This window comes from Podarcis tiliguerta (genome assembly GCF_965153285.1).
Source record: "Podarcis tiliguerta genome assembly, chromosome: Z".
Lineage (NCBI taxonomy): Eukaryota > Metazoa > Chordata > Lepidosauria > Squamata > Lacertidae > Podarcis > Podarcis tiliguerta.
The window spans coordinates 18,718,972-18,834,135 of NC_139553.1; the positions used below are offsets into that span (position 1 = coordinate 18,718,972).

Genomic DNA, 115,164 nt, shown 5'->3' on the forward strand with positions numbered 1-115,164 from the left:
GAGGGTGTGGGGCTTGTCAATAAACTCATAAGGACCCACAGCCCCATAATGGCCGTTCAGAAGGGAAAGGCCATCTAGGAAGCAAACAATTGTGACCCTTATTGATAATTGCATTGGCTCCCAAAGCTATTGGCACCTCAAATCAGCTGGGCAAGGCAGGGCCCGCTGGGAGCAATGACTGAAGGAGCCAGCAGGATCCTTCCAGAGGGGAGGATGGAAGCTTGCCCGCTCCTCACACAGGGCCATTTTGCCAAATGAAAATTGACATTTTGGACTGAACTTTGTGACCTCCCATCATTACGCTAATGGCCTCCTCTGAAGCAGAATCTCTGAGGTTGGGCTTGGGAGTCTATATGGATTCCTTGGGTGGGGAAACAGGCAGCAGCGGGCAACAGAGGCTGTCTACACACACAGCTTAATCCAGGCAGGAGGAGGTTAGAGAGAAAGGTGCTTCCTCTCATTCTCACATAGGGGGGCCATTGTTGAAAAATAAGGGGCAGAGATCTGCATAAAATCTGTACGGATGCAAAACACCACCACCACTACTGACCTGTGTTTTGGGGTGGATGAATGAGGGGACTCAAACATCCTCTTGTTTTTAAAAAAATCACCTTGTGCAAATATCACTACACACACACACACACATATTGAGATGCATATAGCTAAATGCACCCCTGCATATACATCGCACACAAAACCTATCACCACCTTGCATTGCAACCACACTGTTACACATTGTGACACAGTGTTTCGGCTGCAATGTGTAGGTGTGTTGCGCGAGCACTCCCCACGTTCCTCCCAGGGCTGGAAAGAGGCTAGTTTAACTTCCAGTTTGCTAGTAAAACTGAATTGCTGTGTTGCAAAATGATGCATGTCTAAAAAGTGTGTCACCAACATGGAAAGTTTGGAAATCTCTAGTCTATACTATAGACCATTGGTTCCCAATAAGGGGCCCGGGGACCCCTGGGGGTCCACAGAACACACCCAGGGGGTTCATGACCCCTTTCCTCACATCCCCCCAACTAATTTTTTGTCATTTTTGCATGGTAATATCACAGATTTTATTGTCTGATTTAGTGCTGTGTGATTTTTCAATATATTTTGCCAAAATCCGTTTTGAAATCACACTGAGCTGATGATTTTGACCTGGCAATATGCAGCAATACATGGCTCCTGACGCAAAGGATAGCAGGGCAGCCAATTTCAAGGCACCATATCTCACGATGATCTCAGCCAGTAACGACTACGCTGATCTACCTTCCCCTCATATTGAGGGGAAACAGGGCAGCTGATTGCTCTCACTGCAAGGCACCATGGCACTACCTTCCCCTGGCACTGAGACAGAGCATCTTTTCTCAGTCAGCAGGAAAGCAACAGCAGGCACAGTGGACGTGCATCTTTGCTGGCTGCCACCACAGATAGCGGGCTGATGCACCCAACTCCCACTTCCATTATATTTGCCTGATGTTCTATGATTTGGGTGGTAACTCTGCCAGGAGGCCCTCACAAAAGCAAAAGTATAAAATGTCAAACACGCTTTTGTTCAGCTTTCTCTGCTGATTATTCTATAAGGACCAAGTTACAAATGTAATAAATGGATCAAAGTCTACTGGCTGCTATTGCTTTGGTATTCTTGGTTGCATTGCCTCCGTCTTTTCTCTGACCATCTAGCAATCCCTTTAACAGGCTCCTGCATCTTCTGTAGTGTGTGGGGATCCCTCAAAGCTCCCCGCCTCATATTCCCCCCCCCCCCGAAAAAAAATCTGGCAACCATGAAGGTGCAACAGCTTTCCCGTTTTGCCAAGTCCACTGGAGTCTGACAATTTAACTGGCACCAGGCCAATTTGCCGAATGATTATATTCATTGCAATTCTATGACCCTATGACTCTATTACTTTATGATCTCACCTTTTTCTCTGAGAAGCACAAGGTGGCATACATGGTTCTATCTCTCTCCTATGACAACCCTGTGAAGTAGGTTAGGCTGAGAGGCAGTGAGCTTCGTGGCTGAGTGTGTGTGTGGGGATTTGAACCTTGGTTTCTTCTAGGTCTTAGTCCAATGCTCTAACCATTACTAGCTACATCCCAAAAATACATTTGAATCTTCTAGGTTGCATGTTGTTGTTGTTGTTGTTTTTAAATGTCTCACTTAGAAGGTTAATATTTGCCATTCTTTCCTGCCATTCTCTGGACATATATGTGGTCCCCAAGCCCACACAGATGTTTCTGAAGCCTGTAATCCTGACAAAGGACTTAACTTAGTGTTAAGGAAAAATGGGTTACATAAAGACGCCTGATCTTCTTAAGAAAGCGAGGGTGGCCCCCCCACCCTGCCCTGCGGGCATATTGTATGCCAAACAAGACTAAAAGAGGGGCACGGAGGCACCAAGGCCACTTGGCAGATGTCTCTCCTTGGAAATCCAGTTTTATTTTTTCTGATTTCTTAACGTCTGGTGGAGAAACACCTGCAATATGGACAGGGACTGATTCTCAGAATCACAGCCTTCCTTTTATTTGGAGAGGTCCTTTCCCTTTAAAATGGGAGCCCACTGAGCTCAGATATGTGCCTCTGTCTGTAAAGCCTGAAAAACACACTTCTTGGAGGCTTCCTGTACTAGTGCAGAAAAGGACCCTTCAAGCGCCTGGCAAAACCCCTTTCCTTCTCCCATCGTTTAGTGTAGCTGCACATACACTTTGGAACCCCCTGCCAAAGCAGTTGCCTTTGCTGCACTCTTTTTGTCATCTGCTAAAAACATTCCTGTTTAGATAAGCCTGTCCAGATACTTGGAAAGCTGATGCGAGTTTTAACCTGTTTTCTAGTATTATAACTCCTTTAACTGAGCTGGCCTGTGTAAATTACCCCAAAGAGTCCCACAGTCCCCTGGGGAAGGTGAGGGGTTTGGTTGCTGTAGCAGTCACTCTTGTAGTTTTAACGAAAAGCTTTGATTAAAAACATTGGGAGCATTATTATAGCTGGTAATTGGTCTTACTTTCTGAAGAAATTATATTAAAATATAATTATTATTTCTCATTTTGAGCTGGGCAACTGCTGGGGTAAGGGTGTGTGTGTATTATGGCACTGGTGCCTCCCTTGCCTTATCGTGGCATCTTCACAGTCCTTAGTGCTCTCAGGAGCAAAGCAGAAAGCACAAGAATAGTTGTGCAAAGACTACAAAAGTGTCTCACAAATCAATCACCGTGTCTGAAGCTTTTGTGGACTCCATCTCATCAGGCAAATGTGGAAAGAGAGGGGAATAAACAATAGCAATTTCCTCAGGATCCCTGGCCACACCGGTGCCACCTAACAGAGAGGAAGGACACTGTGTGCCAACAAGGCCACACAGGGAAGGCTCCAATCACCACATGGCACAATCACCAGGAAGAAGTCTTCTGCCAACCAAGTCACACATAAGAACATAATAAGAGCCCCGCAGGATCAGACAAATAGCTCATTTAGCTGAATATCCACTTCTCACAGTGGCTACTCATATGCCCTCAGCTGGAAACCCACCAGCAGAACCTGAACACAAGTGCACCCCTCAATGGCTTCCAGCAACTGATATTCAGAAACAATACAGAATCCAACTGCAGAGGCAGATCATAGCCATGGTCATTGGTAGCCATTGCCAGCTCTTTTTCCTCCGTGAATTTGTCTATTCCTCTTTTAAAGCCATCCAGGTTCATGGTCATCACTGCCTCCGGTGGGAGCGAGTTCCACAGTTTAACTATGTGCTGCATGAATGACTTCGCCCCCTCTGTCCTAAATTTTCCAACATTAAGCTTCATTGGATGTCCACAGATTTTCAGGGTTATGAGAGGAGAAAAACTTCTCTGTCCTTATCATTCATACACTTTTATCTTGTCCCCCTTAAGCATATTTTTTTCTAAATTAAAAAGACCCATTAGGGTATTGCTCCCTAGCTTCTTGATCATCTTTGTTTCCTCTTTCTCTGCACTTTGAGGTGTTCATCGCTTGAGTAATTACAAGTTGGTAAGAATGACCTCACACCATTTAAAAACAATGCGAGGGTAGATCTCCACCTTTTAGAAGCAAATTTAATTCTTTTCCTTTTAGCAACCCTATTGGAAGAGCTATCTTCTTGCTAAGGGCTCCTCCTAATGGCCAAACATCAGAAGCACGCCCAACAAAGAATTCCTCCGAAAGAGCTCCAGGGAAGGTTTTAAGGGGTTGGCACAATGAATGGACCTTACTGTAAACAGGGGAAGATATACTACGAAACTAATGAAGCTCAAGCTTCTGGGCCCCTAATCCCGGAAGGGCCCCAGAAGTGACCTTAGTCCACATTGCTTAAAAAAATTAAGTCTAGTAGACCCAATTTGAGTCACATGCCTAAAAAACAGTAAGACATAAGAATTTTTTATTTACATCGGTGACTTTGACATGTGACATAATCCAGTAAATTACAGCAAATTTTTTTAATGGACATATAGTACTTTTTTTTTTAAGTGATCTGTTGTGGAACAACCCCACTGAAGAAGATAACAGTGGTTACCCAGATCTTGTTACTGGTTGCAAAGGGCCCCTCTCATAACAGTTCAAGCTTCAAGATCCCAAAAATGTAGGTCTGCCACTAACTTTAAAAGCTGTTTTGAAAATAGTTCTGCTTTGTTCCATAAGGGAGCATAGGCAAATAAAACCCGAGGCCCCAAGTCATATGCTACTCAGAAATAAAGGGCTCCTCAACAGTAAGGGCTCTCAGAATACCAGCAGCTGTGAGCAGGTGTGGGTGTGGAAGGTTATATTAGTCATGATTTTGAGCAGGTGTGGGTGTGGAAGGTTATATTAGTCCTTATTTTGAGCACCCCAGTTGCTAGAACACCATTAGTTTCTAGCTCCCTGTAGGTGGAAGAGGGCCTTTTGTTAGACCTTGCTCAGAATAGATCCTCTCTGTGTCTGGACTGCTGTCTTCTGCTGCTGCTCCAGGATCATATTTCGGACTGAGATTGCTTGTGCCTGATTCTGTTTTGCCTCTGACTTTACAGGTTAGACAGTTGTTTTGTAATTTGGTTTGGTGCCTCCCCACACATTGTACCAACTGGAGTAGGACTGACCGTCTCCTGGCCTAACCTACTTCACAGGGCTGTTGTGAGAATAAAGGGAGTGGGAAACCACATAAACATCATTGAGACTGATGGTTGTCCCTGGGGATTCTTCCTCTCTAACCTCCCCCTCCCCACACATCCAAGTGGCAAATAGGTGTGCATGAGATGTTTGCCTTTTCCTAAGGCCCATGGCAGTGAGGGAAGGGTTAAATGCTCCCTTCTCAAGTATTACTCTCCCAATTAAATTTAGAGTTCCTGTTTTGAAGATGTAGAGTTGGCATAACTGGTGACAGAATCCTGAGTTATCGGAGGTTCACTCTCGCCTCTCCCACCTCACCCTAGCTTGGGCTCAGGTGTCCAGAAGCCCCTTTCCTGCTATTCTGTGGTTGCTTTGCTAAGCAATGCTGTTCTTATGAATATTCCAGCTGGGTGGATTTTGTTGCTGCTAAGCTGCCAGCTTTTGGAAAGGTTTGCACATTATGCTGTCCAGTATTTCTCACTGCAAGTTGTTCCCACCTGCTTTTTCCTTTCTGCCTCTTAGTGTTGAACCCTCTTGTAATTCATCACTCCTGGTGATCCAGTTTATTCTTACTGTTGATTAAATTAGTAAATGCAATCACAATCTGAAGTGATTTAATTGAGAGGATTTATTTGAACATGACAGTTTAATGCATGTTTGATAAACTATTATAAGGTTTAATTTTGATTTTGCATAATTTAACTTTTAAATCTGCACAGGAGGGTCCCCCATCAACTATTAATGACCAAAATAAACTCTTTTAAGATGCATACATTTATAATTTATTTTGAAGACCAGGTTTTTGCCTCCTCAGTGTTGTTCTAGTGACAAAGTGACAAATATATTGAAAATAATATTTGGAGCTCTTCAGCGGTGCTATAAATCTTTAGGAATGCATACAATTTATTAAAAGTTTGGAAAAGAAGTACAAGTTAGCATTTATATGGCAACAAGTGACAAACAAATGTGTGTGTTTGTCTTCCCAGGTGACCATCAAACACCCTGTCCCTTGCCAGCGACCCCTGGGGGCACGGTAGCTCCCTTGTCATAGGTAGCAAAAAGCACAACACTTCTGCTTATATAAATTCAGCATTAACTTCAGTAAAGGTAATTCCATATATAATCCACAATTATTATTTTTTGCAGTGTGGTGGATACTGCTTGAAGAGGTTCCTTGAACATACGAAAGCAATTTCAGGTAACTATTTGGGCTAATTACAGCCTTCATTTCATTTTTTACACACATGAATGCAGGCCAAAACCTCCCTGGTGATGACTTCATGCCACGAGAATGCAGCAGTTGGTGTGTGTGTGTGTTATCCATTCATGGCAGGGAAAGAAAATTTCATTGATACAGATGATTGGCTCCAGAAGTGAGTGTTCGCCCACCATGACAATTTATTACTAGATGGCCATGGGCCAGCCCTGGTCTCAATTATTTCATTATGTACATATGTACGGCTACATATTAATACATATGTATTAACTAACTTCTCTGGCAGGGGTGGGGAATATCAGGCCTGGGGCCAAACAATCTAACCCTTGGCACGCTTGCCAGGACACACATGCCTATGCCAGAGCACCCCCTATCTCCTGAGTGCCCTGCTCTGCACCTTCCTCAAGTGCTTTTGCCAGGCTTAGGGTGGTTCCCAGGAAATTTGCAGGACAAGCAAAATATCCCGGGCAGTGTGGGAAGCCACATATTACCAGTAACTGAATTTATGTGGTTACAGGTAGGTAGCCATGTTGGTCTGCCGTAGTCGAAACAAAATTTAAAAATTCCTTCCAGTAGCACCTTAGAGACCAACTAAGTTTATTATTGGTATGAGCTTTCGTGTGCATACCAATAACAAACTTTGTGTTCGAAGAAGTGTGCATGCACACGGAAACTCATACCAATAACAAACTTAAAGGTAAGGGTAAAGGGACCCCTGACCATTAGGTCCAGTCGTGGCCGACTCTGGGGCTGCAGCGCTCATCTCGCTTTATTGGCCGAGGGAGCCGGCGTACAGCTTCCGGGTCATGTGGCCAGCATGACTAAGCCGCTTCTGGCAAATCAGAGCAGCGCACGGAAACGCCGTTTACCTTCCCGCCAGAGCGGTACCTATTTATCTACTTGCACTTTGACGTGCTTTTGAACTGCTAGGTTGGCAGGAAATAAATAACTTAGTTGGTCTCTAATGTGCTACTGGAAGGATTTTTTTTATTTTGAATTTATGTGGGAGATTGAAATAAAAATCCAGTGCCACAGATAACAGCATAACAAAATAATGGTTGATTTCCCAATCCTATAGAAAAGGGCTTCTTTTACTACAGTTAAACAATAGACAGGGCAGTGAATTTCCCCAATGTGGGAGTTGTTATCGATGGGATTAGTTGCAAAAACCGAGAAAAAAGTGAAAAAAGGAGAGCTTACAAGCGTGTGGAGCATCTGTGCCACTCCAGATGTTGTTTACCCCAGTGGCTCCCATCAGCATAACGGCTGGAAGGCTGGAGACCCCATCCTGCCTTTCATTTTTTCAATTTTTCCTTTCCAGGCAGGAGAAAGTAAATCAATTGTATGTTCACACTATGCACCGAAAGCGCTGAGAGACCACTTTAAAGAGCCCTGGCTCCCCCCTCCTCGCCCCCGCTCCATGAATCCTGGGATCTATGAGCGGCAGGTTGCAGAGTGGTTTGGCAATCAATCCCTTTTCGCAAGGAGCTCCGGGAATCGTAACTGTAGAGCCTCGTACCCATCTCCAGTACCTTACACAAACTACATTTCCCAGTATTCTTTTCTTATGGGGGCGCGGAGGTGCAGAGCCACGACTGGCTTAAAGCAATATGAAGCCACTTTAATGCATGTCATTGAATGTAGCCCAAGGCCGCAGCAAGGCTTTGGACTTTCCTCTCCGTTGCTAGGTAACCGCTTCCCGGTTCGCACTTCCGCCTTGGAGGCCGCGGCGGATTGGCGCCCTGCGATGATGCAATCGGCCCGCGCGGCTCTTTCCTCGCCGCTGCCCCAAAGGAAGGAAGGCAGAAAAGCTGAGGGGACGAGAGAGACAGATCAGTCGTGGTGCTGCCGCCGTCCGTCCGTCCCTTCCTCCCGTCCCTCCCTAGCCATGAATAGTCTCCGCCGCCTCCGCTGGTCCCCGGTGAGTCCACAGAATGCCCCGTGGGTGGGTGTGAGGCGGGAGAGCCCCGATAATGCCTGGAAGGGTTGGGAGTGGCAAAGGACTTCTGGAAGTCCCGACGGCGATGGTGTTTCAGCCCCTTGAGGGAGTTCAGGGCGCTGCATGTGGACCCGCTGCCCTCCTCCCCGTAGTTATAATCCCCACAACAGCCCTGCGGAGTAGGCTGGGCGGATTCATTGGGGTTTGCCCGGCTTCTGCCTGCCGCGCCCCATTCCCCCCCCCCCCCACGCAGCCAAACAAACGGGTGAATGTATGACCGGCCCTTTGGGCAGCCTGGAAGAATTGAGGCCGCCTGCCTTTTGCACGGCAAAAAATGCCCCTGCCTGGCGACTGCTGATGACTGAGCTGCTCTGTGGGTCAGCTTCCCAGCGCACCGTCCATGGGGTCACCAGAGCACCAGCCATGCTCCTGCTGTTGCTGAGTTTCCCTCCTTTGCCTTGTTCGCCCGTGTGAATGTCGGACTTAAGGAAGGCCCTGCAGAGGGTGGCAGGAAGCATCTCTGGTATGGTTAGTGGTAGAGCGTGGTCTGCAGGTAGCATCTCCTCCAGGTAGGGCTGGAATCTTGCCTGAAGCCCTGGAGAACTGCTGCCAGTCCATGCGGGTGGGCAAGACAGGTCAATGGTCTGACCCTGACCTTCCTAGGTGTGATAGTTGACAGGGAAGCAAGAGACATCTTTTATGTTATACTGTACCGGTAAATTCAGATGGAAGACCTTTGTAGAAATTTGTTGTTGTTTAGTCGTTTAGTCGTGTCCAACTCTTCGTGACCCCATGGACCAGAGCACGCCAGGCACTCCTGTCTTCCACTGCCTCCCGCTATTTGGTCAAATATGTAGAAATAGATGGTGCTTTTTCCCCCTGAGGATACGCAAAGGTATGCAGTACCAGCACCTTTTTTCCTAGAAGAAAAGCATTGGTTAAAAGTGTGGCATTTACTGTAAAAACTTCATGGTGAGTACCAGCACTTTTTTTCTCTAGGTGAAAAGTGCTGCTTATCAATAAACCCACATCTGAGTGAAAGAAATTTCTACATCATAGCAGAAAAGTTGCCTAGTGAGAAATAAGATGCAGACAAGATTCACTCATTTGTGCATTAATTGTTTATATTCAGACATGCCACTTGAGTAGAGGTCATATTTGCTTCCTGGGATTTACTTGTGCGGAATAAATCACAGCTTGCATGAGTGGGAAATCTGAGCTGGATTCTTGATCTGAAGCTGTAGTGCGCAAGTGGCAAAAGAGGGTTAGTGACTTTCATGAGAGGTCATCGAGCATGATGATAATAAGCTCCCCAAATCCACACCTTGTTCATCTCCACATATAAGGTATAAGCAGAGATTTTAAATTTATGACTGTGTTCCATATTGTAAGTGGCAGGTAGGGGCTATGCTGTGGAGGCAAAGTAGTTTAAGAAATTGTTGTGCTCAGCTGTGGTATCTGGAAGACAGGATGCCCTATGCTTTAAGAACAAAGATGCTATTTCAGTGATTTTTAATAAACTAAGAAGGTTCCCCTGGCTCAGCAGAGGAATAATTCCTTTTCCCTTTCTTGGGTCAAGAGTCAAATGCAGATACTTTACAGTGTCCTTGGAGGCAAGGATACTTTTGTGGGAGAGAAGTGCAGTCAGAATCTACCACTGACTGGGCTCTTATCTTGTATTTGTATTTGTTGCGTCAGAGTGTTTAGGAACATTGTGTGTTTGTCTCAGCAAATCTGTCTCATAGTTAACGTTTTTCAGTTACTTTCCTTTCACTGTTGTCAGATTGGAGCTGTGCATGGCAAGTAGGCAGTGGTCTGGACTCATTGCTGCAGTGTGGATAGTGAGTATTAAACGTGTCTTTTGTGATGAATCCTCTGTGCTCTAATCAGCTATCTGGAGATCTAGTGGGTGGGATTCGTTGCAGGGGTGTTAGGCAGGATTGATTGATCACAAAATCAAGCCCTCAAACATCCCCTGGTGTAGCAGTGAAGCCATGGGCTTAAAAAACCCCTCTCATAAAAAGCCTCATAGCTTGAAGTACTACTGTGTGTTTAAAACATGACAGATGCAGGGGAAATGTTACAGGTAGCCTCTCTGAAAGGGTCCTTCCAGATGCAAATGAATCTACATTTTACATACGTGATGGTGTATTGTATGTGGGCTTTTCCCTGTGCCTGTGACAACATGTTATATGTAAAATGGCCTTTTAGAATTCTCTTATTACAGAAGAAACCATCTGGGTTCTTGACCAGCCTGTCTGTCCACCTTCCCTTTTTTTATCACCTGGATAGAACTCTTTCTGGTCATACACTCCCTGGCTTTCCATCATCCAAACCAACCTACTTCCTTACCAAAGCTAAACTGTTTTTTGGCATTTTATTGATGACATTCTAGTCTAGTTGCTGAATTTTTTTTTGACTTTGCAGCAACTCAGCCAATGGTTTGGGATTCACCATCCACCAGTTTTTAACCTACTTATATGGTGTGAGAATTTTGCGTAAGCTGTTCATCTGCGATTCTCTTCCTAATGTATTAAGATCTCCATAGACTTCCCATCAATAGTTCTCTTACACTTGTTCCATTAGTAATTTTCCAGGCTTGGCGATTGGCTAGGAAAATCTTAGAGTGAGTTGATCAGTTAAAAACTGGAAATGTTTTGGAGCATTCATGCGCCAGGCCAGGTTGACTTTACATATAAGAGCGGCCTGCACAATCAGACCAAAGGTGGTCCATCTAATCCAGCGTCATACTCTCACAGTGGCCAGCCAGATGCCCCAAAGAGAAACCTGCGAGCAGAACTTGAGTGCAACAGCGCTCTCTCCACTTGCAATTCCTAGCAACTGGTACTCAGAGGCATACTGCCTCTGACAGCAGAGGGAGAACATTGCCATTGTGACCAGTAGCCATTGATAGCCTTGTCCTCCTTCATGACTTTGTCTTGTCTTTATAATTCATCCAGGTTGGCCTCCTGTGGGAGCAAGCTATAGTTTGCACTGTGTGACAGGTGACTCTGGGTGACTCTGCTTTTGGCTGCTTTCTGGGAAGCAACCTTTTGGCCAGCATGGGTGCAGATGGGCCCTGGTTTGGAGCCAGTCTTCCAGCCCTCCCCATGGTCCTCCTTGCCCTCTCAGGTTTTTTCTCAACCTGACTCTCCTTCTGTTCCTTCCTGCAGGCAGCCTCCATCCCGGCAAGTGCTTGTGCTCCTGGGTCGCCGGTCTTCCCCTCCATCTCCACCTTCACCTTCATGGATGCTGCCTGGGTCCTCCCAAGCAATCCCTGCTCTCTGGCTCTGTAGAAGGTGGGGTGGTGCCTGATGCCTGTCATCCCCATCCCGCGGCGGGTCCGCTCTTTCCATGGCCCCCACACAACATGCCTGCACTCTGCATGTGGGCCGGTCAGGACCACCCACTTGGTGCGCACCAAGTACAACAACTTTGACATCTACCTGAAGTCCCGGTGGATGTATGGCTTCATCCGTTTCTTGCTGTACTTCAGCTGCAGCCTGTTTACCTCCATCCTGTGGGTGGTGCTGTCAGTCTTGTTTTGCCTCCAGTACCTCAGCATCCGGGTCTTTCTCCGTTTCCAGTACAAACTCACCATCTTCCTGCTGTTGCTGGGAAGGAGGCGTGTGGACTTTAGCCTCTTCAACGAACTGCTCATCTATGGCATCCATGTCACCATGCTGCTGGTGGGGGGGCTGGGCTGGTGCTTCATGGTCTTTGTGGATATGTGAATAAATAAAAAACCAGTGCATGTCGGTCAAGGAGGCATGTTGGACTCTAACTTGGGTTAGGTCTTGTATGTGTGAATGTGTCCTCTTCTCCCTCACTTTGTCCTACTGCTGAGGTTTATAAATTAATGGGTACTCGCTTAGAAGTAAGGATTGGAAGTTGACTTGGAAATTCATTTCTAATTCTTCATTGCCCTTGGTTGGTAATATGTGGAAAACAAATCGTATTTTTATCTGCTTCATTTTTTGCCATAAGCACCTGCCATATGTGGCCAATGGCCCATCTAGTCCAGTGTCCTGTTCTCACAGTGACCAGCCAGATGCCTCATTGGGAAGCTCACAAGCATTCAAGCACAAGAGCCCTCTCCCCTCCTGTGGTTTCCAGAAAATGGTATTTGGAAGCGTTGCTGCCCCCAACTGTGGAGGCAGAGTATAGCCATCATGGTTAGTAGCCTTGTCCTTCATGAATTTGTCTAATCTCTTTTAGATCCATCCAAAATCCATCTCTTTTGGAATCTAATGGTATTTAAGTGGGCCCTGCAACAAATTGTTGCAGTCCATTCCTGCCTCTTAACAGGGACCAGCCAAGATAACCTCCAGGGTACTCCGTTCCATCCTCCCCTTGTTTTCTTTTCCAACTAGCACTAAAAATTAGGTGGCCACTAAGCATGCTGAATCCTCATTCTTTCTTAAAAAGTATTTGATGTACTTCTGCGAACTTTCGGGGGCTCTTTCCTCCTGTTGCTCAGTGGCTGTTCTTCAGTCTTTCCTGAGTTTGCTCTTGGAGGCAGGGATGTGTTGTGTGCTTGCTGCCCCCAATGCCATTCTCAGGGCAGCCCCTCAGGATCTCAACGGGCTGTTGCCATTCCACTGCAGAGTTCTTTTGCTCAGACTATTGAAAAAACATATCTTGTATACGGACAGTTGTGCACTTCCATCCCTGTATCTTGGCTGAGGGATGTAAAATACAGAACTCTGAGGAACTGTTTGTTTCAGCACTATCATTTATCTATTTTATTCCGGAATTTATAAACTCCACTGGTGTACAAAAAATAAATATAAAACATAATACAAATCTCAAAACAATGAAAAATGTGAAGCCAACAAGAATTAAAAGGCACAAAAATATAAGTGACCAATTTGGGAAAGCTTGGTGGGAAAAACATTTTTTACAAACATTGGAAACTGAAAGGTGTTGGGTCCTGCTTCCCTTCCAGAGGAAGAGAATTCCACAAAGCTAAGAGCATGTGGATTGATGCATTCTTGCCCCTCGTTCTGAGATTTCCTCTCACATTAGCCACCCCCAGTTCCTTTCAGGGTTACAATGGTTTCCAGATTAAAGCTGAAGATGGACAGGGCTAGTGTAGCCAAGGTAGGCGAATAGTGGAGATACCAACAAGGGTCTCCCAGGTTCAGCTCTTGTCTTCCATGGGTTGCCAAGCAGCCTTAGGCTAGCCTTGGCGCCCTACCACACTGGTGTAGTACTTGCCTACCTCACAGGGTTCTTGGTATAAAGGATGGGAAGCACTCTGAAGTGTGTGTTTTTCCAGTGTTGGGCTGTGTGTGCCTCCATTCTGCAGCAGGAACCAGTTTTGCATTTGCAGAGTGATCCACTGACTCAGAGTCCTGGAGAAGACTAGAAGAAACTTCTGCAACTCGGGAGAGGGAGGAGGAAGAGAGAGCTTTTCCTTGGTATTCCATTTAAGCAGCAAAAAGGTGGAGGAAAGGTGGTGGAAGAGCCTCTGGGAACATGGACTTCTCTTGGAGGAGAGAGTTGTGGAAGGAATCTCTGCCTTGTGAGGTTTTTTTGTGGGGGGTGAGGGGCTTCATCTCCTGCTCAGCTTCCTCCTGCCCATGCATTGGACTTTGGTCATATTTTGGGCTTCCAGTCATAGTATCAAATGGACAGGCTTTCCCCAGTGGTGGGTCTGCCAGTGTTGCTGTCTGAAAGTCATTTATGTGCAGCAGGATGCCAGGCAGGGATGGCAGATTCCAAATGCTGGTTTGCCAGCTCCCTGGGGCATCTGGGTGGGCCAAGAACATGGAGCCCATTTTATTTTGGAAAGGGAAAGTGAGAGAGACATGTTCCACCTCCTGGGATGTGATTTGTCACTGGGTTTCAGTTCAGGAATCCTGGGCTTTTGCCAGCTCTTTCAGCATCTGCCCTTGGTGGCTGTCACTGCCTCTTGTGGGAGCGAGTTCCAGAGTTTAAATATGTGCCATGTGAAGAAGTCCTTCCTTTTGTCTGTTCTGAAGTGTTTTGCTTCTGTCTTTTGCTTGGTCAAAGAGTTTCTGTAGTTCTTGGACAAGGGTGTGAGTGGGAAGGAGAATAAAGATCTCCTTTCATTTCTTCGTGTGCCAACCCTGTGACTTTGCTTTCTCTCTCTCTTTCTCTCGCACCAAAGCAAAAGATTCTGCACAGAAAACGACCTACGGACAAAATTATTGCCACAAATCGTATTGCTTTGAATTAATTTCTCTTTGTTTTCTTCCGTGTCTGGGGTCTACCTTGATATATAGTTACATGGCAGTTTTAATCCAGGCTACAAATAAGGATTATTATTATTTTTTAGAAGGAGGAGGGTGTTGTTTGTATCGGTAGATCTTGCAGGCCCAGGACCATTGTAACCAAGGAGAGGAAGCTTTTTTGTGGTGTGGGATGCCTGATATAGGGAATATAGCTGCTGGGGGTCTTGAGGTCATGGTTGAGTGGCCAAGAGGAGTGAAGAGTAAACTTTTGCACTTTGGTTGCTGGTTTCCCTCCAGCTCAGTTTTCTGGAATCCCTTTTATTAAGAGGTTATTTCTGTTGTGAATCAGAACACATTGTTATAAGGAGCGGCTCATTAAAGTGTCCAACACAGAGACTGGACTCCAGCCATCTCCTGAGGCCTTTCCTTGGACCCAGTCCCTGTCCTGTGACACATCCATGCCCTTCACCCCCACCCTGCTGCTTTGCCCTTTCTATGCTGTAGCTGCAGCACCATAATTCAAGTTATGCAAATGCCATACTGTGCTGCGACGTTCAAAAAGAAACAAATTAAGGCCAGGTGGGGTCAGAAAGAAACTGAGCACTGATTTTCTGTTCCTAGAAATGTGTTCCCTGAAATCTTGAGAGAGGCCAGATAAAAGGGGCCACATGGATGAGTGTTTGGTTTTGGGTTTTTGTGTGTCCGCACAAATTCCTAACCAGTTGGTATACTTTAAAGAAGAAAGACCCTGTTAATAGCTGGGAGGGCAATCTGGATTACGCTCTAGGAGACATTATCCTACCCTTCTCCCTGCCTGTTTCCTGCTGAGCTGGAGAATGGGGCAGGACTCTCAAATCCCCTGGATTCCAACTCCCATCCTCATCATCTCTGACCATTGGCCGCCCAGCAGACTCCTGGGAGTTGGAGACCAGCAACACCTGCAGGGTTACAGATGCTCCCCAGCTCTCCCGTACCCCTACTTTCTCTCCCTTGTTCAACTTAGGCCTCCTCCTCAAGAATTTGCCTTATTAATGGATTAGCCATATTCTTTCCAACCTGTGATTAGTTCTCCCTCAACTTCTGCAGTAGCCAGATTAGCTACACAGATGCAAAGGCTCTGTGTGTGCGTATGCGTGGCTTGCCATCCCAAATGTCTCAGCTGATATACATATATATACTTAGAGTATATTTTTAGGCTACCCAACCCCAAAACATTCTCTGGGCAGCTGGCAGTAAATATTAAACACATCAAATATACAAAATGAGTCTTGAAGCATTAAGAATAAACTCAGCGCTAGAGAGCAAAATCTGTGCTATAAACTCATCCTTCTTAGAAGGGTGTGGCCAGAGGATCCCCACATTGTTATAGGCAAAGGAAAATGCCAGTGGGGGTCTCTGGGGACCCTTTGGGGTAGGTTCTTCTTACAGCATTGGTTGGCTGCTGAACTTGGATCTGAGAAGGAGGTATTCTCCCCCCTCCCCCCATGCCAAGCAGGAGTTGCCCAAAGGAGGCATACAAGGCACCATCCAGCCACCTTAGGGACTCCACTTTAGATTTGTGTAGGGTTTACTCCATCCTGGCTAATAAAAGCAAGCCGGGAAGGGCTGGGCAATGAGCTCTGGGGGGCAGTGAATGCTTCCCTCTGTGAGGGAGCCTTCCCAGACCTGCTGAAAGAGGTGGTCATTAAACTGCTTCTTAAAAAAACATCTTTAGACCTGGCCAATATGGCCAACCATCGCCCAGTCTCAAATCTTCCATTCTTGGGCAAGGTGATTGAGCGGATGGTTGCTGAACAACTCCAAGCATGCCTGGAGGATGCGGACCATTTGGATCCTTCCAGTCAGGATTCAGGCCTCATCGTGGGACTGAAACTGCCTTGGTTACACTGGCCGATGATCTCCAGCGGGCTAGGGACAAAGGTGAAAGTTGTTTCCTAGTTGTGCTGGATCTGTCAGCGGCCTTTGATACCATTGACCATAACATCTAGGGGAGCTGGGGGCACTGTTATACAGTGGTTCCACTTCTTCCTCCTGGACCATGTCCAGAAAGTGGTGGTGGAGGATGAATGTTCAGGCCCCTGGGGTCTCACTTGTGGGGTGCCTCAGGGTTCCGTCCTTTCCCCCATGCTTTTCAACATCTATATGAAGCCGCTGGGGAGATCATTGGGGTTTGGGCTGGGGGTTAATCAGTATGCGGATGATACCCAGCTCTACATCTCTTTCAAATCAGAACTAGTGAAGGTCCTGTTTGAGTGACTGGAGGTGGTTGGAGGATGGATGGCGGCTAACAGATTGAGGTTGAATCCTGACAAGACAGAAGGACTGCTTTGGGGGACAGGAGGTGGGCAGGTGTGGAGGACTCCCTGGTCCTGAATGGGGCAACTGTGACCCTGAAGGAGCAGATGCGCAGCCTGGGAGTCATTTTGGACTCACAGCTGTCTATGGAGGCGCAGGTCAATTCTGTGTCCAGGGCAGCTGTCTACCAGCTCCATCTGGTACGCAGGCTGAGACCCTACCTGCTCAGACTGTCTCACCAGAGTGGTGCATGCTCTAGTTATCTCCTGCTTGGACTACTGCAATGTGCTCTATGTGGGGCTACCCTTGAAGGTGACTCGGAAACTGCAATTAATCCAGAAAGCAGCAGCTAGACTGGTGACTTGGAGTGGCAGCCGAGACCATATAACACCGGTCCTGAGAGATCTGCATTGGCTCTCAGTACGTTTCCGAGCACAATTCAAAGTGTTGGTGCTGACCTTTAAAGCCCTAAACAGCCTTGGTCCTGTATACCTGAAGGAGCATCTCCACCCCCATCGTCTAAGCAGACACTGAGGTCCAGCGCCAAGGGCCTTCTGATGGTTCCCTCACTGCAAGAAGTGAAGTTACAGGGAACCAGGCGGAGGGCCTTCTTGGTAGTGGTGCCCGCCCTGTGGAATGCCGTCCCATCAGATGTCAAAGAGATAAACAACTAGTATATGACATTTAGAAGACATGTGAAGGCAGCCCTGTTTAGGGAAGTTTTTAACGACTGATGTTTTAATGTATTTTTAACCTTCTGTTGGAAGCTGCCTAGAGCTGCGGGGGAAGAAATAAATAAATTATTATTATTATTATTATTATTATTAACCTTTTCCCAAAGATATTCCACAATGCAGCGCGTATAGGGTGGCATATAAATAATAAATTATGATAATTTTTCATTGCACAGAATGGATAGATCTGTGGGAGGAGACTCTTCTGGGCTTTGTCCCAGAGGCCAGCAGGCAAAAAGATGCTTTGCCTTATTCATTGCATCTATTTATATCCTGCCTTCCAAGGCGGCTTCTAAGTTTCCTGGTGCTGCATTTTGGGCCCTTTTCCAGTTTGGGTTGATGTTTTGATGACCTTGAGGCTCTCCTGTTCTGCTGGCAGCACATGATCTGTGGGGGCAAGGAGGGGGCTGGCACCAGCTCAGAATGTTTGTACAGCATTTGCTGCAGTGAGGCTGGAGATGCAGCAGTAGGAGCAGACTCTGTTGGCGGTGGAGGCGGCTGTTGTTCAGCTCTCCTGGAGCAGCGCCAGGCTCTGTGCTGGGTGGCTGGGGCTGCTCTTTGCCCAGTTTAGAGTGCCTCTTTGTTCCTGGCTCCCTTATTGCTGTTGTTTGGCCTCAGGACCTGTGGGTCGTGCCCAGCCAAACATTTTGCCTACCCTCTCCTGGGCATTGGGGCCCTCCCTCTCCCTCTACCCAGGAAGAGAATGGCTTTAAGCAGCTGGGTGGGGTTAGGTGGTATGCTTACTAGGGAAGACTGATAAGCCCTGACAGTAAAAGTCCAGGCTGAGAGACTGTACTCCCTTCACTCTGACTGTATTGGCTTAATCCACAACCCAGTGTCCTCTGATAATTTTAGACTACAACTCCCATCAGCCCTAACCCACCTCAAAGTAGACCTATCGTACATGGATCTTGCCATTAGTTGTAGTTTTGGGTTTGGGGTCGGGAATCTCCATGTTGTGGCATAGTCTACCTTTGAGTACCATACCTTTGATGAAGGCGACACCGGAAGGACCACTGCTGCTTTTGCTCCAAGGCCAGATAATAGACAGACAGCATCAATTATTTGAAAGATTTTGAGATGTTCTTTTCTAATGGCAGGAGCTGTTTGATAGTGAAAAAAGTGACATTGGAAGGTGGTGGACTGTTCTTAGTCGAAAGTTTCTTTAGCAGAGGTTACATGGCCACCCATCAGGGATGCCAAGGGGGTGGACGGGGTGGACTAGATTTGCTTGGGGGGGGGCATTCCAACATCATCCTCGGAAACACACTTCTTTCAGCAGGATGAAAGACTATTATCAAACTTTGGGGCAAGAGCTGGAAAACCCAGATACTTAAAATGGCTTGTTGGAGTTGGGCATCATACTTTGGGTGCAAGTTAATGAGGTGGGGGGAGGGGAAGGAATTGCTCATTCAGTATTAGTACCAATATCTATACCTGAGCCAATAAGGAATGCAAAAGCTTTGGCTCCCCCCGCCCAAAAATTAGATTTCCGCCTTTTCCTTTTCTTTCTTCCTTAATTTTGTTTGTTCTTTTTGTGACATAGACTACCTGCCTACCTCTGCTTCCCCCCTTTTGTTTGTAATAATAGCATCAGACTTGAAATATGGATGCCTTCTGAAATATTTCCTGTCATGCCATCAATCAGATATATATTTACAGTCATTCATTAAACTAGAGTGTACATTTCATCCCTTCCTCCTTGGAATATTAATGTTGCTTCTGGCTGAAATGCTGTGTGAATATTCAGGTGGGGTTGAGGAATCAATCCCTGCACCAGCAATGATGTCACTCTGAGCTACAATCAAGCATTCTGTTAAAAAAACCAAAACCCAATTGGCATTGCAAATTCCAATGTATATTGATTGCTATAGGGGAAATCTACAAGGAAGAGGAGAGAGAGAGAGAGAGAGAGATTTTGGCTTCACTGTTTGTAGTTGAGGGCTGATGCTCTGGTTAACATTCTGGTGTTATAAAGTAATATGATAACCTTGTAATAAGGCCATATGCTGTGTGTGTGTAGATGGTCTGTGAGTCTATCTTCCTGCGACCATGCAGAGCTGAGAGCTGTCTTCAGAGGACTGTCTTTCTACTGAGGAGAGAGCATAGCACAGCAGTCTTTGGCTGCAGTTGGCTTCAATGGCCAAGGCCTACTTCTTAATTGTCTACTTTGCCCCTCCCCACCCAGTAATGGGGCCTCCTCTTCTTCCCCATTTTTTGAATGCTATACAGTGGTACCTCGGGTTACATACGGTTCAGGTTACAGACTCCGCTAACCCAGAAATAGTACCTTGGGTTAAGAACTTTGCTTCAGGATGAGAACAGAAATCGCACGGCGGCAGCACGGCAGCAGCGGGAGGCCCCATTAGCTTAAGTGGTGCTTCAGGTTAAGAACAATTTCAGGTTAAGAACAGACCTCCAGAATGAATTAACCAGAGGTACCACTGTATTTGCACTCCATGTATGACTCCTGCTGTTGATTGGGAGCCCACCTCAAGTGTTGTTTTCTTCATTTTTTGGCACCCATTGCATCAAATGTTTTGGGATGTGTCAGGGTGCTTAATTACAGATTGGAGGCTTGTTAAGTATAAAGAAATTGAGAGTCTGAAGAAGCTCCAGGTCAAGGCAGCAGACAATCTTATCATTGGAGGACCAAATAGTAATCCAAATGCATCTGGAGATCTGCCCTTGATCCACCAGGACCCAAACGTTGCTGTGTTTATAATTAAAATGCCCCCTTCCCGTGTAAAGTACATTTAGGTACCTTGTCAATGTGAATCTAGGGCATGCTCTCTCTACACGTAAATACAAAATCTTTTAAAAATATAATTTTACAGTATATTATTGTGACTCCACACTGTTTCTCTAAATGCTGGGTGTTAATGAAATTCCTCATCCTTTAGCAGTTTTTGAAGCATCACATTATTATTTTTTAAAAATCCTCTAGCATGGCAAGTAGCTTGAAATGCAGAAATGCCTACACTGTGGAAATTGAGGGAAGAGGCACTTGGAGGCATCCTCTCCTGAGGAAGACCTTTCAGAGGGGCTGGTCTGTACAATTCTTGAAGCAAAACCAGCACTAGATCCATGCCCCACATTTCATTGTCATTAGAACTGAAGCTGCTTTTCCAGAGTTAGCAGCACCAGGCTGAGCTAGTGGGCCACACAGTTCATTGTCTTTCTATTTACATTCCAGTCATTTTTATTCTTCATCTTCTATTTGATTTAATTAATAAAATAAACCAAAGATAAGGAGCATAAATTAATCCTGTAATGGAAGGCTAAAAGCAGCATAAGTTGTACATGATGCTTGAACTTACTGTTCTAAAACATTACAAAAAATGCCCCCATGAACCTGTTAGGCTGGTTTGCATGTATCCTTTTTTTTTTTATAAGTTAGCTTAGTCATATGAACCAGGTTTTCTCAGTCCATTCAGACGTAGTAGGAGATAAGTGTGACCCTCCCCATTTTTAGCTATTATGTTCTTAGCAGTAGTTAAAAGGTTAAACACTATTTATTCATCACTTTCTGAAATAACATATTTTAGATAACTAATCAGAAATATTTTAGGTTCTAAGGGTTTATGATATCCTAATATATCACATATATTATTAGCCTGATCAGATTTCTAGAGTATTCCTATTTGAGAATAATTCCAAAAATGTGTATATTGTCCACTTTATTTAATCCACATCACCAACATTTATCTGATCGTAACGTAATTATTTCTGAATTAAATATATATATCAAGCCATGAATTATTTCTGAATTATAAATATATATCAAGCCATGTACCATATTTTTCCGTGTATAAGACGCCCATTTTTGGGGACTCCAAATTAAGAAAACACCTTTCAGCACTACCTGTGTATAAAACGAGCCCCAATTTTAAACCTTTTTTTGGTAAAAAAAACCTTAGTCTTATACAGTGGTACCTCTGGTTATGAACTTAATTCGTTCCGGAGGTCCGTTCTTAACCTGAAACCATTCTTAACCTGAGGTACCATTTTAGCTAATGGGGGCTCCTGCTGCCGCCGCGCGATTTCTGTTCTCATCCTGGGGCAAAATTCTTGACCCGAGGTACTACTTCCAAGTTAGCGGAGTCTGTAACCTGAAGTGTTTCTAACTTGAGGTGTTTGTAACCCAAGATACCACTGTACACAGAAAAATACAGTAAATTACCATGTGCATGTCTACTTTTCTCCTTTCTGGCCCTATGCCCAAGTGACCATGCCTGGAGGCTGCTTGGATGGGGCAGGGGGCTACCCAGAGGCAGGGCAAAACACTTTGGGGGGGGGGCTTACAATTGCTGCCTCTTCCTCCTTTCATTTGGAAGCAAAAGATGGGTGATGGTTGTCATAGGATCCACCCCCCTCCGCAAGGCCTTCCTGGTGCAAATCTTTCTATCTTTTTGATGCCAAGTAAGCACTTTCCTTTGACGGAGTGGTGATGGTAGTTATTTATTTATTGCTTTTCTGTCCCACCTTCTTTTCTCCAAGGAAATTCTTCTGCTTTATTATTATTTTTACTCTAATGTATGGTTTTATATCGTTGTAAATCCATATATTTCCATGACACATCAGTATATAAATATTTTAGTTAATAAATAAAGGTGCTCAAGGGTGCCTATACGCTTCCCCCCAATCCTCCATTTTATCCTCACAACAACCCTGTGAGGTAAGTTAGGCAGTGAGAGTGGATTAAATAACTCACCTTATTAATTTCTAGAGGGTCATAAGGTTTTAAGATGATGGAGATAAAGCAACTGTTAAGTTTGGTTTTAAAAGTTGTACCCTGCATGGAAATGTGGCTCTTAATTAATCTGGGATCTGGCTCTACTCTGAGTAGTACTAGCAATGGGTGCATATTCTTCTTCTTATTAGGTTGGTAACTCCTTGAGGTCTTTCTAGCTAGGATATCCCCCTCACCCCTCTATGTTCAGGCAGTTTTAAAACCCCTTTCGCTTCTATGGCCGGGGCGGGGAGCCCCCCCTCCCCCAGTAACTACTCCCCCAGTAACTAACACTGGGTGTGTGCCGCCTCCCACCCGCCCCCGTCAGTGTTGTGGGGCTGAGCGGGTAGAGGGCTGGGCGCCCCCCCGCCGCGCCTGCCTTTCCTCCCCCCTCCTCCTCCACGATCACTTCCTGCCTCCAGCCGGGAGAAGCTGCCGCCGGGGAAGAAGGAAGGAAAGGAGGAGGAGGGGGAGGAGGGCCCCGCCGCTGGCCCCACAGGTAAGCCGTCCGCCTCCAGTCTTACCTTTCCCCGGGGGGGGGAGGGGGTCTCTCCCCCCCCCCGCTTCAACCCCGCTTGCTCTCGCGCACCGAGTGGGGAGAGGGCGTCAGCTGCCAACCTCCCCGGCACTGCCCTGCGCCTCCTCCTATGTCACCCGAGTCTTCCCCACGCCCTAGAAGAGGACAGGACAGGATAGTAGAGATTCCCCAGCGACACAGCTGATTTCCTCTTCGCATTCCCCCATATGAAGGGAAATCTGCAAGGGGGGGACCCAAACTCGAGCACGGCTTGTCCTTTTCCCAAAGTGGTCCAGGACGACTGTGTCTGCTGGGAGCCAGGCTGCTGCTCGCGTGGGGGACTCTGGAGGTTGGGGGCTTTCGTGCCCCTTTACGGAGAGGGCGTAGCCTGGGGTGCGGGGTGGGGACACCTGAGTGCTGGTTGTCCAGGTGCTGCTTCTCCCGCCCTCTCCCCTGGTCGCGGGGGCTGCTGGGAGTTGGAGCGCAGCAGCACCTGCTTCCCCACCTCCCCGACAGTCGCCTTCTATCTCGCCCCTGCATTTGCGCCCCTCCACACCTGCTCTTTGAAGAGAGGCACCGCAAATTCCCTTCTCTTTTTGTAGGGGGATGGGGGGCAATTTAGGTCTCCTTTCCCTGACACCTTCACCTGCCTGCTCTGCCAGCTGAGCACCTCCTTGCCAGTTCAGTGTCAAAGTCTGGGAAGGGAGAGCAGCACCCCCTGTCTCAGGACCCCTGAAAGGACAAGCGGCCCCAGACAGCCCACAACTGGTAAGTGTTCCTCTTGGAGACCATTCCTCAATCCTTTTCTTTGCTGGAAGAAGGGGGATGCAGGCAGAAGGAGCAGCCCTCCATACCTGTTGCATCCCTTTCTGGGGTGAGGGAAGTGGTCCTCATTGGTTCAGGAGTTCTGTTCTGCTTCTCTTCACCTGTGCATGCCCCCATGCCCCCTGTAAGAATTCTTTGGAGGGTTATGTCTGGTAGATTCTTCTTTGAATACAATTAGCTCAGTGTGTTAATCAAATTAACAGAGCAGCTGGATAATGGGTGCAAGAGATGGTCAGCAAGCAAAAAATGGCTTATTGGCTGTCACTTTGCAGGGCAGGATGGTGTAAGTTTCCAAAGGTTAGAAAGAGCCAGAGGGCTAGTGTATTACACACACACACACACACACACACACACACACACACACTTCCTCCTCCTTCACTGAGGTGAGCTGCTTGGATATTTCTTACCTCAGCATTTTGATGGACCTTGCACTTTAAATGCTTTTAGAGAAGGAGGAGGATTTTGGCAGGTGTTGCCAGGACACACCTGGCAAATGCACCCTCAAGGGCAAGACATTTGAGGACTTTGCAGAGGGGTCTGTGCATGTTCTTAGTTTCAAAGATGTACAGATAGAAACATTCTCAGTGTAAGGAACTGGTGTGTTGTTGGAGGTGGACTAGAGAGGGGATGGGGCAACTGGTAGACAGACACTGGTGTTTTTCAAGAAAAGTAACCTTGGTGTTCTGGAAGAATTTGCCTATGTTGCACAGTTTTAAAAGATTGGTTTCTTTATTGGAAATAATTCAACAATTGGAGTAGAAATATGTTGTTTTTTTCATTTCTTAGTCTTTCTCTCCAAATCTCTTTACACCCTTGGATGGAAGTGGCTTCCTCAAAATTTGTCAATGGGCGGCCTGACTGACCAGCAGGTGTGATTTTGCTCCCCTATGGTCAATGTAGATGCCTCATGGGAAAAGGACTTCTCAGAATCTCTTAAGGCTATTTTGTTTTAATGAATACCTGATTTTAGTTTAGGAGCAGTGGTGCACCATCTGAGAAGATGGTGTGGCACATGTGGAAGTTTTTTAGGAAGGGCAGGAGGAGAGCTATTAGAATTTGGAGTGTTGTGTATTGTCCCAGTTCATCAAGAATACACTTCCTGACCTCAGCAGACGATTGTGTGTTTGTGTGTTTTCTTGGATTCCAAGCCAGATAAGTGCCTTTCCCAGTGCTGGTGTGTTCCTGAACATGCTGTGGTTAAAAATGCATTTGGTGCCCCAGGACTCCTCCAAATGGTTCAGCTTCTGTGAAGAGGAGGAGGGGGGCACTGTACTCCAGTACGTGAGTCTCTGTGCTGCGGCAGCAAAGTACAGAAGCACTTAAAAATGACGTGGATCCATTACATGCTGCTCCGTTAATTGGGAGACTGACTTGTGTGTTTCCTCCTCTTTGGGAGGCATTTTGCAGGGCTGTGCGGATTGATGCCCTGGCTGCATGCCCAGGGTTGGTCTTGTGACATGAGGAATTGATGAGCTGGTACACGCTCTTACCTTTTGCTAACTGAAATATTAAAGAGCAGTTGAAGTTGAATTTGGTAAACAGAGTGGAATTTATGGCTGTTCTCTTCCTGTCAAAGCTGCTCCTATGAATTAGTATTCTGCTGCCTGAGCGAAATATTTTCCTGTCATGCAGTTTCTGGGCCTGACTCTTGTGATTTTCACACATTCACAGTTTGTGTTTATAGGAGGATTTTACCAATTTCCCAAAGTCCTTAACAAACATACCTGGCCTCAATCTGTACAGAGGACACACTCCTGAGCCCTGAATTGTTGGTTTCAGGAACAATGTGGAGTTTTCTGGCACAGGTTTATAGCTTTTATGGACTTACGGTAGGTCTCCATTAGGGTCATGAAGTGTTATGCAAAGCTTCAAATAAAGGTAGACTTCAAATTTCACTTTGTTGTTGTTTAGTCGTTTAGTTGCGTCCGACTCTTCGTGACCCCATGGACCAGAGCACGCCAGGCACTTCTGTCTTCCACTGCCTCCCGCAGTTTGGTCAGACTCATGTTTGTAGCTTCGAGAACACTGTCCAACCATCTCGTCCTCTGTCGTCCCCTTCTCCTTGTGCCCTCCATCTTTCCCAACATCAGGGTCTTTTCCAGGGAGTCTTCTCTTCTCATGAGGTGGCCAAAGTATTGGAGCCTCAGCTTCACGATCTGTCCTTCCAGGGAGCGCTCAGGGCTGATTTCCTTCAGGATAGGTTTGTTCTTCTTGCAGTCCATGGTACTCTCAAGAGTCTCCTCCAGCACCATAATTCAAAAGCATCAATTCTTCGGCGATCAGCCTCCTTTATGGTCCAGCTCTCACTTCCATACATCACTACTGGGAAAACCATAGCTTTTACTATACGGACCTTTGTTGGCAAGGTGATGTCTCTACTTTTTAAGATGCTGTCTAGGTTGGTCATTGCTTTCCTCCCAAGAAGCAGGCGTCTCTTAATTTCATGGCTGCTGTCACCATCTGCAGTGATCATGGATCCCAAGAAAGTAAAATCTCTCACTGCCTCCATTTCTTCTCCTTCTATTTGCCAGGAGGTGATGGGACCAGTGGCCATGATCTTGGTTTTTTTGATTTTGAGCTTCAGACCATATTTTGCGCTCTCCTCTTTCACCCTCAATAAAAGTTTCTTTAATTCCTCCTCACTTTCTGCCATCAAGGTTGTGTCATCTGCATAAATTTCACTTTCAAGGCTTTTAAAGCAGAAATTGTGCCAAATTGTAGTAATGTTTGTAAAGTGTAGAGTGAGGAGAGTTTTCCCAAGCATGACAACTCTCACTTTTATTACTTTCAACATAGTCATATAGAAATATTTGCTCCTAGTTCTGAAGGAAAGAGAGGGTAGTGATTCCTTCACTGGGGGCTGTTTGGATGTGATGTTTTCCTGGGCTTTTGGCTTTAGATTTGTGTCCAAGCTTGCCATCCAAATATGTTTCTTCATTCTGTGGTTTTTGCTTCTAAATGTTTAGGCTCCAGCTGATGTGTGGTCTCTGGGGGAAATGAAGTTGTACTGCTGGATAAGCATTTAATGGTTATTGCATTTGTATTTGTTTAGAAACCAATAAAATTGTTTTTTCCAGAAATAAAAAGTTGGAGGGGTAGCTTTGGGGTATTGCTCGCAGTTTCAGATGTGAGGAAAATGATACCTGTGCAACAGGGCGAGGGTGGTGCTGGTGGTACTACTGGAAGAGATCCCACTCTGGTGCATTTGTTCACTCCTTTGTTCCCTAACCCAGAGTCATCTGAAGCCAGATGAAGTTAAAGAGCAAAGACCTGCACCATTTTTTGCAGGTGCTCAGCCTTCACAATGGATGGGTGTAGCTTCAGAACCCCTGCTGTGTGCCCTGACTCTCCTATCATAACCTTAAATAGCAGTCCTCTCCAGGTGGATCTTGGAGGCCTTAACGGGGCCCAGTGGCAGACGTGATCCTATGAAGTATGCTTGGCCCCACTTATCTAGTGGTAGAAATGTGGAGGTGCTAGAAGGAGCATCATTTATGTTCTGGTGCTCCACCCAGTCAAGAGCTAGTGGCTCAGGTCTGCTCCAGTTGTGACTTTGGGGCAGTCATCAAGGGCAGCTTTAAGCAGCACTTGGTGCTGACAGACACCACCAAATATGGGGAATAGAAGGAGGCAGCGATGGGAGGCAGTGAAGGAAATGAAGGGCTGTGCTCTTCCCTTCAACCAGTGACTCGTACCTCTTGTTATTACTTCTTCCCTTGCCTTGTTTAAGTTCTATGCAACAGCAGATGGCTGCAGAGAGAATTGTACATTTTTGCTAATTCCTCTCTTAAACTCTGCTGGTGCCTCTGAGGCCAGCTGAGAGCATCTTGTGCAAATTGCTGGCTTAACATTTTCCTTGTTGTGAGTTGACTCTTCTTTCTGTGGGGCTCGATCTTGACAGCCCAGTTTATCTCCTTTTTTAGGGGGGCTTGGCTAACAAGACTTGAATGAAGCGATTTCAAATATGAAAATTAAAACATGATTAGTAACCGAGAGAGTGATTGTTCAGCCAGCTAACAAGAGAGCACAAACCTCCCAGGGTCCTTTCCTTCCCCATCTGACCTGCCATTACATCCTAGTGACAAGTCTTTTGATAATCTCTGTGCCAATTTTTTTGTAGCAAATCCAAGGCCAGCCCAGGTTTTTCTTTCCAATGAGATCATTTGCAAAATATGTTTCTGCCTTGCTGCAGGCATATTTCACTGTGTCACTTGCCAGTGCTCATTTGCTGGGAACTGTGATTCATTAGCCAAGGCTGTCTTCTTCTTCATCATCATCTTCATCTTCATTTTGTTTAATTTTTCAAAGGGAAGTCACAAAAATATATACCTTGGGAAGATTCTTCATAGTGATTACCGTATTTATGTGAATCTAATGCACAATGCACCTCCATTTTCAGAACCTTGAAACCAAAAAAGTATTTGTGGTGAATGTAAATGTGCCATCAAACCTAATGTGCACCCTAATTTTCAAGACTTAGTTTGGCCAAAAAAAGGTGTGCATTACATTTGAGTAAATACGGTAAATCATGTGTAATGTTTTGTTCCATAACCTGGCTTGCTTGTCAGAGGGAAAACTGCCTCCACTCTTGTAACTGTTGTTCCCTGATGTTTGTTGGGACCTGTGATTTGGGCCAAAGTTGGGGCCAGGCCTTCCTAGGCAAGACCACAAACAAGTGACCTTTCACCTCTTGAGCACATGGCTCACTGCCTGCAAAGCAGGATGGAAGTAAGAGCTGCCCATATAAAACATGATCCTGAGGCTTAGTACAGCTGTGATCCAGGTTGCTGCAGGGCTAGGAGCAGCTGCCTTTGGCATTCAGGGGGAGCCTGAAAGCTCCATCTCCAAACAGTGAAGCAATTACTCTTGTGTTTCTTATCTCCCTGGTCTCAAAACCCATAAGTCCTGGAAGCTCACAGATCCTTATCAAGTCCCCCCCACCACCCCTTTTTCAATGCACACATTTACTTCAGCCATTTAAGTTTGCCATGGAAGAGAAATTTCTGAAGGAGGGAGAAATCTGAGCAGTGCCTTTTCTAGGTCAGCCTGCCTTTTATTTATTCATGCATATTTTCTGCTTCATCCAAAGGGTTTGAAGCTTTTCAATAAAGTGCATAAATAATACTCCTCCAGTATTATTAGTCTTGCTTTTATTTATTTATTTATTATTATTATTATTAATTTGCTTTTGGGTCACAGAATGAAATCTTTTAAAAATTTCATCCTGTCCCACCTGTCAAGAGCCCCATGAATTGAGAGGAGAGGCAGGCTCCTCCTCCTCTTCATCTTCCTCCTCCTTCTCTGCCTCATGAAGAGAGTCATCGAGGAGGGCAGAGAAGTGTTCAAAATTCACCAGGTTCCAGGTGACCAAGTGAAGATGCCCAGGCGCCAGGATGGCTTACATCTCCACCATCTGGAGGTGCATGCCTGGGGATCCTTCGATCTTGCCTGTTTTCACACATTAACAACTAATCCTGTAGAATGCTATCAGTGATATTTTATCTGCACAATCAGAATGAATTTCAGGAACAAAAAGCCGTATTGAAAAATAGAAGTTTCAAGCCGTCTGGCCCCAACATGGCAACTAGACATTCTGTTTTGTTGTCTATAACCCTGGTTTAAGGAGTTGTTTGGCGCCTAGTTTATATATCTGAGTTTCTAACACTGCTGCAGAGGCCAGATCTCCAGGGATTTCAGGGACAGTTTGCTCCAGTGAATGTCTAAATGGACTTTTTCAGGGTAAGGGATTGGAGCTACAACCTGCAGAATGGTAGCTTTGCAGTGGCTGTGTTTAGCACTCTGCATGTACTCACAGGCATAGTCTACTTGCTCTGGGCACAGAGAGGGGGTCCCCTCTTTATGCTTTCTTAAGAAAAAAGCTGGATTACTTCTTGCTTGGTGCCCGTGAAAAGGACTGAAAAAGAACACACAAACCCTTTTGTGTTGGCGGGGATAGGAGAGAGTGGTGTGGTTTATGGGACTCACAGTAGCCAGTGAAATCACACAAGGCTCTTTGGGCCTGGTTTTGTGCTCTCAAAACCTGATCCACCAAAATAACACGAAACTCTTCCAGGGATCATAGCGGGGAATCTGCTTTGTGAGCTTTGCAAAGATTCAGCCACTGTTTTGCTTCATGGTCTGCCTGGTTGCCACCCAGGTTCATGACATGCTTTAACTGTAGCCCTGCACCTGGTTACGAGAGAAAAAAAGAAAAAAGCAAGGGGGGGGGGAAGCTGGGGATTGGAAGATATTTCAGCCCCTCTCCTAAATCTTGCACCTTGTTGTAGAATTAGCATGTGGGACAAATGGAGCATTTCTTTCCTTTTGGGTGTGTAAATTGCTCTTTTGCTGAATATAAGTACATGGCATACAGCTTAGTGTCTGAAGTAATAATAAAGCAAAGGAGCCTCTTTGCAGAGCAGCAATGCCCTTGCTTGCTTTTGCATTTTTTATCCTCCTGCCCACCTGTTCACCAGCAGTGCCCCCAATATGATGCCTTCCCAAATATCCCTAGGCGGACAGAGGAGTCTTCTGCCTGGCAGCTGCTTCTACCCCTTGTTATCAGTGAATTCCTCTGCCTACCTGCCATGTTTGCATGTCTACAAGGGGTGCAGCGTTTCTCCCCGTATTTTCCTTCCCAGCAAGCTTGTGGGGTAGGCCAGCCTGAGAGGCAATGACTGGCCTTGCCTTGAGCTCCATAGTTGAATGGGATCCTACCCCACCCCCACTTGGCCATAGTCCTCCACTTACAGCATACTTGATCTTCTGAAGCGTTGCCTTTTCCAGAATCTTCATATCTGGAAGCACTTTGATGCCCAGTTTTAATGCATCTCTGCAAGAGAGCAGAGTTAAGGTTGCAACCCTAAATTTGAATTTCCTGATGCTTGCAGAAACGTTTTCTGTTTTTAATGCACCATAGATTACTAGGCTTGTTTCAGTTCTCATTATGGACTTAAATTCTGTTAATCGTTGGAGGGGTTCTTTTGTTCTCAGCAGTTTTCCTCTTGTTGTTTTTTTGAAGACTGTAAAATCATTAGTGTGAAGGAAGATTAAAAAGATGCATAACAATTAAAATGTTAATGCTGCCTGCATTTCTGACTTCTGAAGCTGCTCAAGCATCTTGGACCATCTTCTCTTCCTCCCCTTCTCATCTTAACTGCACAATTTTTATTCTGCACTGACCCCCTGCTAAGCCAGTTATCCTGAAATGGGAACACAGACACACACATTTGGGGAGTGGGGGACTGCCAGGCAACAAGCCTTGGGTCCTGTTGGTCCTCAAGGGACACCTGCCTACCACCTCCCACTCAGTCCTGCTCTTACAGGTGGCAGTATTGGCTCTCAGGACGCATTGGTGGTGCCACAGGCTGGCTGCCCACCAGCTGTGGCAGGGCCTGCTCCCTTCCTCTCTGCCTTACACTTTGTCCCAATCTCATTAGCAGCTCTCCCTTCTGCAGGGCCAGTAGGAAGGCACACCAAGTGCCTCTGTCTAAGCACTCAGGTCCAACAACTCCCAGAGTTAGCAATTGGGATCTGCAAGGGGGAGGTGTAAGCTGCCAGCAGGGAAGGAGATTCCCCCCTCCCTCCAATGCTGGTTTGTCTTTGGAAGTTGCATTTTTGCCTGAAATGTACGGTCTTCCAGATCTGATTGACATCTTGGACTCTTGGGATTGTCTTTGAATAACTTGCTTGGATGTTTGTGTTCCTTTATTTTTATTTTTATGTACAGTATTTAAATTGTTATCCCACTTAACCCCAAAATTGTGTCTCCAGCTGCCAGCCACGTGCAGGGAGACGTTCCCAAAACTGTTTTATGGATGTAGAATGACAACATCTGAAACAGCAATCCAAGAATGCCAGTGAATTTGGCCGCAGCCTTTGCTGCTCCTGATTTTATAAATTCCCTCTTTCTCAAATAGTGAAGGAAACAAACTGATCCATCTGTTCTTTGCATTGGTGAAGATCTCATGACAACTGTGCAGCCATTTAGTGGTTATTGCTCAAACCTCTCTTGAAGCAGATATTACAGTCATACCTTGGGTTGAAGTAGCTTCGGGTTAAGCATTTTCGGGTTGTGCTCCACAGCAACCTGGAAGTAATGGAGCACGTTACTTCCAGGTTTCGCTTCTCACGCATGCGCAGGCACTCAAAATGACGTCACACGCATGTGCAGAAGCGGCAAATCACGACACGCGCAGATGCGGGTTGCGTTCACTTCAGGATGCGAACAGGGCTCCGGAACAGATCCCGTTCACATCCAGAGGTACCACTGTAAAAGGTAAAGGGACCCCTGACCATTAGGTCCAGGCGCTCATCTCGCTTTATTGGCCGAGGGAGCCCACTGTACTATCTCACAAAGTCCCATACATAATTTGGGGAAGGGGCCACCAGACACAGGGGGCTCAAAAATCTCTGATGGAATCAGCCAGCCTCTTTTGTCCGAGATGCCAGCAGATCTCACATCATAAGAAACTGGTGGTCCTTATGATGCGACAAGACTTTTTGCTGTTTTCTGCAACAGAATGGCACAATGACCCTTCAGGAAATTGTCTTTTCTGAGTTTGGCATTCCATGTGAGCTGGAATAATGTTTTAATGAAACATTAAAAATATACAACAAAAATGGAACAATTTTCATATAAATCATAAGATGTATAACAAGGATACAAAAAACCCAACAGCAGCACACACACCCTGCAACAAACTCCCCGAAAACAACACCACAGCCTCAGCTTTAGCAGCTGGAGTTAGTTGGGACCCCACCCTCCCAGGCCAGGTGGAAAAGCATTCTGAAGAGATGTGCAGGATAGCAAAAGCTTTTAGGAAACAGTTGAAAAGTTGCATATATAAAAACAGTCTAAACTTTTGTTGCTTGTGTGTGTATATACATATATATGCCCTCAGTTTAAAACAGTGGCACATGCATCCAGTCAGCATAACAGCTTCCCCAGTGCAGGAGGCCCAAGGCCGAAGCTGACGCTTCTTTTGCTTCAAGCTTTGTTTTCCCAGAAATGCCAAGGCTGGCTGAGGGCCATTTCAGACAAAACAGGGGCAGTGGAGTATGTGTGTCAGAGGTAGGGGGCTCAAGGGGCCTCCTAGGAGTGGTGTCCAAAATAGGACTCTGTTTTGTGAGAGATGGAAAACTGTCATAAATGGCAGATTTGTCTCCCCATGACTTCCCCTGATATTTCTGAGCTTGAATGAAAGCCTGGGCTATCACCAACACCTTCTTCCTCCCACAATACTTGTTTTTATTAATGCATTAATTAGTGCTCCCCCTTCTCCCTCCCCCCCCCCCCGTGCCCATAGAATGGAATCTGCTAAACAAATGGCTCTGAAGATATCCTCTTCCTTATAAGATGTTTGTGTGGCATCATGAATTAGAGGAGCAAGAGGTTTTAATTCAAACACAGTCGCAAGAAGGGATATTTTTCTCCGCTCAGTTTTCTCCTTACATAAATGTTTTCTTTTATAGTGCAAATTACTATGGAGAATGTTTTGACTAAACTTTCCAGGCTTTTCCTGGCACTCTGGAGAAATGACAACTGATTGTTCAGGCTTTGTCAGGGTTCTTGACAAGCCTTTTGCTTCTCCCTCCTGCTCCCAGGGCTCTGACCCCCCTGCCCTGCTCCCTCCAGGTATAATTCTCTACTTGGGGTGTGGGGCTTCCTGAAGGGGCTGCAATCTGCCTCCCCCTCAGTGGCCCAATTCATTCTTGCCCCTTTCCAGATACCTCGCATTGCAAGGGGTTGAAATAGATGGCCTTTCTGATCCCTTCCAACTCTCGGTCTGTGACTCCATGGGGGAGGCAGCTCTGCAGAATTGGCAGAGTTAGTTTACTGCCCTTGCAATAAATGCATCTTTGATCCCCAAACTAGGGAAGAGTTAATCCTTTTCACATCTACAGTGATACAATTTAAATATTTTTTTCTTCCTCTCTCAGCATGAGAGTAACAGCCAAGAATCTCAATTGGTTATGTAAATTCAAAGCAGAGGCATGATTATTCCAACTTAGTTTAATTTGTGAGTGAATATAATAAAAGGTGTTCTGAAAATGAATTATAATGACGCTTGGTTCAGGCTATTCTTGCATAAAATAAGTGTCCGACTTCTGCCTAGCTGCAGGATGGATGTGTGGGCTACCCCCCCCCCATTTGCTCTGCTGTCTCCCCTTCAAAATAAATAAATCAAATTGTGAATTTAATAAATCAAATTGTGAATTGGCATGCAAAAGTCCTAGGTTCAACTCCCAATATCTCTAGGTGGGAATGTTCTCTGCTTGAAAACCTGGAAAGTTGTTCCTGCCAGTCAGTGTTGACAGTACTGAGCTAGATGGACCAATAAATCTGACTTGGAAGAAGGCAACTTTCAGTGCTCCTAAATGAAGAAGAGCCTTGCAGCTGGACCAAACCAAAGACCATCTAGCCCAATGTCTGACATCTTGCTGTGGAACAGATTGTTCTAAAGGGCATGAGGCTCTGGGTCCTGCCACTGCTGGTGCTAAGTACCAGGGTCCTCCCTTTACCTCCTCCTCCTCATCTTCATCTTGGTGCTTTGGTCACAGTTTCCACCTCTGTTTGCTTTGGGGTCAGGGGGTTCCACTGGGATGGATGCTGCAGAGAGTCACCTCAGCTTGTAGTGTGGACATGCCACCTGAAGATGGGGGCAGGCTGTTGCTACTCCCCCCCCCCGCTGCACCCGTTATTCTTTGGAGCAAATAAATCTACACAAATCCTAATTGCTATTAAAAAAAACCCCAGTTGTACCCCAGGCTATTCAATATATAGCAGAGCTTAAAAGCACTTACTGCCTTTCCTCTTCTTGCCGGAAAAAGATGAAACAAACCCATTTGTAGAAAAGCCTCAAATGCAGAAACCAACTATTCTAATTTCCAGCCCATTCCCTTTATTCTTCCCCCTTTCTAAAATGTAAAAGCAGGGGGGCACAATGCACAGAAGAAATGATTTCCATAAGCAGACCATTTCGGCAGCTAATTTTACCACCACTTACATCTGACTTTATGACTAAGATCTCATGCTAACTATATTAATCCTATCAGGTTTTTGGAGCAAGAAAAAATGAGACTGTATATTTTATGGATGCAGTAACTTCTGAGCCATTAGACATCTATGCTGACATGAAAGTAATCAGATATTACAGGCCACCAGTTTCCCCCATGAAAACCCTGGGTGTTTGAATGTAGGTGGGGGATGTGCAGGTGCAGGTGGGGGATGTGCAGATGACCCCTTGAATATTACTGGTTATAGGTGAGCAGTCTTTCATTTTTCCTTAGTTGTGAAAGAGGCAGGTATGTCCCACCTTAGTTGCATGATAGCAGAGGCCCTTGGGTCCATTGTAGTGGGAGGGGTGGATTGGTGCTGCTTAGTTTTAATTTAATATTATCTTGTTTTTTGGTGTAGCAGCCATTTATGTAATGCAGCTGATAGCAAAATGTTTTGTTAAGGGTTTTTCAGTTATGTCTGATTCTGGAGAGAATATAATGGTTCTCAGAAACCCAATTAAGAAGCTAGAACATTAATGGGGGCCATAAATCATCAAGTTAGAGGCTTGGGAGGAGCCAGCAAGAGTGGTTCAACTTGCCCTTTTGGCCAGTTTGCTGTTCTGTTGTTCAGTCATTATGAGGGACATGCAGGGAGGTTTGGGGATGCATAGGGGCAGGGAACGCAACTGCTGCCCAAGGATGCCGCTTGGTGCAAGGGACTCTGGTTCTTAGGCATCTCCTGGCCCTCTTTGGATGGTGTTCTCTGTGGGGAATCACCCATGCCAAGAGGGGCACGATGCTGAGCAATGCCATTCTTGCTATTTAACTAATGTGGCGAGTGAGCTTGAAAGCTGTTTCAACAACTGTTTGTTTCTTAAGAAGAACTTTGTGGTTAAAAATAAAATAAAAAGAGGAGGAGGAGGAGAAAACAGCAAGGGAGAGCACAGTCTTATTTGAGCTTGACTGCAAAATTTCCTGTATTTCCCAATTTTGAAGGTTGTAACTTCAGCGGTGCAGAACGTGCATTTTTCAGAGCTCTCTCACTGAAGAGACCTGGCTGAAATTCTCTCTTGCTGTGATTCTCATTCTTTCAGCTGGGAAGGGCTCTGTGGGGTCAGTGCATTTACTCCATTGCTGCAACCCTGGATCTGTGTAAAGCATTGTTTTGCTACTTTCCCTAATGACCTAGATGCCTCCTCCCCATTGCCCAGCAATCCATCCTAACCTGGTAGCTGCAAATGGAAAGGCAGGACCTGAGCTCTACAGTAGCGACTCTCCATACTTGCAATTTCCAGCAACTGGACCATCATGGCAGGATGCCTCTGAATACCAGTTGCTGGGGGCAGGGTAGTGGTTACTGGTATACTGATCCTCAGGCATGTCCAAAGTCCGTTTAGGGGGCCTAATCCGGCCTGCCGGTTGGTTTAATCTGGCCCCTGTGGCAGTTTATTTCCTGGGGTAAAATCCTAAAAAAAAACCTTAACAACCTCAATCCTAAAAACAAAGCTCAACAACTTCAGTCCTAAGAAATGTCAACAACTTTGGTCAGCCCCCACAGCCCTTCACTTCATCAAATCTGGCTCTCTTTGAAAAAACTTTGGACACCACTGCTCCAAGAGCTTGCCTAATCCTCTTTGTCCAGGAAACTGAGCTAAAGAAGGGGATGTTTGCTGATGAATGTCCCTGGGTCCTTTTGCCCTTGCTTTGACACTTGCGCAAGTGGGGAGCGTTTTACTTGTTCCTGGAGTGCTGCAAAGGACTAATGGGCCCACTCAGTTTTGTTCTGCCCTCTTCTCTGGGTCTTCATCCCCAGCTGCTCCACACAAAGGAGTCCCCCCCCCCCCATAGACGCTGGTGGGGGGCAGTGGTTGAGTAAGGGGAGAATGGCTGGGAAACCTCCCTGTCCCTCAGCAGATGGACAAAACAGCAGCAGAATCATTCCCTGAGTCAGTCACTTTCCAGGTTCAGGTCACCTGGTAGTTTATGCAGCCCCTCCTCTTCTGCCTCAGAAGGAAGGCAAAGTATAGGAAAAGGACTTGGCTTCATAGGCTGAGCATTTGAATATTTTCACAGGCAAGCAGAGAAAAGCATATTGATCCAGGGAAGCTTCCCAAAATTCTGGGCTTATTTGCAAACCTTGGAAGCGCTTCCAGCTTCTGCATAATTATTTTCTTTCTTTCTTTTTAAAAAAAGAAGCATACATGAAATACAGTATAACGTCAGGACGATAGTTGATCGTAAGTCGTAGTTGGAGGTTTGCTGCAAAATGAATGAGTGCCCAGATCCAAGGATGGTGGTATTTTGCACCAGGGAGGCCAGGAAAATATCTGCACTGTAGACACCTTTGTGTGTAACAAGCTTTTAGAAGGTTTTTGCCCAATGTCTGCTTGTGGACCTGGAGTGAAGCCACAAGTTAGTTTGCTTGCTGGGCTGCAGCTCCATTGCTTTGCTTACAGTTTACAGAAGAGCCAAGGCTGCCTCAGTTTCCTCTCCATTCTTCCAGTCCACCTATGGGACCTCCTATAAGGCAAGGTGGGCAGGGTCACACAGAGGGCTGCTCCCCAAGGCTGCTTGTTCAGGAAAACCTCTGAATTTGTTGACATACTTGAGGAGTGAATCAGCTCCTAATGAGTGCTTTGTGTGGGGTGATCATCTAATGGGGGGGAGTGGGGTCTTGCACTTCCTCCTCCAGCAAGATTTCAAAGGATTCAGGAAGGCAGCGTGGATGTGGAATCCTTGGGCTGTGTGGACACAAGAAGATTGTCAGTTGAGGTGTCTGGTGTGCAGCAGGAGCAGCAACACCTCATGGTTGTGGGAAGAGCTTCCCCTACTTTTTAGAAAGGCCTTTCGGTGTCTGGGTTGATAACTGCCAATCAAGCTTCCATAGTTATGGAAGGTATACCCCTAACCACCCGCTTCTGGGGAAGGGCAGCAGGTACAGTCCTCGGTGCCATAGCCCCAGGTCTTGAGTTTGGGCTGTCCCTTTCCCACCTTGCCTTGTCCAAACCTCCTCTAGAACTCCCTCATTGGGGAACTTCAGGTTTTGCTCTGATATGATGTTGGATGGCCACCTGTCAGGGATGCTTACGTTATGATGCTTTCGCTGCTGGGGGTTGAACCAGGTGAGCCTTGGGGGCTCTTCCAGCTCTATGATTCTATGAAGAAATGTGGCACTGGGGTGGAGGTGCAAGGGTGGAAGCAGCTTAAGGTGTAAAGCACTCTGTGTTCTGCACACGCAAGGCTGGGGACTTGCCCTTGTCTGTATGCCATGGTGTGGGGCAGAGTTGGCCCTCACCAGCTGTGAGTTCTGAGTGCCCCTTCCATTGGAAAGAAAATGGAACATGGGCATCACAGCTTCTTCTGTGGGTGGTGGAGGGTGGTCCAGTATTTGTGTGTTGCCCCCCTCCTTCTCTCTCCCCATCCCCTGCTGCATTCTCTTGCTTTCTTCCACCTGCTTTCTTCCCTGGTTCAGCCTCTTCCTAGTTGCTCCTTCCAGCCTTTGGCTTAGAGGCTCTCCCAGCCTGGGTGGCTGCTGCCTTGTCTCGCCTGCCGTCCTTCCTTGTAATTCTGTCATGAATCAGAGCAACTTTTAACAAAACAAGATCCTCTCACTGTTGCAAAAGAGCTTTGGGGAAATCTGGCTTTTGTGGTTCAGGGTCTTACTCCGATGCACCAGGAAGGCAGGCAACGTTTAGCTTTTATTTGGCCCAGAGGATTCTTACAACATTATCCACATTTCCTTTAATTTGTGGGATTTCTAGTAAATGGGTTTAAAATTAGGTCCGGGCACAAAGCCAAAGAACATCTGAATGGTGCAAAACTGCAAGGCAACAAATGGCGAATTCTGAACAGTTTGCTTTCATTTCTCTCTGGGTGCTGGCAGGATTAACGGAAGAAAGTGTGTAGGGGTGGGGGGTTATATTTTTCTCTAAGCCAGCTGGGGAGAGGCATTGCCCAGTCATCCTACCCCACCTGTACCTTCTTTGGATGTATGAATGGGCTTAATTAATGCACATCAGTTAAAGGAGCACATTAAAAGGCATTAATCAGGACTGGTCCCCTACACCTCTGCCTGGCCACTGGGCTCCTTAGGTTGTGGCCCTGCTGAGGGTGCCACGCCTGAGGAGTATGTTTAGTTTGCACTGGAAACTGGGCTTTTAGTGCTGTCTCCAGCCTTCTGGAATTAAACAAGTGCCTTGATATTTAGTCACTTTTCTTAAGGAAGCATTCCTTGAAATGGGACCCAGTCATTTGATGGAATAGTAATGGTATAATTGTGTAAGTCAATCTATTGCCTTTATTTTGCTGAGTTTGTCATCTTCACACATCTTCATTAACATTTTTGTTGTGAAGATGTTTATGAATCTGCAATCACTCGATTCCCCCAAGGGAAATAAGAGGGAAAAGAGGAAGATGGAGTTCACTTGCTGGGGGTGGTTGTTGTTGTTTAGTCATTTAGTCGTGTCCAACTCTTCGTGACCCCATGGACCAGAGCACGCTAGGCACTCCTGTCTTCCACTGCCTCCCGCAGTTTGGTCAGACTCATGTTTGTAGCTTCCAGAACACTGTCTAACCATCTCATCCTCTGTTGTCCCCTTCTTCTTGTGCCCTCAGTCTTTCCCAACATCCGGGTCTTTTCCAGGGAGTCTTTTCTTCTTCTGAGGTGGCCAAAGTATTGGAGTCTCAGCTTCAGGATCTGTCCTTCCAGTGAGCACTCAGGGCTGATTTCCTTAAGAATGGATAGGTTTGATCTTCTTGCAGTCCATGGGACTCTCAAGAGTCTCCTCCAGCACCATAATTCAAAAGCATCAATTCTTCGGCGATCAGCCTTCTTTATGGTCCAGCCCTCACTTCCATACATCACTACTGGGAAAACCATGGCTTTTACTATACGGACCTTTGTTGGCAAGGTGATGTCTCTGCTTTTTAAGATGTTGTCTAGGTTTGCCATCACCTTTCTCCCAAGGAGCAGGCTTCCACTGCTGGGGATGGTAGATGCCCTAAAGAAGAAGTGGCTGCCATGTGGGGGCCGGTGATGGACAGAGGTGGTGGTCTCCTGCAAAATGTCCTCCTTTTCAAACCAGAACTCTGTGAGCAGGCGAAAATGTGAGCAGCTGCTGTTCCACGCTCCACTGGGAGGTCTCCTCCAGCCAGCCCCACAATACTTAACCATCCTTATATGTGAAAGGGAACTAATTACTCCCAGGGAGAGTCTTAACCAGCTTAACCAGAAGGCTAATGATTTTGGGGGCAGGGGGATAGATATTGCAATGAGCGTCCAGGTCTTAAGGAGATTTCTGAAAGAGGTTGCAGGAGGAGGAGGTGGCTGAGTCAGGCCTTTGGTCACTCCCATCAGGCCTGGTTGGCATGGCCAGAGGCTAAGGGTAATGGTGAGAGTTGGGAGTTCCCATGCTGTAGTGGCAGCTCTCTAAGACTTGAGGTAGAAAAAAGGACCTTCCCCAGCCCCACCTGGAGGTGGTGTTTGGGGCTGAACCTGGGAACTTCTGCCCCCTCCCTTCTCTCATCCAGCCTGCTGAGTCCTTCTTAACCATCAGCTGCGTCTTCCTTTGCCTCCCCAGGGGTGGCTGTCATCTGTGACTTGTTCTCTCCCTTGGCCTTTAGCAAAGAGTGGGGAAGTAGCAGCAATGCTTAGAACCCCCTGGAAAAAAAACACAGGCAGAGAGAAAGTCAAACTATCTCAATTTTAAAAGTAAAATAACAAATGGGAAGGCCAGGGGAGGTGGGTGGGTGCTGTGGGGCTGCCCACAGGTACCACATTGAGTGTGTGGGTGGGGACCCAGCTTTAAATAACACACATTTGGTTTTCCTGCTGCCTTCTGTGTAGTTTATTATTTTAATGTGATTTTATCTGAAATGTTGTGCTTGCTATCTGCCTTCTGGACCCAAATTGCACAGGGAGGTGGGATCCCAAGGACAGCATAGAATTGTAGGGTTGGAAAGGACCCAAAGGGTCATCTACTCCAACTCATCTAGTCCAACCCATAGAACAGAGCAACCTCTGGGGAGAGGCCCTTCTCCCTTCCTGCCACCTGTCCTGAACCTCAGTTCCTCTCCTGGGTGTAGGGTGGGTTCCAACCTTATTGTTGTTTCCCAGACAGTTTTTGCAATACCAGACCTGAATGGCAATACAGCAACTGTAAATCTCTAAGAGAGAAAAGATTACATCTGATTTTAAGCACAATTAGAAATGCAAGTGGAACACTTTGTATTTCACCTCATCGTCTACTATTTATGGCACGATATGCAAATAAACCAAGCTATGAATATTAAACTTGTAAACTCTTTCTCTGCCTCTTTGAAGGGTGCAGCTGGGAGGGGGGCCCTTAACCACTGCCTCTGATGGCTCAAGGGGCCCCTGTCCACCCCAGAGCTTCCCTTGTGGCAAGAGGAAGGGAGGGCTGGAAACTACCTAGATGAAATGGGTTCAATCCTTGGGAGATCACAGAATAACAGGATTGTAGGACTGGAAGGGACTCAAGGGTCATCTAGTCCAACCCCTTGCAATGCAGGAATCTCAGCTAAAACATCCCTGACAGATAGCCATTATGAGTCAGTTGATGAATCAGAGGCAAGAGTAAAGGTAATGGACCCCTGGACAGTTAAGTCCAGTCAAAGGCGACTATGGGGTTGCGGTGTTCATATGCTTTCAGGCTGAGGGAGCCGGCGTTTGTCCACAGCCAGCTTTCTGGGTCATGTGGCCAGCATGACTAAACTGCTTCTGATGCAACGGAACACCGGGACGTAAACCAGAGCACATGGAAATGTCGTTTACCTTCCCACCGTAGCAGTACCTATTTATCTACTTGCACTGGTGTGCTTTTGAACTGCTAGGTTGGCAGGAGCTGGCACAGAGCAACGAGAGCTCACCCCGTTGCGGGGATTCAAACTGCCAACCTTCTGATCGGCAAGCCCAAGAGGCTCAGTGGTTTAGACCACAGCGCCACCCGCGCTGCCCTTCCAGGAGGCTTTGTAGGACTGGAGATGGTGGAGAACCCTTTGAATAGGGGCTGGACTATATTTTTTGGGGGGGAGAAATGAACGAATTCCTATGCCCCACAAATAAAAAGTCACATTCTTCTCATGTAGAAACATGCTGATTCCCGGACCATCTGTGGGTCGGATTTAGAAGGCAATTGGGCTGGATCCAGTCCCCGGGCCTTAGTTTACCTACCCATGCGCTAGAGACCCCCACCCTGCCCTACTGTGTAGGAGGGAGTATAGAGAAATCTGTCATCCAACCTCCTCTTCCCAGGACAAGCTCCTGTGTGGAGGCTCTTGCTCCAGCTCCCTCTGATAGAGAGAGGGATTCATGGGAAGGGAGGCAGCCTTGTGGGCACATGGCTGCTCTTCCCCAGATTTGTGCTGAGATTTGTGCTTTCTGTTGGTGCAAGTGAAATGCCCATAGTAGCACCCCTGTTTTGTACCTTCCCATCAGCATGCAGAATAGTGGCCCCCAGTGAGACCCAAGGCAGCGAGACCCACTGCTTGCCTTGGAGGCAGTGAGACCTACACTGCTCTTTGACTATGTTGCTCCAGGGCACCACCTCCAGATCCTGCTCTTTGAAGTCTAGTCTCTCCTTTGCCTGTTTCTGTTTGATTCTCCAATGTGCTTATGTCAGCCCCTCATCCAAGGCTGGTTATTCTTTGGGGCTACTATGTCAAGGTGGCAAATGGCTAATTGTTACATTTTCCCCATTTTGGGGGTGCCGTTTCATGCTTTGTTTTGTGGTCCAGGGCCTCAAGCTGGCTTGGGCCATCTCTGTGCAGCTTTTGTTGCACCGTCTTCCTGAGTAGGGCCCTCCTCCCTCTGCTGATATCTGTCCTGCAGGTGGCATTGTGAAAGGAAATCCCAGATTCTTCCCGGTGGAGCAGCAGCACACATGTGCCCCCTGCCCCCAGAAGGCAGGGCTTGTTCCTGGGTAGAGTCTGGCCTTGCTGGTCACAGAAGCAGGCAGAGTACTTCGATGGCTGCGGGCGTGATGTGTGTGTGTGTGTGTGTCAGTGTCACAGTCTCCGTGAAGAACAGACATGGCTCATGAATGCAAATGGAAAATATGCCAATCTCAGCATCGTAGTTGCATGTGATAAATACTATTTGCATATCATTTTCCTGACTTTGATGAGCATCTGAATACAGTTTCGCTTATTCTTCAGCTTCATAGCTAGCAGATTGGGAAGGTATGAATGGGGAATGTGTTTCAGCTCTTACAGCAACATACAGGCCCGAGTCTTTTTTCATGCTGATGTGAAGTTTCAGAACCAAACAAAGAAGGGAGTCATCAGGCTGCCTCCACCTCCAAGCACCTGAAGGACCACTGATTTATTTATTTTTGGCGGGGTGTGTGTGAGCTTATTGTTGGCATCCATCTGTCTCCAGAGACAGTAGAGTGCTCCTTCAGGGGTGAAGTTAAACCATTGCATTAGCAGCACCGAAGTGATTTCTCTGGGGAGTAACCAGTGTATATGGAGGTCCAGGCTGTCCATATGGCAAGACCCCCCTCTCATCCTTGCTAATGTGGTTCAAAGAAAAGCAGAACAATATGTTTGGCATCAGCTTGGCTGCAGGAGTTGTCAGAAGACACTCAAGGCATCTTCCAAGCATCTTAGGGACTCCACTCTAGATTTGTGTAGGGTTTACTCCTTAGCCTTTTCTTCTCCCAAAGAAGGCAGCAGAGGTTTAGGATGTGAGTTTTCCATCTCCTAGTTGAGCTTCCTTCACAGGTTGATGAGCTCCATCTGCCCCTCACTTCCCTCTACAGCATATGCAGAAATCGCCTTCTTGACCATTGGACCCACTATTAGACTCTCTTCTCAGTCTGCTGGAGCCTGTCTTCATATGCAGGTGACGTCCTTAACTCACTTAGGTTTTAAGAACCATCGGCTACTCTCACCTGGTTTAGCTAGCCAGTTGAAGCTGTTTCCTGGGGTGTGGCTGCTGTTGCATGTTGACAGCTTCTAGGAGCCACAGGTGAGAGCTGAATGCAGGGTGGGGACCCTAAGGTGGACAGACTACCCCAAAAGGAGCATGATGTGTCCCCAACCAGAGGTATTACTCCTCCCCTAACACCCCATACACTCTGGGTAATGAGAAGCCCACAGTCATTCATCTTTTTGCATATTTCAATAGGGACTAGCAATGTCTTGTTGCAAAAACCTAGACTCACAGAAACCCAGCCTAGGAAAAGAGTTTCAAGGTTGAGGTCATGGGCAGCAAACTGAGAGCAGCAGCTGCAGTAGGACCAAAGAGCAACCAAGGATACAGGAACACACCAGGGTGGGCTGAGGAAGACCTTGTGGCTCAAGCAAGGTCCAGCTGAAACAGCAGCCTTTTCAACCCCTTCCTGCCCATGAAGGTCCAGTGGCCAGATTGGGTGGGGGGCAGAGTGTGTGACTTGTTGCAGTTCTGTGGCTTACTGCTTGGGGCAGCTGCATTCAGGCCCAGCAGTTGCTGAGGGAGTCCAGAGGCTGGGGGAGGGCATCCAGTTATCCCCCCTCCCTGAATTTTGAAGGGGGTGGTGCTGCGAAGGTCAGGAGGGGGAGACTGGGGGGAATCCTACCTGAATCTGGCCTAAGGCTGCCTTGTAGCCTTTGGCTGATATCTAGATGGGGGACACTATGCTCAGGTTCCTGTCCAGTGTCATGGGAGGGAAGGAGAGAGAAGCGCCTCTGCAGACCCTGCAAAAGTGAGTCCCCCAGCTACTTGCCTGCCTGCCAGCCAGCCAGCCAGATGGAGGAGTGAGCTGCCTTCTTCCTTTTCCCTTTCCCCTGCCTTAAAAAAAGGGGGGGACCCACCCGTCCCCATTGCATCAGAACTAGGCAGCATTCCTGGTGCTCTCATGTCTGTTTCTGCTGACTCACAGAGTAACTTGCTGAAGGGAGAGAAAAAAGCAACCACGCAAAGTTCAGGGCTGGCCATCCCATCCCACCATACTAGGCAATGAGCTGAAGCAAGAAACCGCCTGCTAGAGGAGAGAGAGGGTGTGAATGCAAAGAGGTATATTCCTCTTCTGCTTTGCTGTCCTGGTGCATTGGGGAGGAGGTTTGAGGCCAGCCGGCTAGCCTAGGGGCTTCTCAGCAAATGCTGCCTCGGTGGTTCTGCTCCACATCTGCTGCTCTTGTCCTTGTGGTGGTTGCCTGTAGACTTTGGGCATCCAGCCTCCTCTTCCTTCTTCGGGGTTCCTCTTTTTGAATTGGGACCCTTCGGTACGGCATGCCTCTTCCCATTCTTTTCATCTTCACCTGAAATCTTGAAATGCCAAGGCTTCCCCAGGCACTATCAGCACTGTGAACCACCCCCATCCCTTCTTCTGAATGCTTCTGTACTATGAAGGTGGGGGGAACCCCACCCCACCCCAACTACAGCTCCCCTCCTTGGCCTCAGTATCTTGGTCAGCATTCTCTGTAAAGGTAACATTGCTTTGGGGTTGTTTTTGACACCCTCCAGAAAATGGCTGTGGTTTGGGAGGCATATTAGTTTGGAAAGGTGGTTAGAAGGCAACACTGTCTTTGGTTGCTTTCCTCCTTGTGGAAGCTGTAATCAGTGTGCTGCTCTTTGAGAAGGAGCTGTTGTATGTTTGGGCAACTTGCTCTGTTGGTAGCAGGTTACTTAGGAAGCCACCTTATATCAGATTGGAATGTTAGTCCCTGTAGCACAGTGTCGTTTCACTGACAGGAACCAGTGGCTCTCCAGGGTTTCAGGCAGAAGGCAGTCTCAGCCCTTACCTGGAGATGCTGCCAGTAGGGCTTCTACCTGGGACCTTCTGCATACAAAGCAGGTGCTCTGTCACTGAGCTAACTGGCTTCTTCCTCTAATGTTTTGCCTTGATAACATCTTTCCCCAGCCTTTCTGGGCTGATGGGGGGGGGGGGAGAGACTATAGAGTGCTCTATAGAGTCATAAGAGCCCTGCAGCTGGACCTGCCTAGAGGCATTCTGTTCTCACAGAGGGAAGCCAGATGACTAGTGGGAAGCCCATAAGCAGGACCTGTGTGCAACAGCACCCTAGCTGAACCACCCTGTGATCTTCAGATGAAGGGCAGTACAGTGGTACCTCGGGTTACATACACTTCAGGTTACATACGCTTCAGGTTAAAGGTAAAGGTACCCCTGCCCGTACGGGCCAGTCTTGACAGACTCTAGGGTTGTGCGCCCATCTCACTCAAGAGGCCGAGGGCCAGCGCTGTCCGGAGACACTTCCGGGTCACGTGGCCAGCGTGACAAAGCTGCATCTGGCGAGCCAGCGCAGCACACGGAAACGCCGTTTACCTTCCCGCCTGTAAGCGGTCCCTATTTATCTACTTGCACCCGGGGGTGCTTTCGAACTGCTAGGTTGGCAGGCGCTGGGACCGAGCAACGGGAGCGCACCCCGCTGCGGGGATTCGAACCGCCGACCTTTCGATCGGCAAGCCCTAGGCGCTGAGGCTTTTACCCACAGCGCCACCCGCATCCCACGCTTCAGGTTACAGACTCCGCTAACCCAGAAATAGTACCTCAGGTTAAGAACTTTGCTTCAGGATGAGAACAGAAATTGTGCAGCAGGAGGCTCCATTAGCTAAAGTGGTACCTCAGGTTAAGAACAGTTTCAGGTTAAGAGTGGACCTCCAGAACGAATTAAGTTCTTAACCCGAGATACCACTGTATACAAATTTAATCAATAAATAACAATAAAATTGTCCATTTGACGCTTTGCACAATAGCCTTTGATAGCCTTGTCCTCTGTTGGAGCCAGTGTTGTCTACTCTGGCTGTCAGTAACTGTTCAAGGTCTCACCCAGCAACTCCTCCCTCTATTCCTTTTAACTGGAGGTTTCTGCCTTGGGGGATTGAACCCGAGGTCTTCTGCCTCCAGAGCTGCTGCTATGCCACTCAACTGTGGCTCCTTGCCGTGGATGAAAAGTGGCCACTTGTCAGCTTTTTGGAGAGCAGTCCTTCAGTGCCTGCAAACCTCATTGATTTCAATAGAACTAGAGATTCTTAACAGAGTGCAGGATTGCAGTGCATAGGACCCAATCCAGAGAGTATTATGTATCTTTAAGATGCAGCCACAATAGTTTCCCCAGGAGGTGGTTGGAAGCCAGACTCACAGGTCTGGATCTTGCATTGTGCTAAGTGGTGCATCTTCACAGCCAGCAGTGTGGGGATTTTGAAGGGTTTGGGCAGCTTTCCCCCTTTCAGCTCAAAAGTGCTGAAAGATAGTCTGGGGGAAAAATGTTTTTTTGCACACAGGTGGTACCTGGGGGGCTCTGTGGATTTCCCCTCATACCTGAAAACACGCAATGCGGTAGGCTGCTCCTGCTGATCCTTGAAGTTTAAAAGTCCCTGAGCTGCAATCACCACAGCATCCTTCAGTTCATACTACAGTAGAACCTCGACTTACCACCGCCCCTACTCGTGAACAGTTCGACTCGCGACCATAGCAAACCCGGAAGTAAATACCGGGTTTGCCACGATTCACGCACACACACAGAATGGCGCTTCTACCAGTGACCCGGATCAACTCACGAACGGACCTCTTGAATGGATTCCGTACGTGAGTAGAGGTTCCACTGTACATCTGTCTGTCTATCTTTGTTAAAATCTCTCTGTCTCAGGAGACAATGGAGGAATGCGCCTTTGGGGTAAAGTCAAACCATTGGAGAGTTACAGTGTCTGCTGTGGCTGTAGATATTGATGCAGGAGAGACATGTGTTATTGTAGCTAGGGCAGATGAAGGTTTTAGTGATCACTGTTAGAGATGTATCATGGCATTTCTTCTCTTTGCCCTCCTCCCAGCAATCATTCCTCTTCTGGTCACTGCTATGGATACACGACCTGTCTACAGGCACTGTGGTCATTTGCAAGAGATTATCACACAGCAGGGTTGATGTCACCAGCCATCATGTCTTGTTTGCAGACATCTATGTAACACATGGTTGGTCTGCTAACAGGCCTGGTCCCTGTGGCCAGCTCCATGTATGTCCTTGGGGATCCTTCCATCTTCCATTCTGTGGACATGGCCAAGCCAGTGTTGGCATCACTGAGACAGGAGTGTGAACATGCTGGGAATTTGGATTTGGAAGAGCATATCTTTGTTTGAGACTCTGTCCTGCCATGTGATGCCCAAAATCTTCCTGACGCAGTACATGTGGAAGGCTTTGAAGCATCACTCCTGACAGCTGTTAGTTACCCTCCACTCACTTCCATAAAGCAGCATGCTCTAGATGCAAGCCTGGTAGACTTTCATCTAGGTATTGGTCATTAGCATCACATTCTCCGATACCCTTTTGGAGAGGTGAGCCATTGCCAGAGCTGCCTTGCCAATACACTTGTCCAGCTGAGCATCAGTGGAGAGGTTGCTGGTTATGGTGGAGCCCAGAAGCACAAAATTGTCTATAACCTTAAGCGTTTGGTCACCAATGCTGATGCATGGAGTGCTGGCAATGTCCTGCCCCAGGATGTTGGTCTTTGTCAGGATGATGGTAAGGCTAACCTCCCTGCAGGCTTGGGCAAGATGGTTGATAGCCTCTGTAGAGCTTCCTTGGAGTGTACTGTAAAGGCTGCTTCATCTGCAAACATCTCTCTGATAAGCACCCGCTGCACTTTTGTCTTGGTGCGGAGACATGATCATTTTATGAAGCTTTGGTGGGCACCACATCTTGTTGAGCAGTGTGAAGAGCCTGTTTTGGCTGATGAGATCAAAGGCCTTTGTCAGGTCTATGAAGTTGATGTACAAGAGGCATCTCTGCTCCTGGCATTTCTCCTGCAGCTGATGCATTGAGAAAATCATGTTGACTGTTGACTTCTGGGCTCTAAAGCCATGTTGTGGCTTGAGATAAACCATGTTGGCGAGTGACTGTAATCTGTTGAGAACTACACAGGTGAAGGCTTTCCCCACAGTACTCAGTGGGGAGATTCCATGTTAGTTGTTACAGCCATGGTGGTCACCTTTGTTTTTGTAGAGGGTCACAATGCTGGAGTCATGCGTGTCTTGTGGCATTGATCCTTGTTTCTAACACTACAAGATAAAGCCATGGAGGTGCATCATGAGGGAGGAATTGAAGCCAGCTTTCAGCACTTCTGTTAGGATTCCATCCTGTCTTGGGGCTTTACCACATGCTTGAGAGTTGGTGGTATTCTTCAGCTTGTCAAGGAAGGGAGCGACATCCCACTCTTCCAAGGCAGGCAGGCAGGACACTGTTGACTGCTGTGTCAGAGACCATGTTTTCCCATGAGTACAGTTCTTGGTAGTGCTCTGTCCATCACTTTGTCTGGTTGCTGCAGTCTCTGATGATCTCTCCTGGCAAAAGATTTTAGTGGTGCAGTTTTCATGACTGTTGGTCCAAAAGCTTTCTTCATGCCATTATACATTTTGCGAGTGTTGCCAGTGTCAGCAATGAATTGAATGCTGTGACACAGCTTTAGCCAGTAGTTATTGGCACATTATCTGGCAGTGTGCTGGGCATCACTCCTTGCCTTTCTCAGTGTAACAGGTGTCTTTTTGCAGCGCTTGTAGTTCAGAAGAGCCTTGCGCTTTACAGTGATAACAGGCTCCATGGCCTTCATGCCAACCTCAAACCAGTCTGGGAACTGTTGGTCTCTTTTGCCAAAGGAGGATATACCGTATTTTTCGCTCTATAAGACACACTTTTTCGCTCCTAAAAAGTAAGGGAAAATGTGTGTGCGTCTTACGGAGCGAATGCAGGCTGCACGGCTAAGCCAGAAGCCAGAACAGGGAGAGGGAGCGTTGTGCAGTGCTCCCTCTCGCTGTTCTAGCTTCTGGTTTAGCTGTGCAAAGCCTTCGCAGGGCAGCGGGATGAAGGCACCCCACTGCCCTGCAGAGGCTTCATGGGCTGTCCCAGAAGCCAGAACAGCGAGACAGAGTGCTGTGCAGCACTCCGTCTCACTGTTCTAGCTTCGGGCTTAGCTGCGCAAAGCCTCTGCAGGGCAGCGGGGTGCCTTCATCCCGCTGCCCTCCGGAGGATTCGCAGGCTGTCCCAGAAGCCTCCGCAGGACATATGGTAGCTGTGTTGTAGGTTGCCTCTTTGATGTGTTTCCACCTTACTTCAACACTTGTTCGGCAGAATCACAGAAGCATTCACAAAGTTCAAGTATGATTTTTCTGCCACTGTTGATTCGAAACCACACTTTGTGCTATGGGTCCTCTTTGGCTGCAGATGGATCTTGCTTGCCACCAGGGAGTGATCAGTGTCACAGTCAGCACTGTGGTAACTTTCTGTGACGCAAACACAGTTCAGTGCCGTTCACCTGGTGATAATCAAGTCCATCTGGTGCTAGTGGCCTGACCTTGGATCCTTCTAGGAAATTTGCTGTTTTACCTTGGTAGAGAAGAATAAGTTTGTGATGCAGAGGCTTTGATACAAGCACAGCTCAAGCAGCCTTTGTCTGCTCTCATTAATGCTGCCAGTACCAAAGAGGCGATGGGTAGGCAAACTAAAGCCCAGAGGCCGGATCTGGTCCAATCATCTTCTACATCTGGCCTGCGGGCGGTCCGGGAATCAGTGTGTTTTTACATGAGTAGAATGTGTTCTTTTATTTAAAATGCATCTCTGGGTTATTTGTGGGGCATAGGAATTTGTTCATCCCTCCCTCCCAAAAAAATATAGTCCGGCCCCCCACAAGTCCTGAGGGACAGTGGACTGGCCCCCTGCTGAAAAGATTTGCTGACCCCTGAAAGAGGCCTATGCAGTTGTCCCATGTGTGATGATCACCCCCTATTCTTGCATTGAAACCTCCCAGCAGAAATAGGTGTTCACAGTCTGGGACCCTCCTGACAGCCTGGTCTAGTTGCTTGTAGAACTAGTCCTTGGTTTGTATGTAAGGGAACATAGTGGGAACATAGACACTCAATTTGTTAACTGGACCGAAGGTGGTTGAGAGGTGGAGGGAAAGCAAGTGTTCTGAGCCCTCAGCTGGTTCTGTCGCAGAGAGAAGAGAGTTCCCCACTGTGAATCCTACGCCATGAACACATGGGTCTTCCGGATGACCTCCTTGCCAGAAAATGGTGTAGTTCTTCTCTCAGAGTCTGCCATTCGAAGCAAATCTGGTTTCCTGTAGAATGGCATGTCAGTGTTTGAATTTTTTCAGATCACAGTCTTCCATGAGTCATTAACTTGCAGCAGTTCAGTGGACGAGCGAGAACACATGGTCTTGACATACCAGCTTGCTAGGTGCAAGAGGATTTGTTTCTTTTATTTTTTACCTGGTATAGTAGTTTGGTCTGTTTCTTGATTGATACTCTGAGTTTCAAGCACCCATTGAAGCAGGTGGACAGTGGCAGGCCATCACTTTATTGACCGAGGACTGCCTGGCTTTAGGTGGGCAGTAGCTGACAAGTGAGACATGATGATCTTTCCCACTGACGAAAGCTACCCATTGTGCTCGTACCTTACGTCAATCAGACTGAGCTTATAACTCATAACTTCTGCTTCCTGCGTTTTTGCTGCGTTTTGCAGCATTGAAGTGATCAGGGCATAGTCCTGGGCAGTATGTATGGAGGTTCTGGGCTGCTCAGAAGACAAGACTCTTACTGGCCATGCTGGTGTGGTGCAAAGGAAAGCAGAGAAATATGTTTGGCACCAGCTTGGCTGCAGGAGTTGCCTGATAGAGGTATATAGTTAGAAGCCAACTGGCCAGACATGTACATGGCTACAGAACTGCTTTTTTACTTGCGATTGTTTTTTAGTTTAAAAATACTTTACCCTTCTCTCCAGCAAAATGATAAATGTGTTTTAGCATCGGGGCAGCTGAAGCAAACCCCACATTCCTATAATGTTAGTGCTATAATTTAAGTGAGTTTAAAATGTGAAACTGCAATACACAAAGAGTGTTTTGGGGTTTTTTTATTAGGGTTGGTAAACCTCTGTGTTGTATCTAACCAAGTTTTTACTCAGAAATTAATGGAAATTGATTTTGCTTGGTGTGCCCTGAGCCTGTCTAATGTTGGATGCAACTCTATATTTTGTGCAGAAGCCATCCTGAAGTTTGGGGTGGCAACTGGGGGAGAAGGCAACATGAACTGGGAGATTCTCAACTGCAGCCATCTCAAGAGCCACCCATCTCAAGGCCATTAAGTTCTAGGTCTGAAATTCCCAAGTCTACGACCACTGAGGCTGGATCTGTCTGGTGCCTATTGCTCCACTTGTGATAAGGAGACAGATCAGGCTCCAGGTCTCTCCCCTTCTGAGGCCTTTAAGTCTCTTTTTAAGGGATAACTAGAATTCAGACAGCTTTAATGCAACAAGGCTAAAATCTGAATTAACAGTTGATGAATTAACTGGAGAGAGAAATGGCCCTTTTTTGTGGACATTTTTGAAACTCTAGCATCCCTCTCTTTCAAGGAAAGGAAAAAGGAGTAATTTCCTGCTTCTGTGGTTGCTGAGTAATATAAGCAAACACGGACCTTTGAAAAAAGCAAGTCCCAAATTCATGATTGATTGATTTTTCTTTTATTAGTTACTTACCCTTTGTGGCAAGGTGGGTTACATTTTTAAAAAGTGGTATTTATGTGGGGAGGCTCACCTTAAGAGTGTGTGTCATTTTGGGGGCCCGTGCTTGCATGAGAGCATGGTGTCCAAAAGCGTGCGAGATTGCGGTGCCCCAAAATATGTGTTTTTTAGGTGCCATGTTCTTGCATGGGTCATGTGACTTATGCAGGAGTGCGGCCTGGAAGACACGTGTCTTGTTTTGCGCTGGGACATGTTGGAGGGTATGACAGCACCATTCATGTAACAAAAACTACCACAGATAACAACATTTTCAAAAGTAGGGGGTCCATAACTTGGCTTTTGAAAAGCAGGGTCCTCAGTTCTTAGCTACATAATTGGGAACCACTGATCTAGAGGCTCTCAAGATGATCCTTATAATTTCTGAGTGGGCAGTATATAAATCCTTTTATATGTGTTAGTAAATAAAAAATGGGGTTTGCTAATACTTCCCACCAATTTTTAAGCAGCCCTTCCCCAAAAGCTTCAACAAACAGCGGATTTAGATTATATTGTGGGAATTAGAAGCTGTGTGTGTATTTGGGAGGTTATGCATCATTGCAGCCAGCCAGCCCAGGAGGTTCCCTTTTAGCCCCTTGCTAGCCAAAGTGATCTCTAGGGTCAGGTCAGGTTGCCGCAAATGGGGGGGGGGGAGGGAGAGAACATCAGTGGCAGCTGGACTAGTGAGGCCAAGAGAAACCTTAATGCACACTCCCAGAGGGCCCCCTCCCCAATTTCCAATTGTTTCACTGGAAAATAAAAGTGTTGTGAGAGGCTTTGAGGGGGGGATATGATAGGATGCTTCCCTCTCCCCTCCCTGGAGTTTCTTTTCTACCTAAACCTTCCAGTCCTCCAGCAGAGGACTTGCAGTCTTTGAGAGAATGTGTCTTTCTGGTTGGGAGTGTCTTGTAAGAAGGGGCTCAGGTCTGAGTAATGGTGCAAAGGGAGGAGTGTGGTGTGTGGAGTGGGGGTAGAAAGTGGAAGGCAACTGGCTCTGTGACCTGAAACACTTAGTCTTAATAACTTGCACTGTAGAAGGAAAACAGGTCTCTGTCCCAAGGAGATTCCAGTGGTAATAGACCAGGCTTCCTCCAGCAGTTGCTGGGGGATTGCAAGCAGATTCCAGAGCACATAGTGAAAATGACACAGGGGCATGGGGTGGGGACCATGCTGCAAGGTGGGCTCAGAGCCAGCTCCAGCACTGGTATTGCCCCTGGGTCAGGCTCAGGGTTTTGAGGCAGGCTCCAGGGCAGGCCTGTTTTGTGAAGGGTGTGTGTATGTACACCCCCCCCCCATGTGTGCGTACACCCCCCCTCCTTTTGTGACACCCTGGCCATTGACCTTATCAGGCAGAAGGAGGGGATAGTAAAAGGTGCGTGGGGGGTATTTTGCCTTTGCCCTGGTTCCTCCTGTCCTTTGTTCCTTCTCACCCTGAGGAGTTAATGGAGAGCCTCCGCTGCGCCAGCTCTGCAGACTGTTTGGAATACTTTAAATGCTTTGACACTCTGGATGTGCTGGATGGGAGAGGAGGCGGTTTGCAGCTTAATTCATATGCAAAACTGTGCCATAAATCCTGAGCCCTGTCTCAGTTGCTGTGGCACCACTAAGCATTTCATCAGCGCCCCATACAGTATTTCTGCCATCTTTGTTTGCATTGCAGTGACTCATCAAAAGTCTGTCTTGTACCAACACCCTGAGCATTCCTCTGGCACTGATCCTTCTCCCCCCCCCCTCCCTTTTTCTTTCTCTCTCTCTCTCTCCCCTCCTTTTCTTCCGAGCTTCAGTTTGAAACTGGCCTTTGCTTCAGGTCTCTCGTCAAAGGGCTCTATTCATTGCAGAGAATGGCCTGAATGTTAAGCTGCATATCCGGCCCTGTTCATTGAGATGCTGCTTTGCGCTGCTCCTGCTGCTCCTGCTGAGGTGGTTTGACTTAGTCTGAAGCTGAAACTCCTCACAGCAGAAGCAAGGAGGACAGGCAGGAGGGGCTGAGGCGGGAAGGACTGAGGCAGGAGGGGGCACCTCCTCATTGTGCCCCCCCTTCCAAGCAGCCTTTGCTGCTGCACTGGAGAGTTGGGTGCTGAAGAGAGGGGTTGAGGAGACCCTTCCAGAAGCAGGTGCTGTGGATTTCACACCACTTAAGGTATGTTCACATGAGGGGGGCACATCCCTGCGCTGAATGCTTGGGCAATGTGATGCAGCTGCAGAATGGGGCTATCCTAGCTGGCAGCTTTGCAGGGGTGGTTGGAGGTAGTGTGTATGTGTGTGTGTGTGTGTGTGTGAGAGAGAGAGAGAGAGAGAGAGAGAGAGAGAGAACAGAGCAACCCATTGTGTGGTCACTTTTTTAGGAGCAGTCAGTTTGCAGGGAGGAGAGATCTTTTGGAGTCTAGTTCAACTAGGTGCTGTTGAAGCAACTCAGAATCGGGACCTCCTGTGTGGAGGGGGTGGACTGTGTGTGTGTTTTTGTGGGGGGGGGGAGAGGTCTTAATTGTTCCTGTGTGCCAAGGAGATGAAGGGAGGCGCCATTGAAGTAATGGGGAGTTTCTCCCTCCCTGGCCTCAACCAGCTAAAGAGAGGCATAGATTTTGCTGGTTTAAGAGAATTTGTTGGCGTTTCTCCGCATGCTGCCTGTGTTTTGGTGCATGTGGGTGGGGGGAAAGAGGAGGCATCACTGCCATGACATGACGGTTCCCGGAGGATCCTAAAATAGATCCATGGGCTTTGCTGCATTCTTGATGCAAAGGCGAGAGCCCAGGCAGGTGTCTCCTTTGCATGGAGGTCAACATCTCCCCTCCCCCCAAAATTTAGAAAGGGGGTGCCATAGAGGAATGCCTTTGGGAGTCCAACAGTTGAGAAGAGTTTCAGGAACTGGGGAGCCTGTCCGTATCCTGGGCTGCTGCAGTAGACGGCAGCCCCCAGCCCCTCTCCATTCCCTGCATCCAGCACTTTGAATGATGGTGGGGGGACGGACAGTTGCCTGGCCCTTCCTTGGCTCCTCAGCAGTTCCAATGTGCAGGGAAACTTGGAATAATTATGCGCAGAAGTTGCTGCATTTCTGAAGCGTCCACCCATCTCTCTCTCCCCCCTCCTTTCTCCCAAGTTTCCAGCTGTGTCAGCTTTTTCAGGAGCATGCGCTGCCTGCCCTGATAGTGCCTGGTTTGGAAATCCCATCCCAATACCTTGTTTGGGGGATCATACCTTTTGTGGCGTGTGTACCCCCACCCCCGAAAAAGGGAAAAATCTTGCAGCAGCAGCAGCCTGCATTCAGGTTGGTGGAGTCAATGGAGGCAGTTCTCAACGCCCACCCCCACCCCAGCTGGAATGGGTAGCCATCTTTGCCTGTGTTTCTCTTGCCCTGGACTGGATGTGTTGCACTGGTGGTACACTGAGGGCTCTGTGGGTGGGGTGTAGTTTTTTTGAACTCTGTTATATTGAGTTTCTTCCTCCCCTTGTTAGGAATGCTCTTCACAGGAGGGGGATTTTCCAAACACTGGCAGAATCCCTCTCCCTGGTACTTCCTGATTCTTGTGTTTCTGCCAGATATCCTCTCTCTTCCTTTCTCTTTTTCACGTGCCTGTTTCCTCTCCTCCCACCCACTCCCCTGCCCCGCCTACAGATGTGCCCTCTCTCAGAAGCCCTGGCCTTGAGTGCGTGAAGCAGTCGCTGAGCCATGTCGCAGATGCTGCACATAGAAATCCCCAACTTTGGGAGCACCGTCCTGGGCTCCCTGAATGAGCAGCGCCTCCTGGGTCTCTACTGCGATGTCTCCATCCTGGTCAAGGGCCAGGCCTTCAAGGCTCACCGGGCTGTCTTGGCAGCCAGCAGCCTCTACTTCCGAGACCTCTTCAGTGGCAACAGCAAGAGCGCCTTCGAGCTGCCGGGCTCCGTGCCGCCCGCCTGCTTCCAGCAGATCCTCTCCTTCTGCTACACCGGCAAGCTGACCATGGCTGCCAGCGAGCAGCTGGTGGTGATGTACACAGCAGGCTTCCTCCAGATCCAGCACATCGTGGAGAAGGGGACAGACCTGATGTTCAAAGTGAGCTCCCCTCACTGCGACTCCCAGACGGCCATGACGGAGGAGCCCTGCTCGGGGCCCCAGAGCCCCTGCCACCCCCTGCAGCCGCCCTCCCTGCCCTATGCTGTGTCGCCTTCCGTGCCCCTTCCACTGCTCACCCGCGTCAAGCATGAGACATTGGAGCCTGCGAAGCGGTCCTTGGAGTGCAGCCTGCGGGAGGTGGCCGGGGGCAGCGCCTCTGCCAGCGCCCCGCTGAAATTGTCGCGCGTCTCCTACTACGGGGTGCCCAGCCTTGCCACCCTCCTCCCCAGCATCCCGCTGGCTCAGTACTGCCAGGGGGAGCGGACGAGCCCTGGGGCCAACAGCCTCCCCACCACCGACAGTCCCACCTCCTACCACAACGAGGAAGATGAGGACGATGATGAAGCCTATGACACCATGGCAGAGGAGCAGTACGGGCAGATGCACATCAAGTCCACAGGCGGCTATGCAGGTAAAAGCCCCCTTTAGCCTCCTCCACTTTCATTTTCATGGGACCGTAAAAGGAGAGGCATCTGCAGTCAGGCAGGTGTTCATTTCCCTGCATTTTAGAAAAGTAGTTCAGTAGGTGGAGTGTCTGATTTGCAAGCAGTTGTTTTGATCCCCAGTTGGCATCTCCAGATAGGGCTGGTAGTAAATCCCCTGCTGGAAACCCTGCACAGCCATCACTGCCAGTCAGTGTTGGTAATACCGAGCTGGGCAGATTGATGTCCTCACTTGGAATAAGGAAGCTTCGCACTGATTTAAGACTTGAAAACTTGAATGGGAACAGTGCTGAATGCAGCTTATTTCCATTTTGGGGTGAGGTCTTTTATTTCCTTCCCTCCTGCCAGATATAGGTCTCCAGACTCTGTGAATTTGCTGACAGGGAAGGCATTTCTTAGTAAGGAGTAGTTCATTTTTCAATAAGATGTTTTCTGGTGGGAGGGACTGGATCTCTACATGTGAATCTGCCGAAGGTGCCATTGTTGTCCCTTTGGTTCTTTGCGGAAAGTAATAAGCTCTTAATTTCTGCAAGCTTATTGATGGTGTCTATTTCCTTATTTGGGGTGTGTGTGTGTCTGCATGTTCAGAGTTTCCTCCTCATTTAATGAAACTGGCAATGCAGCATTACTCTATGGATCAGTTTCCTTGATGCCGACAGATTTTAAGGGTTGCATATTGAGCATAGCAAGATTGTTGAGCTCTTTCTCTTGGTCCATTTTCTGTAGCTTAAGGAGCCTGGAAGCCCAGCCCAGGCAGATGTCTCCTCTCCTTCCCAGGAGAAAGAGGCAAGATGCCTTCAGGCAGGATTGGGAATGAGGTGCTGGCTTTGGAGCTGTGTTGAGGTGCTGTGTTCTAAAACCAAAGAAGGGGTGACAGTGTGACTCTACAGTCCAGGCCACTGTGGGTCAGTGTGGTACTCTTGGGGTCATGAAAGAGCTTGTAGGGCAAGAGACACTTTATGGCCAGCCTGGATGCCCCCCGCTGACCCACTGGAGAGACACATTTCTAGCCAAGCCAGCAGGATTTTATAGCCAGAGCCCAGCTAGGTTCTATGTCCATTGATCAGCTAAATTTTGTGGGTGGCTGACAGGATGCTTGGCTGGCAGCATCTCATGTGCCCAAAGTATGTTAGCTCGGGGGTAGGGGGACCTCACTTTGCAGGTGTTTGAAAAAGCTGGGAGTGTCCAAAATGTCAATATTCTAATTTGACCAGGCTAAAACTTTCCCTGCCTGTACAGATAGTTTTGGTGCTGAGGAGCAGGTGACTCTCCAGGGTCATCTTGTCCAAAGGTGGACCTCCTTTCCCAGGGAGAAACTGAAATCCATCCTTCAAAGCTCACTCAAAACTTAAAACCCTGAGAGAGTGAAGCCAATCTGGTTCAATCAGAGACAGTGATTCCTTGATGTGAGTCGTATGCCAGGGAAACAACAGCCCACCAGGAGCACCTGGAGCACCTAGTCCAGCCCCCCAACAGGTAGCTCAGCGGGAAGGAACCTGTGGGCAAGACCTGCTGCCAGCAGCAGCAGCTCTCCCCACTAGCAGTTCCCAGCCACTGGCATTCAGAGGCCTACATATTACGCACTTCTTTAAAACATTGATCAGCCAGCCATCTTAAAGTTTATTTTGTGTGGTGTTACTTATTTGTTTATTTCGTAACTTTTATATACCGCTTGATTGTCAGAAAAATCCTCAAAGCGGTTTACATAAAGTTTTGCTAGTGTTTTGTGTTCCGTTGCGTGCCATGCACCACCCTATCAGTCCCTTAGGAAATGGCGTCATAAATATTTTTACTTATAAATTCTGCCTTCGAGAGTGGAGGTAGAACATAACCAGTGTGGCCTGGCTGTAACCATTGGGCCTACTTCCCCAACCCTCTTGTCAGGATCTATTCACATTTCCCGCTGTTGCCTCTGCAGAGCAGGGGTCATTTGCCGTGGCTGCTTCTGCTTGGCTTCTTGGCCCAAGAGAAAGCGGGGTTCCTGCAGCCTCAGCCATTTGGGATACCCCGGGGTTTTCCCTTACAATCCTGGGTAGCTCTTTCATGCCTCCCTCCTTCTCCCCAAGGGCCTCAAGAGAAGCCGGAGCCGGTGCCCCTGGAGAGCCGCTCTTGTGTCCTCATCAGGCGGGACTTGGTCGCCCTCCCTGCCAGCCTTATCAGCCAGATTGGGTATCGCTGCCACCCAAAACTCTACTCAGAAGGAGATCCTGGAGAAAAACTTGAACTCGTGGCAGGTAAGGACCCACAGGGGCAGGTTTTCCTTTGTGCTTATGGACTTGTTGCAGCAACATGGCTTAAAAATTGTAAAAATGGTAGAGCTCTTGCAATTATTTGTTTCATTAACAAGGGCTCTTTTAATTTCTGCATGATTTGGTGGGTTTTTTTAATTAAAAAATAAAAATAAAATAAATTTAGAAAAGATAAATTGCAGTGAACCAAAATGTAGAAAATTTTGCTTATAAAATTAATCTGACCTAAATTTATTTTGTTTATAAAATTACTTTGTTATTTATGGTAATATTGTAAATGTGATATCTATTTAAGTAGAGTCTCCCCCCCCCCTTTCTTGTCTTTCACTTCTGAGAACAAATCTAACTTCCTTGGATTCTTATTTCATTTACTTTACATTGTATCTGTGAAAGCTGTGATGTGGTCTTACATTTTTCTAAGCTTTGTTTATGAAATGGACTGGCCACCTTGGTGTCCACCTTCCCTGAGCAACTTCTTAGTATTTAGGTGTGAAGGGAGTTTTAGATAAGAGACCCCAAAGAGCTAATCCAGAGCATTTCCCCCTTGTCAGGCCTTCAGTGGGGGGAAGAAAGGTTGCCTCCCTGAGAGAGCATGTGCTAGAGGTGGGCAGGGCCAGGGCGCCCTCACCTGGCAGGAAGAGAATGTGCCTTTACTGCTGGCCATTCCAGTAAAGAGTGAAAAGGCTGGATCTTTTGCTGGGGGTGGTGATCTTGAGGGATCTGAGGACCCTCCCTTGGGTTGCCACGCTCAGGTCGCAGACAACTCCTTTTCCTGCTGCCCAGGTCACTTCTCTGGGGTATGTCAAAAGTCTTTGATGCTTCAAGATGATTTGAGTCAGTATTAACTGCTTGCATGTTTGTGTCCTGTTGTACACCTTGCAGAGCAGAGCTGGGGGTGTAACTTCTGGACCTCTTACTTGCTCTCTCCTGCATTGCTGGAACTTGGACATGATGACCCTTGGGGTCCCTTTCAACTCTACAATTTTATGATTCTCTCTCTCTCCACCCAGGCTCCGGTGTTTACATCACTCGGGGGCAGCTGATGAACTGCCACCTGTGTGCAGGTGTGAAGCACAAAGTTCTCCTGCGGCGCCTGCTGGCCACGTTCTTTGACAGGTAGGACACAAAGGAAGGGCCCGTCCTCCTAGCTCCTCTTCACCCAGCCAGCTTCTGAGCTGCTGCCAGGGAGCCAAGTTTGGAGGGAGCAGGAGCTTTAAGTGATGGAAGGGAGGGAAATTACCCATCACATTTTGCTTAATGGGAATTAAAAGTATTTTTAATTTGTCTGTCAATGGAGGCCACATGTTTCCTAGCAGAAAACATAAATATGAGGATGTGGGATTGTGTCCAGTGTTAGTCCTGTTCAGAGTAGACCCACTAAAGTTAGCAGACATGACTAGCTTAAGTTTGTTCATTTCAGCAGGCCTACTCTGGTTAGAGCCCTTCATGTCTGTCTTTACCAATTATCAGAAATGGCTAAACCCTGCCCTGGGGACACTACACTGCAACACAAAGGGAAACCAGATTAAATTAACAACCATGCTGGGTGGAATTTGTGTGTGTGTGTAGATCCTGTGCATTTGCACATGTAAGATCTGAGGTGGCTGTACTCAGCGCTGGCATGAAACCTTCAGGAGGTTGGCTAGAGGGGGAAAACAGCCCTCGGGCAGAGAATGTTTTAGCTCCCGCTGGGAGCGGGGAGATCTGGGACCATCAGCATATGGATCCGCAGGTCGAGGGCAGACAGACCACTTTCATTTTGCTGTTCTTTGAAGGAGGTGCAGTGTACACAAATGCTCGTAGGTATAATAAGACATCACAGAGCCTAAACTGCATGTCAATACATTTGGAAATACACATGGTAACAGATTTTGTCCCTTATCCTAGAATCGCAGAATGAGATGCAGACGATTTTTCAAATAACTGGTGTGAGCATAAATATGTATGTTTAATAATTCCTTTAAATGGGCTGACGAGTCTACTGGCAAGTGAAAATTCTCTTGCCTCTTCTTAGCAACTAGTATTTGCACCATCTACAAAGAAATAGCTTCCAGAAGTTCTTGACAGTGCATGTCTCTGTAGGTCTATAGATTTGGTTAGTCAAAGAAATGGACATGTAGGTTGATGTCTCCGTTGTGCTTTTCTCCCCCCTGAAAAGCTGAAACTTTGGGGGGGGGGGTTATCCAGTGTAAGTAATTTGGAATTGTGTTCAGTATTTATAATACTATGAAATACTTTTTAAAAAAATTGTTCTTTGGCCATGGTGAAGATTCCTTAATTTCTGCTGATTTGCAGAGTGAGCCTCAACAAGCCACAATTGATTGGTTTGTATTATCTCCTGTATGAGTTTTTTTTTGGGGGGGGTGTACCTCTTTGGGCTTCTGCTTCTCCCTCTCTTCTCCCCCCACCCATTCCTCCATGGAAGCTCCTTCAAAGTCTGCTGCCTGAAATGGGCTCTTTCCCATGCTTTGGATCCCAGCTGTGGGTTTTCTTTGAATGTGCTCTTGAGATTCTGCTTCCCACTCCTTCCCGGGACAGGAACACACTGGCCAACAGCTGCGGAACTGGGATCCGGTCTTCCACAAGTGATCCCAGCAGGAAGCCACTGGACAGCCGGGTCCTTAATGCTGTGAAACGTAAGTGTGGAGAGGAAGAGGAGAAGGAGCCTCTGACGGGGAGCTATTCAGTTTATTTTACATCTTCCTTTAGTTGTGACTCCTGCCTTGCAGGAGGTTGGACTAGAAGACCTATGGGTCCTCTACAATACTATAATCTCCAATTATAGTTTAAGAGACTCTTGCTCTACCAACTGAGCTACTCTATTATTCTAAGGGGTCTGGATTCAAATGCTCCTTCTAAAAAGACACCAAAGCTTTAAACTCCTGCGTTTTGGCGTCAGAACCCTGTTTACTGCCTTTTTGAAAAACCTTTTTTAAAAATAATTTTATTGGGTTACAAAGGTACATACATTATCTCTGTTTTCAGATCATAAAGTCCTTTCTACAGGGCAGTTCTATTCAATGTGAGACAGTAATGTTGTAGACAGTATAAGGTTGGGGGAGAAGAGAGGGGGAAATGTTTACTGCTGTGTGCTGACAAAGTTTGTTTTTAAGTCAGGGCATGAGAGGGAAGATCTTTGAGTCATGGGAAGATCTTTGAGAGGGAAGATCTTTGAGTCTGTGGCCACAGCAGATTTTCTCTCTACTAAGCTATTTTGTGGCAGCCCCAATTGGTTGAGCTCCTCCTGTTTCATGAAATGCTCATTGCCTCATGACAGCAATGTGGAAAGAAGCCCCAAACAGGGGACCCTCCTTAGAATGTTGTCCCTGGTTGAAAGGGCAGGCAGAAGGGGTGTCAGGGAATTTGGACACTGGCGGAGCCAGGCCAAGCCATGTTGGTTGAAAAAAGACTGCTGAGAGGTCATGAGCCAGAAGGGGCCAATCGGAAAGTCACTTGGGAGGGCGGTGCTGGGAGGGAGAAATTTGCACTTCAGCTGTATCCTCAAGGCAACTTGCAAGAATTAAAAAGTTACACTAGCAAATTAAAATGCAGCAGCATAAATCTGATTAGGACAAATGAGACCAGATGCATGCAGAGCCAAAGCAGAGGGTATGCTCTAAAGAGTGTGTGCAGTTTTGCTTCGGAAGGTGAGGAGCCTGCCTGGGCTTCTTTAAAAAGAAGGGGAAATTCTGCCAAATGAAACTTCTACCACTACAGGATTATGTCCTTCTGTGCAGCTCTTGAAGGACTTGGAGGCTCTCTGCTGAGTAGTTATCTGGAGATGCTGCGTATCTGCCTCCCAGATGACATCTGCTACTCGTCTGTCATTTATTTCAACCCAACACTCTCTCAAGGTCTGGACTTGGGAAATCGAGGCCTGAAAAGCAGTGTAGGGTTAGGGTTCATGACTCTGGCAGCTGCATGACTGGGAGAATTGGCTCTGAGAGGGGGATGAGGAGAGGGAGGCCTTGAGTTGAGCAATGCCAGAGAGGCTCTCAATAAGTACAAGTTTTGTCATCCGCAGAGGCTGGGTCTGGTCTTCTCTGTGCTTGCTTGCTAGTTTCCTACCAGCCGGGTGAGGTGTGATTCAAGCTGTTGAATGCAAATCTGGAAGCATTCAATCTTTCTTTCTTAAAATAGTGAATAATTCACATTCTACTATGGGACCTTCCAGCACTGTCTCCTTATCTATGCTGGATGTTACGAATCTTGTAAAGTTGCCTTTATGCAATCTGTAATTTTATGGCCATTGTTCCTGATGCTGGGGGGAAAAATGTTTAAACTCTGCCTCTGTTGTAGCTAAAACACCCCCTTGTCTTTGCAGTGTATTGCCAGAATTTTGCCCCAAGTTTCAAGGAGAGCGAGATGAACGTCATCGCAGCCGACATGTGCACTAATGCCCGCCGGGTGCGGAAGCGGTGGCTGCCGAAGATCAAATCCATGTTGCCGGAGGGTATGGAGATGTATCGCTCCGTCATGGGCTCCACTACCAGCAGTATCTCCCTGGACCCTGAATTCCAGCCTTCCGCTGCTCAGATGTTCGAACAGCGGATCTATGCGGAGCGGAGGGGGGATTCTGGAACCATTGTGGCACTGAGAACTAACACGGTCACTGTGGATCAGAGCAACAGATCCAGCCAGCTGTTTGAGCCGAATGAGCAGGGGGAAGGCGCCAGTTCTGTCATCCAGGAGTCTACTGGCCCAGAAGCAATGGCTTTGGAGAGCCACAGCACCACACCGCCTTTCGAACAGGGCCCATCTGGGTCCACTAGCCGGCCGGAGACTCCGGCAAGACGACCGGAAGGCCCCTACGGAGGAGGAGGAGGAGGGACTTTGTGAAAGAGCCAGGATCATGCTAGGCTTGACCAACGAGGGATCTCTAATACTAAAGCTGCTTGCATGCATTATTAATACAGAAAAAAGAGAAATGTGATCAAACCATTTACCTACTGAACTGCTACTGTTGCCTGAGAAAAATGTGATTTTTATTCTGCTTGTGTTTAAGATGGATGAAGGAAATATCACATTCGTTATACTGTAAGCAACTCTAGGCCTAAGGCAACCTACTTACGGAAAACGGAAATGAAACAAACCCCAGGCTCCTTTAAAATCAAAAATCCCGAGGTTTGTCTAGAAGGCAGTAGGATTTTGTTTCAAAAGAGCTAAGCGATATTCCTCTCCCCCATTCATCCTCCTCCTCCTCCACCACCATCCTCAGCCCTCCTCTTCCTCTTCCTCCTCCTTGTGACGGGGCATGTACAGAGAGGGGAGGGGGCAAGGAGCTGATGGAGGATGAGGAGGAGGCCTTGCTGGGGTTGGCTGCTGTAGGGTGAGGTTTTGGTTTGGTTGCTGCACAATTCCATTGCTTGGACCTTTTGTTTGACTTATGGACAGGGAAGATTTTTTTTTTTCAGGCACAATCCACTAGGAATATATCCTGTGCAGGTACTGTTGGGATGAAGGGACATTTTTGCCTGGAAACTCCACCGGTGGCCACTGCTCAGGATATTTGCTGGATGGAAAGCCTTAATTGCCCATTTTCTTCCCTTGATGGTGGCCCCTGCCTGGTAGTGGCACCAGGGCACCACACTTTCCTTTGTGTCCCCCTCAGGCAATGGCTTCCCCCAGAGTTTCTTTGTTTTTGTTTTTTGTTTTTTTTGTTTTGGAAGGTGAGCGCAGTGCTCTTTCTGGCACAGCAACACCCTTCGGCTTCTGAAATTATTTGAATCAGGTTGGGCACATGACACCATTTGTGGGTGTCATGGATTTCGTCCTGAGGAGTATTATGTTTGTGTGGGTGTGTGGCTGCACAAAACATTCCAGAATGACTCCCATGATACTATTTGGCCTGCTGTTAGATACAGGGGCATCTTTGAGCTTCATTTTGTTTAATGCTGAAATTTTGCTGGCAGAGATGGTGAAAGGCAAAAGCTTCTTGGGCTGGGCAGAAGTGCCCCCCAGGGGGCTAATACTGAGGGCCTCACTCTATCCTGATGCATCTCATGGGACCGGGAAGGGAGGTTATTGTTAGCATTGAGTGGTGTGTTGATGGAGGTGGAATATGGTAAGGCTCTACTGGGCCAGAGTGTGGGCTGCAGTTGCTGTTCTTGGCATTTCTGAAGGCATTTCTGAAGGAGCAGACAGGGAAGAGAAAAGAGATCAGAGGGAGAGGTGAGAAGGGAGTCACTAACTTGAGAGTTTTGTGGCACACTTGGCCAGAATGGATGTCTTTGGTGGCTGTCCAACCCTACCCCAAACCCTATTGTTCCTTTTTAGGATCTGTGTTTTCCTATTTGATCCCACTCTTTTTTTTTCTTCTTCTTTTTTTTTTGAGAAGTCTCATGTAAAATAGGCAGAACAAGTTTTTCAGTTCTGATGGCTTGAGCTGCTTTTGTCTGGTAGGGTGTTTCTTAGAGAGGTACAGCTCAACTTTCACATCTGAAAGGTGTTGGGTGCAGAGCGAACTTTGGCCAAAGGAGAACCAGCATGTGTGCAAGAGACAGAGCAGGTTGGGGTGGTATCTGGGCTGGGGAAGCAGGCAGGCAGCCTAGCTTGCTTTTTGGGTGGTTGTGTGTCAGGGGGAGAGCAGCCTCATTTTTTGCTGCACTCAGCACCTCCCCCTAATATATGTCAGACAGGCGTGGCAGAGGAGAGAGTAGGGGGAAGCCACCATGGCCTGACTGGGCTATTTCATAAATGGAAGGGCAAAGAGGCCCCTTCTCTGGTCTCTGGTTGGATGGCCGTTGCAGGGGGTTGCCTAGATTACCCTTGGGGGTCCCTTTCCTCTCCACAGTTCTATAAGGGAAAGGTGCTTTTGCTCTGGGTTCTGCCTCTTTTCCAACTCCAAAATGGGTCCTCGGCAGCCATCCCCTTAGCCGTTCGGTTTATCCCAAGATTCAGTCACCTTGATTGAAACACAGGAGCTACTGAAAGGCCCCCACCTGGTATGTGAGAGGAGATGCTTCACCATGAAGGGTGTGCTGCTTAGGAATCTCTCGCCTTTCCTAGCCCAAACCCTTCTTGATGTAAGGGTTTGTCTCTGCTTTTCTAGGCAGGATCCCTGTGTGGGTTTCTGGGAAGGGACCACAAAGAGCAGGCTCTTGAGGGGGGAGGGGAGACAGACTGAGTTTGGGGGGATTTTTCAGGTGCAGAAAGCTCAGGACAGTGGGAGCTTCTGAGAGCTCTGCAATGGGTACTTTCTGAGCTCCAGGTGAGGCTCTGTGCTGGAGCCAATGGCATGAGGTGTTGCGGGGTATACTCTCTTCCTGGGGGTTCCTCCCTTTGCCATGTGACCATGGAGGCTTTGGAGGGAGTCCTTGCCTTTGGCCAATATTTGAAACTTCATTCTGGGCCCTGAATAAAAAAACTGTGGTCCCTGATCTGTACCAGTGCCACCCCACAAAGGTTTAAAACCAGCTGAGCACTGGTGAAGTGGATGGGTGAGGCCTTGAGGAGGGGAAGGAGAAGCACCAGGAGGCTGAGCCAACTGTCTCCAGGCTTTTTCTGGTCTGGGATGCCTCTGTAGCTGCAGCTCAATCAGGCCAGTGGCCTATATAGTCCATCCTAACCTCAGTGCTCAACCAGTTGCCTTTTAGAGGAAACTCGCAAGCACTGCCTGAGTACAAGAGCAGCCCTTTCCCCTCATCCAGTTTCAAGCAACTAGTAGTTGGCCTGGTACTCCCACGGGTCCTTGGTACCCTTGCCCTGTGTGCCATAGGGAAGGGAAGGCAAGGCAAGGCTTTATCCGTGATCTGGCATGAAGCCCTGGCAGTTGACTCCACACCTTCAAGGGCCTAATTCTGCATTTGCAGGTGAATGAGAACTTTGTTATCAGAGTGAGCAGTCGAGTAATGATCTGCCCTAGATGGTTCAGTGAGTAGGGGCAGCTCTGTGGGCAGTGACCCCCCCCTTCTGTATCTTTCCCTGAGTCAGTGGTAAAGGGGGATTGGGTCCATGAAATATGATGGCATCAACCTGAAAGGATTACTTTCTTACCTTGGGTCATTTCCTCTTCCAATTGGATACCCTACCCAAAATAGTACAAAGTGCATCCAGGAGCTGTTCCACCCGCCCCTGGCCCCATGATGAAATGACCAGAACATAAAGAAAATACTTGAATGGCTTAGAAAAGAATCCGATGAGAGTGTCACATTGCACAGTTAAGATATATTTTTATACCGAGCACAATTTCATGTACATTTTTATTTGGGGTTTCTTTGTTTGTTTTTCCTTTCTAGTAAAAGAGAGAGAGAGAGCTTTAGGTAAACTTGAAAAAAATGTGAATGGTTTGTTTTTGGGGAGGGGGGCCTTCCTTGTCTTCTTGATGAGGATGAGCATTTGCACTAAACCAGATCCGCATGTGGAGGCTTAAGGGCAGATTTCCAAGACGTATCTGTGGATCGTGATTGTCTCCTCCCTGGTGGGAAGGAAGAATGTCGCAAAATAAAAGAATGTAAAGTGAGAATGAAGCCCAGAATGATCGGGATTTCCTGAGTGCCTTAGCCCTTTTTGGATCACTTGTTTTCCATGCGGAGGGGACAGAGAGGGGGGGAAATGCCAGATCAGAAGGAATGCCCCCCGCCCTGATTTCCCCCTCTTTGTTTACAATAATGCTAGAAATGTCACGAGAGTGTCTGGGAGTTGCTTTCTGACTGTGATGATGCATAATGTGAAATGGAAACGGCATCCCTCTAGATCTTAAAAATAAAAATGGAAGCAGAAGTATTTATGGTATGTCTGCACTTCTATTCTTAATGCTTGACTGTTAGCAATATTACATGTGTATATTATATATATATATATATATTAAAAGTTATATCAAGCACCTTTTTAAAGAGAGAGAAAACCGAGTGAATTTAGTGGTTGCCACATCATAGTATAGGCATCAAACCAACATTCCCACCCCCTCCTTTTCTGCAATGGAAACATCCCCAGATTGCAGTTGCTTCGTAAATTAGCCTGGCTTCTCCAAGGTTTCTTTACCTAACCCTTGCTCAGAAGTGTGCAATTCCAGGGTTTTTTTTCACTCTAAACCAAAATTTGGAGCCAAAAACAAGACTCAGAAAAAAATATTCCAGAAATCTGATCTCATTGCAAAGGTGAGACCATGTTAAGCCATAAGTCCTATCCTTTTGTCTGCTCTGAGACTTCCCTGACAGTTATTCTCTTCTTGCTCCAACTGAAATGGCCACTAATTCAACCCTCAAGTTGCCAGAGATGTTTGGCTGTTTCCCACTTTTTCTCACCTGTCCTGGGAATCCAGTTTGGAAATGGGTTTTGCTTAATTGAAGAAATTCTTCTTTCTCATTTTAATTAAGTGCTGGAAAGCATCCTGGCTAGAAAGTTTAGTTTAGTTTTTTTTTTTGTAGGATGCTGATTTGCCAGGGTGGATAAAAGGTTGTGACTGTTTTCTCACCTGGTGTGGCAACCTTTCCTGGTACTTCCCATCACTGAGGAATTGGGACCCTCTTGGTGACTTCTCTTTCCTGCATCTTCTTCCTTGCAGCATTAAATGCAAAGAGGAAAAGCAAATTGGTGCCATCCCCCCCCAACAGGGCAGAAGGGGGGAGTCCTAAAAAGGGCACAGCCATTTGGGCATGGTGCTCTCCAGGGGAGGCAGGCTGCTTCACATGTAATCATCTTTGCCTGAGAAGAGGCCCTCTCTGTGATGTTGGCTTCCCTGAGCAGCAGAGTTTCCACAGCTGTCCAAATGATGCAGCCTGTGATATGTGCTGTGCATTATGACCTTATCTCCTGTGGCCATTAAGGGATCCCTAACCAGTCTTAAAGGGTCAAGCCCTTTCAGTGTCACTGTTACAGTGCTGCTGTGGCTGCCCATGGAGGGTTGTGGTCAATTCACTGGGTGCCCACCTTTGAGCAAGGCAATCTGTGCCTCTGCCAAAGCTGGCGTGAGAGGAGGGAAAGAGGGATCCCATGTGTTGTCCTTGCTGAAGAACTTACAATCTTCTGTTTCTTCCAAATGTCCTTTTTGCACTTTTACGTCTGAGGTGGAGGGGAGGGAGCCCAACCTTGCAATACTATTTTTAAGACTCAAAAATGATAAAGTCATAGCTAAGCAAGAAAATGTATAAATATGTTTAACTTGAACCTTTGGATTGCACTTGATTCAGATTGTGTGCAGATCCTTTTGAACTGCCTGAGAGAAAAGTCTTAAGAGAGCAAAAGGGTTTCTCTTGGAGTCTTTATCAAGAGTACCCAGTAGTACTGTAACTCATGACTGTTAAAAATAAATGAAAAGTTAAAAATCCCAGCGCTAATAGGGGAGATTTTGAATTGCTTTGGAGTTGTTTCAGCCACGCAAAGTTTTGTTTATTCTCTTTGTTATTTATGTGCCATCCCTCAGCTTGAGACTGTTACAGCCATGTCTAACACTATAGATTCAGAACAGTGTCAGGTGGCTGGGCGGGGGCGGGGGTAAAGTGGGGGAGTGGCTTCAAGATGTCTCTTCTTCACAAGCCCCCTTCCAAGAGTTCAAAGTATGGTTGTAGCGCTTTTCATATAATGAAAAATCCATGGGAAAATGTGATCATTAATGATGAAAATGCTTTGTAAAATTCACATTTACAAAATAATAAAGTAAATAAAACCATCTGTCTCTTGTTTTTGCTGCCCTGCTCCCTAATCCACCATTTCTGGAGTACAATGGGGGTAAGAAGGGGCTGAGGTAGGGTGGGGTGTAGAATGATTCTGGTTTCCTATAAATCTGGCCCTGTCCCCTACATTTTACTGCAATACGGCGCCTGTGTGTATAAGCCCTCTGAATTGTGTTATGTACCGTTTATTGACAGATAAATAGGTTGTGTTCATATGTAAGAATTGAGGCACAAATGAATCCTCAAAAAATGGTTATTCCTCATCACTTCTGGGGGTGGCCATGACATTCCTGTTTTGGAGCTCTGTTTGCTTTTAAGACGGGTGAAAGTGCAAGGCAAGTGGAGGAAGAAATAGTGCTTTGCTCGGATAAAGGGGGACTCATTCTACAGAGGAGTTGTGCAGGTGTAGCTGAGACTGCTGAGCTTTTCAGACACCATCCTGGTTGTGAGTCTTGGGGGACCTGCTCCCTGCCTTTCAGATCTTTTCCACCTTGCCTAGGAGGGCTGGGCCCTGACTGACTGCAGCTTTGAAAGCTGAGGCAGCTGAACAGACCTTTAGGTTGGGGTATTGTTTAGCTGGTTTCAGTTCTGTTATTTCCCCATTTGTAAAAAAAATTAAATTGTTATTAATTCTTTTACCTTATATGTTTCTAAATCTGAGCTTTTAATGGGATGTGCCTCAGAAAAGAGGAGCTGGAGAGAGCAGGAGAGGTCCCAATCACAGTGGTTCAGGGTAGGGGGAGGTATGGTGTGGGAGGTGGGGCAGGCCAGGTAAGGGGCACATGGCACAGACAGATGGTGGCTGTGCCGTGTGCCAGTCCCATCTCCAACCTGGGGAACTGGCTTGAAACCAAGCTTCTTGAAGAAAAGTTGAGTGCTTATGCCAGCAAGCCCCACTTTTGACAGGAAGCCACATCTTCCCTTGCCCCACACGTTAGGAGTAGGACAGGTGGGTACCACTGGCAGGGGAACATGGTATTGTGGGCCAAGTAAGGGGCCCTGACAGACCTAACTCGAGCAGCTGCTTTTCCTTTCAAAGGCCCTGAGTTTAGTCTCTGACATTGCCACTTAAAAATGGTCAAGTAATAAGTCATGGAGTGACAACTCTGCCAGCCAGCCAGTTCTCAACGCTCGGAAAAGCTCAGAGGTGGAGTATCTGTTTTGTTTGCAAAAGGCCCTGCATTTGGTTCCTGGATTCTCCAAATAAGGCCTGGACCAGGCCCCCTTCTGAAGCTTAGAGAGCCCCTGGATATTAGTGCAGGCCATTTGAGAACTTTGGTCTCTGGAGCCCAATGTGTGATGCTTTACTTATTTCAAAACATGGTATGCTATCCCTGCTGCATGTGGGAATGGTGGAATGGGGTGGGTTGGTGGGTGGCTTGTATTCTGAATCCTAGAGTTCTGCCCCCGGCATCCAATCCTGATGATATCACTGATACGCAGTCTTATCAATTTGATGTATGCCAGCTAGGATTATCACTGAGCAGGGCAAAGATGAGCTGTATTTGGGGGAGGGGGGAGTTAGCTCTTACAGCAACTAAGGACCTAAATTGGAGCTTAGGTACCCTGTTGTATCAAAACATAGTAAGAAAGGATGTTTTCATCACAGGTGTTAGTGCATGAGACTATAGCCACGTAAAAGTGCCACCTAAAGGATCTATGGCTGGTTTGAGCTTTTCTCTTGCAGCCCATTTCCGAGGCCAGTGTTCAACATCAAGCATGATAGCTGCAGTAACTGTCAGTTTACTGCCTGTTTACCTAGGCAAATTGACCATTAAAATGCTGCAAAGTTGCATTTTCCTCTAGTTACCTAAAATATATATAAAGCAATTGCTCCCAAACCACAGCCATTTAATTTCTTTCCTATGGATAGGAGGGGCCCCCTAAACCATTGTAATGTAGAATCATAAAACTTCCTACTGTGTTATAGAAGCCATTTCCAAACTGATTTATTCTAAATGAGTTGTTATAATCAGACTTTCCCTTTTCTTGCAGGCATCAGTGTTTTAGGAAAGCCAAAGCCCAGATGCTCCCATACTTCACACTGATTACTTATCAATGCCATTTCCCAAATGAGGTCTTTGGCTTGCAGTATTGTCAGTAGGGGATGGATGGTGGTTGGTTGCAGGAATAAGAAATAGGAATGAATTATTTGCTGCTTCATGACACAGTTCCTAGAGTGAAGGAGCCTTTCCAGAAGGAGGCAGCACCAGAGCAAATGCAAAGCTGGAAAAACTGCCTGAGAACAAGCATGAGGAAGAGGGTGCTGTTTTGGTCTCCCCACCCCAATTGGCAACTTTTGCATTTAAAAAAAACAACCCAACTGTGTGAATATTTGGTTGCATTTCTTTTCTTTTGGGACTGGAACTGTCCCCCAATTGGTGCTGAACAAGTGCAGCTACAGCTGCTGGTTTGGTGGATTCATGGAGCTGGTTACTCATCCTGTTTAATGCCAAATGTGTAGGCTGGGAAATGTTGGTTATTATTATTATTTAATCAACTCACCTGCATTTTTCCATGTACCTTTCCCTGCTGTTGAAGTGGAGAGAATTCTCTTAAATAAATAAGTGCCCCTACCTTAGAAACACAGCCTAGTGCAGCTCTTCCTCGTAGCCATGGATCTTTATCTTATTTCCTATACTGCTGGATTTGCCCGGGAGAACTGTGAAATCTAAAATGTGTGGGTCCCGTAAATCATATTCATGAAAATCTGGCATAATACTTTTATCCTTGGCCACCGGCCATACTGGCTGCAGGGTCTGAGAGGAGCTAAGAGTCCATCAACATTTGTAGAGCTGCCATAGATATTCCCCAGCCCTGGGTCACAGGGAAACTCAACCTCTTGGTTTCCTAGCACTGGGGATCACTTCTTCCCACCCTGCCATCTCATCTGTGGCAATTGCAACAGCAGTGTACAGAATGGTGGCACTCAAGTGTGATGATTTAATGCTTCCCCACATCATTTTCATAGAATCAGAGCTGTGGAGTTGGAAGGGACCTCAAGGATCACCTAATGCAGACACCTCATAAATCAGCCCTCCAGATGTTTTGGGACTACAGTTCCCATCATCGCTGACCACTGGCCCTGTTAGCTAGGGATGATGGGAGTTGTAGCCCCAAAACATCTGGAGGTCCGAGTTTGGGGATGCCTGACCTAATACCATACAGGAATCACAGCTAAAGTATCCCTGACCAGTGGCGTAGCGTGGGTTGTCAGCACCCGGGGCAAGGCAAGTAATTTGCGCCCCCTAACCCGTGGAGCCAGGTAGGGGCAGAGAGCTGCGAGTGCGAGCGCGCCCCCCCTCCCAGATGTTGCGCCCGGTGCGACCGGCCCCCCCTGCACCCCCCACGCTACGCCACTGTCCCTGACAAATGGCCAAGAAACCACCAATGAAGGGGAGTCCACTCCCTTCCTAGGAAATCCTTTCCATTGTCAAAGAGCTCTTACCATCAGAAAGTTCTTCCTTAATGTTTAATCAGAATCAGTTGTGTGCTGTAAGCTCGGGCTGTACTTATTTCTGTTAATTGTAAAAACTGTTCTGGAATAGAAGCAAGGCTTCTCCTTCACTTCTTGTCCTCTTCTTCATGGAAGAGTCCATAAACTGGTTTCTAGGGGAGAGAAGGAGAGGTATTTAAAGTTTGCTGACATATTTGGTAGAATGCAGGAAGTCATAAAAAAGAAGTCGTCGTTTGGGAAGCAGCTCTTGAGAGGTGGTACTAATGAACCACATCTCCCAAATCTCTTTTTGAAAACAAAAACAGCAAGAAGTGCCCAAGGGAAATTTGTGGGCTTAAGGTGGTTCCCAGGAAATTTGTAGGAGAAGCAAAATATCCTGGGTATTGTGGGTAGCCACATACTATCAGCAACTGATTTTATCCCATATTGTTTTTATTTCTTTGTGTTAGCTGTCCTTGCAGGCTGAAGGTGTGGGGTAAAATTTATGGGCGAAATTGAAATAAAAACCCAGTTGCACAGTTAACAGCAAAACAAAATAATGGTTGATTTCCCAATCCCAAAGAAAACGCCTTGTTTTACTACAGTTAAACATTCAACAGGGCAATGAATTTGCCCAGTGTGGAAATTGTTGATGGACTCAGTTGGGGCCCCCTGAAAAAAAGGGAGGGGGGCTTTATGGCAAGGGTGAGGAGCACCTGCGAGCCTCCAAATGTGGCTGGTCTTTGTAGCCCCCATCAGCACTGGCTAGTGTGGCTAGGGGGAAGGGGCGAGGGGATTGGTCAGCCTCCCACAACCACTGGAGGGCCAGAGATCCCATCCTGCCCTCCACTCTTCTAACTTTCCCTTACCAGGCAGGAAAAAGCAATTCAAAGCTACATTCACACTATGCACTGAAAGCGTTATGAGACCACTTTAAAGAGCCATGGCTCCCCCCCAAACCGAGATTTCTGGGAACTGTAGTTCGGGAGTTAGGATCTCGCCCCCATTCCCCCCTCCCAGGGTTGCAAACTGCAGAGTGGTTTAGCAATCAATCCCTTTTCGCAAGGAACTCCGGGAATTGTAGCTGTAGAGCCTCCTAACCATCCTCAGCATCTTAAACAAATTAAAGTTCCTAGTACAGTATTCTTTTCTTTTTCGGGGGAGGGGGGAGCAGAACCACGATTGGTTTAAACTTTAAAGCAATATGAAAACCAGTTTAACGCATGTCATGGATGTACTCCAAAGGCCCAGCAGGCCTCGGACTTTTCCTCTCCGTTGCTAGGTAACCGCTTCCCGGCTCGCACTTCCGCCTTGGAGGCTGCGGGGGATTGGCGCCCTGCGATGATGCCATCGGCCCGCGCGACTCTTTCCTCGCCGCTGGCTCAAAGGAAGGAAGGCAAGAAGACGGAGCGGAGAACAGTCAGCTAAGTCGTGGTGCTGCCGCCCGTCCCTCCCTCTCCTGAGAGTGTGAGGCGGGAGGATCCCGATAATGCTTGGAGGCGGGGCGGTCCCGACGGCGATGGTGTTTCAGCCCCTTGAGGGAGTTCAGGGCGCTGCACGTGGACCCGCTGCCCTCCTCTCCATAGTGATAATCCCCACAACACCCCTGCGGAGTAGGCTGGGCGGATTCGTTGGGGCTTGCCCGGCTTCTGGCTGCCTCAACCCATTCTCCTCCCCCCCCCACCCCCACGCAGCCAAACAAACGGGTGAATGGATGACCGGTCCTTTGGGCAGGCTGGAAGAATTGAGGCCGCCTGCCTCATGCACGGCAAAAAATGCCCCTGCCTGGCGACTGCTGATGACTGAGCTGCTCTGTGGGACAGCTTCCCAGCGCACCGTCCATGGGGTCACCAGAGCACCAGCCATGCTCCTGCTGCTGAGTTTCCCTCCATTGCCTTGTTCGCCCGTGTGAATGTCGGGCTTAAGGAAGGCCCTGCAGAGGGTGGCAGGAATTATCTCTGGTTTGGTTAGTGGTAGAGCGTGGTCTGCAGGTAGCATCTCCTCCAGGTAGGGCTGGAATCTTGCCTGAAGCCCTGGAGAACTGCTGCCAGTCCATGCAGGTGGGCAAGACGGGTCAATGGTCTGACCCTGTATTGGCCACCTTCCTAGGTGTGATAGCTGACAGAGAAGCACAAGACATCTTTTATGTAATTTTTTTAGGTAAATTCAGATGGAAGACCTTTGTAGGACTAGACGGTGCTTTTTTTATAGGGGTACTCAAGAGTATGCAGTACTAGCACCATTTTTTTCTAGAAGAAAAGCATTGGTTAAAAGGGTGGCACTTACTGTAACAACATGATAAGTACCAGCACCTTTACATAAAAGGTATAAGAGATTTTAGACTGATATCTGTGTTTCATAGTGGCAGGCAGGGCCTATCCTGTGGAAGCAAAGTAGCTTCAGAAATTGTTTGTGCTCAGCTGTGATGTCTGGAAGAAAGGATGCCCTATGTTTAAAAGTTGTTCTGATTTCATAGAAGCTGTGTGCTCTATCCCAACAGCATTCATTTCACCATTTAAAAATAGGGAAATGCTACCAGTGCTGTGCCATTTCATGTATTCTTTGCTGCTGCTGCTGCTGCTGCCTGGGCCCCCTCCTTGGCAGGTGGTGGCTGTATGTTGAACAAGCCACTGCTAGACCCATTTGCAGCAGTTGAGAATTCAAATCAAGTTGTCTACATGTGAGACCTAGAGGGACTGACTCCAAAACAGATCTCCCTGTCAACTTCGTGAAGCATCCTATTTCATCCCTGAGCTTGCAGCAAATGCATGCTAATGCTAAGCCACTGTGGCTTTAGCAAGCATCTCTGCCCATGTGAATGGTTAATAATATTGTTAATATTAATATTGTCTGTAGTGTCAGGGAAGGCCCGGAAGACTTTCTTGGGAGCAGTGGGAGCTGTGCTTACAATTCTCTGAAATGGTGCAAGCATTTTCTAGCACAGCCATCAATAATGGCATGAATATGTATGATGTTGCATTAAAATGATGCCCATGAATAAATTAAGCATAGGCAGATGACTTATGAAGGAAATTGTATCAAACTGTAGCAATTGTTAGGCATATTTCTTCCTTAGAGACTTTTGTTTTCTTGGAAGTTCTCAGGTTTCTCTTTGGGAAGAACTTTCCATTACCGGAGGGAGGGGCTCACCACTGAAAAGGTATTTTCTGCAGAAATCACCCATTGCACCTCACTGAGGTCTCCCTTTGTTTTTAAGGACACCTACATCATAAGACGGGACATGGGTGGCACTATGGGTTAAACCACAGAGCCTAGGGCTTGCCATCAGAGGGTCGGCGGTTCAAATCCCCGCAACGGGGTGAGCTCCCGTTGCTCTATCCCTGCTCCTGCCAACCTAGCAGTTCGAATTATGAAGTGCAAGTAGATAAATAGGTACCGCTCCGGTGGGAAGGTAAATGGCATTTCCGTGCGCTGCTCTGCTTCGCCAGAAGCGGCTAATCATGCTGGCCACATGACCCGGAAGCTGTACGCCGGGTCCCTCGGCCAGTAAAGCGAGATGAGCACTTCAACCCCAGAGTCGTCCGCGACTGGACCTAATGGTCAGGGGTCCCTTCACCTTTACATCATAAGACCAGGCCAGCTTCTCAGATTAGAAGCCACAGTCACAGAGTAGCAAGGACACACGCTCAGCCAGAGGAACCCCAGCAGTCCGGCTGATGTAGCTGTGATTCCTGCATTGCAGGGGGTTGGACTAGATGGCTCTTTGAATCACTTGCAACACTATAATTCTGATTCTGTGACTCCTAACTGCACTGAGAACATTTTAAGCTACTTGCTGCTATGCAAAGGTTAACTGGTTGCTGCAGCATTTAGAAATATAGGGGTGTTGAGGAGATGAACGGAGTAGACTGTTTGCAGGCTGGAAATGAATAACTGATTCATTGGTGGTACCAAATGAGCCTTGATCTGGTTTTAAGTGCACTGACAGTAGAATTTATTTTGCATTTAATTGCTTTCTTAAGCTGCTGAGAATGAGGTGGTTTTTAACCAAAAAATTACATAGGTTCCCACCAAATCATCTCAAATGTGCAGAAGACTCAATTATATTTATTGGGTTAAAAAAAAGCAAGCAAGCCCATAGAGCACTGTATATAACTGGAATTGGTAGTTTTTTTTGTCATTTTTACCATAGCTTATATCACCTCTTTCTCTTCCTACTTCCCATTTTTCAGCAATGGAAGTACAGTAGCTGTGATTCCCATGCCATATAAACCATCTTGATTCGTTATTAAATTCTTTTTATTAATCTAAAGCACTACAAAGAATTTGAATGGCTAAATCAGGTGCTCAATAGTCATTTCCTCTCTGCAGTAGCGCTATAAATACGAGACTCATTTATGAGCCTGAGATGCCAGATGAGAAGGGTTCTGTCAGCCTTCATCTTTATGGCTTTGTGCTACAACAAAATGGGGAAGAGCCCCCCCCCCCCCCCGATAAAACATGCCATAATGCACACTCTCTTTCTAGGTTCTTAAGTAAAATGCAAGCCCCCTCAGAAAGCTCCCTGCCTCCTCGTGGCATTGGGGAAAAGCAAGGCCTGTCCTTTGTGGGGTTCGGTTGCTGAAAATGGGATTTGGGCAGGAACAGCACAGTCTATTAAGCTGTTTTTAAAATACCTTGAGAGTTAGAACATCCATGCAGGGACTCCTGAGATTCTGTTCCATGAAGAGGCAGTGCAAAATAGATTCCCCTCTAATAGCCAGCTCAGGTGGTTGGAGGCCAAGAGGAATAGAGCACCAGGTTGAAGAGGAAAGTAACCACATGCCAAAGTAAGCTGCAAGACATGCAACAGAAAAAAGGAGGCATTGAGGATGGGACAAAATTCCTGTTTGAAATCTTTCACAATGTTCTAGCAACCTGGTGGAGGCCATAAGGGCCTGGGGTGCTGTGCAAGAGCTGAGCTCTTCTCAGGGGATGAGGATACACTGCACCATTTTTGTTGCAGGTCCCCTTTCTGCTCATAATGACACTGACTTTCTGAGCCCATAGAATTTATCTATTTATTTAAATTTATGCCACTTGATTGCTTTAAACAAAACAAAAAGCAGTTACCAAAAAGATAAAACATTAAAATCCAGGAAAAAATACAACAATAGTTTAAAACATACAAAAGTTAAAATAAAAAAACAGATTAAAATTCACATCAGCTTTCTAAGCACATGGACAGGCTTATCAAAACAGGAGTGCTTTTAGCAGTCACCGAAGGAATACTGGGAAGGCACCTGCTTGATATTAAGAGACAGGGAGTTCCACAGTACAGGTGCTTCCACACTAAAGGAATGAGTTCTTACAAATGCAGACTGGGTATGAAATTGTGTTCAGGGGTGGGAACCACGAAGGTCCTCTAGTCCAACACACTGCAATTCAAGGATCTTTTGCCCGATGTGGGGCTCAAACCCATCACCCTCAGATGTCTCATGTTCTATGAACTATCGTAGGTTATCCCAGTGGAACAGACTCCCTTGGAAGGTGATGGTCTCTAGTTCACTGGAGGATTTTAATCAGAGATTGAGTGGCCACCTGTCAGGAATGCTTTAGCCAGGATTCCTGCATTGCAGGGGGTTGGACTAAATCAGTGTTTCCCAACTCGGGGCCATACGGCCCCCCTGAGAGCCCCCAGGATATTCCAAGGGGGCCACAGGTGAAAATCCCATAAATGGGGGTGGGGCACAGCACAAGGCTAGGGGGCCACAGAGGGAAGTGAGAAGTAAAGGGGGGGGGATCATTTTTTTAAAAAAATCCTGATTGACTGGCTATCTGCTTGGCCAATCACAAGTGGGTAAGGGGGTGGCCAACCAGGCCCTAATGCTCCTTTTTGCCACATGGGTTTTCTTGGAGCAGTCCTGGTTTGTTTCTGGAGGGAGAGGGTGATTGCTGAGCCTCCCATTTTGACCAGTAGAGCCTGTGATCCAGAGCCCCCAGGTCAGGTGAGTGCAGTGGTGGGGCAGCAATTAATAGGGTTGGGCAAGCCGGAGCTGCTTGTTAGTGCCTCCAGTACTGGACGCGGTGGCAGCCTGGGCCTGACTGCAAGGTGCAGGGTGCAATCCACCCCAGCACCTAGTGGATCAGGGACTTTGGAAGTTGTCAAGGGACGCAGGGCCCATCGGCCTGGCTTTGCAAGGCACCTGGTGAAATCCACCCCAGTGCCTAGCTGAGTGGGGTTATCTGGTGCTTCTGACTTGCATCTAGTAAATAATTAAGTCTACTCAAAGAAAGCCTCACTGAGTTCAGTGGGCCTTACTCCCAGGTAAGGGTGTGTGGGGCTATAGTGTTTTATCTAGGCAGCCAGGGCTTCTCTGAATGACAAGATCTTTTTGCACCAAAACTTCCCTAAACAGAGCTGCCTTCAGATGTTTTCTAAATGTCAGGTAGTTATTTATCTCTTTGACATATGATGGGAGGGCATTCCACAGGGCGGGTGCCACTACCGAGAAGGCCCTCTGCCTGGTTCCCTGTAGCTTTGCTTCTCTCAGTGAGGGAACCGCCAGATGGCCCTCAGTGCTGGACCTCAGTGTCCAAGCAGAATGATGGAGGTGGAGATGCTCCTTCAGGTATACTGGGCCGAGGCCATCGGAGCATAAACCTATCTGGCAGGTTGCATGGGGGAATGGCTTATTCCCAGCAAAACCCCTCACCCCCACAAAAAACCCCTTCTCACCCTAGAAACATGGGGAAAGAAGTGTTGCAATGTTGAGGTCACATAACACTGTTTAGCAGCCACATTGCAGCACAGGTGAAAATAGCAACACCACACGCATGCCCCAGCCAACAGTTTCCAATGAAGGAAAGTGGTGGAACTGGAGCCCCTTTTCAAATCATCCACAGCATAACTTGTTACCCTCTCCTGCTGCCCCGAAACTTCCTGTGGGGAAAGGGGAGGCCATAAGAATCCCAAGATGAGTCCCCTTCAGGAGTCAGGCTCCAGGTGCTGCCTTGAACTGGCGCTTCTCAACCTGGCAACAAAGTTTTCAGTTCAGATCCCCAAAGCAGGGTGCCAGGAATCAAAATAGAAGTGTCTGGCTTTCTCCCATGGCTGCTGATGTCCCTTTGCTTTCATCAGCCTGGGAAAGGACTTTTATTTGGCTGGGGAAGAGGGGCGGTCCTGGTCAGGAGCTGGTAGGCTGAATTGATGTCAGGGGAGTCCAGGTGTATTCATAGAATCATAGAGCTGGAAGAGACCACAAGGGCTATCGAGTCCAACCCCCTGCCAAGCAGGAAACACCATCAGAGCACTCCTGACATATGGTTGTCAAGCCTCTGCTTAAAGACCTCCAAAGAAGGAGACTCCACCACACTCCTTGGCAGCAAATTCCACTGTCGAACAGCTCTTACTGTCAGGAAGTTCTTCCTAATGTTTAGGTGGAATCTTCTTTCTTGTAGTTTGGATCCATTGCTCCGTGTCCGCTTCTCTGGAGCAGCAGAAAACAACCTTTCTCCCTCCTCTATGTGACATCCTTTTATATATTTGAACATGGCTATCATATCCCCCCTTAACCTCCTCTTCTCCAGGCTAAACATGCCCAGCTCCCTTAGCCGTTCCTCATAAGGCATCGTTTCCAGGCCTTTGACCATTTTGGTTGCCCTCCTCTGGACACGTTCCAGTTTGTCAGTGTCCTTCTTGAACTGTGGTGCCCAGAACTGGACACAGTACTCCAGGTGAGGTCTGACCAGAGCAGAATACAGTGGCACTATAACTTCCCTTGATCTAGATGCTATACTCCTATTGATGCAGCCCAGAATTGCATTGGCTTTTTTAGCTGCCGCGTCACACTGTTGGCTCATGTCAAGTTTGTGGTCAACCAAGACTCCTAGATCCTTTTCACATGTACTGCTCTCAAGCCAGGTGTCCCCCATCTTGTATTTGTGCCTCTCATTATTTTTTGCCCCAGTGCAATACTTTACATTTCTCCCTGTTAAAATTCATCTTGTTTGTTTTTGCCCAGTTCTCTAATCTGTCAAGGTCGTTTTGAAGTGTGATCCTGTCCTCTGGGGTATTAGCCACCCCTCCCAGTTTGGTGTCATCTGCAAATTTGATCATGATGCCCTTGAGTATTCATCTGACTTCTTATTTTCTGCCTGCCTTGGAGTCGTGTGTCTCTTTGTTTGTGCCCACCCTGTACCTTGCATTGCAAGGGAAGTAAAGTTTGAATGAAATTCATTGCTTTGATTTGAAGTAAATAGGTAAAATGCAATGAAAGAAGTGTGTGTTGCACTTTCCAGTTACGTATTGTTGCTAATGGGAATCCATCAATTACAGCAGATGTTCTAAGGGGCTGCTACCCCCAAGACCCTCTCATTGCAAGGAGTTGGACTACATGACCCTTGGGGTCCCTTCCAACTCTAAAGTTCTGTGATTCTATGCGGTGGAGATGATTCAATCTTTTCTGGCTGGTGCTTCCAGCCCTCCTCTGCCCTCTTGTGGGGCTTTGTCATTTCTAGAGCATCACTAATCCATCACAAAGGATGGCTTTGCCTTTGCCTTGCTGTGCCTTCTAAATCAAATTGTCAAAACCTATTGTGAAAAAATATCTTTGAAATGTTTTCTGTTTCTGGGCGAGAATTGAGACTATGACACAGGTGGGACCCAACCTCCCCACACTCACTTTCTGCGGGTGTTCAAGTCAACCCTCGTTGAACACACCAGGGAGCAGTGTTAGAAACTCACAGCTAGGTGCCAAATTACTGCTTAAACCCAAGGTTGTAGTCACCAAAATAGAATGTTTTGTTGCCCATTTTTGGGCTCTAAAGTCATATTTTTCAAATGGTGGACTGACTTTGATTGATTCTCAGTTAAACATCTGGCTAGTTTTGACGACAATCTTGAGCTAGGTTAAAAGCTCTGAGAACTTAAAGAAGAAAATTCACTTCATTCAGGAACAGTTCCTGTGTATATTGGCCTATTCCAACCTCTTTTTCTTAATGGTGACTGTTCCTGCTCAGGCTGCACAGAAAAAGCAATTTGGTTCCAGAAATTCGTTCCAATTATGCAGATAAAATATAACTGAAAGAATTCTACAGGATGGGATATTAGTGTGTGAAAATAATCCAGATCCAATGAGATATTGAGAGTCATCCTGGCACCCAGGCATCTTCACTTGGTTGCAAGTGGTCAAAATACAGGTGCAAAATGCGACTGGAGCCTGGCTAATTTCGAAAACTGCCAGGGAGTCAACCTCACTGGGCTTACTCTGGAGTAAACCTGGGTAGATATGTGCAGGGCACATGCAAAACTCTGGAGCAGAAAATGGGAATTCTGTGTTTTGGGGAGCAGCTGGTGTTCTGTCTCTCTCTCTCACCCACCCACCACCCACCCAGAGATAGAAAAATACCTTGAGCTTTAGGGGACGTGGTTGCAAAACCAACTTCACCCAGCTCCCACCTCTACCCTGTACAATTTATTACTACTGCTGCTGCTGCTGCTGCTACTACTAGTACTAATAATAATAAAATCAAGAGACCACTGGGCCTTGTTACATATTAAAACATAAAATACATAATATAATTGGGGCTTTTTTCCAGCCATAACTCACTGGAACTCAGTTCTGTCACCTCTCAGCTGGATGCCATTGCCCTTATAAGAAAACAAGGGAAGCATTCATAGTGAGTTCTGGCCCCTCCTTTTCTAGAAAAATAGCACTGAATATAATAATAGTAAAAGTGGGGGAGACAGCACCCATTCCATGCCACTTTCTTGGATGTCTCTGATACAGGGATGCTACTGCAGGCAGTGGGAATCCTTAACAAACTACTAAGACTTATCTGCTGTAATGACAAACCAGCAAAGCCTTTCTCAAGGAACTGGAGGGGTTTGTCTAGGTACAGCCCCCTTCTTTCTTTCTGAACTACTGTGTAAGCTGTTTTCACTGTCCGATCCCACACCTGCACTGTGGGAACAGAAACCTTGGCCTACACTGTGAGGTTGTAGGTCTCTTCCCCCCACTTTAAGCTGCAAGCAACTTTTCAACCTCGGAGCCCCACCATCAGCCCCTCGTGTAAAATTACAAAATCGTCCAGTAGCACCTTAGAGACCAACTAAGTTTGATCTTGGTATAAGCTTTCATATGCATGTACACTTTTTCAGATACACTGAAACAGAAGTCACCAGACCCTTATATATAGTGGGAGGGTGGTGTGGGGTTTTTCTCAGAAGGGTAGTAGGATATGGGTGATTGACTCAATGGGTATGGTAAACCTGTGATTGTTAACGACTGCAGTTAGTCCTACAGGAAAAGGCAAGGAATAGTATGCAGATGACCAAAAATAGCTTTAGCCTATGTAATGAGACAAGAATCCAATATCTCTATTCAGACCAGGTCTCTCCATAGTTTTCAGTTTAGTAACTGAATAGAGATATTGGATTCCTGTCTCATTACATATGCTAAAGCTATTTTTTGACATCTGCTTACTATGAGAGCTGTTCTCTCATGTTTGAAAACTGCGCCTGAAAGAAGAGCCTCTTTCCCCAAGGAGTTCCGCGGGAGTCCACTCGGGGCGGAGCTACCGAGTTGGGCGGGTTGGAAACGGCCCCCGAGGTTGCCCCTGTCAACCAGGCAACGACCCACTCTACCGCTTTCCTATCTCTATGGAAGAGCGTCGGGTAGTTCCGCGGCGGAGGCTGGGACTGCAGGTCCCGGTATCCCACGGGCGACGGGCTTCCTGCCCCTCCTCCCTTCTCCCCGCCCACTTCCGGTCTCCTTTCCCGGCCGGCCGTTCGCATCCTTGCGTTCTCCCTGGGCGGCTTCCCGGCGGCGATGCGGCGATGTTCGTACAGGAGGACAAGATCTTCGCGGCGAAGGTGCTGCGGGTCCGCGTCTGCGCCCTGGACGGCACCGAGTGGCTGGAGGAGGTGCCCGAGGACGCGGCCGTGGAGCGACTCAAAGAGCGCTGCCTCAAGCGCGTGAGCGGAGGGGATCAGAGGAGGGAGCGGAGGGGGGCGCTGAATGCTGGGCCTGGCCAGGGGTCCTTATGTGCTCGGAGCGGCCCCGATCCTGCTGGGTTCATCAGCGGGGGGCGGGGGGGGGGAGGCCTTGCAGGGCCAGCGTTGAAGTGGTGGCTGGTAGAAGCGCCCGCCTCCCCGCTTCATAGCTGTCAACGTTTCTCTTTTTTAAAGGGAAATTCCCTTATTCCGAATAGGATTCCTCGCAAGAAAAGGGAGAAGTTGACAGCTATGCCCCGTTTGCAGTCGCAGTTGTTGCCTCGAGAAGCTGTCAGATCCGACCCTTGGCCCTCTGGGGCTGGGAGTCAGGGGTGCTGCTATGCTCCCTCCTCCGCGGGGCCTTCTGCAGGCGAAGCTGGTGTTCAGCTGCGGAATTCTTGCGTTCACTTCCTTCTCTCCCAGGGTTTTTCTGACCGTTTGTGATTTTGCAGAACATATGGGCTGGGTTTTGTTTTGTTTTGTTGTTGCTGCGATGTACCTTGGAAGCGTTTGACCCAGGTGGAAAAGGCTTGCGTGCACCCCCCCCACCCCCACCCCCAGTTTAGTAGTTTGATTCAGCTTCTGCTTCTTTTTACTTTCCCACCTCAGTGTGCACCCGGCAGCCTGGAGGATCCAAAATGTATAACACACCATAAATTGATACATGCAGCTTCAGAAAAGGTGCTGACCGACACAAAAACGGTCCTGGAGGAAAATATTCAAGACCAAGGTAAGGGAGTGTTGTGATAAGTAACACCCCAGGGAGTATCCAGATACCCAGAATGTGCAATTAGCCTTAAGCAATGGGTCAAAGTGTGCCCACCTGAATTGCTGTCTGGAGGACAACTTTCAGCTTCTTAAGCACTCGGGACACTGAGGGGAATGTGACGATATCGTTTACTGTCATATGCTGTGTCCTCAGAAATAGTATTAAAGTCATTACTCTGCAGGCAGCCCCCCCTTTATGCACGTTCAATATGTGCACAATTGTGTATACATGCATTATGCTGAAGCCAGAAGTGACCTGGAAGCATCATGAAAAAAATCACTGAAGCATCACTAAAAGGGGGGACAGGGTGTTTGCAGGCTTTTTCAATGGGTTTCAATTATATGCGATTTCACTGATGTGTGCTGTGCCTCAGAACACCCCTGTAAACGGGGGCTGCCTGTATTTCATTTCTCCCTGTGGACTCATCTTCTACTGGTGGGGGCATAACACAGCAGAATACTTTATCTTCCCATACCCCCTTTGCAGAAAATGTGCAAGGAAGGCTTGTTCTCTGACTCCAGACAATTCTTCTCTCTCTAGATGTTTTAGTGCTAGTCAAGAAAAGAGCTCCACCTGCCCCTCCAAAAATGGTGGACATTTCTGCAGAGGAAAAAGTGAGTCCAGGGCCCTTGTGGGGTGGCTTCTTCTGGCCTTTGCCTTGACAAGTTGTAGAAAGATACCTGTGGCTCATCTGGCTTGGATTTCAGGACAGAGAGTCATCTTGTCAGCTTGTAGGAGTATTTCTGCTTCTTTCTTTGCATCCTTTAAGGCACAGTCTGCCTGTGTTTATTCTGTGAGTCTCTCTGTGAAAAAACAGCCAGCATGGGAGCTACCCAAAGCCAGTGCAGAGCAGATCTCCCAGGGTACTGGGAGAAATTTTAAGAGTGAGGTTTAGGAAGTAGGGCTGTGTGGCTGAGTGTGTGCATGTTGGGCAGCAAAGGCAGATCTGGGCAGCAGGTGGGAAGCAGCTGCTCTCTCCCCCCCACCCCCACCCCGCTGTCTTTGAGCTCTATGTCCCTGCAGCCTATTTTGGGCGGTGTGTGCTGATCATTCAAGATCTCCTTGGTTCTATTTTTAGCTGCTTGCTGGCAGCCTTCCTATCCTCAATTGATAAGCAGGGTGTCTGTATGTCCCCAAGAGAGCAGTTATCACTGCACACATCTTGTAAGGCATTTTTTTAAAGGGCCAGGGGATATTTTTTCTCCAACATTTTTGTGGAGGAGATGAAAAGAACTGCAAGGCAAGAGGCATGACTAGCTGGCCAAGAAAATGTGCATGTAGGGTGGTTGGAAAAGGGAGGCTGTTGCGTCGTCCCCCCACCTGGTAGGCACCATTGGCAGAGAGTGGGAGGGTGGTTCCCTGAAGGAACTAGAAAGGCTCCTCAAGAAATGAAACCCTCATTATAAGTGGAATGGGCATTTCCTTTCTGGAGGAGCTGGTTCTTGTCTCATTGATGCCTGCTTCTTTGAAGGAGATTGCTGCACTCTGCAGACAGCATATTTCACTTCTCTTTTAGCGGAAACAGGAACAGAAGGCACCTGACAAGGAGGCAATTCTGAAGGCAACCACCAGCCTCCCATCCCACAGTGTGGACCGCAGTGTGGCTCACCACAGTATGCGGGATGTGAGTACTCTGTTCCTCTTCTGGGCTGCTACAGTCTGGGGCCCATCAGCTCTGCTCAGCCATCTCTAGTAGTCACAACTCTGCTGGCTAGGGATGCAGGTGGTGCTGTGGTCTATACCACTGAGCCTCTTGGGCTTATTGACCGTAAGGTTGGCAGGATGATGGGGTGAGCTACTCTTGCTCTGTCCCAGCTCCTGCCAACCTAGCAGTTTGAAAGCATACTAGCACAAGTAGATCAGTAGGTACCACTGTGGCGGGAAGGTATACTCATCACAGTGTTTTGTGCACCAAAAGTGGTTAAGTCTTGCCACATGATCCGGACGATGCGATTAAAGGAATTAAGGTGGGGAGCAAAGCCTATAAATTGAAAGCATTCGCAGATCATCTAGTAATCACGGTGGAAGATCCAATAATTTTGTTATCAGAAGTACAGTGGTACCTGGGGTTCAAACGCTTTGGGTTACAGACTCTGCTAACCTGGAAGTAGTGCCTTGGGTTAAGAACTTTACCTCAGGATGACAACAGAAATCGCATGGCGGCAGCAGTGGGAGGCCCCATTAGCTAAAGTGATACCACAGGTTAAGAATGGTTTTGGGTTAAAAATGGACCTCCGGAACAAATTTAAGTTCATAACCAGAGGTACCACTGTATTGAGGAAAATAAAAAAAATCGACCTAGTATCAGGTTTTAAATTAAATAAAGCAAAAACAAAACATATAGTTAAAAATGTCTCAGGATAAGATAAAATGAAGATAGAAGAGGAGGCAGGTATAAATATTCATAAAAGAGTGAATTCTTTAGGAATTTGGCTAACAGCAAAAAATATAAATATAATTAAAGATAAGTATGAAAAAACATGGAAGGAGATAAAGAGGAATTTAGCGATTTGGAGAAGAATAAATATGTCATTGATAGGAAGAATATCATTGATAAAAATGAATGTGATAATAGAATATTGTCAAGAATATGTAGCTTGTAGCTTGAATGGGATACTAAGGATGAAGACGTCAAATGTGTAGTGATAAAGTGGGCCGAAGACATGGGACATAATATCCAAATGTCATATTGGAAAAAAATGTGGGGAAATGATCTGAAATTTACAGCTTGTACATTGTTAAAAGAAAATTATACGAAAATGATGTATAGGTGGCATTTAACGCCAGTAAAATTATCACAAATGTACAAATCAGAAGAAATGAAAAGTTGGAAATGTAAAGAGGTAGATGGTACATTTTATCATGTGTGGTGGCAATGCAAAGTTATAAAGAATTTTTGGGAAAGGATATATAATGAATTGAAAAAAAATGCTTAAAATAACTTTTGTTAAAAGGTTGGAAGCCTTTTTATTAAGAATAACAGCAAGGGAAATACCCCAAAAATATAAAAATCTATTTATGTAATTTATGTATGCAACCACGGCCGCACGAATATTGATAACCAAATGCTGGAAAGAGGAAAAAGTTCTCACGAAAAAAGATTGGCAAATTAAGTTGATGGAATATACAGAGATGGCAAAATTAACAGGAAGACTCAGAAATCAGCATAATAACAAATTTAACAATGAATGGGAATTGGGGGGTTTTGGTGGAGTTTTTTTGCATATATGTCAAAGCATTGTATACAAGTTGATACATCAGGATTCGAAAAACATTTGCAGTATTATGATGAAAGATAAGAATTAGATATATACAGATGGAAAATATGACCTGGACATGCTTGATATAACCAAAAATAATGGAACCATGGAGAGGGGAGAGGGAATTCACAGGATGGGGAAATTCCCACATTGTGATATTGTATCAATGTTTATTTTATATGATGTTTGTTATGGAAAAACTACTTTAAAATTTTATTTTTTAAAAAAGAAACAAGCACCACACCCCATAGTCGATTTCAACTGGACTTAACTGTCCAGGGGTCCTTTACCTTTACTCTGTTGGCTATGAGCACCCAGGGACAGCTGCTCCCTCCTGCCCTTCAGGGGCCCAGTTTACAAATTATGGTTCTGTTTAGCCATCATTAAAAATAAGTGAAGGTTCACTGCAAAGTAGTTGCATGCTTCTGTACTAATGAATCCTCGCTGGGTCCCTACACTGCTCCTGCTATTGCCACATCAGGGCATACACAAAGCTGAGTCTGGCTCCCATCTTGCTGGAGTCAGGGAAGCAGAAAAGGTACCCAGTTCAGACAGCCCTGGATTCTAGCTATGGCTGCCCGTCTGTCAGTGTCATGCGTGGAAGGTTGGCTGCTTTTGAATCTCAGACCAAAAGGTATTCTCCACCCCTGTGTTAAGCCATCATTTATTTATTTATTTATTTATTTAATTTTACTATATGCTAAAAAAAATGAATAGAAAAAAAGAAATAGAAACAATACATAACCATACATAAAAACAATTTGTCTACACAATTTTCCAGAATGCAGACTAGAAAAGAAGAAAGACAAAAGATAAAAGAAAGAAACAATAAAAAAATAAAGAGAAAACATACTTTTCATAATCAATTATTCGAAATTCATACTTCAAACATTACAATATTTAAATCCCAGTTAAAATATTATAAAAGACTTCCACTGCATTCACCACACGTCTCTTGGTTATCTAATTCACCTTTACATCTGTTCTTCAGTCCCTTCCTTTCCTTAAATTCTTTCGGAGTCCATCTAATCTTTGTATTCTCTGTATTCTTCACAAGGTTAGTCTAAGCACAACCAAACTTTCGTGTTTGATCGCTGTTTGTGTAAATATTCATTTAAGCATTCCCATTGTTTCTGTACCATAGTTTTAGATTTATGCTTTATTATACCCGTCAATTTTGCTAACTCCAGATACTCACATAGTTTACTTAACCATTCCTTTTTTGTTGGGATGTTATTTACTGTCCAGTAACTGGCCACCAACATTCTCGCTGTTGTTGTTGTGTATAGGAATATGTTAATTTTATCTTTGGGGATATCTTTACTCAAAATTCCTAATAAGTACGTTTCTGCCCTTTGTTATATGAAACCTTTATTATTTTTTTAATTTCTTCATGGATCGTTTCCCAGAATTTTTTGATCTCTGAACACTGCGGATGTCTGCCCGGCGCGCTCTGCTTCAGGGCGCCCCTCGCGCCGGGCGGCAGGCTGCTATCCGCAGCGTGGGCTGCGGATGTGTTCCCGAAGCGACGGGCGCTCTGCTTTCAGCGCGCCCGGCGCTCTGCTTTCAGCGTGCCCGGCGCTCCGGGAAGCAGGCTGCTATCCGCAGGGCTGCCTAGGAACTCCCGCAGGGCTGCCTAGGCTGCGGATGTGTTCCTGAAGCCTACATCCTGAAGCCTGGAGAGCGAAAGGGGTCGGTGCGCACTGACCCCTCTCGCTCTCCAAGCTTCAGCAAAAGCCTGCATTCGCCCCATAGGACGCACACACATTTCCCCTTCATTTTTGGAGGGGGAAAAGTGTGTCCTATGGGGCAAAAAATATGGTAATAACTTGTGTGTGTTGGAAAGCAATCAGGTTAATAAGATGTTGTGATCTGATTGACTTTTTGCAAGATTTCATGGATGGTGCTTTTCTAGTATTAGCATAATATGATTCCATACTTAAGATGCACCTCTTTCCCTGGGCCTTTGACACCTGAGCCCCACAGTGTTCTTCTGATTTGAACATTGCATTGTTATTTTATTGTAACCCACCTATAAACCTCATGGTGAAAAAGGGTGTTTAAGAAACCCTCCATACCTTCATCACCCCCTTCATTCTGCTCAGTACTCTTTGCCCTCCCTCGCTCCTGGCACAGGAACAAGGGCGGAAGGTGCATGCCTGAAAGTGACCTACAAAATGCTTTGACTGCCTTCCCTCTTTCAGTTCCAGACGGAGCTTCGGAAGATCTTGGTTTCTCTCATAGAAGTTGCCCAGAAGCTGCTAGCTTTGAACCCAGATGCAGTTGAGCTCTTTAAGAAAGCAAATGGTATGATGGGGTGTTTTCTGACCTTCTTCCTGGGACTTACATCCTGAGGTGTGTTTGGTCCACTGGTCATACAGAGGGGCTGACATGGCTCCTGCCATGGACTGCAAGCACTGTTTTGGAGATTGGGAAGGTCTGGGGAAGTTTAAGCATGGTGGGAAGCAAGTGCCCCCCTGCTTTCGCGAGTAGAGAAAGATGCCCCAAGCACACATGGACCTGCTTTTCCCCAGCACTGGTAGAGCTGAGGTGGAACTGACCTTGACATTCTTGTCCCTAGCCATGCTGGATGAAGATGAGGACGACCGAGTGGATGAGATTGCCTTGCGCCAACTGACAGAAATGGGCTTCCCAGAAAGCAGAGCGGTCAAAGCCCTTCGCTTGAACCAGTAGGTGTCCCTGGCAATTGAGCCTCCCCTTGGGATGGGTCCCCCCCCCCCCACAGAAGACTGTAAGCTGGATTGTAGAGCTGGAAGGAACCCTGAGGGCCATCTAGTCCAACCCCCTGCAATGCAGGAATCTCAACTAAAGCACTGATGGCAGATGTCCACCCAGCCTCTGCTTAAAAACCTCCAAGGAAGGAGAATCCACCACCTTCCAAGGGAGTCCATTCCACTGTTGAACAGTTCTTACTGTCAGAAAAGTACTTCCCAGTGTTTAGTTGGAATCTCCTTTCTTGTAACTTGAATCCATTAGTTTGGAACCTACTCTCCAAAGCAGGAGAAAGCAAGCTTGCCCCATGGGACAACCTTTGAGATATTTGAATATAGCTATCATATCTCCTCTCATTGTCCTCTTCTCCTGGCTAAACATACTCAATTCCCTCAACTATTAAGACTTGGTTTCCATAGCCTTGATTATTTTGGTTGCTCTCCTCTACACACGTTCCAGCTTGTCCATATCCACAGCACTCATTGAAATTAACCAACATGACAACAGGAGCTATAACCCTTTATATTGAACTTGTGCTTCGCTTCTGAGGATGAGCTGTTCCCTTTATTAAGCATTATATATATATTAAGTGATGGTCTGATGACTTGATACCAGTAAATGAATCTGAATTGGAGAGGCTCCTTCTCCCATGATTGCATTGCTGTTTGGGAATGCTATGTATAGGTATGCTTAATTTTTTTTTTTTTTAAAGAAAGGTTCCAGGGAGAGCCACCATGTGATTTCTCTCCCTGTTCCATTTCCAACATATTCCCCAAGCATATTATAGGTTTATGAGCCAGGGGAATGGTGGGGGGCTGTGGCTGGTAGACAGAACTGCAAGTGAGTGTGAAGAGATGGTTGGCTGCCTGTTTTCAAGTGACAGGAGCAAGTAGAGTTGGCCACTTGCTGCCTCTTCAGTTTTGTGAATACACAGAATATACAGAAGTTGTAGCTTTCTGCTGCTCTTGAGGGAATTGGTGGTGAATGGTGAATGCTCGAGCTTAGAATGGGAGGCCCAGCCAAGTTTCCAGGTTGAATTAGCCATTGAGTTCTGTGAGCACTTGCCATAGTTCCTGCCCCTCTATGGCTTGCTACCGTCTATGGCCAGCACCGTCCGTTAAGAGCTTGGGTGTAATCTTTGACACCTCCCTCTCCATGGAGGCGCAGATTGCAGCTATAACAAAGGCGGCATTTTTTCATCTCCGCCAAGCTAAGCAGTTGGCTCCTTACCTCTCTCGCCCTGACCTAGCCACTGTGATCCACGCGACGGTCACCTCCAGACTGGATTATTGTAACTCGCTCTACGTGGGGCTGCCCTTGAGACTGACCCAGAAACTCCAGCGGGTGCAGAATGCCGCAGCGAGACTCCTTACGGGGTCTTCGCTGCGAGATCACATTCATCCGGTGCTATACCAGCTGCACTGGCTCCCGGTGGAGTACAGGATCAGGTTTAAGGTGCTGGTTTTAACCTTTAAAGCCCTATATGGCCTAGGACCCTCGTACCTACGGGACCGCCTCTCCTGGTATGCCCCACAGAGGAACCTACGGTCCTCAAATAAAAACATCTTGAAGGTCCCAGGCCACAGAGAGGTTAGGCTGGCCTCAACTAGAGCCAGGGGTTTTTCGGCTGCGGCTCCAACCTGGTGGAACGCTCTGTCACAAGAGACAAGGGCCCTGCAGGACTTGACATCTTTCCGCAGGGCCTGCAAGACAGAGCTGTTCCACCAGGCCTTTGGTCAGGGTGCAGCCTGACTCCCTCCTTTGGCAATCTTTACAAAACTTTAGTTTATGGTTGCCATCAATTTTGATTTTAATTAATTTTATAACGTTTTATAATGTTGCACTATTTTAGTGTTGTTAGCCGCCCTGAGCCCGGCTTTGGCTGGGGAGGGCGGGATATAAATAAAATTTATTATTATTATTATTATTATTATTATTTATTATTGCTAAAGGTCCCCAGCAACACCCAGGTCTCTGTGTTCCAGGTGTGCAGTTCCACAGAGTTTCAGCTGTCCTTCATTTCCTCCAGCTTGTTTCTGGTGCACACGCATAATGCTCTTTCTCTCCCAGGCTCTCTTGTTTCATAGAATCATAAAACTGTAGAGTTGGAAGGGACCCTGTGGGTCATCCAGCCCAACCCCTTCAGTGCAGGAAGCTCAGCTAAAGCATCCCTGACATGGCCACCCAACCTCTGCTTAAAAACCTCCAGTGAAGGAGAGCTCACCACTTTGCAAGGGAGTCCGTTCCACTGAAGTACAAAAGTGTGGCTGGTAGTCACTGTGATTTGCAGGGCCACCGGCAAAAGTGGCAGGAGCCAAAGTCCACTGAGAATCGGCAAAGGGTAAACCCCCACCCCCACCCCAGTTTGTTTCGGCCCCGGTGTTGTTGGTGCTGCTTCCTTACATGTCAACTTTTTCACCCAGCATGTCTGTGACTCAGGCCATGGAGTGGCTGATTGAACACTCGGATGACCCCACCGTTGATGCCCCCCTGCCAGGTCAGTTCTCTCTGGAAAATGCCTCAGTGGAAGGAGTGGCAGCCCCCCCTGCCCAGGCGCTTGAGGGGCCCAACCAAGAAGTCGGGAGAGAAGAGCCAAAAGATGAGCTGACAGAAATATTCAAGAAGATCCGCAGGAAAAGGGAGTTCCGGCCTGATCCGCGGGTATGCTTTCTGTATGTGCACATGTGTTCTTTTGGATTTTGGTGTGAGAGTCTGCTGATGCCACTGGAAATGGTCCATAAATTCTCAGTCCACAGTGTGTCAGATTCCCAAAATGGACATTTGATTCTATACAGTGGTGGTATTTTGTGGTAACTGCTTTTTTAATCTGAAAGCTGTGTCCGTCTGTTTTTCCCCAAAAAGCCAACATGATAAAAATGCTTTTGGGTAGGATGGTAACCATTTAGAAATTGTTCAGCTTCCCAGCTTGTCCCCTGGGCTGTTGCAGGCATCTCTAGTGCTTCTGCTGTCAAAACACCCACTTCAAATTTTCCAGCACTGACACCAAAAGGGCCCAATCTAGCCTGTGATATATTTTTGCATCTCTTGCATCTCAGAGAGTGGTGACAAGTGGGGCTCATCAAAATCAATGCATAATCTTTTACAGACAGGCTTGTGTTTTACAATCTCCTTGCTCCTAGAAACTTGGCCTCTCTCCTCCTCTTCTGCCACGTACTTGGGTATGGCCCTTGTATGTTGTAGACCTTTGGAAGGGCTTTGCCCTTGTCCCTGACATAAGCTCTGTGGTTCTGCTTTCAGGCTGTCATTGCCTTGATGGAGATGGGCTTTGATGAGAGAGAGGTGGTGGATGCCCTCCGAGTGAACAACAACCAGCAGAACGCAGCAGTGAGTACCTGTATCATCATGCCTGGGGGCTCTGCCTGTTCTCTTTTGCCTCCCAAACCATCACATGCACCTTGTGGGTGCCTTTGGGTGATGAGCCTCATGATGTGGGTGAATTCTTTCAAGGTCCCTAATGTGGGGAACGTTTAGCAGATGGCATGGCTTTTTCCTAGGTGCACCAAGAATGGATCCTTGCATTTGAGAATGTGGTGGAGATGCATGTAATTCTCCCTCTTTAAAAACCCTGGGCCACCCCAGGGCAATTGAATTGGCGCAATCCTTGATCCTTGCCATCAAATGCAGTAATTCCTGCTTAGTGGAGAATTTTATAAAGCTGCAGCTTATTTCAGCTCATCCTGTTAGGACTCCTTTGGGCTTGGGAGTTGGAAGCCACATGTGAGGAGCTAGTATTAAGTGGGATAGCACATGGAAGTTGTACTTTGCAGTGGGTGGCAAATGCCAAGCCTTATACTGGAAAGGACCATTGCTGGGCTGGGGTGGTAGTAGTAGAGAGGGGTTAGAGCAGGTAGCCTGCTTCTCTGTGAAATCTCCACTGGCTTCCTTGGAGCTTGTGTTCATCTGCCATGCTCTTGTTTCCTTCATCAGAAAACAAATGTTGTTAGAACATGGATGCTCTGTAAAAGTGGAGGTCAGATCCAGAGAGGTAGAGGTGGCTGTCCTGGAACGGTTGATTTTAAAAGAGGATTAGACAAGTTAATGGAGGAGAGTGTTCTGCCTCCACTTCTGGAGGCTTTCAGCCTCTGAATAACAGCAATTGCTGGGAATCACAAGCGAGGAATGAGGCTGTTGCACTGGGGGGCTTTTCTTTAGTTCATCTGGTTGGCCACTGTGAGGACAGGATGCTGGGCTGGGTGGGTCTTCTGCTTCATCTGGCCACCAGATTCTCTAGAAAATGCTTGAAAAGCAGGTCTGTGTAGCAGGAGAAATTGTCTCCTTCCTGGGTGCTCTTCTTCTGCTTTCAGTTAGTCTCTTAAGAAACTTTGTCTGTGTCTGAATTGTAACCCTTTTTTGTGTGTGGAAACTGTACTAAGATTTCCAAACTAAGCATTAAAAAGCAGAGCCATGCGTGAATCGTGTTTACAGGGAAAGGGAAGTACAGTGGTACCTCAGGTTACATATGCTTCAGGTTACATATGCTTCAGGTTACAGACTCTGCTAACCCAGAAATATTACCTCGGGTTAATAACTTTGCTTCAGGATGAGAACAGAAATCGTGCTCCAGCGCTGCAGCAGCAGCAGGAGGCCCCATTAGCTAAAGTGGTGCTTCAGGTTAAGAACGGACCTCTGGAACAAATTAAGTACTTAACCCGAGGTACCACTGTAAAAGGATTTGCTGCCTTAACATATTTCCTTCTGACTTGCTCTGCAGTGTGAGTGGCTGTTGGGGGACCGGAAGCCTACCCCAGAAGACTTAGACAAGGGGATAGATCCTGCCAGTCCCCTCTTCCAAGCCATCCTAGAAAACCCAGTGGTACAGTTGGGACTCACGAATCCTAAAACGCTACTCGGTGAGTACTCTTGTGACATGGGAAATCTGTGTGGGATGGATTAGTATGACTCTTTGTGTTAGGTAAAGGTAAAGGGACCCCTTTACCAGCGCTCATCTCGCTTTATTGGCCGTACAGCTTCCAGGTCATGTGGCCAGCATGACTAAGCCGCTTCTGGCGAACCAGAGCAGAGGACCTATTTATCTACTTGCACTTTGACGTGCTTTCGAACTGCTAGGTTGGCAGGAGCAGGGACCGAGCAACAGGAGCTCACCCTGTCACGGGGATTTGAACCACCAACCTTCTGATCAGCAAGTCCTAGGCTCTGTGGTTTAATCTACAGCGCCACCTGCGTCACTTTGTGTTAAAGGTAAAAGAGGTAAAGGGACCCCTGACCATTAGGTCCAGTCGTGGCCAACTCTGGGGTTGCGGCGCTCATCTCGCTTTATTGGCCAAGGGAGCCGGTGTACAGCGTCTGGGTCATGTGGCCAGCATGAATAAGCTGCTTCTGGCGAACCAGAGCAGCACACAGAAACGCCGTTTATCTTCCCGCTGGAGCGGTACCTATTTATTTACTTGCACTTTGACGTGCTTTCAGACTGCTAGGTTGGCAGGAGCAGGGACCGAGCAACGGGAGCTCCACATCATGAGGATTCGAACCACCAACCTAGGACATCAGCATGTCCTAGGCTCTGTTGTTTAACCCACAGCGCCACCCCCGTCCCTTTGTGTTAAGCAACCCCAAATCCTGCAGTATCTCAGGAGGCTTACAAAAAATGGTATTGCGTTTCAGATAAGAATCTAAAGATGGCAATAAAATGGAATCTGCAGCAATTAAACTGCAAAAGTAGTTCATCCTACTCTTTGTAAGGGAATTTTCAGTCTCTCCAGTTGATGCTTGTTTTGGGCTGCTTAACTGGACTCAGAGTCCAGGTTGGAAACTGGGATGGGGAGATGCATAAAATGTTGTAGTTTATCTTGTATCTTATAAATTGAACATCCCTACCCTCCTTTCTTTGGCAGCCTTTGAAGACATGCTTGAAAACCCTTTAAACAGCACTCAGTGGATGAACGATCCAGAAACTGGGCCAGTCATGTTACAAATTTCCCGAATCTTCCAGACGCTGAATCGCACATAGGAGGAAGAGGAGGAGGAAGAACAACAAGATGAAGAACAAGAAGAAGGGGGGGGGAGGAGTAATCCTCCTTGCTTGTATGGTCATTTTGGACTCTTTTTGGCCCCGAGTCTCCAGAAGAACAAAACGGGCAAATTGTTTACCAGGAGAGAGCAGAAGTAGTGTGTTGGGTGTTCACTCTTTGCATTTTGGGGTTGCTGTGTCACCCACTTTTTTGTTTGCAGTTCTGGCTTACATACTGTGTGATTATTATTATTATTCCACACACACGCACCCCGTGTTAGTGGAAGACGGTTTGAAGACTTAGGTGTTTGTTTTCTTTCAAGTGTTTCTATAGAAACAGGAAATTATACATCTAAATACATGAAAAGGTGTTCACAGTTATCTCAGAATGTGTTTATTGAAGAAATGAAAAGATAATTCATGTTTTTAATGTTCAGACTGAGTGCAGAGGCCTCTTCCTGACTGGCCCCACAGTGTCAGCTCCAGAATGTTTGTTTCTCCTCCTACAGTTACCTCTGCACTGAGATAACAAACACCATTCTGGCATTCTGTTTTTTGTCATTGTGGAATAGAGAGACCCTGGAAGTAACCTTCCTCACCCCATCTGAAGGAGCTGGCATTAAGAACATAAGAATTGGTCACCTCTAGCTTTTTCTTTCTGTCTGAAGCCCTTCTGAGGCCGGGCCCGGTTTTGGTCAGGGTTCCTTCGCAGAGAATAAAACACATCTTGCATGTGGCTGTCTGTGCTAGTTGTTTCTTGAGGGCAGCATGACCGGGTGGGGGTGAGACCAAGTGCTGTTAGACCTCTGGGAATAGGGTTGGTTTGTGCCTACCCTAAGAGCAGATTTGGTGTAACCAAGAAAAGCTGATTTGGTGGCTAGGAACAGGGTAACTGAATCAAGGCCATTACATATATCTTCAGGAACATGTCAACGCAATTGTTCAGGAAGGGTAGCGAAGAAGGATAAATCCTGGCATTAAGCGGCTAATATCATGTGCCTTTGGCCCTGTGGGAGAGGGGAGAAGTGTGCCGTTGTGTTAATGTTCCCTCATACTCAACTAGCAGAGAAATATTTAGCTTTGCACTCTCCCTAAGGTGCAACTAAACACCCTAGGTCAAATGAACCTATGAATTGGATATGGAGGAAGCAGAACAAAACCAGTGTGAATGCACCTATGCATGCAGAGGATTCCTAGTTCAATGCCCAGATACAGCTAGGAAAGACTCCCTGCTTGAAACTCTTGAGAGCGGCTGCCAGCCAGTGTAGGCAATACTGAGATGGATGTGACCAACATGATTCAGTATAAGGCAGTTGCTGCATGTGTTCTGTGAAATCTCTGAGCTTGGATTTCACTGGAGCCTTTCCAAGCATACTTGGACAATATAACATTTCCACACATACAACAATTGCTATGGACCAGAGGAACTACTGTCATAATTTCCAAACCAAATTATTATTATCATTATCATTATTATCATTATAATATTGTTTATACCCCGCTCATCTGGCTGGGTTTCCCCAGCCACTCTGTGTGGCGTCCAGCAAAATACAAAAAATAATAAAATGTCAGACATTAAAAACTTCCCTTCAAATGTTTTCTAAAAGTTGTGTAAATCTTTATCTCCCTGACATCTGATGGGAGGGCATTCCACAGCCACTGCTGAGAAGAGCCACTGCCTCTTTTCCAATGCAGACTGGAAAGGGATCTGCACTCTCAGCAGCAGTAGATTTTGGATGGCCTTGTCTGTTTTCAGACCCTTTTTGGACAGTTTCTAGCTTGAATGCAGTTCATGGAAAGTTGGAAAAATTAAGCTCAGCAAAACAAGATTACTGAATTTTTCAGAGTATAAGTATAATACAATGTTTCTTGCTAAAAAAAGTTTGTCAAAAATTGGGGGCCGTCCTTATACATGTATGGTGAATGCGCAGGAGTTTGGGCTCTGGCGTGGGTGGCTCAGGTTCTAGTTCTGGTTCGGGCAGTCCAGGCTCGGGTTGGGTTCTGGCATGGATGTTTAAAATATTGATTTCTTAATTTGGGGTTCAGAAAAATAGAGGCCATCTTATACTTTGGGGCGTCTTATACACAGTACTACCCTTGTTTAGAGGTGGAAGCTTTTCTTTTGTCAATTAATTGACCCTTAGCTTGAAATGAACTTTATACATTCAGAAAAGAGCATAGAGGAAGGAAGAATCCTTGCACACTGAAAAGTAGCAGTCATTTTTAGGAGGAGGCTCGAACCCTTCTTCTTGACACACTAGCTTTCTTAGCATGAGGATCCTGACTAGGCAAATGATTCATCCTAGCCATCCTTTCCTTGCATCCTGAAGTCATATAGTTCCATGAAGGCTGCGTCATGGGTTTTTTGTAAATAGGTCCCAAATAACAGAACAGGGAGTTGGAACTGTTGACCAGAAATAATACTACAGATTAAAACTGTTGCATACACAGGAAAGAGGGCAGGTTGGACTATTACACTCATCCTAAAGTGAAAAGGTGGGATGAAATTGGCTATTTGCAGGTGTTAATAGATGTGTGTTTCAATCTCTACTTGTCCTGTGGTTTATTGCTGTAGATCAAGCATGTCCAACAGGTAGATTGTGATCTACTGGGTGTTCCTGGTAGATTCGGCCCCTCAGTGATCTCCCCCCTCCCCAAAAGGGGGGGGGGACCACTGTGGCTTCCTGAAAATAGCTCAGCAACTTCACCTTTCCCAAAAAAGCTGAACAATTTTTTAAAAAAGCTGAACTACTTTGGACCATCCAACAACAATGGGTAGATCACTGCCACTTTTCCTATACTGTGAGTAGATCACAGTCTGTAGACTATTGCATAGGTTTGACAGGAGACCTTCCACAATGAACTCTGCTGATCTTACTCTTGGTACAAGTCTGATCTCCAGATGTGTCCCGAAGGCATTCAGGAAACATCATGAGTTCCTCACACCTTGCATAAAGGTCAGCATGTGTACATTTTGTTCCTAGTTGTCTTCTTTGGTGATCACTCGTAGCTGAGTAAGATTCCATGAACATGGTCTTAACAGTGAGTCTGTAAGTGACTGTGGAGGCCAATTCTGGATCCACACATCCTTCCACACTGGAGATGTAAGTTTCCAGGTAGGAGTTGATCACAGTGAGGGTTTGCCAAATGTTCTTTCCTCTTAGCATGTTTCTCCCTTTTGTCCTGAGTTCAAGCATCTTCACAGTCCATGACGCCTTTGGTAAAGGCTGTTCTCCAACTGGAGTGCTCACAGGCAGTGTTTCCCAGTTGTCAGTGTTTATATTACATTTTTAAAGATTTGCCTTGAGGGTCTTCATACCACATTTTTTAAAGATTTTCCTTGAGAGAGTCTTCGTTGACAACCAGCATTATGCTTTCCATTTTTAAGAATAGAGTACTTGCTTTGGAAGATGATAATCAGGAATCCGAATAACATGACCAGTTCAACGAAGTTAATGTTGAAGAATCATTGCTTCAACACTGGTAATCTTTGCTTCTTCCAGTACACTGGCATTAGTTCATTAATGTCTTCCCAATGTGTAAAAATTTTCAGTGACACTGTAGATGGAATTTTTCAAGGTGCTGGCGCTTATAAATGGTCCAAGTTTCATAAGGATACAGTAAGGTTGGTAGTACAATACCTTTGTAAACAAGCATTTTGCTTTCCCTGCAAATGTCCTGGTCCTCAAGCACTCTGCACTTCAATAGGGAGAAAGCTGCATTCACAGAGTTCAGGTGATGCTGGATTTCGGCATCAATGTTGGCCCTTGTGGAAAGATAACTACGCAGGGTGGAGAAGTGATTAACACTTTCCAACATGACACCGTTGAGTTGGATTTGTGGCACTGCAGAGTTGTTGTTTTGTGCTTGTTGGTGCAGCACTTTGGTTTTTTTGGATGTTGAGTGATAGGCTAAGCTTTTCATAAGCTTCTGTGAAGATATTTAAGATGGTTTGGAGGTCATCCTCTGTGCACACATTACGTTGTCATCAGTATACTGAAGCTCTATGACAGAAGTTATGGTAACTTTACTTTTTGCTTTCAGCCTACTCAGATTGAAGAGCTTTCCATCTGTTTGATACATGATTTCTACTCCAGTGGGCAGTTTCCCTTCGCCAAAGTGTAGGATCATGGCAATGAAAATAATAAACAGAGTTGGGGTTGTTTAACACCTGATCCCATTGTGAATGATTCACTTTGAGAGCCATTGTTATCTGCTGGTTGTTGCTGTCATATTATCATGGAGGAGCTGAATGATGTTTACACGTTTATCTGGGCAGCCAATTTTCAGAAGGACAGTCCACAGAACATTACAATTTACAGTGCCGAAGGCCTTAGGTCAATAAACACCATATACAGGGGTTGGCTTTGCTCTCTGCATTTTTGTTGAAGTTGTTGAGCAGTGAAAATCATGTCCACTGTCCCCCTAGAAGTCCTAAAACCATTTTGGGATTCAGGAAGGGTAGCCTCGGATATTGTTAGGTTTGCTAAGATCCTTGCAATAATTTTGCTGGCCGCAGCTAATAAAGGGATGCCTTGATAGTTTCTGCAATCTGTTCTATCACCTTTTTTAAAGAAACTGATAATTTTGGCATCCCTAAAATCTGCTGGAATCTCCTCTCCCAGATTTTTTCGATGAGCTTGTAAAGTTGTGTAAGTTCAATTCTTCCCACTTTGAAGACTCATCAGGTATCTCATCAGGTCCTCTGGCTTTGTTGTTTTCTCATTTGGTTAATAGCTGTGCACAACTCTCCCAGATTTGGAGATACTAAGCTGATCTCTAATTTGTTTTTGTGGAATTTGTAACCTCAGCAACTATGGGGGAGCTGCACTTAAGGAGATGCTGGTAATGTTCTTTCCAGTGCTTCTTTGTCTTTTAGAAGTGTGGTACCATCTGTTGAGCATAGGGGGCGTATGCCATGATTTATTGGCCCATAGATGGTCTTTGTGGCAAAGCCTACTCCGTGTATTTAACATTCTTGCTCTGGTAGGCCTTTCCAGAAGAATGTGTAGCCTCCTTTTTGTTCCTTCAGTTGTCACTCTCCTGCTCTTGAAACTCATTCTTGAAGCACTGCCATAACAATGTTAAAACGTCGCAACTCTCTTGCTTTTTTTAAATGGGGATATTTCAGGTTCTACTTTGGCCAGCAGGGGGTACCAGAGCCTCAAGAACAAAATCTAGTTCCCTTCCCTTCCAGCTGTGGAGTAAGGTGGGATTCTGACTGCTGGGGTAAGGAAACTGGTGTGATTTGAGTCTTACCAAACACAGTCATTTGCTCAGGTGCAAGTCCAGGGAAGGTGGAGGGTGTGTGTGGAAAAAGCAAAGGAAGAGCAGTGCCTATTGAAACTACTGTGGAGCCAGCCTGGGCACAACTGTGCGTTAGGTAGTTCCTTCTTTAGTTTATGTGGGACATGGGTGGTGCTGTGGGTTAAACCACAGAGCCTAGGACTTGCCAGTCCTAGGCTCAGTGGTTTGAATCCCCGCGACGGGGTGAGCTCCCGTTGCTCAGTCCCTGTTCCTGCCAGGGAACCTAGCAGTTTGAAAGCACGTCAAAGTGTTGTTGTTGTTTAGTCGTTCAGTCGTGTCCGACTCTTCGTGACCCCATGGACCAGAGCACGCCAGGCACTTCTGTCTTGCACTGCCACCCGCAGTTTGGTCAGATTCATGTTTGTAGCTTCGAGAACACTGTCTAGCCATCTCGTCCTCTGTCGTCCTCTTCTCCTTGTGCCCTCCATCTTTCCCAACATCAGGGTCTTTTCCAGTGAGTCTTCTCTTCTCATGAGGTGGCCAAAGTACTGGAGCTTCAGCTTCACGATCTGTCCTTCCAATGAGCACTCAGGGCTGATTTCCTTAAGAATGGATGCGTTTGATCTTCTTGCAGTCCATGGGACTCTCAAGAGTCTCCTCCAGCACCATAATTCAAAAGCGTCAATTCTTCGGCGATCAGCCTTCTTTATGGTCCAGCTCTCACTTCCATACATCACTACTGGGAAAACCATAGCTTTTACTATACGGACCTTTGTTGGCAAGGTGATGTCTCTACTTTTTAAAATGCTATCTAGGTTTGCCATTGCTTTCCTCCCAAGAAGCAGGCGTCTCTTAATTTCGTGGCTGCTGTCACGCACGTCAAAGTGCAAATAGATAAATAGGTACCGCTTCGGCAGGAAGGGAAACGGCGTTTCCGTGCGCTGCTCTGGTTTGCCAGAAGCGGCTTAGTCATGCTGGCCACATGACCCGGAAGCTGTACGCCGGCTCCCTCGGCCAATAAAGCGAGATGAGCGCCACAACCCCAGAGTTGTCCGTGACTGGACCTAATGGTCAGGGGTCCCTTTACCTTTACCTTTTCTTTAGCTTATACCCCTCTGGGGGGAACAGTCTCTTAAGTGCCAAGACAGACAGAGCCCAGATTGAGACCCACAACTAGTGATGTTAAATTCTCGAGAATAGTCTTTAAATGTACACATTAATCGAGAATATTCTCGAGAATATTCTTGATTAATGAGGTGTGTACATTTAAAGCAGCTGTGTAGATGACACAGAATTTACAGTTTGTGGATGATATTCTCCGGAGAATTTTCTAGCAGAGAATATTCTCACCCCACCTCACTACCCACAACTGCCTCTAGGCACAGCAGGATCCTGGATGCTGTGGAAGGGGTTTATCCAGGGGTTTCCCTTACCATTTCACCCCCTGAGGTGAAACGAGAATATGCTGCCCTGTGCATGCACTGCACCCCTACCCCTTTGCCAAAGCCTCACTTACTGGGGTCATGCAGCTGTGGCTTCCAGGTTCTGGAGAGAACTTGCAAGAACCCTCTGAGATTGTGAGAACCCTGGGAAATTGTCAAGATGCATCTCTACAATCTCGAGGGGCTCTTGCATGATCTCGCTGGATTCTGGAAGCTGCAGCAGCCACTTCTCCATGCTTCTCTTCTGGCGGTGGCAGGAAACAACTGTGTAGCAGAGATTGCCAAGTAAAAGCTAGCACACACCATGCACTCACAGTAATTACATTGGCTACAAGTTGTCCACTCTCTGAGCCCAGAGAGAGTTATTTGCTTTCAAAGTCCTTGTTGTGCCAAAGTCCACAAGGTACGTGCTAAGTCTAGCTGCTTTCAAAGTCCTGCAACTTTCAGAGTTCTCTGAGTCCAGACATCTTTTAAGTTGTCCAACTTCTTTCTGGTGAACGCTTCTCTTCACAAAATTTTCTAAATATTTCCAACAAATTCTCCTACAGGGAAATGCCATAACTTGAGCCCTTTACATACCCAGCTCTATGTGCTTATCTGCACAGCAACACAGTAAAGACAAGAGTTACAAGAGTCTGCAGCTGCACCTGCACCGTGTGGGGGGAATCATTTCTGCCCACTCAAGTGAAATTAACATTTTTTCACTTTCCCCCTCCCTCCCATTTTGAAAGGAGCCTTTCCCCAACTAAACTGCACCTGGTGCGTGTGTGCAGCTCTTCCTTGAAAGTGCTGATGGGGTAACAGGCTTTGCTTAGTGTGCTTTTGGGAATTGCTAGTGATCATGAAGGTGCTCATGTCTGCCAACTGCTTCTTTCCCCTGGACCAAATGCAGAGGTTGTAAGCTTTGGGCTTTCTTTGACATTGCCTGCATGATCTCTAAACATCCAGAAGTGGAACATTGCTCCAGGATTGGCCAAGTCAGGAGGTGTGCCTGGGGATTCTGCTGTGGTCACTGCTGCCACTACTGCTGAGCATTGGCCCTCAAGCCTGATAATGATGTGATCCTCTAAGCTGATCTGAGGATCATAGGATGGCTTACAATATAAAAACACAAAAATATGTACCATAACAGAGGAGGCACATGAAGAAGGGCCTCAGATGATAATCAACAGCTTAATAACTCTACTTAAAAACTTCCAAGGAGCGAGAATCCACAACGTTCCAAGGGAGTGCATTCCACTGTTGAACAGCTCTTATCATTCGAAAGTTCTTCCTGATGTTTATTCAGAATCTCCTTTCTTGTAATGTGTAGCCATTGCTTTGGTCCTACCCTCCAGATCAGGAGAAAACAAGCTTGTTCAGTCTCCCATTTGACAGATTTAAAATGGATTTCAACCCATCCATTACCACTGATGTCACTGGATTCTTACATTGGGCTGGGGTGAGGCCCTGGGTGGGACCCTCTGGCAGAAAGGAAAGCTTAGCTAGGAGGGGGATTTTAGTCCAGAGCCATTTCCCTTTCCCACCGGAATGTCTCAATGGCTGGAAATAAATTACCATGAACCATGCTGCTTTAATCACCCATCCCTACTCCCATGGCATTGCTAATCACAAACCAGTGAAATGTTGAACTTCGTTTGGGAAAACAGTAGTGGAGAGATGGAAATGGTCAAACGTTGTAAGTGTAAAGCTGCAGGAAAGGGGAAATCCCCACCTTTCCAGGGCATGCTGACGAGGAGGAGATTGTGGAATCCGGGTGTGCTGCTCCTGTCCCTGCAGTCCTGTTAATCTGGAGCTGGAGTGTGTGTGATCTTTTGACTAAGCACAGTGCTTGCAAGTTGTGGAATATCTGCTCCTCTGAATGGGGACATTGAGCTGGGTATCTGACTTCTAGCCAGGCAAGGAGAGCTGGGGGTCTCCTTGAGTTGAGCTGTAGATTGGTTACTATGGAGACTGGCTAATGAAGCCCTTGGCAGCAGCTGCCTTTGACGATGAGCGCATCCCCTGATTCAGAAGCAAAAAGCAATTACAGCTGTGTGTGTTTGCACGCGCGTGCGCATGCACGTATGGGCAGGAGGAAGATGAGCTCCAAGCTGATGCAGCTCTTTTGTGGTGGGAGGGGGCAATGCTCAGTGAGTCAGAGGTCTCCCTCAGCATGTCAAAGGGCTTGCCAGGCCCCACCACAGGCAAAAGAAAATGCAGGATTTTGCATCTCTGATAGAGAGCCGGAGTCGGCTGTAAAGAGATCACAACAATGGAACCATACTTCGCTATGCACATGGCTTCCCGAATCCCCCCTGCAATATAAATTTTAAGCCTCTCCTGGCACTCCTGCCAGTACAGAGCTGCTGTTACTGCACACGTTGGCAGCCTCCTCACCACTCTTTCAGAGCTGTGCTTTTGTGCCTTTATTAAATGGGTCACCATAAAACATCCAGGTGCCAAAGGTCCTTGGCTTCTTCAATGCTTGGATGATTTCCTTTACAGGCTGAGAAGAAAAATGACCCGACAGAACCACTGGCCTTTTGTCTTGTTTCCTTACAACCATATGCTTCTTAAGGGATCCGTGGGGCTGGCCAGCAAGCAAGGGCCACAGTCAGCCGTAGGTAACCATCAGACTTGATTCCAGTGGCGTAGCGTGGGTTGCCAGTGTCCGGGGCCACATGGAGGGATGGGGTAGGTGGGAGGGAGGGAAACAGGTGGAATACTCATACACATTCAACTGCCCAAGGGAATCCATGTGACCCAGGAGATTGCAGCTGCAGAGATACGAAGTCATTCCATGGTCTGAAGAGATCACTTCTTGATTTGCATGGAGAAGCCATTTTCAATGGAGACCAGCAATGGAAACATGCAGCTGTATTGAGGCAGCACCAGGTGTTGAAATTTTGTGCCCCTAACAATTTTACACCTGGGGCAAATGCCCCTGTGGTCCCTTCCCATGATATGCCACTCTGGTTTCACCTCAGATCGTATAAATCTTTCGCCTTTTGCTTGATCCAAAGCTTTGACTTTTGCACAATTGCCCCTTCAGCAATTTCATTTCATTCATTCTGCCAGAAAAGCCAATGATAAGCAAAAGTGTAATGTAATAAGAGCCCTGCTGGATCAGGCCAATAACGCATCTAGCCCAGCATCCTGGTCTCACAGTGGCCAACTGGATGCCCCAAAGGGAAACACACAAGCAGGAACTAAGCACAAGAGAACTCCCCCCACCCCTGGTTTCTATGAACTGGTATTCAGAAACATTACTGCCTCTAGAAGTAAGACTTTTCCTTTATTGTTTATTTATTTGATTCCACAAAATCTAGGTACCACTTGATTGTAAATAAAACACACACACACACACCAAAGCAGTTTCCAAAAGCAATAAAATCATCACAAAGAAAAAGGAACAATAACTTAAGACTATTGAAAAGTTAAAATAACAATAGACCGAAAACAGATTAAAACCCATTTTTCCCTACCACACTTAATTTTATGCACTTCTACCAAGTTGACATATAAAACTCTAGAACTGATTAAGAACGTGCCAGATTCCTCCATAGAATCATGCAGTTGTTTAAGCAACCACATTCATACTTATGATGCCAGGCACATTCATCACTGTGGCTGCTGTGGGGAGGGGGGGAGGGAATAGAGCAGCCATGGAAATGTCTCTGGACTCCCTTCTATATGACAGCCCCTCTACACACACATATACAAACATGTGGAGAAATTTGTCAGGGTGACCTGGCTCTGAGAGAGCAAACAGTTCAAACTGTTTCAAAAAGGAATCCATACAAATAAGAAGGCAAGCCAAGGAAATGCCACGTGGGTGGCCGAAATCAGATGTCAGATGAGCCAGGAGCCTTTGTGTAGCAGAGAAAAGCACTGAAGAATGTATCCCAAGTGATGCAGCATTGATGAAAGGGCAAAGGCCTTCTTGTGTGTGGGAGGATGTTCAGCCAAAATCACGAATGCATGATTATTAGTCACAAACAGGGGCAATGGCACCATGTATAGAGAAGACCTTTATAGTGGGGATATCATAGTCATACCCCCAAACCTAGTGGTGGGAATAGACAATGGACTAATCCGCACCTCTTCCTTCCTGTCATTACTCACCCTTTTCCTTACCTGCAATGAGGTCTGATGTCTGTAGGCTCTCCTCCAGATCACACATGCCATTTTGAACTGGACTACGGACTTATAAAGTTTAAGAATTATTGCCTGCCTGATTTTCATGTTGAATTCTGGCAAGACTTTACTGATATGATGAACCTTTTTGTTTTATTGTTTTACTTAAAGAGGCTGAGATGGATTGCTTGGTTAAGAGGGGAACCTAAAAAGGGAGAAGATAATCCAAGTCCGCCTAATGCAACATTGGATATCTAGAAGGCTATGCAAATTTGCCCTAATAGCTTCTACAGATAAGCTGAGCATGGGTGGTGATTTTTGTGGGACATTATTGCAGTCAAGCCTGCAATTCATGTTTTGCCAGATGCACACATGAAGAGGCTGAGGCTCATAGAGGTTTTCTGAAAGAAGAAGAAGAAGAAGAACAACAACAACAACAACAAACTGCTGGAGAGAACTCTGTGAGATCACTTCCTTTGTCTGCCTTGGCAAGAAGTTGTAACACTACAGCCTGCCTGCCTGCTTGCCTGCCTTCCCCTCTCTGTCTCTTTCTTCATCATGCTTCCAAATTGACCAGCTCCAACACTTGAACTTTCATCTTGTTTTTCCTTTTACTTTACAAAGTTATTATTGTACTTTGCCAGATCTTAACCTATTACAGTATTTGTAAGAATGGATTCCAAATACAGTGGTACCTCAGGTTAAGAACTTAATTCGTTCTGGAGGTCCGTTCTTCACCTGAAACTGTTCTTAACCTGAGGTACCACTTTAGCTAATGGGGCCTCCCGCTGCCACCACACGGTTTCTGTTCTCATCCTGAAGCAAAGTTCTTTTTTTAAAAAAAATAAATAAATCATTTTTATTAGCAATCTCAACATACATAAATAAATTCTTTGTTTTTCTTGGCAGGACTTGTCCTACAATCCCTAACAAAAATGCTTCTGGTTTCTTTACAAATGTCATTTTAAACATTTTTCCAATTCATTATACAGCGGTACCTCTGGTTGCGAATGGGATCCGTTCCAGAGGCCTGTTCGCAACCTGAAAAGAACACAACCCGTGCCTGCACGTCTGCGCATGCGCGGGTCATGATTCACCACTTCTGTGCATGCCCGTGATGTCATTTTGCCTGTCTGCGCATGCGCAAGTGGTGAAACCCAGAAGTAAGCCGTTCTGGTACTTCCGGGTCACGCGGGACGCAACCTGAAAATGCTCAACCTGAAGCAAACGTAACATGAGATATAACTATATATCATTTCCCTTTAAAAAAAAAATTCTCTGCATTCCCACCACATATGATAAAAGGTCCCTGCTTTTTCTTTACATTTCCCACATATATTTGAGCCGGTTTTATAAATTTTTGCGATCTGCACTGGTGTAATACACCATCTATACATCATTTTCATGTAATTTTCTTTCAAGAGAGAACAATCTGTAAATTTCAAGTTTATTTTCCACAATTTTTCCCAGTCTTCAAATTGTATATTATGTCCTATATCCTGTGCCCATGTGATCATAACCGCTTTGAGCTCCTCATCTTTTGTTTCCCATTCTAGCAAAATATTATATGCTTTCTTCAACAGCTTCACTTCTTCTTCTATAACTTCCTTTTGAAATCTAGAAGTTGTATAACTAAACCCTTTCTTATTATCCTCCTTGTACATCTCATGTAGTTGTCTGTAATGTAACCAACTCTGAAAATGATCTTTAATTTCCCAGTAAATTTTTAACTTCCATCTCTCTTCTTGATCCTTCAGCAAATCTCTGTATGTAGGCCACTTCCCTTTTTTGCCAAGCAGTTTGAGTAATGAAACTTCAATTGGTGATAACCGGCATGGTGTTTTTTTTGTTCTATTAAGTCTTTATATCTCTCCCACACCCTTATTAGTGATCTCCTAATTATATGATTGTAGAATCCTTTGTGGACTTTCACTTTCCCATACCATAAGTGTGCATGCCATCCAAATCTGTTATCATGTCCTTCCAAATCTAATGCTTCCTCCTTTCCAGTTTTATCCAGTCCCTAATTCATACCAAACATGCAGCCTCGTAGTATAATTTGAGGTCTGGGAGGGCAAACCCACCTCTTTCTTTTATATCTGTAAGTATCTTATGTTTAATCCTTGGCCTTTTGCCCCCTCCCCCCCAGACAAACTTTGAAATATCCTTCTGCCATTTTTTGAGGCAATCATCTTTCACCATTACTGGGACTGTCTGGAAGAGAAAAAGCATTTTTGGCAATACATTCATTTTTACCACTGCTATTTTTCCTAAATTTCTAAATTCCTTTTTATCTCAGACCACACTTTTTCATAATTGTCTTTGTAAACATTTATGTTTTTTGCTGTTAACCATATCCCTAAATATTTTACTTTTTTATGAACTTCTATCTCAATGCTTTGCATCAACTCTTTTTTCTCTTCTTCCTTCAAATTTTATACTAATAGCTTAGTATTATTTCTGTTTAAATCCTGCCACTTCCCCAAATTCTTGAATCTTTTCTATCGCTCTACTGAAGCAAAGTTGTTAACCCAAGGTACTATTTCTGGGTTAGTGGAGTCTGTAACCTGAAGTGTCTGTAACCAGAGGTACCACTGTATCATTGAATTCGTCCATTGCAAGTCTTCGTTTATGTGCAAGTTGTTCATATGTTGCAAGTTTGCATACGTTTCCAATCCAATCATAGAAGTGAGCCACATTTTTCTTTTTCCAATTCATCAGTATCAGTCTTTTTGCTGTGGTAGGGGCACAGAGAGTCCACTCATATTGTACTTTTCTAAGGTTCTACCTTGTACTTTTGTAACTTAGATAGTAGATTTAAACTTTCCTTCATTCTGCTACTGTAACTACTGCTTCAAGACCTAGATTAAGTAAGTAAACACTACTTTTATTCACAAAACAATGTGTGTGTGATTATTGTTTTTAAGGGGGAGAAAAGGGGTAATACCAGGAAAATCCAGTCTGCCTTATACCATCCTGGATTATTGTTTGCAGAAGGTTAAATCAACCTTGTCTTAGCTTCCAAGTTTAAGCAGCAAAGGATGGTATTCTGATCTCACAAACATGAGCAAGGAAGGATAATAACTAAGCAATATAACCTCTCCTAGTGTCAAAACCCATTCCTACAGTTTTTACTCTGCTTAAATAGATATTTGCATTCTCACACAAGTGAGAAGAGGAAGGATAATTAATAAATAAAATATCTTCTCCTACTCAACCAAGTCCATTCAACAAAGTGCAAGGCAGAGAGGCAGGGAGAAGCTGGAAGAAGAAGAGGGGAAAGTGGGAGTGTGGACTTTGGTGGTAAAAGGAAAGTTAAGTCCAGTCAAAGGCAACTTTGGGGTGGGCACTCATCTCGCTTCAGGCCAAGGGAGTTTGTCCACAGACAGCTTTCCGGGTTATGTGGCCAGCATGACAAAACCACTTCTGGTGCAATGGAACACCGTGACAGAACTCAGAATGCACGGAAACACCGTTTACCTTCCTGCCGCAGCGATACCTATTTCTCTTGCACTGGTGTGCTTTCAAACTGATAGGTTGGCAGAAGCTGGGACAGAGCAATGGGAGCTCACCCTGTCACAGGGATTCGAACCACCGACCTTCTGTTTAGCAAGTCCAAGAGACTCGGTGGTTTCTCTGAACTTCAGGTGGTGCTAGAATCAGAGATGGAAGGAAGGATCCCCAAGGAGAGCTTGCCCAGCAACTCTCCTTATCCACCAAGATAAAACTATGCAGAACAGAAAACAAAGGAGAGATCTATCTACGGCTACTAGATGTGATGACTACGCTCTGCTCTCCACAGTTGGAAGCAGCAGGCAGCAATGCTTCTGAATAGCAGTTGCCTTAAACCACAGGACAAGTGAGTGCTCTTGTGCCCAGGTCCTGATTGCTGGTTTCCCACAGGTATCTGGCTGGGCACGGTGACAACAGAATGCTGAACTAGATAGGCCATTGGCCTGATCCAGCAGGCTCTTCTTATGGTTGCTGCAAACCAAGGGCAAGCTGGTGGCTGAGGTTTACAGGATGCCCCATGAGAGAGGAGCCAGGACCACCTTTGTGGCCTCCTTGCCAGGGAAAAGTCAAACATGCTCTCCTGTGTTCTAACCAAACTACAAGTCTCTGAACTGACCCAAATTTCCAGCACTTGGGTGTGAATGTTCTGAGAGGTTATTTTTAAAACAATCTGCTAATTAGTTGCTGAATGCTGCTTAAGAAAAAGTAGTGAAAACAAGTCCAGACTGTGTGTCATATTGAGACCTGCTTGTCTAAAAAAGGTGTTGGTGACACAAAGGCAAGAGGCACCTGCTGTGTCACATATGAGTTTGCTCTTTTCTGTAGAGGTCCCAGTGCCAGCCCAGCTCCTGCTATGATCGTGTGATGGCAGACAGAACCACTATGGGGAGGACCCTGTCCCAGATGATGCAGCCACAAGCAAGCCCATGGATTTCACTGGGAAGGGCCCCATAGCACTATCTAGGGTTCTGACATTATTTCATGGGTGGCTCTCACATGGTTTACAAATCTAAGATTTGCCTTCCCATGTATGTGGAACATTGTCCTTGACCCCATAGTGGCAGCCAGCCAGCCAGCCAGCCAGCCAGCCAGCCAGCTGTGGAGTTCTGAGGAGCTGCTCCACCCAGAAGAAATCTCCATTGCCCACAACCCAGCTATGGCCCACAATCCAAGGGGGTGCAAAGAGCAGGAAAGTCACTGACACATTCCCGGCTCAAGGGGAAATAGGAGCACAGTTTGCAACATCTACTGGCCTGGGACTCTGACTTGTTTCCTCTCAATGGAAGCAGAAAATCTGAAGCAGTTTTGTTGGATGATTTGGACAAGGTGCTTTACCTGTAGGCTCAAGCCTTTCCACCACCATTGCTAATTTTATCTGGCAGAGAAAGAATGTCAATCTGGGTCTAGGTGGCTCTCTGTAAATGCTTCTCTGAGAGAGTGGGGGTGTCCCACTGCCTGTAAGTAAAAAAAGAAAAAGACCACTCCTGAAAAAAATGAGACCTGTCCCTGGAAAAAATTGAAAGCTATAGGCTTTTTATGATCCCTGCAAGGAAATAGGATCCCCACCCACCCCTACCCTGAACCCCACAGACCTTTAGGGAAAGGATTGGGGTGGGGAGTTAATCTGCTCCTTGGGACAAATCTGTCCTTTGCCCCATGGGTACACTTATGGGAACTGATAATGTGGAACAGGATATATGCAATATAATTCAAATGGAGGGATTCCCTTGCAATTCCCCACCCCAGTTCTTTCCAGTCCCAGCTTAGGCATAGCTATGGGGCTGAGTTTGGTGCCTTTGGCTGCACTGCATGATTTGGGCCAGGTGCTTCTTCCCCCTGCCACCACTGCTGCTTTCAGAGGAGCCCTGCATTGTGTGTGTGCACGCTGCTATTCTCCCTTATGGGCCCTGCTCAGTTTCTCATGGCCCATGGTAACCCCAGGAGACTGTTATCCTGCAGAAACCTGCACATGGCAAAGCTGACCTCAGAGGCTGTTGCCTCCAAGAGGTTTTCCAGTGCTGCTGTGCTCAACTTCAGTAGCATCTATCTCTGGGCCCAGGGGAGAGCTTGACCCTTGCATCTGCACTGCTGGCCCCTTGGGGACTGGCACAGATGCTGTGATGAGTCTCCTGTGCCTTGCATCTGCCAAGGAAAGGCAATTATTTTGCAGTTGATTGGAGAGCATTTCAGGGCAGGCAGCAGGAGTGCACCTAGGGACCATCTGTGGCAAAGACTACATTCAGCCAAGAGAGGGGTGTGCACGGCCAAGCATATTTAAAGTCCCCACTTCCCACACCTGGCAGGAAAGCAGGATGGGTGGCTGACAAAAGCCTTTGCTGCTTTTTTGCATTCTCAGGGGTGGAGGGCTTTCCATACCCCAAGATCCAAATACATTCCTACATGGGGTGGAGAAGGACATACTTCTACCCAAGCAGAGGACACTGGATGACAGACAGATAGAGGAATCTGGGGCTGGTCAGTGAGGCCCATTTAACATTTTGGGATCCCTAAACCAACTCCGAACTCTTTATTGCCATTATGTAGAGAAGTTGCAGTTTCTGTTTCTGTTCAATCTGACACTTAATCTGTTGTGGATGGATGGAAATCCACAAGGTGCTCAAGGGACACAGCAGGTGGCCAGGCTAAAAAGTACCCCCTCCCAAAGAGGTCACTGAGCACCATTCATTGCTCCCCTCTGTGACCATATTTATGTTCAGGCTAGTTACCCCAATGCTGTCATCAAACCAAACACCCTGGGAAGACTCCTGTTGATTATCCCCCAGGAACCCAAGATAGAGTCTGGTTTTAATGTTGCACTGGATATTTTTATGACTGTGGGATTTCACATTTGAGTTCTTTAAGGGCTCAACTCTTGAACAAATGTCAGTGATCCAGGCACCCAACTTGGCCTAGTTTGCTGATGCCTTGTTCTTTGCCATCTCCCTGCTTTGGTTCTGCTGAGGTGGGAAACCCATGTAGAAATGACTGAGGTGTGGCTCAGCTCCTTCTGTGGAGAAGGAGCTGAGGCGGGAGAGGGGAACCTTCCTTTCCCATAGGTATCAGCATTAACATAAGTCCACTTTCCTCATTCCCCCAACATCTTCTGTGCCTGATATGATTAAGATATTTTTAGTTGTTGCTCTTTACAGCAAAGTCATTTGAAATTTCTTTCTTAGGCTGCCTTATTTCAGGTTCCATTAAGTTTTGCTGATTTCAGGAAAGAGCAATTAGGGTGGACGAAGCCTTAGTGCATGTCATGGTCGACTTGGTGCTGCTGTGAGCCCCTATGGGCAGCCTTTTTATGTTTTTCCTTCTGCTTCTGCTCTGTTTTTACATTCAGCAGCCTCTCTCTAGCAATTCCACTGCTTGGAGTTAAACATGGCTGATGGGGCCATCTTCCCACCCATGTAAACATTGGCATCTAACAATGTGCTGACTGTTGCCAAGCTCTGCCTATGATAAGCTCTGAAGATTCTCCTTTGGTTGGCTCTCACAACTCCTTAAGAACACAAGAAGAGCCATGAGTCAGATCAAAGGGGGTCCATTTAGTCCAGCACCCAGTCCTCACACTAGCCAGCCATGTGTCCCAGTGTGAAGCCCATGAGGATATGAGTACAATTCTCTACTCCTGCTCTTGATCTTGCTCCCAGGCAACTGATATTGGGTGGCTACTATTGTAGGCTTTACCCTCCTCTGTTGGTTGTCCATGTTCCAGTACTTTGAGAGAAGTAAGCTCTAAAATGCTGTTTTTGAGATTAGGCAACAAAGCACTGTATACCATCTTGCTCTGTTTGATTTGCATGAAGGCCTTGGCCTTTCCATGCACTGTATCCTCCTGTCAGCTCAGCCTTTCAGTGGAAGCTGCTGCTTTTGCTCTAGCTTGGATCTTGGGGAGAGAGTGGCTGCTGCCCTTAGATCTAGTTTGTGGACCTCCCTTGGGGGCATCTGGTCAACCACTGTGAGAACTTTAGCCTCATCCATCAGCCAGGCTCTTCTTATGTTCTCACAGACTGCAGCCACAGCCACCCTGATCCTGCCCACCAGGGCAGTCCACAGCCTCCTCCAGCAGTTCCCCTCCTCCCTGCACCACTGATTGCTCTTTCATCAGTCCACACCCTGCCTCTATCTGGCTTTTAATAGCATTCATTTCTATTTGTCCTGCTTCTGCACACACACCCATGTCCAAGGCAGATTTTCCCCATCCACCAGGCCTTTGGGCAACAAGTGGCTTCTCCTTTATAGAAGAAGATAAGGTGGTCTGTGGGGTCTGGCTGACACTTC

The 115,164-nt window shown here is 46.7% G+C and overlaps 3 protein-coding genes and 1 long non-coding RNA gene across 12 annotated transcripts; 3 read left to right on the forward strand and 1 right to left on the reverse strand.

The window, feature by feature from the left end:
• Positions 1-8,081: 8,081 nt before the first annotated feature.
• On the forward strand, positions 8,082-12,022 carry TMEM250 (transmembrane protein 250). 2 transcript variants are annotated; one of them, XR_014507258.1, is made up of 3 exons: positions 8,082-8,220; positions 10,022-10,079; positions 11,412-12,022. XR_014507258.1 is itself a non-coding variant. In XM_083424147.1 (3 exons), exon 3 carries the CDS (start codon positions 11,553-11,555, stop codon positions 11,970-11,972), a length of 420 nt encoding a protein of 139 aa, XP_083280273.1. In that variant the 5' UTR covers positions 8,098-8,244; positions 10,022-10,079; positions 11,412-11,552; the 3' UTR covers positions 11,973-12,022. The 2 variants fall into 2 exon arrangements, 1 of the variants encoding a protein (XP_083280273.1); XM_083424147.1 differs by having other exon boundaries at positions 8,098-8,244.
• Positions 8,095-69,435, forward strand: NACC2 (NACC family member 2). Of its 8 annotated transcripts, none has more exons than XR_014507222.1 (7): positions 8,095-8,244; positions 55,655-56,546; positions 58,644-58,811; positions 59,837-59,942; positions 61,365-61,462; positions 63,151-66,370; positions 66,598-69,435. XR_014507222.1 is itself a non-coding variant. In XM_083423770.1 (6 exons), the coding sequence occupies exons 2-6, from the start codon at positions 55,709-55,711 to the stop codon at positions 63,663-63,665; spliced, it is 1,725 nt and encodes a 574-aa protein (XP_083279896.1). In that variant the 5' UTR covers positions 8,095-8,244; positions 55,655-55,708; the 3' UTR covers positions 63,666-69,435. The 8 variants fall into 8 exon arrangements, 3 of the variants coding, with proteins under 3 accessions (XP_083279896.1, XP_083279898.1, XP_083279897.1); XR_014507223.1 differs by having other exon boundaries at positions 8,111-8,220; XR_014507224.1 differs by lacking the exon at positions 8,095-8,244 and adding an exon at positions 22,591-22,698.
• Positions 67,898-74,173, reverse strand: LOC310669700. Its single transcript, XR_014507276.1, has 2 exons — positions 72,888-74,173; positions 67,898-68,324 (listed from the first exon to the last, which is right to left on the reverse strand). It is a non-coding gene; the product is annotated as an uncharacterized lncRNA (long non-coding RNA).
• A 7,371-nt stretch (positions 74,174-81,544) lies between these two features.
• On the forward strand, positions 81,545-97,298 carry UBAC1 (UBA domain containing 1). The gene is made up of 10 exons (XM_083423819.1): positions 81,545-83,793; positions 84,421-84,541; positions 85,121-85,194; positions 86,097-86,204; positions 90,045-90,147; positions 90,422-90,530; positions 92,997-93,234; positions 93,832-93,918; positions 95,306-95,444; positions 96,447-97,298. The coding sequence occupies exons 1-10, from the start codon at positions 83,479-83,481 to the stop codon at positions 96,560-96,562; spliced, it is 1,410 nt and encodes a 469-aa protein (XP_083279945.1). The 5' UTR covers positions 81,545-83,478; the 3' UTR covers positions 96,563-97,298.
• The last annotated feature ends 17,866 nt before the right edge of the window (positions 97,299-115,164 follow it).

Bases quoted from the DNA above. Each gene is read 5' to 3' on its own strand.
- TMEM250 (XM_083424147.1), top strand. From the start codon at position 11,553: ATGCCTGTCATCCCCATCCCGCGGCGGGTCCGCTCTTTCCATGGCCCC.
- NACC2 (XM_083423770.1), top strand. From the start codon at position 55,709: ATGTCGCAGATGCTGCACATAGAAATCCCCAACTTTGGGAGCACCGTC. The intron at 56,547-58,643 runs GTAAAAGCCCCC...CTTCTCCCCAAG, and splicing joins GTCCACAGGCGGCTATGCAG to GGCCTCAAGAGAAGCCGGAG. The intron at 59,943-61,364 runs GTAGGACACAAA...TTCCCGGGACAG, and splicing joins CTGGCCACGTTCTTTGACAG to GAACACACTGGCCAACAGCT.
- UBAC1 (XM_083423819.1), top strand. From the start codon at position 83,479: ATGGAAGAGCGTCGGGTAGTTCCGCGGCGGAGGCTGGGACTGCAGGTC. The intron at 83,794-84,420 runs GTGAGCGGAGGG...TTCCCACCTCAG, and splicing joins AAGAGCGCTGCCTCAAGCGC to TGTGCACCCGGCAGCCTGGA. The intron at 93,919-95,305 runs GTGAGTACCTGT...CTTGCTCTGCAG, and splicing joins ACAACCAGCAGAACGCAGCA to TGTGAGTGGCTGTTGGGGGA.